This window comes from Petromyzon marinus, chromosome 43 (genome assembly GCF_048934315.1).
Source record: "Petromyzon marinus isolate PM22_M1 ecotype Great Lakes invasive population chromosome 43, UKy_Petmar_22M1.pri1.0, whole genome shotgun sequence".
Taxonomy (NCBI): Eukaryota; Metazoa; Chordata; class Hyperoartia; order Petromyzontiformes; family Petromyzontidae; genus Petromyzon; species Petromyzon marinus.
The window spans coordinates 1,803,721-1,945,186 of NC_133709.1; the positions used below are offsets into that span (position 1 = coordinate 1,803,721).

General features: G+C 53.6%; 6 protein-coding genes across 13 annotated transcripts; 3 read left to right on the top strand and 3 right to left on the bottom strand.

Moving 5' to 3' along the window:
- Positions 1–278: 278 nt before the first annotated feature.
- Positions 279–51,295, bottom strand: LOC116951404 (cytohesin-3-like). Of its 3 annotated transcripts, none has more exons than XM_032969955.2 (13): positions 50,994–51,295; positions 17,561–17,652; positions 17,145–17,209; positions 13,424–13,493; positions 8,829–8,947; positions 8,056–8,136; positions 7,464–7,576; positions 6,173–6,321; positions 5,073–5,184; positions 4,671–4,747; positions 4,461–4,532; positions 3,723–3,877; positions 279–3,391 (listed from the first exon to the last, which is right to left on the bottom strand). In XM_032969955.2, exons 1-13 carry the CDS (start codon positions 51,016–51,018, stop codon positions 3,307–3,309), a joined length of 1,215 nt encoding a protein of 404 aa, XP_032825846.1. In that variant the 5' UTR covers positions 51,019–51,295; the 3' UTR covers positions 279–3,306. The 3 variants fall into 3 exon arrangements, with proteins under 3 accessions (XP_032825846.1, XP_032825845.2, XP_075929758.1); XM_032969954.2 differs by lacking the exon at positions 50,994–51,295 and adding an exon at positions 28,050–28,568; XM_076073643.1 differs by lacking the exons at positions 279–3,391; positions 50,994–51,295 and adding an exon at positions 28,050–28,569 and having other exon boundaries at positions 3,719–3,877.
- A 3,064-nt stretch (positions 51,296–54,359) lies between these two features.
- PDAP1 (PDGFA associated protein 1) lies at positions 54,360–64,555 on the bottom strand. Of its 2 annotated transcripts, none has more exons than XM_032970512.2 (6): positions 64,401–64,555; positions 62,328–62,413; positions 60,127–60,222; positions 59,354–59,481; positions 58,427–58,578; positions 54,360–57,718 (listed from the first exon to the last, which is right to left on the bottom strand). In XM_032970512.2, exons 1-6 carry the CDS (start codon positions 64,408–64,410, stop codon positions 57,684–57,686), a joined length of 507 nt encoding a protein of 168 aa, XP_032826403.1. In that variant the 5' UTR covers positions 64,411–64,555; the 3' UTR covers positions 54,360–57,683. The 2 variants fall into 2 exon arrangements, with proteins under 2 accessions (XP_032826403.1, XP_032826401.1); XM_032970510.2 differs by lacking the exon at positions 64,401–64,555 and adding an exon at positions 63,632–63,713.
- Positions 64,556–64,647: 92 nt separating this feature from the next.
- BUD31 (BUD31 spliceosome associated protein) lies at positions 64,648–70,692 on the top strand. 3 transcript variants are annotated; one of them, XM_032970513.2, is made up of 5 exons: positions 64,648–64,756; positions 66,134–66,234; positions 66,971–67,093; positions 67,562–67,728; positions 68,383–70,692. In XM_032970513.2, exons 2-5 carry the CDS (start codon positions 66,141–66,143, stop codon positions 68,431–68,433), a joined length of 435 nt encoding a protein of 144 aa, XP_032826404.1. In that variant the 5' UTR covers positions 64,648–64,756; positions 66,134–66,140; the 3' UTR covers positions 68,434–70,692. The 3 variants fall into 3 exon arrangements, with proteins under 3 accessions (XP_032826404.1, XP_032826405.1, XP_032826406.1); XM_032970514.2 differs by having other exon boundaries at positions 64,651–64,773; XM_032970515.2 differs by lacking the exon at positions 64,648–64,756 and adding an exon at positions 64,812–64,886.
- Positions 70,693–72,111: 1,419 nt separating this feature from the next.
- SLC29A4 (solute carrier family 29 member 4) lies at positions 72,112–89,404 on the top strand. Of its 2 annotated transcripts, XM_032970418.2 has the most exons (10): positions 72,120–74,589; positions 75,961–76,098; positions 76,350–76,463; positions 77,916–78,044; positions 78,373–78,447; positions 79,649–79,938; positions 84,444–84,573; positions 85,464–85,642; positions 86,069–86,309; positions 87,010–89,404. In XM_032970418.2, the coding sequence occupies exons 1-10, from the start codon at positions 74,319–74,321 to the stop codon at positions 87,210–87,212; spliced, it is 1,770 nt and encodes a 589-aa protein (XP_032826309.2). In that variant the 5' UTR covers positions 72,120–74,318; the 3' UTR covers positions 87,213–89,404. The 2 variants fall into 2 exon arrangements, with proteins under 2 accessions (XP_075929756.1, XP_032826309.2); XM_076073641.1 differs by lacking the exon at positions 78,373–78,447 and having other exon boundaries at positions 72,112–74,589.
- Positions 89,405–91,929: 2,525 nt separating this feature from the next.
- On the bottom strand, positions 91,930–97,620 carry LOC116951639 (actin, cytoplasmic type 5). Its single transcript, XM_032970419.2, has 6 exons — positions 97,503–97,620; positions 95,841–95,992; positions 94,496–94,735; positions 93,534–93,972; positions 93,039–93,220; positions 91,930–92,801 (listed from the first exon to the last, which is right to left on the bottom strand). The coding sequence occupies exons 2-6, from the start codon at positions 95,964–95,966 to the stop codon at positions 92,658–92,660; spliced, it is 1,131 nt and encodes a 376-aa protein (XP_032826310.1). The 5' UTR covers positions 95,967–95,992; positions 97,503–97,620; the 3' UTR covers positions 91,930–92,657.
- Positions 97,621–121,397: 23,777 nt separating this feature from the next.
- FSCN1 (fascin actin-bundling protein 1) lies at positions 121,398–137,282 on the top strand. 2 transcript variants are annotated; one of them, XM_032969886.2, is made up of 9 exons: positions 121,398–121,755; positions 122,609–123,169; positions 124,271–124,469; positions 126,033–126,311; positions 128,963–129,119; positions 130,461–130,617; positions 133,023–133,144; positions 134,706–134,876; positions 137,027–137,282. In XM_032969886.2, exons 2-9 carry the CDS (start codon positions 122,868–122,870, stop codon positions 137,227–137,229), a joined length of 1,590 nt encoding a protein of 529 aa, XP_032825777.1. In that variant the 5' UTR covers positions 121,398–121,755; positions 122,609–122,867; the 3' UTR covers positions 137,230–137,282. The 2 variants fall into 2 exon arrangements, with proteins under 2 accessions (XP_032825777.1, XP_075929757.1); XM_076073642.1 differs by lacking the exon at positions 121,398–121,755 and having other exon boundaries at positions 122,557–123,169.
- Positions 137,283–141,466: the final 4,184 nt, after the last annotated feature.

The following is a 141,466-nucleotide window of genomic DNA, read 5'->3' on the forward strand; positions in this document are numbered from 1 at the left end:
TAAATGTGAAACCTACGCCACAGCGAAGGTCTTGGGACTCCTCCAGCCCCTTGGGAACCACGGTGGGGTGGGGCACGTGGGGTGGGTGGGGCACGTGGGGTGGGTGAGGGCAGGGGGGTGGGGTGGGTGAGGGCAGGGGGGTGGGGTGGGTGGGGGCAGGGGGGGTGGGGGTGAGGGGGGCAGGGGGGGTGGGGGCAGGGGGGGGGAATGGAGCGATCTTTTCGAGGAACAAAGTTTTCGAAACGTTGACGAAACAACATCGCCACTGAAAATAAAAATCGTTTGAAAATTGAAAGTCGTGTTGACGCTTAAACAAGAAAATAAACAACAACAAAAACATTCGCGGCGATCGAAACCGTACCGTCGGCAGCCCACTGCCGTGGTGGCCGCCTTTTGCAAAGTCGTTTTGTGTTTCGTTAGCTGCCGTACAATGAACTGATATGCTACACATCACGCATGCTTGGGAACATCCCCTCGAGTAATAGGTTCATCTGCTACAAACTCCCAACATCGTGGCAGGCACAGGCATACGATAATACTGAAGTCGCACTTGTGCTCCACTACGTGTGGTTCTTTTCGTGTTATTTTGCGTGTACCCGTGTGTGTGTGTGTACCCACGTGTGTGCGAGTGTACCCACGTGTGTGTGTGTGTGTACCCACGTGTGTGTGCGAGTGTACCCACGTGTGTGTGTGAGTGATAGCCCTTTGCGGATTTTGACGCGTTCCAAAAACGAGGTGACATCGGGGTTGGCCGTACGCGAGCGCAAGCCCCGCACCGCGCGCCCCTCGCGAGAGCCCCGAGGGGCACAGACGACGACGACTTTTTAATATTTGAACGCACTCCGAGCCTCGGCAGTAGCGCGGTGGGTGGGGAGCCGTGCAGGAGAGGCGACGCCGCGGGGGTTCCACGTCGCGTCCGGTGGAGCCCCCTGCGTGCGGGGAATGGGGGGGGCGCTGTAGCGAGGCGCACGGCGTAGCTGGCGAAACACGCCAGCTACGCGGGCTGGATTGTACGGCCACTTTGCCTGCATATTAGGAGTTTGCGTCTCTCACCATCATCGCGGTGGCGAGGAGATGTAAACTACCTCGCCTGGTGTACTGGAGGTCGTGGGTTCGAATCGGACCCTGACGCCTGCTGCTGTGTGTTTGGAGTTTGCGGTGTGTCTCTCCCTGTGGTCGTGTGGATTTCGTTTCTCTCCGGTGTTACCCTCCACATTGAGAATTAACGTCACGCGTTTAGAGCATTTGGCTGCTATAAATGTCCACGCGACGATGGCGACAAGCCACGTTCGTTGCGCTATCATTTGCGGCCAGGTCGCAGAGCTACATAGCTCAGTGGGCCTGGTGAATGTAAAATGGTTTTCGTAGCTTAGTTATAGTTTGTCCACCAACCTCTCTGTCCACATGGATTTATAGTGGGGAGGGGGGGGGGTAACTTCTATTGTGAGTCTGCAAAGCGGAGGAAAGGGAGGGGGCCATGTCCCCCACCCCCCGCCCCCCCAAACTCCCAAACCTGTGGTGCGCGCCTCGGCTCGGCTCGCCCGTCTCCGCTGCCGTAGGCGGAGGGCGAGAGCGTGGGTTATGAAATAAAATCATAAACATTTCTGCGTAGAAAATTAACGTCCACAAACCAGAGAGAGTGCAAGCTTGCCTCTAGCAGGGCAACGTGTTCGACGTGCAGGCGCGGCTCACGCCCTGCTAGCGGTGACCTTGCGGTTTCACCGCACAAGGCTCGTGTTTGAACGCCAAGCTGGTGTGTTTGTACGGATCGAGGAGGGGGTTAAGCCTCCCCCCCACCATCGTAGCCCTAGCCACCTGCCGCCCCGTACCCACAGCTGGAGCTGCCCGGCCACATTCCTGATTCAGCACTTGCACATCCGGGCGTGTCCGGGCAAGAGTCTTAGCAAGGCAAGGTCAAGACAAGGTCAAGGCTGGGTCAAGGCAGCGTCAAGGCAGGGTGTGGTGCTCCAGACAAGGATAAAATAAAACTATAGCCGGGGTTCGCTCCTCGGCGATCGGTCGTGCATCCGGATTAATTGAACGCGGACGTCTCTGCGGGGAGTCGCAGAGTGGAACCCGTCTCTCCCGCTCGCTCACGGCAGAGACGGGATTCCACTGTCAGGCGTCGGTCCGCTCTGCGGCTTGCCGTGGCGTATTTCGCCGTCGCGGGTTCAATCGTCGCGAGCGGATCTCCACCCACGACCGACTGCTCCAGTCCTAGAACGTGGCACGCCGTTCCAATTGCTTTGCCGGCGCAGCGAGCGAGCGAGCGGGTGGGCGGGCGGGGCAGGAGAGTCGCGCGAGGGGGGCCGAGATCGCGGGGTGGTCACCGGACCTCACCGCGATCAACGCCGCCGTGGCGACGGTGGCGGCGAGCGTCGCCACCGCGTGGGTGGCCGTTGCCGCCGAGCTCAACGCGGCCGTCCGGTTGCCACCGCTGAGCTGGAGCGCAATCCGTCGGCGAGGACAGCCGCTCCCCCGTCTGTCCGAATATCGACAACCTCCGCTATCACGGCCTGCCTCGAGCCGTGCAGATGAACACTGTCGGTAATTCTAAAGTCATTCAAGTGGCTCTTAAAATATAGCTTTGCTGCGGGATGAACGTGTGGGGCAGGCGACGGAGAAGCCGTGAACCCCCTCCGCCGCCACCGCCGGAGCCCCCCGCGCCCGCGATGAATGGCGCGTTCCGAGTTGAGTCGCGTGCGGGACAGAGGGGGTGGCGCGTACCATTCATGCTTGGTGGGGGGGGGGGTGATACAGGTCGTCTCTTCTCGTCAACGTCCATTCAACCGCCAATGGCTCCAGGAGTCTTTTCGGCGGACATTCGACGGGGGGGGGGGGGGGGGACGCGGGCGGGGGGGGGGGGGCCGCGTCCCGGCACGAGTCCCGCGTCCCGGCACGAGTCCCGCGTCCCGGCACGAGTCCCGCGTTTACACTGTGCCGTGGCTCTCGGTAGAAGTCCACATGCAGAGACGCCCACTGGAGACTTGCAGCGCAGGGGAGCCAGTGGTGGTGGTGGTGAGGAGGTGGAGGTGGGGGAGTAGGGGGGGGGGGTTAGGGCCCTTACCAGAAGGGGCCTCTCCCTGTCCCTCCCCCGCCCCCCCCCCCCGCTCGCTCGTATCAACAGAGAGGGTGGGCGGGAGGGAGTTGCGATGCTTCAACAAATTCGCCCGCGAAAACAAGGAGACAGTCCGAGTGTCCAAACGCCAGGTGCGCTGCCTTGGGGGGGCCATGCCCCCCTCCCCACCCCCTCCCCCACCCCCCAGCCGGCATCCAACGCCGCTGCCTCCACCCCCAGCACGCTCCTCAGGCGGGGGTCGACTTGGACTTCGAGATTTTCTTCTTCCGTATGGCGAGCATGTCGTAGAAGGGGTCCCTGCTGATGCTGGCCCTGCGGGGGTGCAGCAGGGTGGGGGGGGGGTGCAGCAGGGGGGGGGGGTGCAGCAGGGTGGGGGGTGGGAGACAGGAGGTGACACCATTGCTACACAATGACCAAGGAGCTGAATCTGCACCGTCTGTGTGCGTGTGTGTGTCTACGCTGATCCACCAACCCTAGCTGCTGCCTGCACATCGCTGGCTCGCAGCCAGCCGCGTGCAGCGGCGTAGCCACCGCCGCCACCCCCGCTAACCCCCTTACAGGGGGTGGATGGCGAGCGACGAGGTGGCGAGTGAGGAGGTGAGGAGCAGCGTGGTGGTGAGTGAGGAGGTGGCGCCGCGCTTACCGGATGCTCTTCATCCACTCCTCCTTCTCGTCGGGCGTGGGCGCCGAGATGCGGTACACCTCGTGGTTGCCCTCCACCACCTTGCCGTCCGCGTCCGTCTTGCACGCCTTGATCACGTGCCCCTTGGTGTTGGGCATGTACAGCTCGAAGCAGTTCTGGGCAGGGAGGGGGGCGGGGGAGGGAGGGGTGGTGTGGGTGGGGGGCACGGGTGGCGGTGTGGGTTCAAGTTCAAGTTTCAAGTGTCCGGATAAAGTAACATTAATCGCAGGTAAATAGCAGGAGAAAAAACCCAACAGCTTCATTTCAGTGGTGGTGGTTGGTGGTGGCGGCTGTGATGGTGGTTGTGGTGACGGCAGCGGCGGTGGTGATGGCAGTGATGGCGGTGGTGGCAGTGGTGGCGACGGCGGTGGCTGTATCGGTGGTGATGATGGCTGTAGCGGCGGTGGTTATGATGATGATGATGGTGATGATGGCAGCGTTGGTAATGATGGTGGTGATGGTTGCATGCGGTGGCGTTGGTGATGGTGGTCTTGGTGGTGATGATGTCAGTGGTGATGATGGCAAAGGTTGATGGAGGTAGTGATGGTGATGGCGGTGGTGATGGTGATGGCGGTGGTGATGGTGATGGCGGTGGTGATGGTGATGGCGGTGGTGATGGTGATGGCGGTGGTGATGGTGATGGTGATGGCGGTGGTGATGGTGATGGCGGTGGTGATGGTGAGTAGAATCGCCACTCACAGGCTTCTTGGGATCCACCACCTCCCTGATGCTCAGGTTCTCTAGGGGGATGATTCCCCGCGGCTCCTTGTCCTGGAGGGGGCACAGCGAGGGGCGCGTTTCATTGCGGGAGCGATCAGGCGGCACGGCTCGGATTGACCGCAGTGGAAAACCGAGGTGTCGAGCGCCCCCCCCCCCACCCCCCTGGCACCGCGAGTCCGAGCGTCTCACCGTGGTGTACTCGAAGTAGTAGAGGCAGTTGTCGGTGAGGATGAACCACCGCCTCCGCCACGTCTTGATGCGCCCGCCTATACCGCCACACGCAGCAGCGGCAACAGCAACGAGGACGACGACGTCAACAACAACAAGCGCAGTGAGGTCAGAGGTCGGAGCGCCCCAGGGCCCGCACCGCCGAGAGCCTGGATTCGAACCTGGGTTTTCAGCCGCTGCACGTGATTGAACCGGGCTCTCTCATGGCGAGCGAGCTGGTTTGTCCGCCGCCCGGTCACCGATAGCTCGCGTACGCTCACGGGGAGGGAGTTTAGCAACATCCGTGCGATCCGCCCCGGAGCGCCAGCCAGCGAGCCAGCCAGCCAGCAAAACTTTGCGTCAGTAATATAGAACGTCACGCACCCAGCTTGAGCAGCCAGCCCTCGCGGTCGGGGTTGAAGAAGGTGAGCGTCAGGTCGTTGCCGTCGTCCTCGGGGATTTTGAACGGCTCGTTCTTGATGCTGTCGTACAGATTCTGCACAAACAAGCACAGAGAGCACCGTTAGCCACCAGGGGGGCTGGGTCGTGGATGATCCGAGTTGTGGATAAAACGTGCTGGGAGTTGGTGAGGGGTACGGGGGAATGAATGTTGAATTTCCAACGCCCGGGTTGGGCTGTTAAATCGTCTGCTCCTTGCTCGTCGAGGGTCGGCGACTCGGGAGGTCGCGAGCGAGTCGGTCGCCTTGGGAGGGAATTCAACCGGACGGCGAGGTTCCCCGTTTTCATGCCCGTTCCACGTGGGCTGATAATTATTATAATAATTAATAATTATAATTATGATAATAATTTAACAAGTATAATTATAATAATAATTATTATAACAAATATAATTATAATAATTATGATAATTATAATAATTCATGAGTTTTTCAACCCAACTCGGATGTGCCTTGATTTATCCGGGGCACGTGTCCCTGCCGTTACCCTCAACAATGGAGAGTTCACTGGAACAGAGGTGGGCTCGCTAATAGTTTGAGTAATCGATGACTGCCCCGATCAGCGGTTCAAGAACTCAACCAATCAGATGACAACCAAGGCAGATGGATAATAAGTTTCACACACCTCTCAGCGCACACACTCCATCTCTCCACAGACACACACACCACAAACACTCCAAAGACAAAGACACCCCCCCCCCCCCCCATAGCCTTTAACAGACTTCTTGTGGCAAGTGCTGTTCACGAGTTGCACCTATAAAGGCTGGCACGGCACACGAGGGGGTGGGTGGCAATGCTTTTACACGCTGCATCAGGTACTCATTGTAGGTTGAGTAGACCTAGGACAGGCCCAGGACCGGTTCAAATAATCATCACTGGTGTCGGCTCGTAAAACTGGGAATCGAACTCTGGTCGCAGGGTTAGCAGCGCGGCGTGCTAACCGCTACGCCACCGCTCCCCACACGTGCACACGTGCACACGTGCACACGTGCACACGTGCACACGTGCACACGCGCACACGCGCACCCTGAGCAGCCCCTCGGGGAGGTCCCCGCCGGCGTTGATGCCGCGGTTCATGCTGATGAACGTCTCCACGCCAGGCTTCTCGCGCACGTTCGGGTTGTGCAGGCTCGTGTTCAGCATGATGATCGCCACCGACAGCACGTAGCACGTGTCTGCACGCACGCACGCACAAAGACAACGATTCCCCCATATAGCCTCGAGCTGTTTGCGAGCACCTAGGGGGTGGGCGGCCAGCGCCATGCCCGACCACGTACACACGCACACTCACACACACGCACACTCACGCACACTCACGCACACTCACACTCACACACCCGAGAATGATGATCGATGATGACCATGACAGTGATAATAATATTAAGATGATGGTAGCGACGACGACGGTGGTGATGGTGTAGATGGTGATGAGGGTGATGATGGTGATGATGGTGATGATGGTGATGATGGTGATGAGGGTGATGATGATGGTGATGAGGGTGATGAAGACGAAGACGGTGAGGGCGATTCCGCCCCCCGGTGGGTGCGCTCGCCCCAGGTCTGCCTGGCGAGGAGAGCCGCTGCCCCCCAGGTGGGGGCCCTCACCTGGCCGAGCTCAACGACCTTGACCCACGTCCTCGGGAGGAGGAGGAGGAGGAGGAGCTGGGCGTGGGAGCGGACGCAGTGCCAGCGCCGTGGCCACAAAGGCCCCTTTCTCATCGTCGCCCCCCCCCCCAACTCCGTGTTTTGTTTACCCCCCTGCCTGCCCCCTCCCCGTGTTTGTGCCCCCCCGAGGCCTCGCGTGAAAAGGCCGCTTTGGAAATGCTAAACGAGCGTCGCCACGGCAACCTCGCGCGTAGCGAGGAGCGAGCGCAGAGGCTGGGCAGAGAGTAAATGACTGCGGCGGGTGACGATGGTGGTGGTGATAGTGGCGATGGTAATGATGGTGGTAATGATGACGATGGTGGTGGCGGTGGTGGTAATAATGTTGGTTTTGGTGACGATGGATATGATGATGATGATTTTGGTCGTGATAATGATGGTGGTAGTGGTGATGATGATGGTGGCGAGAATGGCGATGGTAATGATAGTGATGGTGATTACAATGATGATTACTCAGCCACAAATCATCTGTGCATGTTAAATACAAATTAACACATCGTAATCCTTAGGGTTACTAATTATGAAGGCTGAGTTTGAGTTTATTTAATTTGTCACACAGATGTCGAAAGTCAACGGCGAACACGTTGAACTTGGATGCGTGCAAAGAAATCTGGGTGGGAACCTCCTCTAGGTCGACTCAGCCTGAAATGAGTACCTGGGGACTGGAAGACGCCGGCGTTGCACTGGCAGTAGCGGGCGGCAAACGACTCCATCATGCGGTCGATCTTCTGAGCCTCTCCAGGCAGGCGGAAACTCCACAGGAACTGCCTGCATCAACATCGCCGTCAACATCGCCGTCAACATCACCGTCAACATCAACAGCATCATCATCATCATAAAAATCATCGACACCATCATCAACACCATCATCATCATCAACACCATCATCAACACCATTATCAACACCATAACCATCATCATCAACATCGTCAACAACATCGACATCATCATCAACACCATCAAACACCATCACCAACAACAACACCACCATTATCAACATCACCATCAGGCGCTGGCTCATCCGCAGCAGAGCACCTGATGAGTCGCGCGAGCGCCCAGGTGCCTCGTGTCTGGCTCGCTCGTGGACTGAGACCACGTGATCAGCAGCAGTGGCGGCAGCAGCGGCCACACCGAGGGGCATGCCGGACGCGGCAGCGGCGGCAGCGGCGTGCCGGGCCGCGGAGATTTATCTCCTGGCTTCGCCGACGCGGCCAAACCCCCGGTCGCGATGTGAGGCCTGGTCTCACCTGAGAGCCTGCACGAGGTTGAGGCCAGCGAACTCGTGCAGCTCCACAAAGGCCTGCAGCACCTTGAGGTTAAACTCATCCCTGTGGGGGGATGGGAGGGGAGGGGGGCACGTGGGGGAGGTGGGGGGGAGATGAGAAGGAGATGAGAGGGGAGGAGATAAGAGGGGGGGGGAGAAGAGTGGGAGAGGCTGAGAGGGGAGGTGAGATGAGAGGCGGCTGCAATGGGAGGGTTGTTGGGAATCAGGTGGCATAGTGGTAGACAATGAAGGTTGTTGGGAACCAGGTGGCATAGTGGTAGACAATGAAGGTTGTTAGGGACCAGGTGACATAGTGGTAGACAATGAAGGTTGTTAGGAACCAGGTGACATAGTGTTAGACAATGAAGGTTGTTGGGAACCACGTGACATAGTGGTAGACAATGAAGGTTGTTATGAACCAGGTGACATAGTGGTAGACAATGAAGGTTGTTAGGAACCAGGTGACATAGTGGTAGACAATGAAGGTTGTTAGGAACCAGGTGGCATAGTGGTAGACAATGAAGGGTTCAGGTTAGGGGTAGGGTGAGAGTCAGGGCTCGGGACAGGGTGAGGGAGTAAGGTTCAGGATTGGGGTGAGGGAGTAAGGTTCAGGACAGGGTGAGGGAGTAAGGTTCAGGACAGGGTGAGGGAGTAAGGTTCAGGACAGGGTGAAGGAGTAAGGTTCAGGACAGGGTGAGGGAGTAAGGTTCAGGATTGGGGTGAGGGAGTAAGGTTCCGGATGGGGGGGCTCCCTACCGCTCCCCCAGGTAGTCCCCGATGGCCGTCTTGTTGAGGCCTTCACCCTTGCACAGGAACTGGGCAATGTCCTCGGGCGTACGCTGCAGAAGCTCGTTCGCGATCAGGAAGTCGATGCCCTGCGGAGCGTCATGCACGGAATGTCGCGCGCTCTCTTAACAGCACACGGGCGCAGGGTTGGCGCCGCCCGGCAGTTAGCACGTGGTAGGAGGCTTTCGCGACCAATATCATCCATCATAGAGGTTGTTGTTTTGCGGTTGGATCGCGTAAATATATAAATGTGTCGTTAAAACCCGCCACCGCCCGACACAGCCAACTAGTAAGGGTTGTCACGTAAACAATTCGTCACTAGTACAGCACTAGTGTATAGTGTAGTGTATAGTTTAGTGTATAGTGTAGTGTATAGTGTAGTGTATAGTGTAGTGTATAGTGTAGTGTATAGTGTAGTATACTAGTACAGCACACCGGTTGTGTGTTGGAGAGCCAAGCCACAACATTCACAATCCGACTGCTGTGACGTTTCGCCAGTAACTACAACTAGCTAAGGGGGAGGTGGGTGGAGGTGGGGGGGGGGGGGCACTTTGGCCGCTAAGACTTCACCAGCGCGAGGTCCGCCACACGTTTGAAACCAGTGGGGGGTTTGACAGCAGCACGACGATGATGATGATGGGGAGGGTGGTGTTTTCACTTTTGTGTTTCTCCGGGGTGGTGAGGGGAGCGTACGTCAGGAGCCGCACTGAAGGCCCACCAGGGGCCGCACTGAAGGCCCACCAGGGGCCGCACTCAAGGCCCACCAGGGGCCGCACTCAAGGCCCACCAGGGGCCACACTCAAGGCCCACCAGGGGCCGCCAGTGGTCCCTGATGGGCCTTGCAATGAAGACCACTGGACGAGAGAGTTGCTTCTAGAGCGTGCGTTGGCCATCAAAAGAGGTGTCAGGAGTGTATCCACGTTCCTATAGTGGGGGGAGGGGGGGCGAGTCTCTACCATTGGACAAACCACCGGTGACTTCGACACAAAGCGGTACTCACTTTAATCACACCCGCCCCCCTCTCTCCCGCAGGGGTGATGGGCCGAGTCAACACTCCCTCGCAACCCTTGCGATCGCGAGCCACCAGCTTATTATGTAAATCACCAGCGCTGTCGTCACAGTACTGGCCACGTGGCTACCCCAGCACCTCCCCCCAGCCCCTCCCCCCAACCCAACATAGCCATTAACCCCTCTTGTGGCCAGACGTTTAATTGCCACACTGGCGGCCGGGCTCCTGTTCCGACCACCCCCATCTAATCACATCGCTGCGCTTAATTACAGCTCGTGTCTTAGGGGTAATGACGGGGGGCGTGGGGGGGGCGGACTCCTGACACGCCCCCCCCCCCTTCACCCCCCACTGACTCCCTGGGTCTTGAACACAAAAGGATGGTCGGGGCAAGGGTGACAGCTGGGATAGGATCCAATTAACGCAGAGAGGGCTTCCCATTACAGCCAGAGCGGATGTGGAACACACACCCACACGTGTGTGTCTGTACATCCTACACGTGTGTGTGTGTGTCTGTACATCCTACACGTGTGTGTGTGTGTGTCTGTACATCCTACACGTGTGTGTGTGTGTCTGTACATCCTACACGTGTGTGTGTGTCTGTACATCCTACACGTGTGTGTGTGTGTGTCTGTACATCCTACACGTGTGTGTGTGTCTGTACATCCTACACGTGTGTGTGTGTGTGTCTGTACATCCTACACGTGTGTGTGTGTGTGTCTGTACATCCTACACGTGTGTGTGTGTCTGTACATCCTACACGTGTGTGTGTGTGTGTCTGTACATCCTACACGTGTGTGTGTGTGTGTCTGTACATCCTACACGTGTGTGTGTGTGTGTCTGTACATCCTACACGTGTGTGTGTGTCTGTACATCCTACACGTGTGTGTGTGTGTCTGTACATCCTACACGTGTGTGTGTGTCTGTACATCCTACACGTGTGTGTGTGTCTGTACATCCTACACGTGTGTGTGTCTGTACATCCTACACGTGTGTGTGTGTGTGTCTGTACATCCTATACGTGTGTGTGTGTGTCTACATCCTACACGTGTGTGTGTGTCTGTACATCCTACACGTGTGTGTGTGTGTGTGTCTGTACATCTTACACATGTGTGTGTGTGTGTGTCTGTACATCTTACACATGTGTGTGTGTGTGTGTCTGTACATCCTACACGTGTGTGTGTGTCTGTACATCCTACACGTGTGTGTGTGTGTCTGTACATCCTACACGTGTGTGTGTGTGTGTCTGTACATCCTACACGTGTGTGTGTGTGTGTCTGTACATCCTACACGTGTGTGTGTGTGTGTCTGTACATCCTACACGTGTGTGTGTGTGTGTCTGTACATCCTGCACGTGTGTGTGTGTCTGTACATCCTGCACGTGTGTGTGTGTCTGTACATCCTACACGTGTGTGTGTGTCTGTACATCCTACACGTGTGTGTGTGTGTGTGTCTGTACATCCTACACGTGTGTGTGTGTGTGTCTATACATCCTACACGTGTGTGTGTCTGTACATCCTACACGTGTGTGTGTGTCTGTACATCCTACACGTGTGTGTGTGTGTCTGTACATCCTACACGTGTGTGTGTGTGTGTCTGTACATCCTACACGTGTGTGTGTGTGTCTGTACATCCTACACGTGTGTGTGTGTGTCTGTACATCCTACACGTGTGTGTGTGTGTGTGTCTGTACATCCTACACGTGTGTGTGTGTGTGTGTCTGTACATCCTACACGTGTGTGTGTGTGTGTCTGTACATCCTACGTGGGGAGCGATAGTGTAGCGGTTAGCGCACTGCGCTATGAACCTGGCGACCCGGGTTCGATTCCCGCTCACGGCCAACACCAGTGACGATTATCTGAACCGGTCCCGGGCCTCCCCTAGGTCGACTCAGCCTCAAATGAGTACCTGGTACGGTGTGTAAACATCGTCACTAGGGAGACAAAGGCGGTCGGGCGTGGTGCTGGCCACCCACCCCCTCGTGTACCGTTTCGGCCTTCATAGGTGCTCGCTAACAGCACTTGCCCCTACAGTCTGTGAAGGCTATACGGGGGATCTTTGTCTTTGTCTTTGTACATCCTACACGTGTGTGTGTGTCTGTATATCCTACACGTGTGTGTGTGTCTGTACATCCTACACGTGTGTGTGTGTACATCCTACACGTGTGTGTGTGTCTGTACATCCTACACGTGTGTGTGTGTCTGTACATCCTACACGTGTGTGTGTGTGTGTCTGTACATCCTACACGTGTGTGTCTGTACATCCTACACGTGTGTGTCTGTACATCCTACACGTACGTGTGTGTCTGTACATCCTACACGTACGTGTGTGTCTGTACATCCTACACGTACGTGTGTGTCTGTACATCCTACACGTACGTGTGTGTCTGTACATCCTACACGTACGTGTGTGTCTGTACATCCTACACGTACGTGTGTGTCTGTACATCCTACACGTGTGTGTCTGTACATCCTACACGTGTGTGTCTGTACATCCTACACGTGTGTGTCTGTACATCCTACACGTACGTGTGTGTCTGTACATCCTACACGTGTGTGTCTGTACATCCTACACGTGTGTGTCTGTACATCCTACACGTGTGTGTCTGTACATCCTACACGTGTGTGTCTATACATCCTACACGTGTGTGTCTGTACATCCTACACGTGTGTGTCTGTACATCCTACACGTGTGTGTCTGTACATCCTACACGTGTGTGTGTGAGTTTCTGCACAAAAAATACAAAGATCCCCCGCATAGCCTTAACAGACTGTTGGAGCAAGTGCTGTTAGCAAGCACCGATAAAGGCCGGCAGAGCGCACGAGGGGGGGTGCGTGGCCAGCACCACGCCCGGCCGTCTTTGTCTCTCCACTGCCGATGTTAACACATAACACCGGGTACTCATTTGAGGCCTAGCTGACCGAGGGGAGGCCCCGGGACCGGTTCAGATAATCGTCACCGGTGTGGGCGGCCGTGAGCGGGAATCGAACTCGGGTAGGCCGGGCTCGTAGCGCAGCGTGGCGCTCACCGCGTAGTTGCGTGTGGAGTGCATTGTGGGTAGTCGCACGAACCGAAAGCGCGTAGAGCGAGGGCAAACCCCGTACTCGTCGTGTCTGCGCTGTATGTTGAACTTCTTTAGCGCCGTACGTGGCCAACCGTGATAATCGGAGATGCGTGGAGGGGGGTACACAGTGCCGGATTATTCCAGTAGCAAAAGTAGCTAGCTCCACGTGCTACGGGCTCCGCACTTTCAAGGGCCCCGCGCTAAAAATTCCGGTTCAGTGATTCTGCACTTGCTCTATTACTATAGTACTATACTCCCTTCAACTTTTATGAACGACTGGGTGTTTAAGGTTAGCGATTTGTCGTATTATCTGGCTGCATAGTAAATGAACAAATACAATTTATTTACTGTGCAAGTTAAAAATGTGTGTGTATTAATATTAAAGTGTTTTTTAATTATTTAGGGCCCCTTTATAACATTTGCTACAGGCCCCGCACTGGCTTCATCCGGCACTGGGTGGGGGGGGGGGGCGATAGCTGCGCACATCTCAGGCACCTTCTTGTGGTCCATGTTGAATTTCTTTCGACCGGTCGCCAGCTGCTTGTTCCTCTGTAGCGTCTTGGAGCTGAACGGACAAACAGACGACCAAGAAGCAAACATAAATAGCCGGGGGGGCGAGTTTGTTGTATAAAATATACGTAACCTTAAAGGGTGCCAGTCCAAAAAGAAACCTTCATGTTTGCTACTGCCAAGGTCACGCGCGCCTAATGAGCTTACGTATTTGTTCGCTGTTGGACCGAAGCGGGAATCCCACGATGTTCAGTGGGCGCTCAAAGGGGTTGAGAGATGCATCCCCCGGGCGATACACACAGAGCCATTGTACAAGGCAGTGGTTCTTAGCCTGGGGGTGCACGCACCCCCTGGGGGCGCGAGATGCCCTTTCTGGGGGGCGGGAGACATGCTCGAAGGTAAATAATCGAAAAGACAAATAAAGCACGGCCACGTAGGTGCCGCTACTTTGTGTCATCAAAGCCCATGTGTTTATTAGCGTTATAATAATGTACCATTGATAACCAAAGGGGTTGCAGGCTGCAGTAAAGGTGAAGAACCACTGGTATAGGGGCACAGAGAGGAGGAGCTGGTGCAGGATTCCTTACCAACCTCTCAACATGAACATACAATGGGGTCATTCATAATACAGGTTTTTTTGGGGTTAGATCGCGTAAATATATAAATGTGTCGTTAAACCCGCCACCACCCGACACAGCCAACTAGTAAGGGTCGTCACGTAAACAGAACGTGGCCAATTCGTCACTAGCACAGCACACCGGTGTGTTGGAGAGCAAAGCCACAACATTTACAATCTGAGTACGACGTTTCGCCAGTAATTACAACTAGCTTCATCAGGCGACAGCCAGATTTGTGGAGAAGTCCATATAGAGGCCTCTATATAAAGAAGGAAACAGGAGGACAGATTGTAAATGTTGTGGCTTGGCTCTCCAACACACCGGTGTGCTGTGCTAGTGACGAATTGGCCACGTTCTGTTTACGTGACGACCCTTACTAGTTGGCTGTGTCGGGTGGTGGCGGGTTTAACGACACACTGATATATGTACGCGATCTAACCTCAAAAAAAACCTGCGTTATGGATGATATTGGTCGCGATAGCCTCCTACGCGTTAAACCGGGGTCGTTCTCAGCTGTTCACTCTTGCAACCGAAGGGTAACGAGACATGGGGAGGTGGAGGGTGAGATCCACGCCACGTTTCCACATCGGTAGCGAGCGTGGCGGCGCCCCCCCCCGACCCCCCCCCCCCCCCCCCCCCACGTGTGCCGCGTGCGTGACGCTCTCCGGACGTCGAGAGGGTTCCGTGTCAAGAAGCAAGGCAGGCAGAGGAGCCAGAGGACCACGCAGAGCGAGAGGCTGTCACGTGAATCGTCATCCAGCAGCGGCTATACCACGAACGATGACGGCGACGGGTGATGACACGAGCGTGCAAACTTGCTCGGGATGAGACTCGGGCGACGAGGAAGGAGCGGATCAGGAAAACAAAGGCACGCGTGGCACCACGGAGTGACCGATTGTGATATAGAAACAACGCAGCACAACACCACGTGGACGTTCAACACTTGGCGATCTCAACCCCCCCCCCGCCGCCCCCCATGCCCCGCCCCTCATCTCCACCCCGCCCCCACCAACCCCGTGGGTGGAGGCGTTGAGTGATCAAGGTCTCGTGGGGAGGAGGCGAGGCTAGGGGGTGGATGGCAATGGGGAGGGGGGACGGGTGAAGGAAGGGTTGGGGGGGGGTTAAGGAGAATGGGGGGGAGGGGTGGGAGGAGGGGTGGGGGAAGGGGTGGGGGGAGGAGGGGTGGGGGGAAACAATCTCACAGATTTCCCCTAGGGGGTGAAATTGGCCTCGAAGCAGTTGCTCCAATTAGTGGAGGGGGGAGGGGCCGTGGGGGGGAGGGGCCGTGAGGGGAGGGGGCGGAGCCATGGGGGAAGAGTGCAATATAGCCCCCCCCCCCCCTCGCCCTTAAGATTCAGTGATTCTCAGATTGCCTGAACTCTCTAGTCTAGAGAGACTCTCTAGCCTAGAGGGACTCTCTAGCCTAGAGGGACTCTCTAGTCTAGATGACTCTCTAGTCTAGAGGGACTCTCTAGTCTAGAGAGACTCTCTAGCCTAGAGGGGCTCTCTAGTCTAGAGCGACTCTCTAGTCTAGAGGGACTCTCTAGCCTAGAGGGACTCTCTAGCCTAGAGGGACTCTCTAGCCTAGAGGGACTCTCTAGCCTAGAGGGACTCTCTAGACTAAAGGGACTCTCTAGTCTAGAGGGACTCTCTAGACTAGAGGGACTCTCTAGCCTAGAGGGACTCTCTAGCCTAGAGGGACTCTCTAGACTAAAGGGACTCTCTAGTCTAGAGGGACTCTCTAGACTAGAGGGACTCTCTAGTCTAGAGGGACTCTCTAGCCTAGAGGGACTCTCTAGTCTAGAGGGACTCTCTAGCCTAGAGGGACTCTCTAGCCTAGAGGGACTCTCTAGCCTAGAGGGACTCTCTAGCCTAGAGGGACTCTCTAGCCTAGAGGGACTCTCTAGACTAGAGGGACTCTCTAGACTAGAGGGACTCTCTAGCCTAGAGGGACTCTCTAGTCTAGAGGGACTCTCTAGTCTAGAGGGACTCTCTAGCCTAGAGGGACTCTCTAGCCTAGAGGGACTCTCTAGCCTAGAGGGACTCTCTAGCCTAGAGGGGCTCTCTAGTCTAGACGACTCTCTAGTCTAGACGACTCTCTAGCCTAGAGGGACTCTCTAGACTAGAGGGACTCTCTAGACTAGAGGGACTCTCTAGACTAGAGGGACTCTCTAGACTAGAGGGACTCTCTAGCCTAGAGGGACTCTCTAGACTAGAGGGACTCTCTAGACTAGAGGGACTCTCTAGACTAGAGGGACTCTCTAGCCTAGAGGGACTCTCTAGACTAGAGGGACTCTCTAGACTAGAGGGACTCTCTAGCCTAGAGGGACTCTCTAGTCTAGAGAGACTCTCTAGTCTAGAGGGACTCTCTAGACTAGAGGGACTCTCTAGTCTAGACGACTCTCTAGCCTAGAGGGACTCTCTAGACTAGAGGGACTCTCTAGCCTAGAGGGACTCTCTAGACTAGAGGGACTCTCTAGTCTAGACCGACTCTCTAGACTAGAGGGACTCTCTAGACTAGAGGGACTCTCTAGACTAGAGGGACTCTCTAGACTAGAGGGACTCTCTAGCCTAGAGGGACTCTCTAGCCTAGAGGGACTCTCTAGTCTAGACCGACTCTCTAGACTAGAGGGACTCTCTAGACTAGAGGGACTCTCTAGCCTAGAGGGACTCTCTAGTCTAGAGGGACTCTCTAGACTAGAGGGACTCTCTAGACTAGAGGGACTCTCTAGTCTAGAGGGACTCTCTAGTCTAGAGGGTCTCTCTAGCCTAGAGGGACTCTCTAGCCTAGAAGGACTCTCTAGCCTAGAGGGACTCTCTAGACTAGAGGGACTCTCTAGTCTAGAGGGACTCTCTAGTCTAGAGGGACTCTCTAGACTAGAGGGACTCTCTAGACTAGAGGGACTCTCTAGAGAGCACGTGGTCTCCCCTTGCACGCTTTCCACACGTGTTGGTCGAGGTGGCAGTGACATCACTTTAACAGCTCCACACGTGACCTGCACACCGTAGGGAGAGATGAGAGATGGGCAGAGGAGAGCGAGAGACGAGGCGAGAGACGAGAGACGAGGCGAGAGACCGGTGATGCTCACCTCTCCTCGCTGTAGGCGAGCGTCTCCATCTCGCTGATGACTCCGGCTATCTCATTCTGGAGTCGCTGGGGACACACGGACACAGCATACGGACAGCCGCTGTTAGCGAGCACCCATTAAGGCTGCCGGGAGCGACGGCGCAGTGGTTGGCGTTCTGTGCCATGGACCCGGCCACCCGAGTTCAATTCTGAGCCATGGTCAACATCGGTTGAGTGATTCTGAGAACCGATCCATAAACTGATTCTGGATCCTCTACACTGATGAATATTCACTCACACTTGTGTGTGAGCATGCTTACACCTGTGAGCGAGTATGCATACACCTGTGAGTTTAAATACACCTATCTGTGTGTGAGTATGCATAGACCTGTGTGTGTATGCACACACCTGTGTGTGAATGCGTACACCTGTACACACCTGGATGTCAGCCAGGAGGTCCTCTTTCCGCTGATGGACATCGTCGAGTTCCGCCAGTTCCTCTGGCTCGTCCGAGGTCAGGGCGCCCGCGGCTACGGGGGGTGGGAGAGTTCGGGGGGGGGGGGGGAGGGGGTGCAGGAGGAGGTCAGAGTTCGAGGTGGCAAGATGGGAGGAAGCGTGATAGGGCGTGAGGATGCCGGTGATGGAGGAGTGTGATGGTGTGCTTGTGGTGGCAGCGGTTCTGGTGGTGAGAGGGGAGTGTGATGTGATGGATCGTGATCACACGATTGTGACGAGAGAGCGATGGTGATGGGACACGGTCTGAATGGAGGGATGGAGGGAGGGATGGAGGGAGGGAGGGATGGAGGGATGGTGATGGAGGGAGGGATGGTGATGGAGGGAGGGAGGGATGGAGGGAGGGATGGAGGGATGGTGATGGAGGGAGGGAGGGATGGAGATGGAGGGAGGGATGGAGATGGAGGGATGGAGGGAGTGTATATTGCAAGAAGCACATTTGAGGATGTCATGTGAGGAGCCACCACCCCAAGTCCTCGTCTGTTCACCGTGACCAGGTGACCCTGTGTGTTCTATGTTTTTTTTTGGGGGGGGGGGGTTTGTGCAAATACACTGAGCACTTTTTCAGGGGGGGTAGGGAGGATGAGGTGTGACTGGGGGACGGTGGGGGAGGGGGTGAGGTGTGGGGGGGCAATCCATAAATATTCCTGTTTAGGGTCCCCCAATGAGCTATCAAGCGCTACCAGTGGCCCTCCCATCCCCGTCAACATCCACCAACCCCCAGGGAGAGAGACTGCTTGGGGGGGCGATCGTGTCCCCCTCTCGCGTCGTAACACGAGAAGCCAGAGGCCCCTGCCTGCTGCTAGCCCGAGTGGCCCTGACCCGGGTCACCTGACCCGGGAACCGCCAGTGACCCGGGTCACCTGACCCGTGTGTGTGTAAGGGCTGTGTGTGTAGGCTATACACACACAGCCTATACACACACCCTGTACACACACCCTATACACACACCCTATACACACATCCTGTACACACACCCTATACACACACCCTGTACACACACCCTATACACACACCCTATACACACACAGCCTATACACACGGGTCACCTGACCCATGTGTATAAGCTGTGTGTGTAGGCTATACACACACCCTGTACACACACCCTGTACACACACGTTGTACACACACCCTATACACACAGCCTATACACACAGCCTATACACACAGCCTATACACACAGCCTATACACACAGCCTATACACACAGCCTACACACACAGCCTACACACACAGCCTACACACACACCCTATACAGAGCCTATACACACAGCCTATACACACACCCTATACACAGCCTATACACACAGCCTATACACACATCCTATACAGAGCCTATACACACACAGCCTATACACACACCCTATACAGAGCCTATACACACCCTATGCACACACCCCATACACTACCTATACACACACAGCCTATACACACCCTATGCACACATCCTATACACACCCTATACACACAGCCTATACACACACAGCCTATACACACACCCCGTACACACAGTCTATACACACAGCCTATACATACACCCCATACACAGCCTATACATACACCCTATACACACAGCCTATACATACACCCCACACACAGCCTATACATACACCCCACACACAGCCTATACACCCCCATCAACCCCCCCCCGCACCGCGTGCACGCGGTGCGACTTTTTGCCCTCGAGTCACTGTGCGGCGAGCGTCCCCAGTCACTCGCTGCCAATTTCATCGTCGTCGTCGTCATCAGATGACTCCTCTTCTGCTTTTGACTTCTCCCTGCACCACCCACCCCCACGTCCTCCTCCTCCTGTCCGCCCCGGCCATCCCCCCGCCCCCACCATCCTCGAGCCATGGGTAACCACCGCTCCACTGAGCTCCACGTGTGGGCAGGCACGTGTGCGCTGCTAAAAGCCAGCGGCCAGAGTTCCATTCCCACTCACGGCTAACGTCAGTGACGATTATCTGAACCGGTCCCGGGCCTCCCCACCGGTCCACTCGGCCTCAAATGAGTACCTGGTGCGAACGTGTAAACATCGTGGAACAAATACATCGCCACCAGGGAGACAAAGGCGACGGGGCGTGGGTGCTGGCTATCCACCCCCTTTAGTGCGCCGTGCCGGCCTTCATAGCTGCTGCTCGCTAACAGCACTTGCCCCAACAGTGTGTTAAGGCTATACGGGGGATCCTTGTCTTTGTCACACCTGTATACCTGTGCACGCGAGGGTGTGATGGCAGGCTGCTGCTGCCGCTCGCTGAAGATGATATTTTCCGATAAGTTTGATTGCAAGAATCAAGGGCAAAAGTCGTAAACGAAGAAAAATTTCCTATCGGCTCAGATCCGCCGATGACGTAAGCCACCATAGCGTCCAGCGAGTGTGAACGACAGGAAATGATTGGAGAATTAAAACCAAAATTCCCCAAAACTTCGGGCTCGGGCTAACCACGAGCAAAACAGAAGTCGCGCTCTGACAAAGTTACCCTGAACGGCCGAGGAGGGGGGAGGGGGATGGTGTCCGAGAGACGACTCATTTCTTTAGGACCGCTTTTTGTGTTTCGTTTCTTGTTCTGCCGCCGCACGCCCGATTAGCACCGTTGGCTAGGTACGGCGCGTAAGAAGTTCAACATAACAAAATACATGATGCTGGTGATGGTGGTGGTGATGTCGATGGTTTGTCCATCTGGAACGCTCTTTCTTCTGGCATTAGGAAGCCATTGGACCTATGCACTTTTAGATCATCTCGATGGACAAACTAATTTCTTTGGAACAGCTTTTTGAGTTAAGTTTGTTGTCCTACCTCCGCACCTCCAATTAGCGCGGGTGGCTACGTACGGTGCGAAAGAAGTCCAACATAAATACAACGCTGGAAAACAGAGTGCAGCAAGCGTTCGTCTTTTTTCTTCCTGATGACGAACGCTTGTGTTGCGATCGAAACGTCGTAGTTTTTTCGTTATTTTTTGTTATTTTCTTTGAACCTATCTACATGACTTTACCGAAAGACCCAAGAATATGAATTCCTGCAGTCACGAAAGCTTTAAGTGAAGATTTAACACCACAACCGCGAGAGGATGGGGCCAGGCAAGTGGAGCTTGAGGTTCAGCCAAAATTGCCACCGTGGCCACCACCCAAGTCAGACGATCGCCCACGAACCGAACTCCTGGCCGCGAGAGATCCATTGCCGGTGGCATCGCGACCACTCGCAAACTCTGCCTCGTCGCCCGAAGCCGTTGAACGGATCGCTAACCTCGACGTCAAACTACAACCGCTTCCCAAGCCATACGGAGAAGAAGCTGAACCAACCCATTTTTTTCAACGAAACTATTTTTTATTTCACCAGGTAATGCCCACTGAGCTATTTAGTTATTTTTCAGAAGCGACCTGGCTATCACAAATGATAGCTCAACGAAGTGGCTCATCAAGTAGGGATTTATAGTAGCAGCCAAATACTCGAAACGCGTGATGTTGATTCTAAATGTGGAGGGAAAAACCGGAGGACTTGGAGAAAAATCCACACACCGGCCATGCACCACTGCCTCCACTCGCGACGTTTCTTACCCCATCCCGCTTATATTATCATTATTAGATTGATCATAATTCTTATTAGAATAATAAATCATTATTAGAATATTAATTATAAAAAAATTATTATAATTATAAAAAAATAATTATTATTATTAAAAAATATATAATCATTATTAGAAGCATATATTATTATTAGAATAATTGTTTTTATTATAATATAGTAATCATTATTAGAATAATAGCTCCTTTCGTACTGAAGTATCTCAAAAGCGCTGCACGGATAAATTAAACTGAACTCACAAGTACAGATACAATCTAAGCGAACTAGAAAGCTGACAACGACATCAATGACTACACTCGAAATTCCAATCAACTAAAGACCTATGATGAAAGCGAAAAACAATAATGATGATGACAGAGTAATCCAATCAGATGTCACCATCGGTTTTCAAATTTAAAATAAGTCATGGTGCTTAACCTGCACATGGCGTCTAATCCGCGTGGCCCTCTCTCTCTCTCTCTGTCCAAGCATGCACCACCACCGCTCCTCTTGCTGTGCCACTCTTTGAGCCACAGACGAGAGAGGGAACCAACCGAAGTCTGCACTCCTCCTTCAAAAGAGGAGGAGGAGGATGAACGGCGACACGACTCGATCTCTCTCTCTGCTGAAGCCCTCTCGTCGTGGCCAGCAGCAGCAAGCAGCAAGAAGCAGCAGCAGCAAGCAGCAAGAAGCAGCAAGCAGCAAGAAGCAGCAGCAGCAAGCAGCAAGAAGCAGCAAGAAGCAGCAGCAAGCAGCAAGAAGCAGCAGCAGCAAGCAGCAGCAGCAAGCAGCAGCAAGCAGCAGCAGCAAGAAGCAGCAGCAGCAGCAAGCAGCAGCAGCAAGAAGCAGCAGCAGCAAGCAGCAGCAGCAGCAGCAAGCAGCAGCAGCAGCAAGCAGCAGCAAGAAGCAGCAGCAGCAAGCAGCAGCAGCAGCAAGAAGCAGCAGCAGCAAGCAGCAGCAGCAAGAAGCAGCAGCAGCAAGAAGCAGCAGCAGCAAGCAGCAGCAGCAAGCAACAAGAAGCAGCAGCAAGCAGCAACAGCAGCAAGAAGCAGCAGCAGCAGCAAGCAGCAGCAGCAAGAAGCAGCAGCAGCAGCAGACCTACACTGATCTTTTGCTGCGACTATTCCACCTGAAGACGGAAGCTTGTGTTGCCTCCGAAACGTCGATTTAATTATTTTATTTTGTTTTATTTTATCTACGTGACTTGACCGAATAAAACCAAAGAGCATGAATCCTTGCAGTCACGAAAGCTTCAAATCTAGAATTAGTAACATATTTTATTTATTTAACCAGGTGAGGTCCACTGTGCTGTACTGTTATAGCTCTTTTGTTGTTGTTCAGAGGTGACCTGGCCACCAACGGTTAGCTGTCATCACGTGGGAATTTACAGCAGCCGTCAAGATACTCTGAACGCGTGTTGCAGGTGACAGGCACCGAGTCGGACGTCTCTCGCTCTCTCGCTCCTGTAGACGCGTCCGAGCCTCGTGGCTTCTCAGTGACGGCTTCAGACCTCCGAACGCCGCGTTCCGACCTCTCCGCTACCCTCCGCCTGTTTCTATCTCGCGCAGGGGTACAGTGCCATATATAGTTTTTTTTTTAAATACTGTCTATAGAAATATTCATTATGCAATCCAACCGCTACAAATTCATGCCATAGCGGAGTCGGGCGCATGGCGCGGGTGGGTAATCCCTTACACCCCCTCCCCCCCCCCGCTTTACACGTGCGAGAGAGTGTGTGTGAATGTGTGTGTGTACGTGTGTGTACGTGTGTGTACATGTGTGTACATGTGTGTACATGTGTGATTGTGCGTAGTGAGGAGCGGTGGTGTAGCGGTTTGCGCGCTGCGCTACTAATTATGGTGACCCGGGTTCGATTCCCGCTCACGGCCAACACCCAGTGACGGTTATCTGAACCGATCCCGGGCCTCCCCTAGGTCGACTCAGCCTCAAATGAGTACCTGGCGCGATGCGTAAACATCGCCACTAGGGAGACAAAGGCGGCCGGGCGTGGTGTTGGCCACCCACTCCCTCGTGTGCCTTCATAGGTGGCCACTAACAGCACTTGCCCCAGCAGTCTGTTAAGGCTATACTGGGCGGGGGATCCTTGTCTTTGGTCTTGTGCTGTAGCTTAAAACTAAGGCGAGATTTTGTTCCCCCCTGCCCACAGTGAGGCTATAGATCCCGGGCACACACAGCGCCACTCTCCGAGGCCTTCATAGACGCCCCTCTGTGAGGTCTCTTGCTGAAGGCGATACCCGCCGCGAGTGACGCCTCACATCGGCGCTTTACAACGCGACGCAGAGTGGCTGCGGAGACGCGAATTGAGTGCGCCGTGTCGCGCACGGCGCCCTGAGCACAACGGGGCTCTTTGTGGGCGCAGGTTTCAACACGCGGCGCTGATAGCCACCGACTCAGAGTCGCCCGCCCGCAGAGGCGGCCACGTTGTCTGTGACCACCCCTTGCCTCGAAAAAAAACCTGAGCCAAGCCCGAAGCCAAGAGCATGACCGAGATGAAACCCCAAACTAAATACCCTGAACCTCGAAATGTACTGCTACGGAACGATACTGCTGCTGCATCTGAGCTGCATCCCAAAGAGTGAGCAACGTGGAAGGGAGAAAAAAGGCAACGTTGTTGTTGGGAAAAATGCAAGGGACCGGAAAGAGAGAATGGATTGATGGCGACATCACGAGATATCAATCCCCGGAAGATGTGGCCACTACTTGAGCCATATTGGCACAAGACGGAAGAACGTGGTCGCAAATGGCACGTGATGATGATGAACCCAAGTTCATAATGCAAGACCCTGAATCTAAACCGAATGCAAAACCCTAACCCTAGCACAAGGCTCTAACTCAAGATCTTAACGCCAACTCAATGCCCTATCTCAAGACCATGACCCTAATGACCCATACAAAAGTTCTTAATCAAGGCCACGATGATCTCAGGAACATATTCCTATCTCCAGTTCATCGTCATCATTGCCATCTTCTTCATCATCATCATCATTGTCATCTTCTTCATCATCATCGTCACCGCTTCCACCAGATCCAAACTAGCAACCATAACCACGGGGCCACCACCACACAACTACGCGGCCACCACTCTCGGCAGTAACCGCCCAGCCACAACCACACAGCCACGACCAAAACCCTTCCACAACCACAAAACCATCACCACATAGTCACAACTATCCATCCACAACGGCATGGCTACAACCTCCGAGGTACAATCACATATCGGCCACAACCACCTGTGCACAACCATTTATCCACATTCATAACCACACCCCAGCCCAACCACAACCACACCCCACTGTAGCCCCAGTGCGTATTGACCGAAGTTGTCTCATGGAGAAAACAAAAATCAGTTATAAAACAGAGGGTGTCAGAATGGTCTTGAGCTTAGCCTGATATCCATAAGTCTCTATAGGAGATTATAGGTTTCAATAGGAGTTTATAGCTTTCTATATGAGTTCATAGGTGTCTGTGTGGGTGTTTGGAGTCTCTGTGCGAGTCTCTGTGCGAGTCTATGGGTCTCTGTGTGCGTCTATGGAAGAGAGGAGATGGGACAATCGGAATAGGGAAAACGGGAAGCTCAGGAATGGGTCTCTAGACGAGGTGATGGGTCTCTTACACGAGCTTAAGGCTTCTCTATGCGAGTCGGTGGGTCTCGATATGAATCTGTGGGAGGCAGAGAGAGGCGCAGTCGTGGGCAGAGTGAAGGAAACCACGGGCACGCACGAGTCCGGACTAGAAGGCAGGGAGCCGGCAGCACGGATTGCCGGGGCACGGGGAGTTGCAGACTCTCGGGGTAGCGGAGGAATATTCTGGCGAGCATTGAGCGAGCGTGGTGAGTGTGGTTAGAAATGTATCTCAGTTGCTACAAACATCGGCACTGGGGGAGACAAATGCGGCCGGGCGGGCGGCCGGGCGGGCGGCCGGGCGGGCGTGGTCCCGGCCACCAAATCCCGTCGGCCTTCACAGGTACCGCTGCTACTTGCCAACAGCACTTGCCCCAGCAGTCTGTTGAAGGCTATATGGGGGGGGGGGGGCTCTTTGTTGTGTGTGTATGCGCGCATGTTTATGGCGTCAGGGAATGCATCACGGGGGGGGGGGGACGCACGCGAGGGGGGGGGGGGGGCTGGAGCACGCGCGTAAAGCTCCCCCGTATAGCCGTCACATAAGGTTGAGGCAAGTGCTGCGAGCGATGAGCACCGATGGAGGCCGGCGCACCACACGAGGTTCGCAGGCACCACGCGGCCGCATTTGGCTCCCGAGTGGCGATGTTTACTACGCACCGCACCAGCAACACATTGTTTCAGGCTGAGTCGACCTAGGGGAGGCTTAGGACCGGTTTCAGATAATGGTCACAGGTCTTGGTGGCCGTGTGGAGGAATCGAACTCGGGTCCGCGGGTTCGTAGAGCAGCGCGCTAACAGCTGCACCACCGCTCCCCCCCCCCACACACACACAGCCGTTGTAGGGTGAACATTTCGGCTTGGAAACAAATTCTACTTCTGCGGTGAAGCTTGGGGCCGGGTGTTAAGTTAAAGTCAAACCTGACGAATGTGAAAGGTTAGTGGACCACAGCCGGGGGGGGTTACTCTCTGGGACAGGGCTAACAAGGAAGTTTACCGTGCAACACCACGGGAAGGGGGGGGGCACGTGCCCCCCAAATGATCCGATCAAAATCCCTAATTTCGATCGGATCATTGGGGTTTATTAGTAATAAATCGACATTTTGCGACCCCCACTGCCACTGTGCAGCATATTATTAAGTGCCAGGGACTCTATGAGATGATAGGACAATAGTCTGAGTCCATAATTGGCAATAAGTAACGGCAACGCGGTTATAAGTGACTCACAGAACTGTGCACAGTTGCCTATCCAGTACACGACTTCCCTGAAGGCATCAACACCTTCAGCGAGCGCGATGCCGATCACACAACGCGGTTCGAATTCGACCCTCGATCGATGGCTGCGTCATCGCCGCACACGCGTCGAATAACAAGCAAGGGACAAGTCCTTACTTACTAGCAACTCCTTACTTACTAACAACTCCTTACTTACTAACAACTCCTTACTTACTAACAACTCCTTACTAACTCCTTGCTTACTAACAACTCCTTACTTACTAACAACTCCTTACTTACTAACAACTCCGTACTTACTAACAACTCCTTACTAACTAACAACTCCTTACTTACTAACAACTCCTTACTTACTAACTACTCCTTACTTACTAACTCCTTGCTTACTAACAACTCCTTACTTACTAACAACTCCTTACTAACAACTCCTTACTTACTAACAACTCCTTACTTACTAACAAAACCTTACTAACAACTCCTTACTCACTAACAACTCCTTGCTCACTAACAACTCCTTACTTACTAACAACTCCTTACTAACAACTCCTTACTTACTAACAACTCCTTACTCACTAACAACTCCTTACCTACTAACAACTCCTTACCTACTAACAACTCCTTACTTACTAACAACTCCTTACTTACTAACAACTCCTTACTAACTCCTTACTTACTAACAACTCCTTACTCACTAACAACTCCTTACTTACTAACAACTCCTTACTTACTAACAACTCCTTACTTACTAACTCCTTACTTACTAACTCCTTACTTACTAACTCCTTACTTACTAACAACTCCTTACTTACTAACAACTCCTTACTTACTAACTCCTTACTTACTAACTCCTTACTTACTAACAACTCCTTACTCACTAACAACTCCTCTATCATTTTTGATTGCTGGAGGGGTTTTCTCCCCTTCGACCTGAAAATCCTCGCTCCGCCATTGGAAGGGGAGCAGAGTCAAAGATGTGGACTAGAAGTCGGGGATTAGAGGGTGGCGGTGGTGGTGATGATGATGGTGAGAGGGTGGCGGTGGTGGTGATGATGATGGTGAGAGGGTGGCGGTGGTGATGATGATGGTGAGGGGGTGGCGGTGGTGATGATGATGGTGAGAGGGTGGCGGTGGTGGTGATGATGATGGTGAGAGGGTGGCGGTGGTGATGATGATGGTGAGAGGGTGGCGGTGGTGATGATGATGGTGAGGGGGTGGCGGTGGTGATGATGATGATGGTGAAGGGGTGGCGGTGGTGGTGATGATGGTGAGAGGGTGGCGGTGGTGGTGATGATGATGGTGAAGGGGTGGCGGTGGTGATGATTATGACAGAGTGGCGGTGGTGATGATGATGAGAGGGTGGCGGTGGTGATGATGATGGTGGTGAGAGGGTGGCGGTGGTGATGATTATGACAGAGTGGCGGTGGTGATGATGATGAGAGGGTGGCGGTGGTGATGGCGAGAGGGGAGGGAAGAGGGGGGAAACGAGAGAAGGAGCGAGCAGATGTTATCTGCACGATGGAGCGGCGTCTGTTTTCACAGGGGGCGGGGAGAGGGGAGGGGGTTCCGAATGGGGGGGGGGGGGCTGCGGCCACATACAAGTCACGTGATTTACGGGAGGCTTTAGCTGATGGAGGTTTGGAGGTGATGACCTCAAGGCCAGGATTGGAACTATGGTTCAGATCAGTGCTTACTACCAGCCACGGCAGTCCGTGAACGCCGCATCCATCAAAGATCCCCGACCGTGCAGCCTGCACCAGACTGTTGAGGCAAGTTTTGTTAGCGAGCACCCATTGAGACGGCACCCATCCAGGTCCCACTCAAGACTCACGTGTCCAAGGTCCCACCCCGAACTCCCAGGTCCTACTCAAGACTCACGTGTCCAAGGTCCCACCCCGATCTCCCAGGTCCTACTCACCCAAAACCCCCCACTCTCAGATCCCCCCCCCCCCCCACACTCCAAGGTGCCCCCGGGACCCCACCGACCTGAGACCCCAGCTGCTGCAGACACCATCTCGGCTGGGACCTCCACGAGCTCCTCCTCCTCCTGCTGCTCCTGATGATGATGTTTGTGCTGCTGACGCTGCTGATGATGTTTGTGCTGCTGATGCTGCTGATGTTTGTGTAGCTGATGCAGCGGTTGACGTTGCTTCTGTCTGCTGCTCTAGTTGTTGCTGCTGCTGCTGCTGCCTCTGCTGATGCTGCTGCTGCTGCTGCCGCTGCTTAAACAACAGCGATTCGGAATGGCGAACAAGACACAAGGCGTGTCTCACCCCCCACTGCGCCTCTCCCCGTCTCCGCGTCTCTCTCTCTCTCTCTGCACCGTCTCTCTTTGTCCGTCTCCCTGTGTGTCTGTCTGTGTGTCTCTCTCCTCTGCCTCTCCGTGCGTCTCTCCCCGCGCCGCGTCTCCCGCTCCGTTCAGTCTCCCGCGCCTCCCTCCGTCTTAAGGACGCGGCGGCTCTGACCGATTCCCTCGACTTCCCCCACTTCGCAGAGCCGTGGGTCAGTGACATCATCGCTCGTGGTGGGGGGTAAGGAGGTGACGGGGGGGGGGGCGGGAGGAGCTGTGGGAGGGGCAGGGGGGGGGTAGACGGTGGAGGTGGGGGAGTAGGGGCGGGGGGAAGGAGGTGGGAGCAGCCGGGCGTCATCACGGAGACGGCGCTCTGGTGAGGAAGCGCAACCCGCCCCCACACTTCTGGAGGTGGAAAGGCGGGGGGTGAGAGGGGGGGGTGGGTCAATGCGCAGAGCTGCAGACGTGACCCGGGGGAGCGGCAAGTGGCGGACAGACTTTGGGGGGGTGGGGGGCAAGGGGCTGGGGGGTAAATTCCCGTTCATCATCGGCAGGATGATCATGTCACAGCCAGCAGCACTTATTATCACTCGAACACCGGTGAGTGAGCGAACGCGTAAATGAGTGAGTGAGTGAGCGAACGAGTAAACTGAATTGGGCGAATGAAGTTGTCAATGGGCGAATGAGTGCTTTAATCACCGAGCAACGGAATGACTAAGTAACCAAGCGAATTGACGAACGAGTGAACGAAAAAAGAATGACTGGGTGAATTGATGAGTGAACGAGTAACTGGCTGAATGAGTGACACGCACCGACAGCGTGAATACACGATTGCGTTAAACAACAAAACACAAGTGCGTAACCGAACGAGTGAAATCCACCCAGGGAATGTCTCAATGAGCGTGACGGTTGACGAACGACGGAGGGAGGGAGGAAGGAAGGAAGGGGAATGATCGAACCGAGCCACCGAACGAGGTTCGAGAGCGACTGTCAACTCTGCCCCCCTAGAGGAGGTGAACTCATCCCGCGAGCCCGCACCGCCGGCTTGGGGCGACTCTTGGCACCCACGCGCGCAGGCACTCACCTGTCCTCACCTGTCCTCACCTGTCCTCACCTGTCCTCACCTGGCTGACGTCACCACCCGCCGCCCGGATGAGGGATGGTGACGGGCGGGGGAGGGGTGCGGTCAGGGCGTTGAAGCGTGGGGGGTCCCGGGGGGGGGGGGTGGAGTGGGGGGTGGAGTGGGGGGTTCCGGGGGGGGGGGTGGAGTGGGGGGTCTCAGTAGACCGCAACGTGCCCCTGGGTGCAAAAACGCGACAACCGGCTACTGATACTGCTGCTGCTGCTGATGAGACTGCCGATACCGCTGCTGATGATACTGTTGATACTGCTGCTGATACTGCTGACACTACTGCTGATGATACTACTGATACTGCTGCTGCTGATACCGCTGCTGATGATACTGCTGCTGCTGCTGCTGATACTGCTGACACTACTGCTGATGATACTACTGATACTGCTGCTGATGATACTGCTGCTGATAATAATGCTGATACTGCTACTGATGACAGTGCTGCTGATGATATCCTTACTGCCAATAATACTACTGCTGATACTGCTGCTGATACTGATACTGCTGCTGATACTGCTGCTGTTGATGATGTTGCTGCTGATGTCACTGCCGATACTGCTGCTACCGATACTGCTGCTTGCTGCTGATACTCTGTCGCTGATGATACTGCTGATGATCATGATACTGCTGCTGTTGTTGCTGCTGCTGTTGTTGTTGTTGTTCCTGGAAGTGCTGCGAACCCAACGTGTGTGGATTTTATTTCCCAGATATCCACTGTCCCAGAACAGCAGCCGTGGGTAATGCACTCTGCCGACACGTGGACATGCGGTCCCGTTTACACCCCCCACCATCTACCCACCCACAGCGCTATATGAACATAGCCACTCACATAGCCAATCTACCCACCCACTCACATAGCTACCGAACCACTCACACAGCTATCCACCCACTCACATAGCTACCGACCCACTCATATAGCTAGCCACTCACTTCCATTGCTACCCACTCGCATAGCTACCGACCCACTCATATAGCTACCCACCCACTTCCATAGCTACCCACCCAGATAGCTACCCACCAACCCACCCATATACTCCCCCACATGCTCGCCTACCCACCAATCAACCTATCCGCTTATCTTCCACTTACCCACGTATCCGCTACCAATCCAAACACCTACCAATCCACCAATGTATGTTGAACTTCTTTCGAACCGTCCCATCCACATATCTACCTGCCCGCCCACCGACCTACCCTCTACCTAACCACCCAACTACCACCAACTACTCGCTGATCTTTCCACCCACCTATCGACTCACCCACCTAACCCTACTCGCCCTGAACCTATCGCCGGCCCTGAAACATCACTTTCTCGAGTTCTCGCCTTCACAAAACGTTCCCAGGGCGAGGCCAAGTAAGTCCAACGTTTACCATAAACCGCGCTTCTCTTTTCACGAGAATCAAATTCCTTCCGAAACTCGGTCAACACGGCGTGAAGTGACATATAAAACCAGACAAACATCCCCCATATAGCCTACACCAGACTATCGGGGCAAGTGCTGTGGAGCGAGTTGCACGTATCAAGGGGAGTACGGCGCACGAAGGGGTGGCGTGGACATCACCACGCCCGACCGCCTTTATCTCCCCAGTGTTAATGTTTTACACACCGCACCAGTTACTCATTTTAAGGTCAAGTCGACCTAGGGGAGGCCCAACACGTGTTCAGGAATTCGTCACTGATGCTGGCTACACACACATAGCGATACACACACAGGGATACGCTCACACACATACATACATACCTACACCTACAAAGACAAATGCACAAAGACACAGATGCCCTGTATAGTCTCTATCACATCACATCAGCCCCATCACCACCCCGTCACCAGCCCCTCCATCACCACTCTATCACCGGGCCGCATCATGAGTCCCATCACCATCCTCCATCTCATCACCAGCCCCCATCACCATCCTCCATCTCATCACCAGCCCCCATCAGCATGCCGTCGTCTCGTCACCAATCCCCGTCACTACTCCCTTATGACCAACCCCATCACCATCACAGCCCCCACCTCACGAACACCCCCCACCCCCACCATCACCATGCCCTGGTCTCATCACCAGCCCCATCACCAGCCCCATCACCAGCCCCATCCCCATCACCATCATCAGCCCCATCACCATCACCATGCCCTGGTCTCATCACCAGCCCCATCACCATCACCAGCCCGTAGGCTGGCACGGACGCATCGACGGCGATCGACTCGATCCCTCGCACCGCTCGCATGCGGGGAGCGGTGGTGCAGCGGTTAGCGCCGCGCTGCGCTACGAACCCGGCGACCCGAGTTCGATTTGCCCGCTAACGGCCAACACCGGCGACGATTATCTGAACCGGTCCCGGGCCTCCCCTAGGTCGACTCAGCCTCAGATGAGTACCCGGTGAGGTTGTTAAACATCGCCGCTGGGGAGACAAAGGCGTCCGGGCATGGTGCTGACCACCCACCCTCTCGTGTGCCGTGCCGGCCTTCGTAGGTGCTCGCTAACAGCACTTGCCCCAACAGTCTGTTACAGGCTACACGGGGGATCTTTGTCTTTGGTGCACAGCGCGCTCACGCTACGTTTAAACCTGTAGCCAACAAAAAAAGTAAATCGCGGAGCACACGCGACGAGGTGAAAACAACGAGAGACGTAAACACACAAACACACAAACAGCGATCACCGCGTGCACTCGAATCGGATCGCGAACCCGAATCCCGACAATTCATCGACTCACTGAGAGGCAAAGTGGTGGGGGGGAGAGAAGGTGGGGGGAGAGAAGGTGGGGGGAGAGGAGGTGGGGAGAGGAGGTGGGGGGGGGAGAGGAGGTGGGGGGGAGAGGAGGTGGGGGGGGGTCTATCCGCCCCTGCCTCATCACGTGATGGTTGGCCATTATGAGACCGGCTCAATTTCGCGTTTTCCTTGAAAAAATAATCCACAATGCTGCGAGAGACCTGCAGCCAAATCTGTGCACCCCCACCTCCCCGCCAACTCTCCGCGGACGCCCTCCACCCCCTCCTCCAAATAAACAAACCCCCCCCCCCCACACACCCCCCGCTTCTACCGAACAGCGGTGAGAGTCGTGTTCAGGGAACATTCCAACATAACCGCTTCCAGCGTCGGCTCCCTCTCCTCTTTCTCCCACTCTTTCCTCTTTCTCCCACTCTTTCCTCTTTCTCCCACTCTTTCCTCTTTCTCCCACTCTTTCCTCTCTCTCGCTATGTCTCTCTCTCTCCCCCTCTCTGCTTCTCTTAATTTCCTCCACTGTCTCCTCTTTGTCCCGTCTCCACTCTCTCGCTACTCTTACCCACTCTCTGCACATCGTTTCATCTTTGCCCCCCCCCCCCCCACTGCCTTTCCTCCCCTCTCCTCTCCCCTCTCTCCAACTCCCTCCCCTCTCCCACTCTCTGCCCATCTCTCCCTGTCTGATTCCGACTCTCTCTCTCTCTCTCTCACGAATCCCCGTTTCCTCTCTCTTCCTTTCACTCAACCTTCTCTCTCACGCCAGCTCTCTATTTATATCTCTCTCTGTGTCCCGTGATCAGTCCTCCTCCCACCGCCCTCTCTCTCACTCTCTCTACCCCACCTTATCGCCCATATGCTGGGGTCATTTATTTACCCAGCAGAGGCTCGCCGAGTCCCATGACTCTTCTGGTTACAACTTGATTCTATGTAAACAGGCACTGACAACTGAAGGGACCGACTGCACCTCCGATTAGCACGGGTCGGCTGCGTACGGCGCGAAAGACGTTCAACAAACGTACAGTCCAACACGCATACCGGAATAGGGGTCTATTTTGTAAGCGTGGCCATGGGATCACCAACGCGACAAACGCAGAAAACAAAGCACAACACAAAGAGCGAATAGTCATCAGGCCAGCAAAGAAACATTGAACGCTTCTCACGTACATAATTCAAAATAGCGCAACTAAGGCAAATCCACGTTAAACGTTCCATTCCCTCGCGGGGCAAATCCTTCTCTGGCAGGTGACCTCCGGACTGGTCGCAGCACGGACATAGGGTGACCATCATACCCCGCGTGTCGACGAGACAGTTTAGCGTCACGTTGTGATGTCGGTGGAAGGGAAACCGGCCCGTTGATTTCGGGAGAGGCCCCATTGGGCAAAGTGGCTGGAGAGCGTCCCGTGGGAAGAGAGGTGATGTACAGGGACAGCACGGCACGGCCCATTGCGACGGTGCAAATGTTGTGTAAATTATAACAATGGTAATGATGCTAAGCAACCAGAACTCTGTAGAGTGGAAATCCTGGAAGCAATCCGCGTCACGCCAGACACCAATAAGCGGAAGTCGCACGCGCCATTTAGAAAGTGGCATTTGGAAAGTGGCATTTGGAAAGTGGCATTTGGAAAGTGGCATTTGGAAAGTGGCATTTGGAAAGTGGCATTTGGAAAGTGGCATTTGGAAAGTGGCATTTAACACCGCAGCGAAATGCGTTTCCTACCTTGAATTACGATTCCTTTTCCCGAACGGGGATTTCAGTGATGGCACCACGAATGTCGTTTCCTTTTCAAGGTGACGGAGATTTGCGGACCATTATCCACGATGACCCTGCGACGCTTCGCAGGTTAGGACTGTTCCTTTTTTTATATAAACAATCAAATCATTCAGTGACGCTGCTGCTACGTTTGGACGTGGTGCACAAACACAGCTTAACTCATCACATTCGTCAATAGTAATTAGTATTTATAACGCGTGTCTATTTCGTGAATCGGGTGCAATGTTCGATCGAGAACTCGGAAAGAGCGGAGCCAGAGCTCAAAGATCCTCGCGCGCCAGGCTGCAACGGGTGAGAGCCTGAACCAGGTGAGAGCCTGAACCAGATGAGAGCCTGAACCAGGTGAGTGCCTGAACCAGGTGAGAGCCTGAACCAGGTGAGAGCCTGAACCAGGTGAGTGCCTCAACCAGGTGAGTGCCTCAACCAGGTGAGTGCCTCAACCAGGTGAGAGCCTGAACCAGGTGAGAGCCTGAACCAGGTGTGAGCCTCAACCAGGTGTGAGCCTCAACCAGGTGTGAGCCTCAACCAGGTGAGAGCCTGAACCAGGTGTGAGCCTGAACCAGGTGAGAGCCTGAACCAGGTGAGAGCCTGAACCAGGTGAGTGTCTGAACCAGGTGAGAGCCTGAACCAAGTGGTTGCCTGAACCAGGTGAGAGCCTGAACCAAGTGAGTGCCTGAACCAGGTGAGTGCCTGAACCAGGTGTGAGCCTCAACCAGGTGTGACCCTCAACCAGGTGTGAGCCTCCACCAGGTGAGAGCCTGAACCAGGTGAGAGCCTGAACCAGGTGAGAGCCTGAACCAGGTGAGTGCCTAAACCAGGTGAGTGTCTGAACCAGGTGTGAGCCTCAACCAGGTGAGAGCCTGAACCAGGTGTGAGCCTGAACCAGGTGAGTGTCTGAACCAGGTGAGAGCCTGAACCAGGTGAGAGCCTGAACCAGGTGAGTGCCTGAACCAGGTGAGAGCCTGAACCAAGTGAGTGCCTGAACCAGGTGAGTGCCTGAACCAGGTGTGAGCCTCAACCAGGTGTGAGCCTCAACCAGGTGTGACCCTCAACCAGGTGTGACCCTCAACCAGGTGTGAGCCTCAACCAGGTGAGAGCCTGAACCAGGTGAGCCTGAACCAGGTGAGAGCCTGAACCAGGTGAGTGCCTGAACCAGGTGTGAGCCTCAACCAGGTGTGAGCCTCAACCAGGTGTGAGCCTCAACCAGGTGAGAGCCTGAACCAGGTGTGAGCCTGAACCAGGTGTGAGCCTCAACCAGGTGTGAGCCTCAACCAGGTGAGAGCCTCAACCAGGTGAGAGCCTGAACCAGGTGTGAGCCTCAACCAGGTGTGAGCCTGAACCAGGTGAGAGCCTGAACCAGGTGTGAGCCTGAACCAGGTGAGAGCCTGAACTAGGTGAGAGCCTGAACCAGGTGAGTGTCTGAACCAGGTGAGAGCCTGAATCAAGTGAGTGCCTGAACCAGGTGAGAGCCTGAACCAAGTGAGTGCCTGAACCAGGTGAGTGCCTGAACCAGGTGTGAGCCTCAACCAGGTGTGAGCCTCAACCAGGTGTGACCCTCAACCAGGTGTGAGCCTCAACAAGGTGAGAGCCTGAACCAGGTGAGAACCTGAACCAGGTGAGAGCCTGAACCAGGTGAGTGCCTAAACCAGGTGAGTGTCTGAACCAGGTGTGAGCCTCAACCAGGTGTGAGCCTCAACCAGGTGAGAGCCTGAACCAGGTGTGAGCCTGAACCAGGTGAGTGTCTGAACCAGGTGAGAGCCTGAACCAGGTGAGAGCCTCAACCAGGTGAGTGCCTGAACCAGGTGAGTGCCTGAACCAGGTGAGAGCCTGAACCAAGTGAGTGCCTGAACCAGGTGAGTGCCTGAACCAGGTGTGAGCCTCAACCAGGTGTGAGCCTCAACCAGGTGTGAGCCTCAACCAGGTGTGAGCCTGAACCAGGTGAGAGCCTGAACCAGGTGAGAGCCTGAACCAGGTGAGTGCCTGAACCAGGTGAGTGTCTGAACCAGGTGAGAGCCTGAACCAGGTGAGAGCCTGAACCAGGTGAGAGCCTGAACCAGGTGTGAGCCTGAACGGGTGGCAGCCTGTGGTATAAATCTAAGAAACTGGTCCCATTCATTCGACTGGCGCACCGCGAGATGGAATCGAATCGCAAGCCTCGGGATTGCAAGTGCAGTCCGCTGGCCATGGCAGCAACTACTCTCAAAGCAAAGGATGCTCCTCCTCTTACTGCAGTGCTTAGACTACTGCCTCTTACTGCTGTGCTTAGACCACTGCCTCTTACTGCTGTGCTTAGACCACTGCCTCTTACTGCTGTGCTTAGACCACTGCCTCTTACTGCTGTGCTTAGACCACTGCCTCTTACTGCTGTGCTTAGACCACTGCCTCTTACTGCTGTGCTTAGACCACTACCTCTTACTGCTGTGCTTAGACCACTGCCTCTCACTGCAGTGCTTAGACCACTGCCTCTTACTGCTGTGCTTAGACCACTGCCTCTTACTGCAGTGCTTAGACCACTGCCTCTTACTGCTGTGCTTGGACCACTGCCTCTTACTGCTGTGCTTAGACCACTGCCTCTCACTGCAGTGCTTAGACCACTGCCTCTTACTGCTGTGCTTAGACCACTGCCTCTTACTGCAGTGCTTAGACCACTGCCTCTTACTGCAGTGCTTAGACCACTACATTTTACTGCTGTGCTTAGACCACTGCCTCTTACTGCTGTGCTTAGACCACTGCCCTTGACTGCCAGAGGAGCAACCTCTGAATCGTCAAGCGCGTTCTGTAGCAAACCCGATGCCATGACACGTGATGCACGCGCCATGTTAATTGGTGCTGTGGGAGAGGGGGGGTGAGGGAGGGGGCTGATTGTGGGGGCGTTTGTGGGGTAGGGGTCGTGGGAGGGGGCATGAGGAGGGGGGCGGAAGGGAGGGGGGATGGAGGAAGCGTGGGTGGGGGTGTTGGGGCCCAAGTGTGGGATCCTGGTTTTGATGATGGTGATGGTGGTGATGGTGGTGATGGTGGTGATACTCTTTGGTTCTATTCGGTAAAGTCACGTAGGTAAAAAATAAAACAACAAAAATCACGACGTTTCGGCCACAACACAAGCGGCCTTCACAACTTGTGTTGTGGCCGAAACGTCGTGATTTCTGTTGTTTTATTTTTTACCTACGTGACTTTACCGAATAGAACCAAAGAGTATGGATCCTTGCAGTCACGAAAGCTTCAAATCTAGAAGATGATGATGGTGGTGGTGATGATGATGATGGTTGTGATGGTGATGATGATGGTTGTGATGGTGGTGATGATGACGATGGTTGTGATGACGATGGTTGTGATGGTGGCATGCATGATGGTGACGACGATGGTGGTGTAGACGATGTTGATGATGGTGTTGACCATGGTGATGCTCGTCATGCTGGCAATGGTGACGAACGATGGTGATGATGACGGTGTTGGTATACATGAAGATGGTGGTATGGGTGAAGATGGTGGTATGGGTGAAGATGGTGGTGGTGTAAGGAGGCGTGTTGCGTCTCCCCTCCGCTGCTCTCCCCGCACTCTCCCCTCGCTCTCCCCGCCTCACAGGAAGCCCCACAGGAAACTCTCTCTCTCTCCCACGGAACAGAAGTGAAAGAACATTGTAGCGATTTCACTCAAAATTAAAAGATGTAAATACATATCCACCCACCCCCTGCGTGGACGGGAACCACCCGTGGGGGTGGGGGCTGGTGAGGGGGAGTGGGGGGTAGTTGGGGGGGGGAGTGGGGAGGGGATGGTGGGGGGGAGTGGGGGGGGATGGTGGGGGGTAGCCCAACACCCCCCCCCCTCTCTCCCGCTTTCTTCCTCTACTCCATTCTCTCCCTCGTGTTCCTGTTCTTCACGATACAAAAATGACATTGTTGTATCGTATCGATCTGCCAATCTCGCTCTAGTCTCTGTCGTGAGCTGCGTGGTGAGCTGAGTGACTAGTCTGTGTAGGGAGCGGTCTGATGAGCTGAGTGGCTAGTCTCTCTAATGAGCTGCGTGGTGAGCTGAGTGACTAGTCTGTGTAGGGAGCGGTCTGATGAGCTGAGTGGCTAGTCTCTCGAGTGAGCTGTGTGGTGAGCTGAGTGGCTCGTCTCTCGAGTGAGCTGCGTGGTGAGCTGAGTGGCTAGTCTCTCGAGTGAGCTGTGTGGTGAGCTGAGTGGCTAGTCTCTCGAGTGAGCTGTGTGGTGAGCTGAGTGGCAGTCTCTCGAGTGAGCTGCGTGGTGAGCTGAGTGGCTAGTCTCTCGAGTGAGCTGTGTGGTGAGCTGAGTGGCTAGTCTCTCGAGTGAGCTGCGTGGTGAGCTGAGTGGCTCGTCTCTCGAGTGAGCTGCGTGGTGAGCTGAGTGGCTAGTCTCTCGAGTGAGCTGTGTGGTGAGCTGAGTGGCTAGTCTCTCGAGTGAGCTGTGTGGTGAGCTGAGTAGCTCGTCTCTCTAGTGAGCTGTGTGGTGAGCTGAGTGGCTCGTCTCTCGAGTGAGCTGCGTGGTGAGCTGAGTGGCTAGTCTCTCGAGTGAGCTGTGTGGTGAGCTGAGTGGCAGTCTCTCGAGTGAGCTGAGTGGGAGTCTCTCTAGTGAGCTGTGTAGTGAGCTGAGTGGGAGTCTCTCGAGTGAGCTGAGTGGCTAGTCTCTCGAGTGAGCTGTGTGGTGAGCTGAGTGGCAGTCTCTCGAGTGAGCTGAGTGGGAGTCTCTCTAGTGAGCTGCGTGGTGAGCTGAGTGGCTAGTCTCTCGAGTGAGCTGAGTGGCAGTCTCTAGTGAGCTGAGTGGCTAGTCTCTCTAGTGAGCTGTGTGGTGAGCTGAGTGGCAGTCTCGAGTGAGCTGCGTGGTGAGCTGAATGGCTAGTCTGTGTAGGGAGCGGTCTGATGAGCTGAGTGGCTAGTCTCTCGAGTGAGCTGTGTGGTGAGCTGAGTGGCTAGTCTCTCGAGTGAGCTGCGTGGTGAGCTGAGTGGCTAGTCTGTGTAGGGAGCGGTCTGATGAGCTGAGTGGCTAGTCTCTCGAGTGAGCTGCGTGGTGAGCTGAGTGGCTAGTCTCTCGAGTGAGCTGCGTGGTGAGCTGAGTGGCAGTCTCTAGTGAGCTAAGTGGCAGTCTCTCGAGTGAGCTGAGTGGCAGTCTCTAGTGAGCTAAGTGGCAGTCTCTCGAGTGAGCTGAGTGGCAGTCTCTAGTGAGCTGAGTGGCTAGTCTCTCTAGTGAGCTGTGTGGTGAGCTGAGTGGCTAGTCTCTCGAGTGAGCTGTGTGGTGAGCTGAGTGGGTGTGGGGTGTGGGTACCCATCGCGCCCTTTCTCGCTGAATGATTGCCTCGCTAACCACAGCCCACGCCGGGAGAGGATTCCTATGAACCTCACGCCCCCCCCCCCCCCTAATTGATTGGTGGATTCAATTCGGTAGACTTAATTGAATCGGTGCTCAATCTCTGCTCTCTGCGGTGCAGAAGAGCCGACGATGAATCCCCCATTAACGAGCTTATTAAGGCGCCTGCCCAGAACCCCGAACACCCCCCCCCCACCGCGCCCCCCACTTGAAAATCCACACGTTCTACTGTTCGCTGATTCCATGGCCTACCACGGGGTCCAGCGGGCCCCCCCCCCCACCACTCCACGCCCGCCTTAACTCCGCAGGCAAAGAGCCATCGCTCGTCCCCCCCCCCCACTCCCGCCCCTCGCCCCCCAAACCACGTCCAGATGTGACCTCCCAGTGGGCGCGAGTCGGAGTTTCTGGTTCAGAAAGATCCAGGAAATGAACCCAGATCCCATGAAGTCTCTGCCGCCCGATAGCGTAGGCAGCCTGGAGCAATTAAATACGAGCTGCGTACGTGTGTGTCTGTGTGTGTGAGTACACTCGCATGCACGCCAGTCCTGGGCCTCCCCTAGGTCGACTCAGACTCAAATGAGTAGCTGGCGTGGTGTGTAAAATCATCGCCACTGGGGAGACAAAGGCGGCCGGGCGTGGTGCTGGCCACCCCCCCCCCTCGTGTGCCGTTGCTGGTCTTCATAGGTGCTGCTCGCTAAAAGCCCTTGCCCCAACAGTCTGTTCGCGCTATATGGGGCATCTTTGTCATACACACCACCCACTCGCATGCATTAGACACAGACTACACTGCGACCATAGACTCAAGATACACCACCCACTCTAACCACACTCACGCAGACTGTAGCAATTATGTACGTGTGTGTATATATTATATACTCTCATATACACACTACCCACTCACACTACCCACTCACACACACTAAAGACAAAGGTGCCCCATATAGCCTTCGCCACACTGTTGGGGCAAGTGCCTGCTTTCACGAGCAACTATGAAGGTACACGAGGTTGTTTGTGTGTGGTCAACACCACACCCGGCCGCCTTTGTTTCCCCAGCACTTATGTTTTATACGCAGGGTAATCTTTACGGTTGAGTCGACCTAGGGGAGGCCCAGCACCGGTTCCAATATTCGTGAGCTGGTAAATTGAACACGCGTCGCCAGATCGAGTAGCGCAGTGCGCTGACCACTACACTACCGCTCCCCACATACACAGTGACACACAAAGGTAAAGATCCCCCGTATAGCCTTAACAGACTGTAGGGACAAGTGCTGTTAGCGAGCAGCTATGAAGGCCGGAACGGTACACGAAGGGGTGGGTGGCCAGCACCACGCCCGACCGCCTTTGTCTCCCTAGTGGCAATGTGTAAACACCACACCAGGTACTCATTTGAGGCTGAGTCGACATAGAGGGTGGGGGGGGGGGGGGGCAGGACCGGTTCAAATATCGAACTCGGGTCGCCGGGTTCATAGCGCAGCGCGCTAACAACCACACTACCGCTCCCCATACACAACACGCGACCTCCTCACACGCACAACACGCACACACTCACGACACACACACTTACACGCACGACACACACTTACACGCACGACACACACACACTCACGACACACACACGACACACACTCACGACACACGCACGACACACACGCACGCCACACACACACTCACACGACACACTCACACTCACACATTCACACGCACGACACACACACACACACGCACCACACACACACTCACACATTCACACGCACGACACACACACACACACGCACCACACACACACTCACACGCACGACACACTCACACTCACGGCACGTACACACACGACACTCACACGCACCACACACACACTCACAGGCACGACACACTCACACTCACGACACGTACACACACACTCACACGCACCACACACACTCACACGCACCACACACACACTCACACGCACGACACACTCACGACACGTACACACACGACACTCACACATCACGCACGGGCGGCACACTCGCGTGGAGCTGTAACAATGTCACCACGCCGCGAGGCGTCTGCTTCACGAGAGGGGGGGGGGGGGGTGACGTTAAAGATCCCGAGAGGATGGGGCCTGTGTGTGTTGGCATCGCAAGTTCAAATTCGAAAATTACTCGAAAGTTACCCTGGGGGCTTGGGATTAACAGGGCGACCAGGGCGACCATCGCCCCCTCCCCCCGCCTCCTGGCGACAGAACGATCGCCTCGCAGCCCGCCCACCTCTTGCAAACGAAGACTCACATCCCCTTGGTCTCACCCGGTTAAAGAAACATACACTCGCCACTATACAGGCTGCTTCAACAACAACAACAACAAAACACGTGCACACTAACAAGAGTTTGTAACGACGCCACGAGCCATGTGCTGCTGACTCCGGGCTCTGTAGACCACCTGGTGAAGATTCCAGGCCACGTGTTGACAACGATGACGAACAAGTGGAGGACTCTTTCACTTTTTGAAACCATTAACATTACACTTGTTATCGTGACGCGGCGCATTATTAGTATTATTACCCTCGGTTCTCTTTCCCATTCAAAACGATCGTCCAACATGAGCGTTAACATCTTGTTTTGTTCAAGCACCCCGAAGTTGCAGGAACCGTGATGGTCACTAGAGACGCGAGGTTGAAGGTGAGGGCGTGAGTGGTGGTGCGGGGAGAGTGTGTGGGGAGAGAGTGTGTGGGGAGAGAGTGTGTGGGGAGAGAGTGTGTGGGGAGAGAGTGTGTGGGGAGAGAGTGTGTGGGGAGAGAGTGGTGTGGGAGAGAGTGTGGGGAGAGATTGTGGGGGGAGAGTGTGGGGAGAGAGTGTGGGGAGAGAGTGTGGGGAGAGTGTGTGGGGAGAGAGTGTGGGGAGAGAGGGTGGTGAGAGAGGGTGGGGAGAGAGGGTGGGGAGAGAGTGTGGGGAGAGAGTGTGGGGAGAGAGTGTGGGGAGAGAGTGTGGGGAGAGAGGGTGGGGAGAGAGGGTGGGGAGAGAGGGTGGGGAGAGAGGATGGGGAGAGAGTGTGGGCAGAGAGTGTTGGCAGAGAGTGGGGAGAGAGTGTGGGGAGAGAGTGCGGGGAGAGTTCGGGAGAGAGGTGGGGAAGAGAGTGTGGGGAGAGAGTGTGGGGAGAGTGTGGGGAGAGAGGGAGAGTGCGGGGAGAGTGCGGAGAGAGGGTGGAGAGAGAGGGTGGGGAGAGAGTGTGGGGAGAGAGTGTGGGGAGAGAGGGTGGGGAGAGAGGGTGGGGGAGAGAGTGTGGGGAGAGTGTGGGGAGAGAGAGTGTGGGGAGAGAGGGAGAGTGCGGGGAGAGAGTGGGGAGAGAGTCTGGGGAGAGAGTGTGGGGAGCGAGTGTGGGGAGCGAGTGTGGGGAGAGAGTGTGGGGAGAGGGAGAGTGTGGGGAGAGAGTGTGGGGAGAGAGTGTGGGGAGAGAGTGTGGGGAGAGAGTGTGGGGAGAGAGTGTGGGGGAGAAAGTGTGGGGAGCGAGTGTGGGGAGCGAGTGTGGGGAGAGTGTGGGGAGAGAGTGTGGGGAGAGAGTGTGGGTAGAGAGTGTGGGGAGAGAGTGTGGGGAGAGGGAGAGTGGTGGGGAGAGAGTGTGGGAGAGAGTGTGGGGAGAGAGGGTGGGGAGAGAGGGTGGGGAGAGAGGGTAGGGAGAGAGTGTGGGCAGAGAGTGTTGGCAGAGAGTGGGGAGAGAGTGTGGGGAGAGAGTGCGGGGAGAGTTCGGGAAGAGAGTGTGGGGGAGAGAGTGTGGGAGAGAGTGTGGGGAGAGTGTGGGGAGAGAGGGAGAGTGCGGGGAGAGTGCGGAGAGAGGGTGGGGAGAGAGAGGGTGGGGAGCGAGTGTGGGGAGAGAGTGTGGGGAGAGAGTGTGGGGAGAGGGAGAGTGTGGGAGAGAGTGGGGAGAGAGTGTGGGGAGAGAGTGTAGGGAGAGAGTGTGGGGAGAGAGTGTGGGGAGAGAGTGTGGGGAGAGAGTGTGGGGAGAGAGGTGGGGGAGAGAGTGGGGGAGAGAGTGTAGGGAGAGAGTGTGGGGAGAGAGTGTGGGGAGAGAGTGTGGGGAGAGAGTGTGGGGAGAGAGTGTGGGGAGCGAGTGTGGGGAGCGAGTGTGGGGAGAGTGTGGGGGAGAGAGTGTGGGGAGAGAGTGTGGGGAGAGAGGGTGGGGAGAGAGGGTGGGGAGAGAGGGTGGGGAGAGAGGGTGGGGAGAGAGTGTGGGCAGAGAGTGTTGGCAGAGAGTGGGGAGAGAGTGTGGGGAGAGAGTGCGGGGAGAGTTCGGGGAGAGAGTGTGGGGAGAGAGTGTGGGGAGAGAGTGTGGGGAGAGTGTGGGGGAGAGAGGGAGAGTGCGGGGAGAGTGCGGAGAGAGGGTGGGGGAGAGAGGGTGGGGAGAGAGTGTGGGGAGAGAGTGTGGGGAGAGAGTGTGGGGAGAGAGGGTGGGGAGAGAGGGTGGGGAGAGAGGGTGGGGAGAGAGTGTGGGGAGAGTGTGGGGAGAGAGTGTGGGGAGAGAGGGAGAGTGCGGGGAGAGAGTGGGGAGAGAGTGTGGGGAGCGAGTGTGGGGAGCGAGTGTGGGGAGCGAGTGTGGGGAGAGAGTGTGGGGAGAGAGTGTGGGGAGAGGGAGAGTGTGGGGAGAGAGTGTGGGGAGAGAGTGTAGGGAGAGAGTGTGGGGAGAGAGTGTGGGGAGAGAGTGTGGGGAGAGAGTGTGGGGAGAGAGTGGGGAGAGAGTGTGGGGAGAGAGTGTAGGGAGAGAGTGTGTGGGGAGAGAGTGTGGGGAGAGAGTGTGGGGAGAGAGTGTGGGGAGAGAGTGTGGGGAGCGAGTGTGGGGAGCGAGTGTGGGGAGAGTGTGGGGAGAGAGTGTGGGGAGAGAGTGTGGGTAGAGAGTGTGGGGAGAGAGTGTGGGGAGAGGGAAAGTGTGGGGAGAGAGTGTGGGGAGAGTGTGGGGAGAGTGTGGGGAGAGAGAGAGGGAGAGAGAGTGGGGAGAGTGTGGGGAGAAAAAGAGGGAGAGAGAGTGTGGGGAGAGTGTGGGGAGAGTGTGGGAGAGTGTGGGGAGAGTGTGGGGAGAGTGTGGGGAGTGAGGGAGAGTGTGGGGAGAGTGTGGGGAGAGTGTGGGGAGAGTGTGGGGAGAGTGTGGGGAGAGAGAGGGAGAGTGTGGGGGAGAGAGGGAGAGTGTGGGAGAGTGTGGGGAGAGTGTGGGGAGAGTGTGGGGAGAGTGTGGGGGAGAGTGTGGGGAGAGAGGGAGAGTGTGGGGAGAGAGAGGGGGAGAGAGGGAGAGACACGGGGAAAGTGAACGATGGGCGATGGAGTGCCGATGCGGAGACCGAGAGGGCGAACAGAGGAGGAGGAGGAAGAGAGACGTGAAGAGAGGGAGAGACGATGTTTTTTTAATGAAGGGAAAATGAGGAATCGGAGGGGGGGGGGGGGCACATAAAGCAAAGCATTGAAAAAACAAAAAAACCGAAATGATGAACGAAGCAAAGTGCCGACTACACCGAGCATCTTCTTGTTTCCTCTGATGGTAAAAAAAGATTAAAAAAGAGCGAAGTCTGTTTTAAGAGAGAGAGGGGGGGGGGGAGACGCCGGAGAGATGGGGGGGAATAGAGGGAGCTGGAGAGAGGAAGAGACGAAGGGAGCGATAGAGGGGGGGAGGAAGCACAGATGGACGGAGAGAGAGAGAAACGTGGGAGGGAAAGTAAGGAGAGATGGTGGGAGGTGGGGAGGGAAGCGGTGGGAGATGGAAGAGAGAGGAGGAGAGGGGGAGGAGGAGAGGGGGAGGAAGTACGAGGAGGGAGGGAGGGTAGCGGGAAGGAGGGAGCGGGAGGGATGGACTTATTTATTCAATGTTGCCCTCCTTCTCGGCGGAAGCGACAGCAATTGAAATCAGATTTTCTTTGGCTGCCTTTGATGGGCCCCACCGCCACCACCACGCGCGCGCCCCGCGGCTCCAAGATCCGATGCGGGACAAAGGAGTAGGGGGGTGGGGGGGGGCTGACAGCATCGAGACGCAAATATAGGTCACGCAGACATCATCCTCGTCGTGACGATGAACCATTATCAACAGGAGGCATCGCCGTCTTCGTTAAAACCGCCGGGACGATTCACTGCACGCGCCTTAACATCATCATCTCCGATGTTATCTCAGCCAACGTCATCCTACAGCACCACTTGATCCACCTCGTTGTCATAATCGTCACCCCCCCCCCCCCCAATCCTCCTCATCTGTTCCTTCTCTTCTCCCATCATCATCCAGATGGACTCCCTCTAAAAAATATTCTATCAAAACACAGAACCTTAGCACAGAACAACGGACACGCACCCTGCCGCCCATCAGCGAACATACAGAGAATAAACTCGGAACACACTCGGCTCGCCATCCCATGCGGCACATTCTCAGCGTGCGGTGTACTCGTGTCCCCCTGTGTATTCGTGTCCCCCGTGTCCACCCGTGTCCCCCGTGTATTCGTGTCCCTCGTGTGCCCGTGTCCCCCGTGCCCCCTGTGTCCACCCGTGTCCCCCGTGTACCCGTGTCCCCCGTGTCCCCCGTGTCCCCCGTGCCCCCCGTGTCCCCCGTGTCCCCGTGTCCCCCGTGTCCCCCGTGTCCCCCGTGTCCCCCCATGTCCCCGTGTCCCCCGTGTCCCCATGTCCCCCGTGTCCCCCGTGTCCCCATGTCCCCCGTGTCCCCCGTGTCCCCGTGTCCCCATGTCCCCCGTGTCCCCCCATGTCCCCGGTGCCCCATGTCCCCCGTGTCCCCCCATGTCCCCGGTGTCCCCATGTCCATCGTGTCCCCCCGTGTCCCTGTGTCCCCCTGTGTCCCCCTGTGTCCCCCTGTGTCCCCCGTGTCCCCCCGTGTCCCCCGTGTCCACATGTCCCCTGTGTCCCTCTGTGTCCCTCTGTGTCCCTCTGTGCCCCTCTGTGTCCCTCGTGTACCCGTGTCCCCCGTGTCCACATGTCCCCCTGTGTCCCCCATATACTCGTGTCCCCCCGTGCTCCCCCCGTGTACCCCGTGTACTCGCGTCCCCCCGTGCTCCCTCGTGCACTCGTGATTTCGTCTCAGACGCCAGATTGCGCTAGGAAATGCGTGGCATTCCAGAGAGAGCGCGTGCGGTCGAGAAGATGAGAGAGAGAGGCGAGAGAGGAGAGAGAATGGAAGGGAGGCGAGAGTGGAGATGAGCAGAGGGTGCAGGAGGAGTGGTAAACTTTCGCGACCAAAATCATTCATGATAACGGTTGTTTTGGGTTAGATGGCGGAAATAATAAACGTGTCGTTTACCCATCACCACCCGACAGAGCACAATCAGTAAGGGTTCGTCACGTAAACAAAACGCTGCAGTTAGCTACCACTTCAGCACACCGCCAGTGTGCTCTACACGTCGCGGATTTACTCTCCGATCCGTTCAACGGCGTCGGGGAAGACGAGGCAGAGTTTGCGAGCGGTCGCGATGCCACCGGGAATGAATCTCTCGGGGCCGGGAGTTCGGTTCGTGGGCCATCGTCTGACTTGGGTGGTGGCCACGGTGGCAATATGGGCTGAACCTCAAGCTCCACTTGCCTGGCCCCGTCCTCTCGCGGTTGTGGGGTTGTCCAAAATGTACTTCAATTACCGCGTTGTATTTATGTTGGACTTCTTTCGCGCCGTACGTAGCCACCCGCGCTAATTGGAGGTGCGGAGGTAGGACAACAAACTAAACTCAAAAAGCTGTTCCAAAGAAATGAGTTTGTCCATCGAGATGATCTAAAAGTGCATAGGTCCAATGGCTTCCTAATGCCAGAAGAAAGAGCGTTCCAGATGGCCTAACCATCGACATCACCACCACCATCACCTGCATCATGTATTTTGTTACGTTGAACTTCTTTCGCGCCGTACTTAGCCAACCGTGCTAAGCGGAGTCACGGACCTCGCACGCGTCCTTGTGTTTGGCGCTGCAGCGTGGAGGAGATACAAACAGGGGCACCGCAGTCTGGCACATAACTCCGGTGCAGCATAAACACAGTGCAAGTAAATAAACGTGCAAGAGAATAACAAGCTGACATCACGAACGTTCCGGGGGTTTAGGGGCAAAATAAAAACAACAAAACGGTGAAAACACATAGACGGGTTGAAAATTAAAAAAAAGACGTCGGTAATATTCGTTGTGCTTGGCCTCGTGTCTATGCTGCTGCTGCTGCTGCTGCAGGTGTCAAGTCGCGTGCAATGCCCTCTGTGTGTACCTGAGCCGTGTGTTCGATGAGTTTTGGAGAGAGGAAAAAAAAGACAACGGTCGGAAGCGAAGCGTCGTGCGATTGACGGGAAGAGGAAAGGGAGATCCAGGGGACGAAGAGAGGAGGAGGGGGGGAGAGTTGATGAGACGGGGGATAGAGGAGAGAGAATCTGAGGTGAGAGAACAGAGAGAGATTACAGGGAGGAGGGGAGAGAGTTGAGATAGAACGGGAGGGAGGGTGGTTGGTGAGAGGGGAGGAGAAGGGAGAGAGATGAGCGGGGAATCGAGGGGAGAGAGATGAGAGAGAACGAGCGGGGGAAATGGGTGGTGAGAGGAGAGTAAACACCCGAATATGCGCAAATAGCCCAATAAACTGATGGACGGATGGGGCAATGGATGATGGGGATCGTGATGATGATTTTATTTAGGACCACTGACAAGGACCTCCTAATGGGGGGAGGAGACAGGTCCACTGCTCCCCCACTTTGATCTATCTCTCTCCCGCCCCGCATGTTTCTCAGAATCTGTATTCATACTGGAGGAATCCGATTAGCTCTAAAGCTCTTTTTCACAGCTGACCAGGAGACTCAATCTCACGCTCGCCCTTCTGAGCCGCTCCCACAGCGTCGCACACTCATTCACGACAGTGACCGAACTCCTTCGTAGCAGCCCAATGTGGGTCGCCGTCATCATCAACAACATCCTCGCCACAATCTACCCACTGCTGGATGGAGGCCTCCCCAACCCAGGGTATTGTAGACGGTGATATCCCGTCTGCTCATGTGACATTCTTTATCGAACGAAACACAGGCTAAGCAAGCAGACATTACGCCTCCTACCCATACCGATCTCTTCATACACGAGCATGCAGCTCTGTTTTTGTTTACACATCCCATTAGCCACACTGCCTAACATTCGGTTAACGCAACAAACGCCTGAAGCGGTTTCGACATTCAGTATCGCATCAGCAGACTCAGCCGTGCTTTTAACTAATGGCGATAAACTGTCAGATGTTAATAGGTAAGGATTAGTTTCGACATGCAGTGTCTCATCAGCAGTCGGACTTGTTTTGATCCAATGCTGGTGAACTGCCAGATGTTAATAGGTAAGGACTGGTTTCGACATGTAGTGTCTCATCAGCGGTCAAGATTTGTTTTAAACCAATGCTGGTGAACTGCCAGATATTTATAGGTAAGGACCCCCCCCTCTTCTCTGTTGGATAATGTTGACTCGATCAGTTCAAACGGTCTCCGATTGCAGATCAAGGGAACCCCGCCGTGGATTATAATCTGTTGTTTTGTAGTCGGCTAAATATTTAATCAAAACCACGCTCGCACAGCATTTACAATTGTCAGGAGCCAGTGCATGATGTAGGCTAGGGTTTGAAGATGTTTGTACACGTGTCATTTACATGTTTGCATTGTATGTGAATGTTTAGGTGTGTGCGTGTAGTGCATGTGTGTACAGAGAAGCACGTGCAGCTGAGTGGACTTGCCGATGACTGGTACCAGCGGTGTCAAGATCGGCCTCTGTGGAGGAGGCTCGTGAAGGACGCTACTGGGCAGTTGGAGGCAGTCGCCCTCCATTCAACAACGGAGGGCGGAGGAGCGACGCTCACAACAACGAGCGGAGCGCAGGGAGGGTAAACACGCAGCGAGTTGGCACAGTGGGGAGCACAGGCGGTGCATCTGCCAGTCGTATCAGTCAGGCAACACACGGCACCTGCTGGGTCTGTCGCGTGACCTCCTGCCAGCGAGCCTTCGACACTCCACGTGGTGTCAAGGTGGTACACCTAGCCTGGCACAAGCGCCGTGTTGACTTTATCGCCACCTAGTGGTGAACGGCGGTTGTTGTTGTTGTGTGTATGTGTGTGTGTCGATCGGACACCCTGAACACCCTTGCACACGCGAGGCTCCATCTCAAGGGAAATTGCAGGTGAATAATTTAACTATAATTAATAAAGAACCCACATTTTGGAGCCCAGATCCAAGGGATTTCGAGTCGAGTGAATAAAGACCCAATTCATGTATTTTATGATGGTGGGGGAGCAGGGTTGGTGATGATGACGACAAGAGCGTGGATGAGAGGGGGATGATGATGATGATGATGACGATTGTTATTATTGACGATAGAGAGGCCTCCACGAGTCTAGCGACCAAGGAGATGTAGGATGAGAGGGGGGTGATGTTGATGATGATACACCTGAGATGCATGATGAGGATATGTAATGATAATGAAGATGGAAATGACAAGAATAATGATGATGGGATGGAGGCAGGAGAGGGGGAATGATGGGCACACGAGATGCATGATGATGCTAAGGAGGGTCCTGATAGGGAGGTTGGGATGATTATGATTATGATGTGTGGAGAACGGCGACGATGATGATGATGATGTGAATGTGGAGGAGTAGACGGAGCTGTTGTTTTTGTGGCGCGCAATCGCGCTACGAAACCACACGGCGTGTTGACGAGCCCGCGTGTGCGCGTACTCGTGTGCACGTGTGTGTGTGTGCACGTTTGTGTGTGTGTGTGCACGTGTGTGTGTGTGCACGTGTGTGTGTGCACGTTTGTGTGTGCACGTGTGTGTGTGCACGTTTGTGTGTGTGTGCACGTTTGTGTGTGTGTGGGTGCACGTTTGTGTGTGTGTGGGTGCACGTGTGTGTGTGGGTGCACGTGTGTGTGGGTGCACGTGTGTGTGTGTGGGTGCGTGCATGTGTGTGGGTGCGTGTATGTGTGTGGGTGCACGTGTGTGTGTGGGTGCGTGTATGTGTGTGCACGTGTGTGTGTGTGCACGTGTGTGTGTGTGCACGTGTGTGTGTGTGTGCACGTGTGTGTGTGTGAACGTGTGTGTGTGTGAACGTGTGTGTGTGTGAACGTGTGTGTGTGTGAACGCATGTGCGTATATCGGTTAGCGCGCTGCGCTATGAACCCGGCGACCCCAAGTTCGATTCCTGCTCACGGCCAACACCGGAGACGATTATCTGAACCGGTCCTGGGCCTCCCCTCGGTCGACTCAGTCTCCAATGAGTACCTGGTTCGGTGTGTAGCAAACATCGCCGCTGGGGAGACAAAGGCGGCCGAGCGTGGTGCTGGCCACCCACCCCCTCGTGTGCCCTATCGGCCTATGGGGGGGGGGGGGAGTGTGGATCTTTGTCTGTGTATATCTGTGTCTCTATATGTCTTTGTATATGTGTATATGTATATCTATGTGTGTGTATATCTATGTGTGTGTATATCTATATGTGTGTGTATATGTATGTGAGTGTATAGCGATGTGCTGTATACGAAATCAGCTCGTCTGCAGGTGCTAGCGGATGGATCGGTGCAGCATCGCCGCCAGATCGCAAGAGTTGACCGCGGTGGCGTCGTGGGGGGGGGGGGGGCAGGGGGAGGCAGGGGGGAGGGGGGGCGGCAGGAGGGAGGGGGGGCAGGGGGGGCTTCATCCAGCAGTGGATTGAGCACGGCTGGCGCTGACGGTGGTGACGGTGGTGGTGCGCGTGCGTGAGTCTCACCGCTGAGCGCCTCCTCCCTCTGCATGTCGCGCCCTTCGCTACATCCGAGCACCGCAGCGTCGCGCGCTCACCCTGCCCCCCCTCTCCCCCAAGGCCCCCCACGGCGGGTGATGAAGACGGCAGCGACGAGGATGGCTGACGACGTCGTTGATGCTGCTGTCAATTTCCCCGTTCCGTAGCCTCGACCAGCGCAAGGACTTTGCTTCCCCCGTCTCTCTCCCCTCTCTCCCCTCTCTCTTCCTTTCCTCTCTCTCCCTTCTCTCCCTTTCCTCTCCCCTCCCCTCTTTTCCCTCCTCCTCCGTGTCCTCTCGGCGGCGATGCGCAGCCTTGAGCGAAGGGGAGGAGGCGGGGAGATGGAGGTTGGTGGGGGGGGGGGATGGAGGTTGGTGGGGGGGGGGAGATGGAGGTTGGTGGGGGGGGGATGGAGGTTGGTGGGGGGGGGATGGAGGTTGGTGGAGGGGGGAGATGGAGGTTGGTGGGGGGGGATGGAGGTTGGTGGAGATGGAGGTTGGTGGGGGGGGATGGAGGTTGGTGGAGGGGGGAGATGGAGGTTGGTGGGTGGGGGATGGAGGTTGGTGGAGGGGGGAGATGGAGGTTGGTGGGTGGGGGGCAGCAGGAGAGCGGGGAGATGAAACGTACACAAACCCCGTTTTTGTTAATCCACTGCTGGATGAGAATCTTCCCAACGCCGTGCGGCGGTCGTGGTGGCGCGTGGGGGTGCGGTAGAATCTTGACCATACTTCACCACGCCGGTTAGCACGTGTTTGGCGAGTGCTGGGTTTCCAGCAGACGCGGTGTAAGGGATGCACCTATTGATCGATTCACCGATCGCAATCGATCAGCACCGTGGCTATGCTATAGGAATAATTCACGAGCGATGGAGATTGCGAAACAAACCCCAAAATAATCTTCTCATTAACCCCCCCTCCCCGCCGCCCCGGGGCCACCCGTGCGGTCAGTGTCATCGACAATCCGCACGCGGCAAGAATCGAATTTCCTTGTGCGGGCGGTAAATCGATTCGACGTGAAGCGGTGCAGAGGGGGTTGGATGAGAGGAGGTGGGGGGGGGATGAATTGGGGGAGGGAGGAGAGATGGAGCCGTGCACGTGCACGCGATCCCTAATTGGTGCGCGTGCACGTGCTGGCCAATGGGGCGGCGAGGCTGTGGGTACGGGGGGTGGGGGGAAGGTTCGCGTGGTGGGAAGGGGGTGGGGGTAGAGGGGCTGGGGGGGGGGGGCGGGGCTAGGGGGGGAGCCTTCATCATTGATGCTAATTGATGTTAATGGTTGCTGAGTCGGCTGTCCAAAGGCGATGCGATTCACTGCGATTCGGGCTGGGATTGATCCGGAATCGCTTCATAGGGCTGTTGCCCGACACGTTGTTCAGAAGGGGGGGGCAGTGGTGTCGACGATTTCGAATTTTTTCTCTTAAATAATTATTAATTATTGGTGATTACGCACCACCGCCAACGCAGTTTTAGACGCGGAGCAAGGAATGGTTCGGGTCATCAGAGTTGGGATGAGTTGCAAGCGTGTGATGGTCAAGGTGAGGTGAGAGGTGAGATTTGGTGCAGGTTGGTCCAGATGTCTTGTGAGCCCCATTTAATTATCTAAAACTTTTTTTGTTACATATATAGGTATAAGGTTAATTTAAAACAGAAATTAATATGCAAAGAGGGGGAAACATTTTGGGGTCATTTATTTGGTGGGGGGGGGGGGGGGGGGGTGCGGCGGGGGGGTGGTCACAAGATATCTGGACCACCACCCACCCCTGTCCCCCGCGACAGGTGCTCAATCTCAATGGGAGGTCACCGGCGAGGAGAAAACTCCACAGTGGCTGCTGCTGCTGTCCGATTGTCATGTTGTGAAGGGCCATTGCCCGGAACGTCGCCGCAGAATTATTATTTTTGTTTAATCCGTCTCAAACCGTGTCGATACGCGTCAGTCGGTGTCGCCAACAGCCACGATGTATCCGCTGCCAGATGGAATCCCCGATTCCCTGCCAGTTTCGGGATGAAACTGCGTCGAGCGCCACGTTTTGAGTTGCTTCGCGTGACAAGACAAGAGCTTCGTGACAAGAGCTTCATAGCTCATCGGATTCCTCCACGATATTCGTATTCTGACCACCGCTCTCCGAACACGTACTGTATTCAAACAACCGACATTCGCCACTAAGTGGCGGTGACGTCACCACGACGCTTGTACCAGGACATGTGCACCTTGAGGTCATGTGAAGTGTCGAACGCCCGCTGGCAGGTCACGGGGCAGGTCACGGGGCAGACCCAGGTGCCACAGATCGACTGAGACGACTGGCTGGTGCACCACCTGTGCCCCCTTCTGTGCTTTAGCACATTGTTGTGAGCGTCGCTCCTCCGCCCTCCGTTGTTGTTAAAGGGCGACTGCCTCCAACTGCCCAGTAGCGTCCTTCACGAGCCTCCTCCACAGAGGCCGATCTTGATACCGCTGGTACCAGTCATTGGCAAGTCCACTCAGCTCCACGTCCTCCGGTACCACATCACTCCATCTCTTCTTTAGCCCGTGCCGCGCCCGTTTAGCCCCCTCGATCCGGCCGAACAGAAGCTGCTTGGGCATGCGGTGGCTGGGCATGCGGGCTACATGACCCAGCCTGCCAGAGGAGTTCACTGATAGGAGTAAAGCGACGTGGCCAGTTGGAGGCTGCTGCTGAGCCTGGAGCGTGCCACTCAAAGAGATGGGGCCTTACCATCAGCCTCACCAACACTAAGCACCTGCCTGGGTATTTCGTGCCACCAAACGCTCCACCCCATCAGGTCCCCGTTGGTGATGCAGCAGTTGTGGTGAGTTTCCCATTCCTTGGCAGTGTACTTACGACCAGCTCCAGCAGAGGTCTCACTCCGAATCAGTCGGGCGGCATTATATTTTCATCAGCTGCGTAACGCTGTGTGGAAGCTACCTGGTCTGTCTCCGCACGAATCTTTGGGTCTTCTCGGCCACGGTCATGCCCTCCCTTCTCTACGCTTGTGAAACATGGACCCCTCTAATAGAGTGAACACTGCCCTACACACAAAGACAAATATCCCCCGGATAGCCTTAACAGACTGTAGGGGCAAGTGCTGTTAGCGAGCACCTATAAAGGCCGGAACGGTACGAGCACCACGCCCGACCGCCTTTGTCTCCCCAGTGGCGATGTTTACACACCGCACCAGGTACTCATTTGAGGCTGAGTCGACCTAGGGGAGTCCCAGGACCGATTCAGATAATCGTCACTGGGTGTTGGCCGTGAACGGGAATCGAACTTGGGTCGTCGAGTTCGTAGCGCAGCGCGCTAACCGCTACACCACCGCTCCCCACACACACACACACGTACACACACACCCCTACACGCAGCTGCAAGCAAGTTATTTTATTCGTCCCGTTTCTCTGCCTGCAGTGCGCGAGTGGCGCGGCCTCCACTCTCTGAGAGGGGTGGGGGGGTTGGTGCATACGTAATTCACCGTCCCAACCTCACCACTCCAACCTCACCACTCCCTGACCCCTGACCTCGTCAAACCCGAACGCAGCACCACCCCGCTGGCCACCAACCAGGGTCAACTGTGTTCATACTCGACCGCCAGTCCACGTTTTCCAGTATTCCACTGCTTGATTTTCGTTGCTGCTTCCCCGCACCCCCATCCGCCGCCGCACCCGACAAAGACAGTAGATTGGTAAGCGTGGAAAAGAGCGGGTGTCGCCAGCTGGCCGTGAACAGCGCGGAGTTTTAAAGAGGCCACGAGTCCAGTTGCAAAAAATAAGAAAACCACCCGTGGCGAAATTATTCTCCGCGCCCCAACTGTAAACATCGGCGTGCGGGAGACACCGGGCGTGCACTCGCCACGGTCGGTAAACGGTGGCCCGCCGACACGGAACACCTCACGGGGGGGACCGCCGCAGCCCTTGGTCACGCGGTGGGCAGCAAAACGCGGGGCAGAGGGAAAGTGCGGCAAAAGCCACCGCTGCTCTGTAATTCCATGCTCCCACCCCGCCGTCTTCACCAACCCGCGCTCGACTCCGCTGTGGCGGAGCGTGACCCAATAACCCCTACGTCTCGCACGACGCAGCCCCAATCCCAGCAGTGCATGAACAAGGCAAGCCGCGACAACCGCTTTGACCACTTGACCAAGGGAACGTCCAAACTCGGGAGAGAATGATCGCGTGCGATCATTCTCTCGGCTGTTGGGACAGTTTTACGCTTTGCTTTAGACGCCACTGGAACGCACAATTAAGTCGGGGTACGGCGGCGGGGGAGGTGGTGTCGGGGTGTTGTGCTAACTGGAAATCGAGCTCGGGCACGAGCTTTGTGCGGCTCACCATCGCCACCGCCGACACCGGAGGAGGTGGTGGCTATGTTGACCGCGCGTCCCACAGAGCCTGCCGACGGAGACGTCGTCGCTTACAACGCTGGACGGCGCGCGACGTGGCGGTGGTTGCCCCCTGGGAATGGGTGGGAGGGGAGGCCGGCAACCTGGGGGGGGGGGGGGGCTGCAGGGGGGTCCACGTAGCTACCGGGTTCACGAATCGCTCGGCTCGTCGGCCGCCACCGCTCGCGCTGCCACGCCGAACCGCTGGCGCCGGGGCCGTTTCGCGTGTTTCCAATCGAGGCGTTCTTTCCGGTTTGCGTGGGCACGCCACCCGGGGGGGGGGAGGGGGGGGGTCTCACTCCCTGGCAGGAGCACGCGGGGGAAGGGGGGGCCACGGCGCTGGCGGAGGAGGAGGGCGCAGCCACCGCTGTTGTTGCCAGGGACGCGCGTTGTTATAAAAAAAAAAACATAAAAAGGCGACAGCTGTTTTGAGTTTGATAAATTTACAGGACTGTCGATGCACACCCAACCCCGGTGCCGGGCCCAGGATCGCACCGAATCAGCCGTGCGTACACGACATGTTACATACGTGGCACGCCCGGGGGAGGGGGGGGGTGGGGGCATCGCGGAGGAACGTGACAACCGCTCGCAACCAAAACCATCGCCAACACCGTCAGCGGCGACCCTCCTGCATTCCACTTGATCCTAACGCGCCCTTTACGTCGCTTCACAATTCCCAAGCCGGCCTTTCGTGCTCTCCTTTTATTTATATTTTTTGTTAACTTAAAACAAATGCTTTGGGCAAAAAAAAAAAAATCTCGCAAGCAGTGCGGCAGGTGCCGAGGAGAGCGGGGGGGGGGGGAGTGAGTGGCGGCACCGGTCACATGACTGCCCCCGAGATGGCGACTTGACCCTGCGGCGCCACGGTGGCCAGGGGCCAGCCCGCTTCGGGGTTTCGCCATTCTCTCACGCGCTCAAAAAAAATCATTCAATTCAACCCGCGTCGTCTCTCCGGACCTCGCGACCCCCTCGCGCCGAATCCGAAACGCGTGCCGATGCGTGCCCGTCTGATCACACTCCCTCGCTCGCGCTCGCTCAGACACGCACGCTCGCTGGTACACGCACGCTCGCTCAGACACGCACGCTCGCTCGTACACGCACGCTCGCCATGCGCACACGCTCGCTCACGCAGACTTACACACGAGCGCGTGTTCTTTTTTGTACATTAGCATGCACAATCGCCTGCACACCCACTTGTTCACAGAGACTTGCTCAACAACACCCCCACGCTCTGCACTTGCTCGCGCGCAATCACTCGCTCACACTTGCATAAGCGTCCTCTCACATGTTCACAGGCACTATGCTCACTCGCACGCACACACACAGCGGCAGGCACACACAAAGATAAAGATCCCCCATATAGCTTTAAGACTGTAGGGGCAAGTGCTGTTAGCGAGCACCTATGAAGGCCGGAACGGTACACGAGGGGGTGGGTGGCCAGCACCACGCCCGACCGCCTTTGTCTCCCTAGTGGCAATGTTTACACACCGCACCAGGTACTCATTTGAGGCTGAGTCGACCTAGGGGAGGCCCGCGTCCGGTTCAGATAATCGTCACTGGTGTTGGCCGTGAGCGGGAATCGAACCCGGGTCGCCAGGTTCATAGCGCAGCGCGCTAACCGCTACACTACCGTTCCCCACACACACTGGCACACACACACACACTGGCACGCACACACACACAGTGGCACACACAGTGACACACACACACACTGACACACGCACGCACAGTGGCACGCACACACACACACAGTGGCACACACACACTGGCACACACACACAGTGGCACACACACACACACACACTGGTACACGCACACACACAGTGGCACACACACACACACTGGCACACACACACACACTGGCACACACACACTGGCACACACACACACACTGGCACACACACACAGTGACACACACACACACACTGGCACACACACACTGGCACACACACACACACTGGCACACACACACACACTGGCACACACACACTGGCACTCACACACACACTGGTACACGCACACACACAGTGGCACACACACAGTAGCACACACACACAGTAGCACACACACACACAGTAGCACACACACACAGTGACACACACAGTGACACACACACTGGCACACACACACTGGCACACACACACACTGGCACACACACACACGCCGCCTCGCTCGTTCGCTAGCTCGCATGCTCCATCTCCGTCGCTCCGCTTGGTGTGGAGGCCCCCCCCTCTGCCGTCATCGTTCCCTCCGCTCCCCCTCACCCCCCCCGCCCCCCGGTTCCCCCAACCCCTTCCCAGACGAAGTCTTCACTGCTAGGCCTTCCCTCCCTTCGTAGGCGCATCCTTGACTGCGGGCGGGGGGGGGGGGAAGTGAAAACAGCGCAAACGAAATGGTGTGAGCAGCGGTTTACAATCGCATCTAACGGTCAGGATGCATGCCGCGTACGAATCGGCTGTTCACGCTTTTCTTACGCAAACGATGCAACGTAAAAACGTGGAAGATGTCGGGTGCGATCTTGTAGTTAATTCAAGATTAGATTTGGGACGAGTGGGGAGATTGCGGAGTGCTGGGGTGACGCCATCTCGTTGCCAGTTGAGGGTCAGGGGCCTGGCAGCGGGAGTTTGGACCTGGTGAGAGTTTGGGGGATTTTGGGAATAGATGGCAGCGGAGTGGAGGAGGTGGTGGAGGGAGATAGAGAAGAAGAGGTGGGGATTGACGAGAAGGGAGGAGATGGGGGGTGGGGATGGGAGAAATATTCGGGGAGAAGGTGGGGGTAGGTGGGGGAAACGGTAGTACGTGGGGGAGCAGGAGGGGAGGAGGTGGGAGCAGGAGGGGAGGAGGTGGGGGGAGAGGTGGGAGGGTACGTGGGAGAGTACGTGGGAGGGTACGTGGGAGAGTACGTGGGGGAGCAGGAGGGGAGGAAGTGGGGGGAGAGGTGGGAGGGTACGTGGGGGTCAGGAGGGGAGGAGGTGGGAGAGTACATGGGGGTCAGGAGGGGAGGAAGTGGGGGAGCAGGAGGGGAGGAGGTGGGAGCAGCCACAGGAGGTGGCCGGACCTTTCTTGTCCTCGTCGCGTTTCCGTGCCGCGTCCTCGCGCTGCTTGCGGATGATCGCCAACCGGGCGAGGTCGGCGCGGGCCTGGTCCGTCTTCCCCGCCAGGTGCAACTTCATGTAGCGCTCCTTCGCCTGCTGCTTCTCCAGTTCCTCCCTACGCGCACGCAGACAAAGATTACCCCCTCCCCCCCGTGCAGCCTAAACAGACTGTTGGGGAAAGTGCTGTCGGCGAGCGCCTGTGAAGGGCCGGCACGGCACACGAGGTGGTGGTGGTGGTGGTGTTTACACTGGTAACACTAGATTTCGGCATTAAAACTCCCCCCCCAAAGGAATGTATTGCCGTAGAACCTCATCTGGTGTCGCACTCGTTCATGAGGACAACCCACATATCCAAGTTTAAATGAATACAACAGATTAGCTCTCACATGACACCCTATTTTCAAAGAACCCTATACTAATTATTACCATTATTCAACTAGATCATCCAAACAAAGCCCACGTCTCAAGGCCTTGAGAGGAGGGTACCCACTGAGATGTGGGAGTAGGAGGCAACCGAAAACAAGTCATTTGCGGTGTAATTTTTTTAAATTCGTAAACCTGGACCTTAACGTCAGCACAGAATGGCCTGCAGGCTTTGTCAAGTGACCTCGCAGGACCCCCGACGTCCCCTGCCATTGACGCGGACTTGGCCGAGCATTTTAAAGGTCAATTCATTCACTCCGCGGAATTAACCAAGAGGCAACCTGCCAAAACATGGAGCCGCTAATTAGCCTGCCGGAACCGCGAAACCTCCACGTCGGGCGCCCAGAGCACGCCGACGCTCGGCCGTGTCGCCACGGTAACCCTCGCCTGTCCACAGGGACCCTCGCCTGTCCACAGGGACCCTCACCTCTCTACAGGGACCCTCACCTGTCCACAGGGACCCTCACCTCTCACGGCGCGACAGCTCCCGTGGCGCCGCCTCGTCCACCGTCATGTCCGTCACCTTCTTGTTGCGCTGCGCCACGCGGTTGGGGTTCTCTATGTCGATGAGCCCCTCCACGCCCTTACGCTTTTGCTGTTGGCGAACGTGAATGGACAACACGCGCGTGAAGATGAAGATCCCCCACCCCGCGCGGACTTTGACAGACTGTTAGCGGGCACTTATGAAGGGCGGCAAAGCGTACGGGGAGGGGGGGCGAGGGCAGGTGGCCAGTGCCACGCTCGGCCGCCTACATCTCCGCGGTGCTCATGTTTACCCACTGCATCAGGTACTCATTTCAAGGTTGAGTCGACCTAGGAGAGGCCCAGGACCGGCTCCAAGTACCGCCACTGTTACTGGTCACGAGGGGGAATTGAACTCGGGTCGCCGGGTTTGTAGCGCAGTGCACTAACCACCACACAACACCAGATGCCACTGGCAGTGACATTACCACGGCGTTTGTGTCAGGCCAGGGATGACATAGATGGCTGGCAGATGTACCACCTGTGCCTCCTACTGTGTCAGCTTGCTGCATTTTAGCCGCCCTGCTTATTGTTGTGAACAAGCGCGCGCACGCACACGCGCGCACATACACACGCACGCACATACACACGTGCCCACGGACATAAGTACGTACGCGGGTACGCACATACACATGTGCACTTGAAAATCTGAAATTGTAAATATGAAGAGGGTCAGTGGGGGGGGTGAGCGGGGACGGTGAGTGAGGGGTTTGCTGACCAGCGAGTCGTCGTCGCTGCTTTCAGATTCCGAGTCGGATCCTTGCGTTGCTGACGCTGCCGCTCCCCCACCGTCCTCTCCGTCCACACTGGGAGGCTGTGAGGGGTACGCACACACACGCATTCACACACACACACACGCAGACACGCGTTCACACATACGCAGACACGCGTCCACACACACGCAGAAACGCGTTCACACACACGCACAGATACACGCGTTCACACATACGGATACACAAGTTCATACACACAAACACGCGAATACACGAATTAACACGAGTTAACACAAGTGCGGATACACGCGTTCACACACACGCAGATATACTCGTTCACACATATACGGATACACGCGTTAACACATACGGATGCATGAGTTTATACATACAAACACGCAGACATACGCGTTCGCACACACATATGCAATTACACGTGTTAACACAAGCGCAGATACACACATTCACACACACGTGGATACATGTGTTCACACACGCATATACACGCGTTCACACACACACACGCGGATACACGCGTTCACACACATATACGCGGATACACGCATTCAGACACACATATAAACGCGTTCACATGGACACGTTCACATCGACACTTGACACCACATGGCCATGCGCGTTCACATGCACACACACGGAAACACGTGTGTTCATAGGCACATGGGGACATGCTCGAGTTGCCACCTCTGAGATAGAACAATTTAGAACATATCAAGAAGAGGGCTATCTCAGAGTACGACAGGAGGGAGAACTAGGTGCAAATGCATTGTCTCGACTGGTGTGTTATTATTAGGCAACTGAACAAAAGACAGATTTCCCAGCACAGCTACCTCAGAAGGAGGATCAAGAGTGGAAAGGTGGCAACTCTAGGACACGCACGTGTTTGCACGCACACAATCATCAGCCTTGAATCAATCATCAGCTTTGGATAATTCACTTCTGGATGAAGGTCGCCTCCAAGCCACTGCCATCTCCCTCGATCCAAAAATGCAACGCTGTACCTAGCACCTGCACGCGATCTGATGAGCCCATCTCATTGTACCATCTACTCGGTAGACATCATGTCAGAGTTGACATTTCTTAAAGTTTTAATTGCCCCATTACGCAGCTGGGTACAGGGAATGGCTTGCGGCTCTTGTCTGCAGCACTACGTACCCAAAGAGTCCTGCGTATCCAAGCAGCCCTTCGTATCCAAGCAGCCCTTCGTATCCAAGCAGCCCTTCGTATCCCAGCAGCCCTAAATATCCAAGCAGCCCTTCGTATCCAAGCAGCCCTTCGTATCCCAGCAGCCCTAAATATCCAAGCAGCCCTAAATATCCAAGCAGCCCTACGTATCCAAGCAGCCCTGTGTATCCAAGCAGCTCTACGTATCCAAGCAGCCCTGCGTATCCAAGCAGCCCTTCGTATCCAAGCAGCCCTACGTATCCAAGCAGCCCTGCGTATCCAAGCAGCCCTGCGTATGCAAGCAGCCCTGCGTATCCAAGCAGCTCTACGTATCCAAGCAGCCCTGCGTATCCAAGCAGCCCTTCGTATCCAAGCAGCTCTATGTATCCAAGCAGCCCTACGTATCCAAGCAGCCCTTCGTATCCAAGCAGCCCTACGTATCCAAGCAGCCCTTCGTATCCAAGCAGCCCTTCGTATCCAAGCAGCCCTTCATATCCAAGCAGCCCTGTGTATCCAAGCAGCCCTACGTATCCAAGCAGCCCTGTGTATCCAAGCAGCCCTGTGTATCCAAGCAGCTCTACGTATCCAAGCAGCTCTACGTATCCAAGCAGCCCTGCGTATCCAAGCAGCCCTTCGTATCCAAGCAGCTCTACGTATCCAAACAGCCCTTCGTATCCAAGCAGCCCTTCGTATCCAAACAGCCCTGCGTATCCAAGCAGCCCTGCGTATCCAAACAGCCCTACGTATCCAAACAGCCCTGCGTATCCAAGCAGCTCTACGTATCCAAGCAGCCCTAAATATTCAAGCAGCCCTTCGTATCCAAGCAGCCCTTCGTATCCAAGCAGCCCTACGTATCCAAGCAGCCCTGCGTATCCAAGCAGCCCTATGTATCCAAGCAGCTCTATGTATCCAAGCAGCCCTACGTATCCAAGCTGTGGTGTTCGAAACCGCAGTGGCAATGCCGACGCTTGGGACACGAGTTTAGTTTCACAGCTGAGCGCGCAACTGCTGCCACAATGCTTACATTGAGCTTATCTGCTTCCATCTGTCTCTTGAGCTCCTCGGGGTCGGTGAATTGCTTGGCCCGGCCTTTATGGCCACCTTTCCTTCCTGCTCACACAGAACAAACACACGGACATGAGCGCGGCCCCATGGATCGGGTTTGGTTCTCCCTCTCACCCTTCCATCAATGTCTGTTTTACACTTGAGCAGCTCCACGATGTTTCCCACGGACATTTCAGCCACCTTAAAGATGTGGGAAATTATTCGTAAAATAATTAATTGGATTTCTACTTGAGGCATGGTATGTCAACCAAACAGGATTGTAATTCAACTCTTCTTGTTGAGGGAGAAATGCTCCTTAAATGTTCTTTAAACACAAAGTTGGCAAACGTGCTCATTTCAGACAAAATGATTTTTTGTATCCGCACTCGGACAGCGAACATGCATTTAGATTTGTGTACGTGTCAAACCAATGGCCGACTGACTCCATGAATAGGCCACATCGTCTGGAACCATAATTACCAGCGAAATTACACCAAATGTTGCAAAAAATCAGCTCGTCTTTAAACGTTAACCGAGGTTGCATAATTTGCGTAACTGCTCATTGTGCATCGGTTAAGCCGTGACTTCAACCCGTTAACACTCAGCAAGAATGCAGCAGCACCCCCCTCTCCACCCCCCAGGGTGGACGAGTGGGCTCCTGTGACGCCCGAATTAAGTGCGACGTGAGACCGTAAGTTATCACCCAGGATCTATTGATTCTTCCCGAAAAGCCACTTGGGACTCGGGAGAGAAGATGGCCGACTGCATTCAGACTGTCCAGTGCATTATAGGCGGTTAAATTCACTTGGTTTAAGGGTTTGTGTAGGAAATCGAGTAAGATTTTGAGTCAACATTATTGTTGGGGTGAGTATAATGGGTTTATATTATGATTATGGTTAGGGTTGGCCGGCAGAGATGGGCAATATTTAAACATGTAATTCAATATATTTTCATGATATTCGTCTCGCAGAACGCATATCTAAATTACACACCTCAAATGAGTAATTTGACTATACATGACTTTACTTCAGTAATTTCTCAGTTGAATGTATTTTATTCATGGTGCAGTGGGGTTTGCTAAATTGCCTAATGTTACGGTGGGAAATAGGGTTAAGAATAGGTTATGGTTAGGGTTTATTAATAGCAGCAGGTAAGGAGACTGGGTGGCTATGGGGTTTAGGTTTAATACTCGGGATATGGGCTTGGAATTAGGGTTGGGAATGGAATTGGGGTTATGGATTAGAAATAGAACGAGGGGTATGTCCCCTGCTGGGTTACAAATACCATGACCCACGGCCACCATCTGGGACCATCCCACAGTCGACTGCAATGCTTGATCAGTCACTCATGAGCGTACTCGGCCACTCTAAATACAAAAACCCATATCCCGTCACCACAAAGCCACCACTCCATCATCAACACCACCACACCATATCACCATCAACACATCCACCTCATAACCTCACCATAACCATCATACCACCCCAATGACGTAACACCACCATATCACCATCACCCCATCCACCTCACCATAACCATCATACCACCACCATACCAACATCACCACACCAACACCACCTCCAACTACTGGAACACACCACCTGCAAGCACAATCATCACCGCAAGCACAATTTTGGTATTTGAAGCATCTAAATGCAGTTACAAATGCATCTCAAGAGATCTCAACAACACAAAACTACAGCACCACCACCATCATCATCATCACCAACACCACATAACGACAATTACAATTAAAATATATCTCAAATTATCCCAACAACAAAAAATATCACGACAATTGCTGACACCGCCCGGGCCACGACACATGAGGGCGGTGGGGGGGGGGGAGACTAAACCCCGGGGAGAATCCAGGCGAGACCGAGGCTGCACAACGCGGTACGGAGCGCTAGGCCGCAAGGTGCGGGGGTGCAGAAGCCCCGCGGGGAGGAGGTGGAGATTGTGGATGAGGAGGTGAGAGGCGAGGCGGGGAGAGACGACGAGGTGGAGGAGGATGAGCGAGAAGGCGAGGCGGACGTGGAGAAGCTGGCATCACCTCGCGGCATCTTGAACCGCGCGTCTTGCCGCTTGCCGCCGGAGCCAAGCTCTTCCGGGTCGCACCCCGAGGTCTCCGCGAGGTTTTTATTTTTTTAACTATAATACTTCATACCGTAGCGATGCGATTAAGTGTACAACACCACCATCCGTGATATCGTTCAGCGGCCGGGTTTAACATATTATCTCTTATTACTTGTAAAAAAATAAAAATTTAATAAATAATCATCTCTCGGTGACCCCGGAAGGAACCCAGCAGGGGCGGACACGAGGCGGAGCGACTTCCCGAGGGGTCGAACTGCGCGCGCTGTTTCGCCTCTCCGGTTGATCCGTCCCTGGTACCCCCACAGATCGCAGGTACCCCCAGATCGCAGGTACCCCCACAGATCGCAGGTACCCCCACAGATCGCAGGTACCCCCACAGATCGCAGGTACCCCACAGATCGCAGGTACCCCCACAGATCGCAGGTACCCCCACAGATCGCAGGTTCCCCCGGATCGCAGGCACCCCCGGATCGCAGGCACCCCCGGGTACCCGACCCTTCCCGGCTACTTAAGTTCCCGTGGGCTTAGAGGCCAGCCGCTACGTCGTCGGCTCCTGGCGTTGGCTGCCCAAAGGTTTCGGGTCCACGGTTTCTCGGGGCACCGGGGGAGCCCTCGGCTCTGTGGCGACACAGAACCTCGCGTCTCGGATCACAGGCCTCAGACTGCCTCCACCCCAGGTTCCTAGGCGCCAGGGTCCCAGAGCTCTGTTCGCCACTCTCCCCGGGACCCCCTTTCATAGCACCCCGGATTCATATAAGCGAAGATTAGTAGGATCGGTGTCCCAGATTGCTCGGACCTCCGATACCTAGGAAACTAGATTATTCAGGCTGCAGAACTCAGGTATTTTATTCCAAGGACCTAAGATTCATAGGACCCGCCAGATTCATATCCTAGCAGATTCTAAGTGCCCCAGATTGCGATGACCCCGGGTCACAGATTCCTAGGAAACCAACTTCACAGTACCCCAGATTTCCAGGATACAAGGTTCCTAGATTTCTATGAGCCCATGTCCCAGACTCCCAGGATACCAGATTTCCAATACCCCAAATTGCTAGGACACCAGGTCCCAGATTCCTAGGATACCAGTTTCCAGGTATCCCAGATTGCTAGGACTCCAGGTTTCCAGAATACCAGGTTCCCAGATTCCTAGATTGCTCGGACACCATGTCCCAGATTCCTAAGATACCAGTTTCCGGGTATCCCAGATTGCTAGGACTCCAGGTTGCCAGGATACCAGGTTCCCAGTATCCCAAATTGCTAGGACACCAGGTCCCAGATTGCTAAGATACTAGCGTCCACGTACCACAGATTGCTAGGACTCCATGTTTCCAGGATACCAGGTTCCCAGATCCCCAGATTGCTAGGACACCAGGTCCCAGATTATAAGATACCAGCTCCCAAGTACCTCGCATTGTTAGGACACCAGGTCCCATGGCTGCCAGGTTTCCAGGATACCAGGTTCCCAATACCCCAAATTGCTAGGACATCATATTCAAGATTCCTAAGATACCAGCTTCCAAGTACCCCAGATTGCTAGGACTCCAGGTTTCTAGGATACCAGGTTCCCAGTACTGCAAATTTCTAGGACACCTTGTCCCAGATTCCTAAAACACCAGCTTCTCAGTACCCCCAGGTCGCTGGGAGCCCAGATTCCAGCCCCATGTGTTTGCTCTTCTCCTTCCCCGTCAGAGTCGCGATGCCCAAGGTGAAGAGGAGCCGGAAGCCGCCGCCCGATGGCTGGGAGCTCATCGAGCCCACGCTGGACGAGCTGGACCAGAAGATGAGGGAAGGTACGTGCCGCCTCCATGGTTCATTGTTTAACTAACTTCTCCACGTCCCCGACACGGCTGCTGCCTGGCCTCACCTGGTTGCTGTTAACGAGGGACGAGAGACCGTGTCAGGGTTAGGGGCACAGGGCTAAAATGAGGTCGAGGTTGTGATCAGAGGTCAGGGTTAGGGCTTGAGACAGGGTCAGAGTTAGGTCGGGGGTCTTAGGTCGGGGGTCTTGGTTAGGTCAGGGCCATGGAGTTAGGCTTGGGTTAGCGTTGCGAGCTCAAATCCTTGCCACGTTTATAATTAGTACATTTGGCATCTGCGTCATTCTTACAGGACAAGGCTGTCAAGAAATCGCTATTTCACAGGCGAATATAGCAGCCCAGTAGGGGGCGATGTTAGCAGGTTTTTTTTTACCAAATTATATAAGAGATTGTGCTCGTTTAGTATTTTTTTGACAATTGGACCGTGACGCCGGCACGCTTGGCCTATACTTTCTCAAATCGCGTGACGGGATCTTTAACGTCCATGTACTCTATGTATGTTGGACGTCTTTCGCACCGTACGTAGCCAACCGTGCTAATCGGAGGTCCTTCACTGTGAAGCGGAGCAGTGGCTACGGTCAACGCACCCCGAGCCACGAACCTCCGGACTCACGTCGCCGGTGTCGTTAACGTCGTCGCCTCGTTAACGTCGTCGCCTCGTTAAGCCCGTCCTGCCCCCCCCCCCCCCCCACCGCGTGTCCGCCCTCAGCTGAGACGGAGCCACACGAAGGGAAGCGGAAGGTGGAGGCGCTGTGGCCGATCTTCCGGATCCACCACCAGAAGTCCCGCTACATCTTCGACCTCTTCTACAAGAGGCACGCCATCAGCAGAGGTGCGTAGCAGGAAGGAGAGAAATGCACGCGCCCCTTGTGTCAGCCCACGTGTCTTCATTGAGTGTCTCCCCACAGCCCTGCCCCCCCCACAGCCTATGCGTATTAACAAGGGATCGTTGTCTCTGTGCACGTGCGCACGTGTGTGTGGTATGGCCACGTGTGTCTTTATCTTTTGAGTGTGTCTTTATCTTTTGAGTGTGTGTGTGTGTGTGCATGTGTGTACGAGCGGTAGTTAGGCTGGCCTGCCTACGATCCATCCTGGGTTTAACCAGGCTGGATTGTGTGAAGAGCTCACAATTCCTTGAAAGATCTGGGCAAAGTCCCATCGGTGAGCTCCTCCGGCAGGCAAGGCTGCGTTGGCTGGGGTCAAGTGCTCGCTAAGCACTTATGAAGGTCGTCTGTTAATGCTATACGGGGGGGGGGGGGTGGGGGACGGTTTGTCTTTGTGCGTGTGTGTCCACGCGTAGAGCTGTACGATTACTGCGTGAAGGAGGGCTACGCCGACGCCAGTCTCATCGCCAAGTGGAAGAAGCCGGGCTACGAGAACCTCTGCTGCCTGCGCTGCATTCAAACGCGCGACACAAACTTCGGCACCAACTGTATCTGCCGCGTCCCCAAGGCCAAGCTGGAGGAGGTGCCCCCCCCGACCCCCCCCCCCCCCCGACCCCCCCCCCGCGCCCCACCCCTCCCAAGAGGGGCCCTGCACCCCAGGGCCCAAATACACAGGGGACACTCGCAAACACCCTGGGACAAAGATCCTCGTCGCAGCCTTCACAGACTCGAGCATCCATGAAGGCCGGCACAGCACACGAGGGGGTGGCCGGCGCCAGACCCGACCGCCTTTGTCTCCCCAGTGGCGATGTTTACACGTCGCACAAGGTGCTCGGAGGGGTCCACTCCCCTATGGGGTCACGCTGGTCAGGGCCCACTCAGTTATGGGGTCACACAGGTCAGAGCCTACAAACAACGCAGTCTACACGTGCACCTTGGAAAGGACCCTTCACACAAAATGAGGTTGCACGCTTTAGGACCCACGCGCACCAGGGCCCATGTGCTAATGAACACCTCTCCAGGAGGCCACGTGAGAAGGCCTAGGAAGCAGTTTGTGACCTAGGAAGCAGTTTCTCTGAAGTCACCTTCCAGAGTTCCGAATGGCGATTCCGTCATCTCACGATTGTGTGATGCCGAGAAACACAAATAGAATGTAAATGTGAAAAGGGGCAAATAGAGTAACAATGCTAATGGCTCTTCTCCTCTCCCCTCCTCCCCCGGTGCCCGTGTGGTGCAGGGCAAGATCGTCGAGTGCGTTCACTGTGGGTGTCGGGGCTGCTCCGGATGAGATCTCGGGCACCGTTATCCCTCCCTCCCTCACTGCCCACACTCCTTCTGGCCTCCGTGCACCCCACACACCGTTATGTTTTTTGTTATTTACTGACGATGTAGAAACTTCCTTTTGCATTGTTTTCCTTTCTACTTGGCACTCACCTGCTATTTACATGCGAAAGCCCAGTTTGCCTGGGTCCAGTGAAGCGGGAGCTGCAAATTTTAAGTTGGGGGGGGGGGGGGGGTGGGCAGTGTCCTTGGGGGAAGAAAAAAACTCAATGATCCACAAATGCTCATTGTACAGAGAGGGGCTGGTTGGGTTGAGCGGGAGGAGAAAAGTGGGCCAACCGTGTGAATCATCAAATGCTTTCAGAATTGAGCGCGTACATTTTTTTAATAATAAAACGTGGTTCGTCGATTGTTTCAATGAAGCCAGCATGAGTTATGTTTTCAAAAAAGTAAATCTTTGTCACATTTTTCCAAGATACTCTACTTAATGAATAAATAATTTGCTGCCCTTTGTCAATCAGCTGACCGATGAAAGGGCCGCTTCCCTATGATGTATCGGTCACGGGGACTTGAACCATACTTCACCAATACTGGTCGCTGTGGGATTTGGTTTATTGGGTAGGTGGATGAATGGCCCAGGACTGGCTCAGGTCTAACTTCACTTATATGCGTCACGGTCGCCGGAGATCAAACTCGGGTCGCAAGGTTCATAGCGTACTGCGCTAACCGCAGCACCGCCGCTCCCATAGCGTGGTGTTTCATAAATATAACTGACGTAGAGTCGTTATCGCCTCTGGTGAACTTTAGCAGTTGTTAGTCGTGTAGGGACAGATATCATTTGTTGACTTGCATCTGTATTGTACAGTTAGCATTGCAATAATTCATAACCAATTCTGAATGGCATAGCTGACATGGGGACCCAACGCTACAAGGGACGGTGGACATTGGCTGGGGCTAGCGACGGAGTGGCAACCCAAGGAGCGAACCGCGCTCCCGAGGACGGCTACCACGGAGATGGAGCGGATGAGTTGAGCTCGTGTGCACCGATGGGATTGCTGTATTGCGAGACCGAGAGAAGGTGACGACTTAAAGGGGTGGTGGGGGCGATCTTTATCCAGCAGTAGATGGATCATGGCCGGCTATGATATCTCTGTTGTGGGTAATTGTTCCACGTTGTGGATCTTGGTAGAGCGTGGATGTTCACGGTGCGTCTCTGTGCCAGGCGTGGAACGATGCATCCGCATTGGTTAGGGATGTCTTTCAGATTATTTTTTTGTATTGATTTCAAGTACCAGTATTGGATATAAAAATCGTGGCCTCGACGTACAAAATTTATGCAAAAAAAAACTTGAATTGATCCGAAAACATGACCGTTACAGGAAGTGGCGTCACTTCCACGTTACAAGTTGAATTTCTTTTGCGAAATCGAGATGTGACGTAGAATCGGAATCTGTCACCGTCACTTTTGCGTGCGTGAAGACAGGAAAAATTGGTGCGGAACGCGAATAATCCAATTGGCCATGAAAAATCCAAAACAGTGTAAACGGGGGAAACGGTCCTTTATCGCTCTGTTAGCTCACGGTAACGTACGTCTGTCCGAACGGCGTGCTTCAGATTCGACGTTTGAACCCACGTGTTGAAACCCGCGATCAACAAACTAAACAACTTTTTTATTTTACCAGGTAAGGCCTACTGAGCTGTACAGCTCTTGAGAAGCGACCTGGTCACAACTGATAGCTCAAAGAAAGTGGCTTTTCACGTGAAAATGTTTTGCAGCCAAATACTCAACGCACGTTGATTCTAAACGTGGAGGGGAAAGTCGGAGGACCCGGAGAAAACTCCACGTGATCACGGGTAGAGAGAGAGACACGCAGGCTCCAAATATACAGCAGCAGGCGTCAGGGTTGGGATCGAACCCACGAACCTCACGCGAACTAGGCGAGGGAGTTAACATCTCTTAGCCACCGTGGCGTCACCACTACTACCCCGCATCTCGCCCCGCACCGGGAGATATTTGCATAATCGTGACGCGAGCTTCCCCCCCCCAACCCCTCTCTGCAGGGCTTGATGCAAACACAGACCACCATCAATCCCCCTGTGATGCTTATTGCCTCATCATTCAATTATAGAGTCCGGCCCAGGGGCGCGCCTGTGTTTGTTGTGTGTGCGCGCGCGCGGTTTTTGTAATCGTTATTTTTAAATGAACGATGCGTTCCCGTGTCATGGTTAAGGCTGGACAAAATAAAAGATCAATTGCCCATCCCAATGGTTTTTTTGTATCTTGTCCGCAATTATCCATCAGTGTCGGCCCGCAACATCGCTAATGTTTGGCCATGATAGCGATGTCAATTGTTGCTTGAAAATAATATTTATTGTTGGGTAGTAATCACTCCTGCAAAGTATTCCCAACAGGGTACTTGCACTGTGGTCGGTATAGCAGCGGTGGTGTCATTTATTGAGCCGGGGCCGAGGGAACACGGGACCATTGAGGCACGTGACAACAATGCCTCTAAATTACACGGGTAGCCTGGCTTACATACCACGTGCTGTGGAATACAACGGAGATCGAATGACAAATTCGAATTTAGCACGTTACGGAGGATTCTGCCTAAATGTACAATAAACACACTGTACGTTACTGGAAATGAAAGCTTAGCCGAGTATTGTTAAGAGGCGATGGCCCAGCAGTCTGTGAAGGCTACACGGGGGATCTTTGTGGCTGCGTGCGTGCGACTGTCTTTGTGACGTAGGCGCGTCGTCGAGAGAGGAGAGGGGGGGGGCAGCAGCTTAGGCCCTCGTACAGAGCCAGAGAGAAGCAGGCAGCCCTCTCTGCACCCTCGCCCCCTCTCCACCAGGATGAAGTAAGCGAGCAGCAATCGGAGCTAGACATCTGTGAAACGGAGCTCTAGCTCCTCGGATCCCTCCAGTATAGATACAGATTCTGAGTATGAAGCCGTGGGCTGGGTTGGCGGGGGTGGGGTGCTGGTGGGAAGGGGGCTAAGAGCAGCAGGGAGGGAATTTAGTTGCAGCTGAGAGGCCGAGTGGTTCCGTGTTGGCGGGGCGACCGCTAAGAACGATGCCCAAAGGCCTGCTGGCGAAGTCATTGTTGTTCGCTCTGGGCACGGACGCACGGGGGTGAAATGGGTGGCTCCGTCCCCTCGCTTGCGAGCGATTTGGAGCTGGTTGCGGGCAACGCAGCGGCTGTGGCGGGTGCCTTGCACTCGCATGGGAGACGAGGCTTGTCGCCGCGGGTTTCCTTCCTGTCTGAGCGAGGCCGAAGACCGGACTCGGAATGGAGAGAGGTTCGTCGTGTCGGCGGGTTGAGCGACTGACAGCACGGGTTAAACGTGGAGCGAACAAAAGCATAGATGTTTTTTTTTTAATGAGGATTTAAATGCCAGTGGGGTTGAGGGTCAGGTGCAGAGTCAGGGTTTGGGTTGGCCACGTTGCGCTAAATATGGACACGTCAAACATCGTACGTCCGTGTGTGAATGCGTTTGCTTGTTTCTGTCACTAAATTTGACGAATTATTCAATTCCGAAATGGTTTGGTACATCGCCCTCTATAAATCTGGGTCTGTTTTCCCCACCACCACCCACCCCCACCACCCACCACTACCACCAACCCCCCACCACCCACCAAAGACATCGAGTCTAATTGAATTGCTCCGTGGTGCAGTGTGGGTAACGACCACCCCGGAGGAACTGCGCTCCCCCCCCCCCAAAGGCTGAACGACGTGGAGTGTGCGAGACATATCAGAATGTTTATTTATACTGGAGGAGGAATCCGATGAGCTATAAAGCTCTTTGTCACAGATATCCAGTAAGGGTTGGTCAGGACGTTACAACAACAAACAACACAACAAACACGATAGGAGTGCAAAGTATAGAAAAGGTAAATCAACTAAAAAATATGCACAAATAAAACCACAACATTTTTATTTATGCTTACCAGCTAAAGCACAATAAACTATTAACTTTTTTTTCAGAAGCGACCTGGCCACAAATGATAGTTCAACAGGGGGGTGGAGGTGGGGGGAGACGTGACTCAAGGTGGGTGTTGTTCAATGACCATCGGTGAAATCGCAAATTTGCTTTCAGACTCGACTCTCGCTTCCAAAGTGACGGAATCACGAACTGACTCCGGGGTCATTTGAGCGGTAAACGCAGGGCAATTTGCTCGCGCGAACTTTCGAGCTCATGCGTCACCACGTGGCACTTTGTATCGCGAGACATTGCCAGTAGCAGCCGCATCACCACCATCATCATCATTATCGCCCACCGCGAGCCATGATCAATTCCTCTGCCGCTTGAAGGCTTGCCCTGCGAGTTCAACAAAACCGTCCAGCAGGGCGCACGAGAGTTGAACTCATTACGGCGCCTCGGTGGCCCTCGAACTCTCGAAACGATCCACGGTGCTCAACAAGCTGGCCGCGGCTGATGACGCCGGCAGTCCATTCTCAAGCCACTGCTGGATGAGGGTTGTTTGACCATACCTCACCGCCATGGTCACCGCGAGGTTTTGGGTGAAAAGGGGCACCACATCCCCAGGACCGGTCCCGATGTCACCCGGCAGCTGATGTTAGCCGTGGCCGGGAATGGAACCCAAAGTGTGGTGAGATGTTAATTGCCTCGCCTGGTATACAGAAAGTTGTGGAGTCGATCCCGATCCTGACGCCTGCTGTATATATTTGGATTTTGCGTGTCTCCCTCTCTCTCTCTCTCTCTCTCCGTGGTCGGGTGGATTTTTCTCCGGTTCGTCCGCATTTAGAATAAACATCACGCGTTTAGAGTATTTCGCTGCTCCTATAAATCCTCACGTGATGAGCCCACTTCGTTGAGCTATCATTTGTGATAGCCAGGTCGCTTCTAAAAAAGAACGACAGAGCTCAGTGGGCCTTATCTGGTAAAATAAAATACAGCAATAATGTAGTAACGTCGCTGGGTTAATGGTGCAGTGCATCAACCACTACGCCACCGCTCCACCAATTACAATTGATAAACAGCCGTCGGGAGCGAATGTCTTGGAGAGGGTGGCGGGTCGGATTTATGGACTTTGATTTGAGGCCGTGTGTGATGGAGGGTTATCTGGCATTCATGCAACCGTAATTAATCTGGAGGCACAAAGTGCGGCTTGGGAGTGGTGGCGGTGGTGATATGTGGGGAGCCGTAGTAGTAGTGTCGCCAAAGATCCCCCCCGTAGAGCCTTAACAGACTGTTGGGGCAAGTGCTGTTAGCGAGCAGAACCAATGAAGGCCGGCACGGCACACGAGTGGGTGGGTGGCCAGCACCACGTCCGGCCGCCTTTGTCTCCCTGGTGGCGATGTTTATGCATCGTAGCTGGTACAGTACTTATTTTAGGCTAAATCGACCTACGGGAGGCCCAGGACCGGTTCAGATATTTGCCACTCATGTTGGCCGTGAGCGGGAATCGAACTCCGGTCATCAGGTTCGTAGCGCGGTGCGCTAACCGCTACACCCCCCCCCCCCACACGCACCCACACAGACAAAGATCTCCCGAATAGCCTCAAAAGACTGTTGAGGCAAGTGCTGTTAGCCAGCACCTATGAAGGCCGGCACGGCGCGAGGGGGTGGGTGGCCAACATCGCGCACCACTACATCCACTCACACATTAACACACACATGTTGACACACACACACCCCCACTCACACACACACGTACACACACACACATACACACACACGTTGACACACACAGACCCCCACTCACACACGTAAACACACATACGTTGACACACACCCACTCACACACACGTTGATACACACACACGTACACACACGTTGACACACGTACACACACACAAACGTTGACACACACACGCGCGCACGCCGCTCCTGCGCGGAGCGCCTCGGTGTCTCTCTCCCGAGCCGAATGGAGGAGCAAGAGGAGGCTGCTGCTGTTGTTGATGTCGCGACTCTCACTCTCGCCATGACGCCCGGCCGAGACGCGGAGCAGCAGCAGCAGCAGGAGGAGGAGGACGTGGAGGAGGAGGGGGACGCGACGTGCAGAGAGCGCGCTCAGCAGGAGATGGAGCGCAGCTCCGCGGGAGGAGCAGCGGGAGCCGTGAATCACGGATTCGACGAGAGTCCGGACAGCAGCTTCCCCTCCAGCCCCGAGCGCAACAACGACCAACAGGCGCTACGTGCGTGAGACGGGGCGGCGTGTGTGTGACTGGGGTGTGTGTGACTGGGGTGTATGCGTGAGACGGGGCAACGTGTGTGTCACTGGGGTGTGTGCGTGAGACGGGGCGGCGTGTGTGTGACTGGGGTGTGTGTGACTGGAGTGTGTGCGTGAGACGGGGCAACGTGTGTGTCACTGGGGTGTGTGCGTGAGACGGGGCGACGTGTGTGTCACTGGGGTGTGTGTGACTGGGGTGTGTGCGTGAGACGGGGCGACGTGTGTGTCACTGGGGTGTGTGTGACTGGGGTGTGTGCGTGAGACGGGGCGACGTGTGTGTCACTGGGGTGTGTGTGACTGGGGTGTGTGCGTGAGACGGGGCGGTGTGTGTGTCACTGGAGTGTGTGCGTGAGACGGGGCAACGTGTGTGTCACTGGAGTGTGTACGTGAGACGGAGCGGTGTGTGTGTCACTGGGGTGTGTGCGTGAGACGGGGCGGCGTGTGTGTGACTGGGTGTGTGTGACTGGGTGTGTGTGACTGGGTGTGTGTGACTGGGTGTGTGCGTGAGACGGGAGGTGTAACAGGCTGAGTGGGGAGCGGTGGTGTAGCGGTCAGCGCGCCGCGCTACGAACTCGATTCCCGCTCACGGCCAACACCGGTGACGATTATCTGAACCCGTCCTGGGCTTCCCCTAGGTCGACTCAGCCTCAAATGAGTACCTAGTGCGGTATGTAAACATCGCCGCTGGGGAGACAAAGGCGGCCGTGCGTGGTGGTGCTGGCCACCCACCCCCCTCGTGTACCGTGCCGGCCTTCATCGGTGCTGCTCGCTAACAGCACTTGCCTCAGCAGTCTGTTAAGGCTATACGGGGATCTTTGTTGTTGTCTGTGTAACAGGCTGTGTGCGGCAGAGTGTGCGTGGAATGAGGGATTAGTCGACCACGGAATTCGGCCTTCGCGAGCCGCCTCGTCCGCAGAGGAGGAGGAGGCTCGTGGGCAATTTTGAGGGCGGAGGGAGCGACGCTCACAACAACGAGCGGAGCGCCAGGCGGATAAAACGCAGCGAATTGGCACAGTAGGGGCGGCACACACACACACAGGCGGTGCATCAGCCGGTCGTCTCAGCCGGTCAACCCGTGGCACCTGGGTCCGTCCCTTCACCTCCTTGGCAGCGAGTCTTCTGCACTTCGCATGACTTCAAAGTGTACCTAACCTGGCACAAGCGTCGTGCGTGGTGACGTGACCGCTGCTTAGTGGCGAACGAGGGTCGTCGTCATCGTTGTTGTTGTTATTGTTGTTGTTATTATTGTTGTTGTTGACCACGTGGGCGCCACGGGGTGACTGGGTCCGGTCGCACCTCCCTCGCTCCCCCACACCCTCCGCCCCCTCCCCCCCAGGGCCCGCGGACCCCCACAAGGAGCCACGTGACCCGTGCAACTTCATTTACCTGTCTATGGTGCTGGCGGGCACGGGATTCCTGCTGCCCTACAACTGCTTCACAGTCGACGTGGACTACCTCCACAGCGCATACCCAGGTGAGGCTACCCATAACCCCCTACTTGCACAGGGCATACCCAGGTGAGGCTTCGTATTACCCCCTATCTGCAAAGGGCATACCCAGCTGAGGCTGCCCATAGCCTCCTACCTGCACAGCGCTTACCCAGGTGAGGCTACCCATAACCCCCTAACTGCACAGCGCATACCCAGGTGTATTCACGATGATGTATTGAGATAATGTATCGATGACGTGTTGACGATACATTGATGACGATGTGTCTTGCCGCAGACTCGACCATCGTGTTCGACATCAACACCACCTACCTCGTCACGTCGCTCTGCACCGTTCTGCTTGTGAGCCTCCTGGTGGAACGGGTGGACATGCACACGCGCATCACTGCCGGTGCGTGGATGCGTGTGCGTGTGTGTGTGCGAGTTCGATTCCCGCTCACGGCCACCAAGACCAGTGACGAATATCTCAACCGGTCCTGGGCCCTCCCCTATCAAATGGGTTCCTGGTACGGTGTGTAAACATCGCCACTTAGGGAGACAAAGGCGGGCGGGCGTGGTGCTGGCAATCCAGTCCACCGTGCACCATGCCTGCCGTTGTAGGTGCTGCTCCTCGCTAACAGCACTTACGGTCACAGCCTGCTAAAAGGCTATTGGGTAAACCCCGTGATCACAAATCGCTCTCTAATTCAATGCAAGGCGCTTGAAGAGCAGCATCTATTTACCGTCCTTAAGGGAGGAAGAGTGGCGACACTACCTCTAAACCCCCCTCCCCCCCTGAAGATTTCTGAGGCCTTGGGCACGTGACAGGGCAGCCGCCCCCCCGTCCCTGAAACTATTTGACATCGTTTTCAAAGCATGTCGTTCAGGAATATTTCCATGGCTGTACCACAGGACTTACTATTTGGTGACCAATACATTCCCCCCGTGCCCCGTGACCCCGTGTTCCCATACTTCCGTGAGCCGTGACCTCGTGACTCTGTGTCTATGTTACTCCATGTCCCCGTGCCTCCGTGTATTTTTTTAAAAAGTGATTTGTTTACCTTTCCTATACTTTGCACTCCTATCGTGTTGTGTACTAATTGTTCTTGTAACGTTCTGACCCGCCCCAACTGGACATCTGTGAAAAAGCGCTTTATAGGATCATAGGTTTTTCCTGTTTTTTCTGGCAACAAAGCAGCCGTGTTAAGATGTTAAGACACCAAACTGAAACCTTTTACAAGGAATCATGTGTGCATTAACCACAATGCTTGTGGTCAGAATGCAAACCAAAAACATACTCTCATAATATATGCATTGTCCTTGAAACTGATTGGTCCACAGCTTTCTTTTAAAGCCTCGTCTCAAACGGTGTTAGACCAGAGGACGCCAAAAGGCCCAAATCAGTTTCAAGGACAATGCATATATTATCAGAGTATATTCTTGGTTCCTTCGGTAAAGTCACATAAAAGGGAAATAATAAAGAACCAAGAATATTAATCCCTATAGTCACGAAAGCTTGAAATCGAAATTTATCAGAGTATGTTTTTTGTTTGCATTCTGACCACAAGCATTGTGGTTAATGCAAACATGATTCCTTGTACAAAGGTTTCAGTTTGGTGTTTTAACATCTTAACACCTGTTTTGTTGCCAGAAAAAAGGGGAAAAACCTATTATCATATTTTGGTACTGGCAAAGGAGGTCCCATGATGTAGCGCTTTATAGCTCATCTGATTCTTCCAGTATAAATACATATTCTGATTCTGATGATTTTGACCCCAAGATTCCACGTGCCCGTGACCTGGTATCTCCGTGTTCCCAAGATTCTGTGACCCCTTGCCCCCGTGACCCCGTGACCCCGTGCCAGGCTACGTGCTGGCCTTGTTGCCGCTGCTCTTTGTGGGGCTCTGCGAGGTGTGGTTTGGGCTCATCCCGCACCACGCCTCCTACCAACTGCACCTGCTCTCCGTCGCCGTCGTGGCCTTCGCGAGCACAGGTGTGGGCAACACGTGATCCGGGGGAGGAAAGGAGGGGCACAGGTGACACGTGGTGGGCGGGGGGGGGGTAAAGAGGGGATAGGATGGGGAGGAAGACAATGAGGATGGAGGGAAGGGTGACCAAGGAAGGTGATGGTAAGGAAGGGAAAGCGATGGAGGTGGGGATGGGACGGGAGGTAGGGGATGGGAGATGTCAGGTAGTGGAGGGAGGATGGGAAGAGGGGTTGGAGGGAGGGGTGGGGATGGGAAGAGGGGTTGGAGGGAGGGGTGGGGATGGGAGGGAGGGAGGATCGGCTGACCCCTCCACCACTCCTGTTTTGTGTGAAGTGCAGCAAGCCAGCTACTATGGCTTCTCGGGGATGCTGCCGCCTCGGCACACACAGGCCGTGATGACGGGCGAGAGTGAGTACAAGTGTAATGACGACTCGGCACACTTGTCTTGTGGTGGTTTCTTTATTGAAGAGACACGTTCACTTGGAACAGGTGGAGACCCCCACTGCAACAGCCCCGAGTCTCCCGCGTATCTCCCTTCATAACGGACTGAGGCGACGCCCCCATTCCCGAAGCTTCTCGCTGACTCTCGTCGGTCGCTCCACCAGCAGACTCTACTGTCCTCTTCCGGCACCTGGCCACGCTCCTATTCTAGATCATTCCCGTAGCCACCAGTCCCTTCGTACTTACAGCAGACACTCCTGTCATTACCTCCCGTGGCCACTAGTCCATTCGTACTGCACGCTGACTCCCCTGTCATTACCTCCCGTGGCCACTAGTCCATTCGTACTGCACGCTGACTCCCCTGTCATTACCTCCCATGACCACTAGTCCATTCGTACTGCACGCTGACTCCCCTGTCATTACCTCCCGTGGCCACTAGTCCATTTGTACTGCAGGTTGACTCCCCTGTCATTACCTCCCGTGGCCACTAGTCCATTCGTACTGCAGGCTGACTCCCCTGTCATTACCTCCCGTGGCCACTAGTCCATTCGTACTGCAGGTTGACTCCCCTGTCATTACCTCCCGTGGCCACTAGTCCATTCGTACTGCAGGCTGACTCCCCTGTAATTACCTCCCGTGGCCACTAGTCCATTCGTACTGCAGGCTGACTGCCCTGTCATTACCTCCCATGACCACTAGTCCATTCGTACTGCAGGCTGACTCCCCTGTAATTACCTCCCGTGGCCACTAGTCCATTCGTACTGCACGCTGACTTCCCTGTCATTACCTCCCATGGCCACTAGTCCATTCGCACTGCAGGCTGACTCCCCTGTCATTACACATGAACGCACACATGAACACACACAGTTCCGCTGTGTAGCTCGCGCAGCCTGTTGGGGCGTTGGGACTGTTGGGGAGCACCTATTAAGGCTGTCATGGCGTACGAGGGGGTTGGTGTGGTTGACTACACGCCGGGCCGCCTTTGTCTCCCCCGTGCTGATATTTACACACCGCAATCAGGTTTTCATTTTAGGCTGTTTCGACCTACGGGAGCCCCAGAACCGCTTCAAATATTCATCACCAAGCAAGCGGATTTTTCGACCATACCTGTGTGCAATATCCCCGCGGTGCCACCTCAACCCCCCGCTCCCCTCTCCACCCACCCAAGGCCTGGCGGGGGTGGTGGCCTCCACGACCCGCGTGGTGACCCGCGCCTCCGTGGGCGACGTGAGGACGAACACGGGCATCTTCTTCGCGGCGGTGGCGGCGATGGAGGTGGTGTGCCTCCTGTGCCACCAGCTGGTGCGCCGCTCTCGCTTCGTGCACCACCACACGGGGGCGGCGCGGGGTGGAGGACGCCGCCCCGCGCCCCCCTCCAAGCCCGAGTCCTTCCCCGAGCGGGGCACGGCCGCGCCCTACGTGGCCCGGCACAGCGTGGCAGGCGAGGAAGTGACATTTGTGAGTCGTCTGTGTGTTTTTCTATTTGTTGTGGGGTCCCCCCCCCCCGCTACCCCCCCCCACCTCCCCCCCCACCTCCATGATAACCTCAACTTCCATGGTTAACTGGACTTCCATGGTAAACTGGACTTTTATGATAAACTGGACTTCTATGGTTAACTGGACTCCCATAGTAAGGGTTCGGAAAAAAAATAACAATTTGGTAAAAAAAAAAAGGTCAATATTTTAAGAGCCGCAATGCATGTGGTAAATACGAGACAGTGGTCCTTAATAAATAACGTCACGATGCAGTCCTTAAAGAGCCGCATGCGACTCTGGAGGCGCAGGTTTCTGACCCCTGGCCTAGGACTATGGACACTGTGCAGTACTGTACACCACAGTACTATAATACAGTTCAAAACCACACCTGTAGCAATCAATTCCCATACCACGAAAAAAATGGCAATTCCTGTACTCTCCGTGTCAGAGACAGGAGGCTCCATGTTTTCAGTTTTTCAGTTTATTTATTTGGTATGGCCCTGTGAACCATTCGGCTCTTGAATCGGGTGCAACCACAACAAAAAAAAACACGAACAAGAAAACATCTTAAAGTGACTATGTGTGACTGTGCAAACAGAAAATCTATGAAAAAAAATAGTAAAATATTTCTGAAAAAGCACCGTACACCAATGCTGTGTGCAAAAATCCCAGTGGGATGCAAGTCAAACAACAACAACAACCACAAGAAAACTTAGATTAAGGCCATCAGTCTAACTCCGTACTACAACAAAACAAACATGTCCAAACCAAAAAAACATCTTCGAAATCACCAAAAAATAAAGCCAGAATTACAATGTAACAGTGATTATAGGGACTGTGACCGAATTTTTTTACAATAAACTACATAAATAACATGTAACACCAAACCCTAGAGCCATAGCTGGCTGCATGAGTTACTCCACAACAACATAAGCATCAGTCAGAGTATCAAATGTTTCAATGCACCTTTAAGATGAGCACGCTAAATCAAAATACAGATAATACTTTGCAGCGTCATCCGGTGCGAAACATTTTATTTTATTTTACGCCAATGAATAGCAGTGGCAGCTAGGGGTGTACAACTCCTCTAGAGCAGTTTTGAGAGAGGATCTCATTGGTAGCGATTCAAGTTGCAGTTTATTGGCAGTGGCATTCCAGATCCTGGGGGCATCAATAGCAAAGGCCCTTCCTCCAGTTTTTGTACGGCAATAGGGAATGTGAAGCTGGTAAATGAGTGAAGACCTGAGGTCAAATTTGTTCTTTGAAACAGAGAGGAGATCCAGCAGGTAGTCTGTGGATTTTTTTGTAAGTACATCATGAATAAATAAAATCTGGTGCACAAGCCGTCGAACATTAAGAGATGTTAAGTTTGACCCAATGTAGAGATCACAGTGGTGAGTCCTATGTGGGCAGTTCAATGTAAATCTTAAGGCCGAGTGATAGATGGAATCAAGCTCCTTCAGTACAGTACTTGGGGCTGATTTATACACGATGTCACAGTAGTCAAGTAGAGGCAGTATGGTAGCTTTTATCAATTCCAAACGGAACATAGGGGGGAAGCAGTGCTTGTGTCGATACAGAAAAGTAATTTTTATTTTTGTCTTTTTACCAATATAATCAATGTGATCTTCAAAATTCAGTTTTGAATCCAGGATGACCCCAAGATACGTATAGATCTTGACTTGCTCTATTTGATAATTATTGGTTTTGGAGGTATTCAGGACTAGTTTAAGAGCAACTAGCTGATGTTGTAGTTTGTTGAAATCACCCTGTAGCTTAGCAATCACGTCATCCGGAGAGCATCCAGTAGTAATCAGTATCGTGTCATCTGCAAAAAGATTTACCCTGGAATGATCCAGGTCAGTGCCCAAGTCATTGACATAAAGAGAGAACAAAAGGGGGCCGAGGATGGAACCCTGTGGAACCCCTTTTGTTATCTTAACACTGTTTGACCTCCAACCATCTGTGAATACAGTTTGGGTGCGAGAAAAGAGGTAATTTTGTAACCATTTTACTGCGTTTTCGGAAAAACCGAGGCAACTTAGTTTACTAATCAGGGTGTTCTGGTCTACTGTATCAAAAGCTTTGGACATGTCTAGAAAAAGAGAGGCACAGTACTGCTTATTATCAAGGCTACTGTAAATGTGATTCAGAGAGTCTAATGCAGCAGATGTGGTGCTGTATTTTTTTCGGAACCCAGATTGTTTTAGATGTAGTAGATTGCTGGTGGACAGTAAACTGCTAATTTGGTAGTTCAATAATTTTTAAAAAAATTTCATCAACGGGGACCAAATTGATCATCTTTAGGGCCCCCTTTGTGAAGTGGACGGACATAGGAATGTTTCCATTCTAGAGGAACTGATGCTTCTTTGATGGACAGGTTGAAAATATGGGCTATAGGTTTGTATATTAGGTGACCAACAGTTAGTAAAGCAAAGACGGGAATACTATCTTTGAGATAGGACAGTTGTTTCAGAACATTACTTTCGTGGATTGGCTGGAAGCTAAATTCGTTTAATGTTTGGACAGGGGTGTAGGAATTTGCATGAGCAGGGGTGACTCCCAATACATTATCAAAAAGATTACCAGCTTCAGAAAAATGAAGGTTAAAATTGTCAACTATTTTTTTGGGATCTTAAAAATATTCCCCATTTCAGTTAAGCTCAACGGGCAGATTGTCTGTTTTTGATGCCTTTTCGATACATTTGATTGTTTTCCAGAAATTTCTGGCATTTCCACGTGATTCCAGGAGAGTGGAGGAAAAGTAGGCATTTTTTGCATGCCGTATTTTTTTGACGCATCTATTCCTTAAAATGCTATATTCTAGCCAGTCATTGACCAAATTACTTTTCTGAGCACGTGCCCAAGCCTTGTCCCTAGTTTTCATGAGCTTTGTAATCAATGGATCAAACCATGGTGGGCGGTTGCCTTTAGTTTTAAATCTAACTAACGGAGCATGTTTGTTAAGAATTTGGAGAAACGTGTACCTGAAGGTCTCCCAAGCCGTAGTCAGGTTAGGGATATCACAGACCTTGTCAATATCCGAGTGAAGCACATCATTAGTAAATGCCTGAGTGCTGATGTGTCTCATAGAGTGCTTCTCAACCAATTTAGGGGGGGCTTTGGGTCTGGCTGATGATCTTACCCCAAAAATGAAGGAGTGATCACTAAGGTTATTACCCAGAACACCAGTCAGTGTGAAATTTTGAGGGGCATTTGTCAATAGGACGTCATGCAGAGATGACTGTCCCGGATTTTTTAGGTTGGGTCTTGTGGGGACATTTATTAATTTAAACAGGTTAAATTAATCTGCTAAATTTGTGGCCACGGCCGGCGGGTTTAGCCAATTCCAATTTAGATCACCCACTAAAACTATTTCACCTTTAGGGAGGCCCCCAAAAAGTTATCTCAGTGCAGATGCAGCTTCAACATCCTTCCCACAAGACGGTCTATAGCAGCACACTACCAATATCTGTTGGTTATTTGGGAGAGTTATTCTGAGAGCCAGACCTTCAAAGCAACATTTTTTAAACAAGGAGTGAGCTAGTGAACATGCAATAGTATTACGAACATAGATGGCAATTCCACCTCCTTTAGATCCTCGATCAAGCCGAAAAAGGTTGTAGTTGTCAATCGTAATCTGCAAGTCATTGACGGCAGGAGTGAGAACTGTTTCTGTTAGGCAAAAAATGATCCGGGTCAAGATTTGCCACTTCTAGTTTTAGTTGACTTAATTTAATCACAAGCCCGCTGATGTTGACATGTAGAACACCAACACCTTTCCTGCTAGAAAAATCTACAGAATTATACGAGTTCTTTACATATGGGCCAGGATGAAGCTCAATACCACCCAGAAATAGGAAAAGTAGAATTAATAGTTTGCAAAAGTATTTTCTGTGAAAGGATGAAGAGCAGCGAACCTTGGACGAATAGCAGTAGCTCGCAGATGGTGTTATTTTTAAGAGCAGAATAAAGGTTGGAAGGAGTGCTGGTGAAGTAATGGGACAAAGATAGGGTTTAAAAGGATACAATGATGGAGTGTAGAAGTGTCTATGAGCTGTTTCATTAGCAGGTGTAGTGGCAAATCGAGCAACAAGTATGGATGCAAAGTAACGAGGGTAGCCCTCTAATTCTGCCTTCAACTGAGGGCTCAGATAGACCCTCCTTCTCAGGGTCAGACCAAGGCAGGAGGCCACCCTGATGTGGCCACGTTCCAAAAACTCACGGCGAAACCTCTCGGAGGCAGATTGGGTGGAAGCCATAATTCGTTACAGGGCAATAAGTTTATAGCCGAAATAAATAATTAAACATCCCGAGATAGAAAACCTATCCGTTGTATAGAATTCAGATTAACGTACATACAAGCACACACACATTTCAAAAATTACATTGTAAGCATTTTACTGTTATTGTCTTAGTCAAAACGGGACAAGATGCTATGATGTATCTCACCCACCCCCCTCCTCCGTTACAATCTCCCGCACCAGGAGAATGAGGTCACCCAGAAGGATGACTCACCCGTGTGGGATGGACTGAACCATGTGGGCGAGGAGGGGGGTGTCTACGTCCGCATGGACCCTCCCATGCAGAGCGATGGCGCTTTGAAGAAAATGTTTGGTAATACTCACCGCGCTGCCCTAACATCTAGTGCAGACGCACAGCGATCAGCTCACTCACTCGCTCGCGCAGACAGGGCGCCGCTACTTAGAGGGGGTGCCCTCGCCAGTAAGGGCAGCAGGGATTCGCAGTGGTGATTACAGCACAGGACCTGGGTTAGACTCCCTACTCGGGCGCCTGTCGGTGTAAAAGTCTGCATCTTCTCACCCTGTTCTGTGTGGGTTTCCTCCGGGTGTTCTAGGGAGTCCTGCACTGGGATATTTGACCAACCACAGACATTGCGTGTGTGTGTGTATTGGTAGCCATGGGAGTAAACCGGAGAAACCGGAGGATAACCCATGATGAACTTCTTTCGCACCGTACGTAGCCAACCGTGATAATTGGAGGCGCGGAAGGAAGGAGTCGGTAGTGCGGGGGGAAGGAGGGCCTTAAAGTGGGGAAAACAACCTGCACGCAGAAAGGTCGCCACTCTGCTGCCCACAGTGCCTGTCCCGGTCTTTACTAAACTAAAAACGTCTTCTTTTATTTTACCAGGTAAGGGCCACTGAGCTGTATTGCTCTTTTTCAGAAGCAACCTGGCCATCACAATTGATAGCCCAACGAAGTGGCTTATCATCATGTGGACATGTCTAGCAGCCAAATACTCTAAACGCATGATGTTGATTCTGAATGCGGAAGGAAAAACCGTGAGGACCCGGCGAAAAAATCCACACGAACACGGGGATCGCACCAAACGACCTCCTTTATATCAGGCGAGGTAGTTAACATCTCCTAGCCACCGTGGCGCCAGGGGCAGAAACTGCAATGATGTTGGGATCTGAGCCTGCCCGATCTGATCCGTAGCCCTCCCCCCCCCCACACTCCCTCCTCCCCACCCCCTCCTCCGTCAGGGTCTCGCCTGGCCGTAAGCCGCCTGCTGTGGCCGTACATGTCGGCGATCGCCATCACGTACCTCATCTCCCTGACCGTCTACCCGGGGCTGCTGTCCGAGGTGCGCAGCTGCGAGCTGGGCGAGTGGATGCCCATCATGCTCATGGCGCTCTTCAACTACGCCGACCTCCTCGGCAAGGTGCGGGTGGGGTGGGCGGGGGGGGGGGGGGGGTGAGGAGTAGCGGGGCAGGGAGGGCGGGGGCACGGGGGTCAGAGGGGCACGAGGGTAGGGAGCAAGGGGGCAGGGGGGCAGGGGGGGGGGGCATGGGGCAGAAGCTGCTTGAGTGTCCAGCAGCGCACGTCCTGAGGTTGGCCAACGGCGGTGCGGCCTGCCCATCACAAATGAGAGCTCGACGAAGTGGCTTCTCACGTGGGGATGATGTATTGCAGCCAAATGCTCTGAACGCGTGTTTATAAATGTGGAGGGATGATAGATCATATATATATAAAAAATAAAGTTGCCATAGATATTTAGAATTAATAAATTTCCTCCCCCCCCCACCCCCTCCGCCCCACACACCCCAAATCCCCCGCGACTCTTCCGACCCCCGCCCGCTCGACTCAGATTCTGGCCGCTGCCCCCGTGCCCTGGAAGCCGCTGTGGTTGGTGCTGGGCTCCCTGTCGCGCCTGCCTCTCATCCCCCTGCTGGTGCTGTGCACCGCACCGCTGGGGGCCCCCGTGCTGCCCCCACCGGCCTGGCCCTGCGCCCTCTCCATCCTGCTGGGCATCACCAATGGCTACATGTGCAGCGTGCCCATGATCCGCGCGCCCGGCGCTGTGCCACCGGAACGCAGGGAGCTGGCCGGTGAGCCGGGGCAGCGTGCTGGGCGGGGAGGGGGGTAGTTGTGATGGGCAGGGTGCTGAGAGATGCGCGGTGGTTTAATGATGGGGGGTGCTGAATGGGGTGCTGAGAGGGGTACTGGGCAGAGTGCTGAGAGGGGTGGTGTGATGAGCGGGGTGCTGATGGGGTGCTGGGCAGAGTGCTGAGAGGGGTGGTGTGATGAGCGGGGTGCTGAATGGGGTGTTGAGCAGGGTGCTGAGAGGGGTGGTGTGATGAGTGGGGTGCTGAGCGGCATGCTGACTGGGCAGGTGAGTGGTGGTGTGGTGAGAGGGTTTGTGAGCGGTGGTGTGGTGAGAGGGTTGGTGAGCGGTGGTGTGGTGAGAGGGTTGGTGAGCGGTGGTGTGGTGAGAGGGTTAGTGAGCGGTGGGGTGGTTGAGAGGGTTGGTGACCGGTGGTGTGGTGAGAGGGTTGGTGACCGGTGGTGTGGTGAGAGGGTTGGCGAGCGGTGGTGTGGTGAGAGGGTTGGCGAGCGGTGGTGTGGTGAGAGGGTTGGCGAGCGGCGCCGTGGTGAAGAAGCGGTCAGCGGCGGTGCGGTGAGGCGGGTGGCGACTCGTGTTGCGGCGAGCGTCTCTGGGTGAGGGCAGGCGAGTGTCACGTGAGTGCGGCACGTCACCTCGCCCGTGCGCTCCTCGTCCATCGCAACACTGTGACCCCCTCCGCGCAGGCAACATCATGACGGTGTCGCTGATGATGGGTCTCACGGCGGGCTCGCTCATCGCCTACTCCTTCTCGGGCCAGGTGCGCGCCCCCGACGTGCCCTGCGGGGCCCTCAACTCCACCCTCGTCAGCTCCACCCTCGGCGGCTCCAGCCGGGGCATCGCCACGAGCACGGCGCCCTCGGTCTTAGTGGAGCGCACGCTCCTGTGATGACGACGACGACGACGTCACAAAGAGTTCCTCACACCGCGTGGACCCGGCCCGCGCGCGCGTTTCCCCACTCGGCACGCGAGAGGGCCGTTTTCGGAGCTGCGCGGTCCGCTGCAGTGGTGGCGGTAGTACAGCTCGACAACTGCGGCATCGCCAGAACTCGGTGCCAATAAAATTCCTGTCGCCAACCGCGTGTGGACGTACAAATTCTGTCCGACTGTCCGTCTCAAACCGGGTGTCAAGTCCGGGTCAATCCGAGGTCACGCCGGGGTCAGGTGGCGACCCCAGGGCGGCACCCCCGCTTCTCAGAGCCGCTTTGAGCGGGAAATGTCTCGGCAAAGCGATGATCCTTAAACGGCTGCTGACGGGACGTGCCGCGTGGGGTGACTCCTGGAATCGATTTTGCGCGCACGATTCGCACGCAAAACGCGATTCGCAGAACGAGACAAGTGGAATCGGTTCTTGCGAATTGAACCGTGGCGCGAATCGTGGCTCTTCCGTGGAATCACTCTGCCTGTCAAAACAAAGCCCCAGGAGTGCGGGCCCTGAGGACGTCGTTGAGCCAATCAGAATAGTTTTAGCGTGGTCATTGGCGTTGCCCAGCCTTATATTGGAGAGACAGGGGGCAGCGTGGGTTCGGTAGAGGGGATAGGCTTATGGATAGTTAGGTTTGGGGTCGGAGATAAGGTTCGGTTTGGTGTGGGATATTGTCGGCGTTACGGTCTGGATGAGGCTTAGGGTTGGGGTTTGGATCAGGGATAAGATTGGGATTAAGGATCGGGTTAGGAGTAATCGTGTTCGGGTTGGGGTTAGGATTCTATGTAGTGATCGGAATAGGATTCGGTATAGTGTTAGGATTGCGGTTAGAGATAGCATTAGGACTGATCGTGTAAGGGATAGTGTTGGGTTCTGATTCAGTACTGTGTAGTATTGGGGTTAGCTATATGATTTAGGATAGTGTTAAGATTGGGTTAGGGATAGTGTTCGGGTTAGAGATAGAGCTATGATTGTCTGCAGAACTATGTTTTCAGTCGCATTATTTCAGACTGTTTGCGCCTTCGGCTGATGGCTATGTGCTCCATGATGCCTTCCGTGTGCAGGTGCGCGCGCATGTGCTTGTGTGTGGACATGTGTGCACGTGGACACGTGTGTACTAGCGACGATTATCAGAACCGGTTCCTCGGCCTCCCCTAAGTCAACTCAGCCTCAAATGAGCACCTGGTGCGGATTAAGGTGTATAAACATCGCCACTCGGGAGACAAAGGTGACCGGGCGTTGTGCTGGCCACCGACCCCCTCGTGTGCCGTGCCGGACTTCAGAGGTGCTTGCCCTAACAGTCTGTTAAAGGCTATACGGGAGGGTTCTTTGTGTTTGTGGATGTGTGTAGGTGCATCCGTGTATTTGCGTGCGTTTGTCGCCTTAAATAAATGGCCAGTTCTCACGCCCCACCCCCCATCACCGCTCCACAGTCGTAAAGGCTACGCGGGGAGGTCTAGAGCGTGCGCGTGTTTGCGTGTGTGGCCGTGTGTAATTGTTAATGCCTCCCAAAGGAGATGTTTTTTTTTTGTGGCCGTGCAGGGTCAATTAAATGAAATGGCAGTAAGTCCTCGTTCGACGCGGTCGTAGATGCGTTCGTGAAAAGTGCCTCGTGAGAGAAGCGAAAAACGCGTTAAGCGAAAACTATTTCCCCAATAGTGTAATGATAAAAGTTTGGCGAGATATGACGAACGCAGACACAGTGAGATGGCGGGACAAACAACCGAGTTGCTCTATCGTTCCGCGCATTGTATCACACCGCACAGCCGCGCAGCTCAAGAAAGTAGTTTGTCGTCGACCGCTCAGAAAGCGCGCTATAGCGGTGCGCTTATTTACAGCGTTATAACACCACACGTTAAGCGAGGACTCGGCGTGCTTGTTTCTATTTGCTCCGCTGAAGGAGAGAAACGAGTTGGCGTTGCTCTTGTCTACGTTGTCGATCGCCGTAATCTTCCGCCTGCTGTCAACGTGGCTTCAAATGTGGCGCGCGGGATATCTCCACGTGGGGCGATGGGCGAGAGAAACCGCCTGCTGCCACTGCTGCTGCTGGAATTGAACCCAGGGTCTCTGTTTCTCTTCGCCCGAAGTGCATGACTGTCGTGCCAATGGGCGACTCCCGTCTCTTGGGAAATAAAGACGGCCGGCGATGATGATGATGATGGTGTTGTGAGCCGGTAACTTCCCACTGATGGGCAACAGCCTCCCACATTTCCTTCCGTTTTCTCCTTTTATGCATCTGTAGGGTCTCCTATGTGAGTCCATGTATGGGTATCTGTGAGTTTATTGGTCTATGCGAGTCTATGTGAGTCTATGGGTCTCTGTATGAGTTTATGGGTGTCTATGTGAGTCTATGGGTTTCCATGTGGGTTTCTGTGACTCTATGTGAGTCTACGTGTCTCTGTGTGAGTCTATGTGTCACTATGTGAGTTATGGGTCTCTATGCAAGTCCATGGGTCTCTAAGTGAGCCGGTAATTAGTGTTATTTTTGTTGTGAGCCTGTAACCTCCCGTTCTCTTCCTCTTTTTAACTGCGCCTGTCCAGGAGTGCCCTCCGCACTCTGTGATCAGAATACTTTTTTTATCCTGGAGGAATCCGATGAGCTGTGAAGCTCTATGATGTCACCTCGGTCATAGCGTGTCCACCGTCTCTCATCAGCCACTCTCATTACGCGCCCTCTCCCATTTCCGCTCGAATCTATTGGCTTTAACAAACAGCATTAGTGTTGACTCCTCTTCCTTATATAGATGGGTTTTTTTTCAGAAGGCAATGCGTCCGATGGAATGCGTAAATATTTGTTTTTAATGTGGAGACAAATACGGGAGGGAGCCCTATTGTGATGATTAATTTTGCAAGTCGAGTTAAAATGGGATGTTCACCTCCGATTAGCACGATTGGCTGCGTACGGTGCGAAAAAAGTTCAACATATTGTACATACTCGTATGCCTCACAAGCAAGCCCTCACAGATCTCCCGTTTGGTGGCGGGTGGCGCCCTCTAGCGGTGGCACGGCACCATCGCAACTTCCAAATTCAACCGGAGGCAGATGAGTTACCGCATTGCATTCCCAAAGGAGGCCCTGACATACCTTCATCATCGTCGTTGACAATCCACTGCCGGCCTCTCCACTGCTGGATGAAGGCCAAGGTGACGTCGCCGCCACCTTTCTCGCGGCTGGGTCGCCACGGTGGTGAGATGTTAACTACCTCGCGTGGTATACAGGAGGCTGTGGGTTCAATCTCGACCACGCCTGCTATATTTGCGTCTGCATCTCTCCCCGTAGTCGCGTGGATTTGTTTTCCCGGGTCCTCTGGGTTTCCCCTCCACATTTAGAATCAACATCACGCGTTTAGAGCATTGGTCTACTATACATTTCTACATGACGATAAGCCACTTTGTTGAGCTTTCATTTGTCGCCAGGACGCTTCTGAATAGGAGCGAAATAGCTAAGTGGGCCTCACCCGGTGAAATACAAAAATAGTTTAGTCGACTTGACCGTGTACCCATTTATACTGCTGGGTGAACAGAGGCGGTGTGTTGGATAATTGAATATTTCCCCATTGTTTGAACGGACACGCTGGGAGCTTGAATCGGAACGGGCGACCTCTGGATTCCAAGTTTAGCCGTTGTTGGCTAATCGTCTCGTGGTAGGTCTGCTTATTCGTTCAAATTAGTGAGATTTTAGAAAAGGAAAAAACCCAGTTTTGGAAAAGTTACAGCAATTGACATATAGCCCGTGTGTTCCCTACAAGTTAACGCTTTCCAGAGGACATTAACACGTTTCAACTTAAACGCATTAAAATAAAACGTGAAGCCGTGGCAGCGTGTCAAGAACTCGGCAATCAATTCCCAGGCACGGTTCGAGTCGGAGCAAAAGTCCAGTAACTCAATCACCCAGCCCGCACAGACGTGAAGTTTGATGGTCAAACAAGCCCCACAACCGCCATAGCAGACGCCTTCATCCACTAGTTGACTGACAAAAGGACTGTAAACAAATATAAATTATCCTAACTTCACATCCTTTCTGGAGTCGCTCTGGCCAGCTGAGATTCATTCGGCAGTCCCTTGATGGCAGGCACAAGACAATATTAAGCATTACCTCGAAAAGTTTGGATTTCTCTATTCGGGCAGTGTTAAATGGGGGAGATGTCGTGGATTTATTTAGCTCAATTCTAATCATGCCATGGTGAATTTGGCGGCCTCATTCCAGGTGACGGACCCTGGGGGACATTGCTGCAATACAGGTGTCGGTGGTTTATGAATCCATTGGGTAGAACTCAGGATTCCCAACCACCGCATCATTAACAAATGCCATGGCTTTGCCGTTTTTGGTCCAACGCCTTCAAAGCCCGCCAACAGACCACAATGCATGGTCAAAAACCCCCAATAGTCCAACATACGGTGGGACCGAACTTGATAATCCCAGGGTGGATTGGAGAGTTGTAAATTGTTTACCATTGCCAATGAACTCTGCTGTACCATTTAAAATCAATGCAGGTGTTGCAGATGGCTTGCATTTAAACCCTGGTAATTCGACAGAGCTGGCTTGGGGAGATTTTTGGACAAATGATCAGCCACCAGCCAGTGGGCCCCAAAACCCTTACCCTCCACAAAATAGAATCCCGCCACCAACATCACGCGTTTTTTGTTGTGATTAGACAGACGGCAAAGGAATGACAGAGCAATGTAGACATGGTCCTTTATTAATTGGTACAACCAACAAAGTCAACATGTGAAATGTGCTGCTCACAACAGGCGATACGATTTTAAACGTCACTGTTCACCTTCAACTTCACCAGAAATGGGAGTTAAGTAGTTTTAAGGCAAGTAAAAAAAATAACGACAAATTCTGGTCTGCGTACAAAAACAAGCAGAGAAATTAAATGTACAGGAAATTTGAACCAGTTTTCGGACTGTTGCAACTCACGCAGCAAGTTGTATCTCAGGACAAGACTCGAGGTCTACGTGGAATGATCTAGGAATGCACAAAGCTCACCTATTAAGGGCAATAATCAAGTGCATCAGTGCGTTTTGTATCAATTCAATTAAAACTTGACCTTGCATGTTTAGTAGTACTATGGAGCGGTTAGCCTTAGAAAAACAATGGGGAGGGCAGGCATTGACACGGCCACACGGGGGCCACCACAATGCATGGTTAAACGATGGAACGAATTTTGTTTAATCAATTACAGGCCCAAGAACAGAAACAAGTGCCTTCCTGCAACTCTGCCCCTAAGTCGCCTAACTCCTATCCACCCTCCCCCCACCAACAGTGTGAAGTAGGGGTGGAGTTGATTAAACAGAGGTGGATCCCCTTTGTTAAGACATCGCGACTCTTAAGAGTGGAGACAGAGGGGGGGGATGAGACACAGGAGGGTTTTGGTGGCGTTTTGTTGCCGTTTCTGCGGTTGCTTTAGAAGCACTTGCGGTGCACGATGGAGGGCCCAGACTCGTCATACTCCTGCTTGCTGATCCACATCTGCTGGAAGGTGGACAGTGACGCCAGGATGGAGCCTCCGATCCAGACGGAGTACTTGCGCTCTGGTGGGGCGATGATCTGAGGGGGGTATAAGGAAGGAGAAAAAAACCAGGTCAGTAAAGCCATGCAGCAACGACAGATCACTAATACTTTACCAGTCAACCACTGTTTGGGGTGATAACATTGACTGAAAGCTACATTTCAAAAGCTTATATTTGGTAATAGGAGGGCAAAACGCTTGATACAAGCAACAAGCAGCACCTTCAAACGTTTAAATCTGTACAGATAATTTTGAATGTTGGTGGTGGCAAGCACCTTGATCTTCATGGTGCTGGGCGCCAGGGCTGTGATCTCCTTCTGCATGCGGTCGGCGATGCCGGGGTACATGGTGGTGCCACCAGACAGCACGGTGTTGGCGTACAGGTCCTTGCGGATGTCGACGTCGCACTTCATGATCGAGTTGAAGGTGGTCTCGTGAATGCCACACGACTCCATTCCTGTTGGCACACGTGGCGTAAAAAGAGGGGCACAGTTAGTATATCGTCACCTGGTAGGGAGGGAGGGATTTACTGTGAAAAGCGCAGTGCAACGTGGCGTTAAAATAACATCTGTGGGCGTTCATTAAAGACCACCAAGTCACAACTCGGGGTCTTCGTGCAACTCAACGATTTCTTATTTCACTGTCGTTGACAGTTGTCAGATGCATCCTATCAACCAAACTGAAAAAAAACGCGCGCACAAATGGCCAATTGGTTTGGACGCACAATCCCGACGCATTCTTCAAATCGCTACAGGCAGCATCCCCCTCACCGAGGAAGGACGGCTGGAAGAGGGCCTCAGGGCAGCGGAAGCGCTCGTTGCCAATGGTGATGACCTGGCCGTCGGGCAGCTCGTAGCTCTTCTCGAGCGACGAGGATGATGCGGCAGTGGCCATCTCCTGCTCGAAGTCGAGCGCCACGTAGCAGAGCTTCTCCTTGATGTCACGCACGATCTCACGCTCGGCCGTCGTGGTGAATGAGTAGCCACGCTCCGTCAGGATCTTCATCAGGTAGTCGGTGAGGTCGCGGCCAGCCAGGTCGAGACGCAGGATGGCGTGGGGCAGCGCGTAGCCCTCGTAGATGGGCACGGTGTGCGACACGCCGTCGCCAGAGTCCATCACGATGCCGGTGGTGCGGCCGGACGCATACAGCGACAGCACGGCCTGGATGGCGACGTACATTGCCGGCGTGTTGAAGGTCTCGAACATGATCTGTGGATGGCACGGAAAGGAAGAGTTAAGCATCGAATAAAACAAGGTCACGTCGGTTGTCTCAATACAAACCATGCAGTTGTCACTCACTCGAAACACAAATCGTAAAATAAGATGCGAAAAGTTCAGCCAAAAAGATGCAAAAGGAGCATGCGGTTATAGGGATGCAATCAGAAATTTTTAAAACATTATTTCAAGACAGTAAAACATAAACCTGATAGAAGGAAAAGAGCCATCAGCCATGATCTGCAAAGGTCTGACAACAGAAGAAATAAGGAAAGGCACTTTTTCACTTCACGTTCCCCCTTCAATAGAAATGTCAGAAATTCACAAAACTGAAATGCCAGTGGTGAAAACAAGCGACTCTCAAAAACCCCAGCGATTCACCTCATCCACTCGCGCAAGGACGACATTCCAAATCACCCCCCCACCACCAACCACCACATTTTATTTGCACACCAGCGTGCGCACAGCAACTTTATCCCCCACCATCACCACCACTCCACACTGCCTCCTCCCTCACCTGTGTCATCTTTTCACGGTTGGCCTTGGGGTTGAGGGGAGCCTCTGTGAGCAGGACTGGGTGCTCCTCGGGCGCCACGCGCAGCTCGTTGTAGAAGGTGTGGTGCCAGATCTTCTCCATGTCGTCCCAGTTGGTGACGATGCCGTGCTCGATGGGGTACTTAAGGGTGAGGATACCACGCTTGCTCTGCGCCTCGTCTCCCACGTAGGAGTCCTTCTGACCCATGCCAACCATCACACCCTACGCGGCAAAAAAAACACCAGCCACACACGTTAGAGCAGAGCACGGATGCACATCCACACTCCGTGCCTGAGAAGCGGCACGCAGAATTTCAGTGGTTCGAGGTATGCAAGACCTGTGGAATTTTGTTTTTAACAAGTCACCACCACTTGCACAGCCCCACTTGCAAAAGTCAGCAGGTCACAAGTGTTGGGAGGCATGTGTGGCTGCCGAAGGCGCTGTGGACTCATGCCACCTACAAATTGACATTGTAGATGAAAAGTGCATTAAATACTTCTTTAAAATTTGGCCACTGTACTTCCAATGAAAACTATTTTCTGCAGGGGATTTCAATGCACCCATTTGAACAGCCAATCGAAAATCAACAGTTTCCAGTGCAATGCATGCATCGCAACTCGAGCAAAACACCAAATGAAAACCTGCACATTGTGCCGCAGTGTAAATTAGTCTTCCACTGCCTTACAGCTGTATTATGCACCCAATTAGTTGTTTTGTTTGTATTGTTGTAACTTGCTGACCCGCCCCCTACTGGATCTGTGATTAAAGAGCTTTATAGCTCATTTGATTCCTCCAATCCACATCAAGATTCCAATTCCGTGTCCATCACGTTTCCTCAAGGTGATCATAACAACATGTAGCTGTTGTGTGGACTGTGGACGGATGGGAGTTGCATGGGACTTGGCGGGCCTGGGAGGGGGTTGCCCAGGTGAGGGGGGGTGCCCAGGTATGTGGGGGGGTGCCCAGGTATGTGGGGGGTTGCCCAGGTGAGGGGGGGTGCCCAGGTGAGGGGGGGGTGCCCAGGTGAGGGGGGGTGCCCAGGTATGTGGGGGTGCCCCAAGGTGTGTGGGGGGGTGCCCAGGTATGTGGGGGGGGTGCCCAGGTATGTGGGGGGGTACCCCAAGGTGTGTGTGGGGGGGTGCCCAGGTATGTGTGTGGGGGTGTGCCCCAAGGTGTGTGTAGGGGGGTGCCCAGGTATGTGGGGAGGTGCCCAGGTATGTGGGGAGGTGCCCAGGTGTGTGTGGGGGGGGTGCCCAAGGTGTGTGTGTGGGGGTGCCCTGGTGAAGGGGATTCCCGGTTCCCAGAGGGGGGACCCGGGTGGGGTTACCTGGTGGCGGGGCCGCCCCACGATGGAGGGGAAGACGGCGCGGGGCGCGTCGTCCCCGGCGAACCCGGCCTTGCACATGCCAGAGCCGTTGTCCACCACGAGCGCTGCAATTTCATCTTCTGCCATTTTTACTTTGTTGGGTTTTTTTGTTTCTGCAAAGATGGGGGGGTAGGTAGGGAAAGACAAAGTTTAGTCGGAGTCGTTACCATAAAGACACTAAACTCGTGTCGTGATCCCGAATGCATTTTCAACAATAATCATCAAGTATTGGCATTTTAAAAAGTCTGTCTGGATGAGCCGAATAACCATACATCACCCTGGTGATGTAATATCTGCCGAATAACCATACATTTGTATCGCGCTATACTTAGACAACGGTAGTTGTTGTATCCATGTTCACTTTAAAGAGGGAATTAATATTAAATCAGGTGCTCGGGACTCCTTATGGCAATTCGCCAAAACACTCACGATGCAGTCGATTGAGAACAGAAAGCGATACGAGTCACGAGGAAAAACCCCAATTTTCTAATGTAATCCGCCGGCTAAACTATATTAAACACTTCAAACCATTTATTAACACCGTTCGATCTTTTTGTTCTCAAACTATTTTTTGTTTGTTTATCAAGTAACATTAAAACGCAAAGGAAATCAGTCGGGGCTAAATTTTTCATCACCGACAGCGAACGAGTTCCCACCCCCCCCCAGAAATACTTACAAAAAAAGTCTTAGTTAAATTAAACCCATATGGTTTAATTAACGCATTAAGAAAAAGTTAAGTTACGCGCAAAACCAAAGTGGCGGCATTCTCCCGCCAATGGGAGGCGGCCACCGCCCTTACCCCTCCCCCCTTCACGAGGGGCGGAAACGTCGACGGCTCACGGGGGCGGTCAAAGGGCGCGCCCAACGGTCGCCAATGCCCGTAGATGGTCACACGGCGGCGAGCGCCGAGCCCGCGCCACTGCCATATATGGGCATGCTCGGCGACGCGCGCATCTCATTGGTCACCGGCCAGGGGCGCGAGCCCCCCCCCCTTACACCAACTATAGCCACGCCCACAACCCCGCGCCCCCACCCCTGACCGCGCCCACTTCTCAAATCCGCTTAGTTGGTGAATTAAGTGACGCTGGGAACGGCGCAGTGTTGGCAACTATGAAAATTAAAATTGCCCCAAGGCTTACACGAATTGGTCCCCCCCCCCGCTCCCACTACTACCTATTTTCTCTCAGGAACAACAACACAAATTACAGGCATTGCCGATATGCATTAATAATGCGAGTTTTAAGTGGAGGCAGCAGCAGCAGTTTGGGCAGATGGGGTGTTGGCCGCTGTCAAGGGAACAAAAGACCGGCCGGCTTTCAAAAAAAACTCGGCGGGCGACCCCTCCACCACACGACCAGCAGCCCAAACGACACCACGGAAAGCAGCGAGTTAAACATCCGGACACTCCGAAAAGCTTCCAACTCCACAGCTACAATTTATTTCAACGCTAGCAACGAAAAAAAACCCCGATCTACACACACACACAAAAATCAAGCTTTCACAACATCAAGAGCTGCCTCTTGTTACACAAAATGATAACTAATCAGTTTGCGTTTAAGCGCTAGTTATTCGTTACGAACTCAGCTGGCGTGCATTTCGATAGAGGCCGGGCGTGGCCCTTACCTTTTTAAGAGGCAGAAGTGAGCGTGGGAGACGAGGCTGAGGGTAGAGCAGCAGCGCACAGACGGGGCCGCCCGCCCGTCCCACCCCGCTTATATAGCCCCGACCGACTCAAGCGCCATTCCCTTATATGGGCATATTTGGCGAGGCTCGCTCCCCATTGGCTCACGACGCCACGCGCGAGCCCCGAGACGGCTGGGTTGAGAGGGGGGCGGGGTGGTGCGGGGGGGGGGTGATTGAGGGGAGGGGGGAGTTGGAGGCTTCCGTTTTCCCCGCTACGGTTGCAAGAAATGCATGGGGGTAGAGTTGGGGGGGTGGTGGTGGTGGTGTGGAGTTCTTAGTTCCTTTATCGCTGTGTGCCCCCTTCTTTATCGCGACACGCAAGGCTCTATTGTCCTTAAATGGTAAATTCATTCATCTCTCGGCTGCCTAGCATGAGACTCAAGTTTCAGTGGTACTGAAGTCAATTAAAAGATTACATAAAGGCAAACACTCTGCACTGTAAACTACCATCCCCAAACGCGTCCGCGAGCACGCCCTAACTCCACATCATCAACAATCAGCACCATGATTCACAAACTCAACACCGTCAACACCCCATCGCCTCTTCAACGCCAGGATATTCGTTCCCCTGCAACGCCATCATCATCACATCATCCCCATCACATCATCAACACCCATCATTGCCATCATCACGCCATCAACACCCATCACCACTGTTGGGAGTCCGCAACTTGGTGAAATGAAGTTCATTAAATGAACCAACAGTGTTGGAGCAGGCACACGGCACTTGGGACATGCAGGGAGCCCAGAGTGGTTGGCGTTCCCCTAACTTCTCAACAGTCGGGGTGAGGTGCTGGTGCTAGGGGGGGGGCAATGGGCCATATGCCGTGCCCCCCCCCTCATTATGCGTCCTTTATTTAAATACCCCCCCCCTCCTTAGCGACTTCACCCCAACCCCTGCCACCCCCTTCAACTTAAAACATTCTTACCCCAACCCCCAGCAAATGGCTGCGGATCACTAAAAGGGCATTGTCTATAGAAGCAGAACCTCCGTTATGTCTCTCTCCACGCAGGCACACGCACGCACACACGTGCAGATAAACACATTCTCTTTAGTTCTCATCAATCTACTCGTGGCTTCCCACGCCAATGTTGTCGAGAGGAGAGCTTGCAATGCGTTGCAGCAAAGCCACCCCTGGACCGTTTTCGATCAACTTCTGGGTGTCATCGGCGGAGTCGGACTTGCCGTGAAGAGTTCCGCAGTGATCACCGGATTGTTATTGGCACTTCGTACAAACTATGGGGTTTGCCGTCGAAACACTTAAAACAACAACAAAAATATAGCGTGCATTATAACATGCAACGACTGTTGCTCTCATCGGTTGCTTTTGGTGTTGAGTTTGCTGTTGAATGCAATTGGTTGAACACGAAACGGGGATAACGAGCTCGGCGCCCCGGTTAACTGGGCGATTAAAAGGGTAACTGTGTCAAGTTTGACAAGAATCACTCATGAATGCAGTCCTGACCCAATTATTGATACAGTGAATTATAAAAAGGGGTGTGGGGGGGGAGGGTAAAGGCGCAGCCCTGCAGCTGCTGAAACCACTGCTGGTGGAGGTGACCCCCACTAGAGGGAGCTCTTGGCGGGGTGGGGATTTTGTTGTTGGGGCCAACTCTTCAACACCGGCCACAAGACTTCAAACCTCACCACCACACGCAGCCAGCTGGTCGACTGCGAATGAACGACTCAACAACGTTTGAAGAGGTGAACAGCCTCTCGGAACGAGAGGGATTGTGCATCGAGGGGAGATGGAGCGGTTAATTCAGCTCTGATGGGTGGATCACTGCATGATGATGGACCATTAACAGCTGTGGCGGTACCGTTTGTGTCTGAAGCAAAACAAAAAAAGACACCGCCCTCATCATCATCATCTCTTGTGTGTGTAGGCTCTGTCAGACGAGGTTGTGTGTGTGCGACAGTGTGGAGCAGAGGTAGTGCATCTGTCAACCATCTCAGTCAGTAAACCCATAACGCCTGGGGCTCTGTCCCGTCACCTCCTTGCCAGCAGCTGCGAGCCTTCCACGCTGCACCTGCTTTCAGAGTGCACCTAGCCTGGCACAAGCCGCCGTCGTGACGTCCCCGCCACTGAGTTGCGAATGTCGGTTGTTGCTGTTGCTGCTGCAGAATGAACGTAATTAAATTCCGTTCGCACGCTCTTGCACATACCAGCACCTAAGCACCATCACCGGTAATAGTTATCATCACGGATCGTCGTGCTCTATCCACTGCCGGATGACAACTTCCCCACGCCGATCCGATTCTCTCACAATGCCTCGGAGTTTTGTATCGATTCTAAGGGCGTGTAACGATGTCCCGCGCCCGCCCGCCCGCCCGCGAATCCGCTTGTCTCGATTCTTAGTCCGCGATTCGATTCACTTTCTGCCCCGTTGTGGCTGCAGGGGGTTTCCGATCGATTCGCCTTCTAACGATTCGATTAATGTCTCGGCTTGATTCAAGTTTCGTTTATTTCATTAATGAGGTATAGCCCTGTGAGCCATGCGGCTCTTGAGTCGGCTGCGACCGCAACAAACAAAATACGAACAGAGAAACATCTTAAAGCGACGACGCGTACCAGAAACATCCTGGATAAACCAGCAAATCGTCCAGAAGAAAATAAAACCCCCACCGTATTACAGCGCTGTGTGCAAAAATCCCAGTGTGATGCAAGTCAAACAATAACAACCGTAAGACAATTTAGACTAAAGTTATCAGGCCAACACTGAGAAAGTCAGAGGGGTTTATTTGGCCGTGCTTTCTGACACGAGTGAGTGCAGGTTAGTAAATGGGAGTTTAAAAAAATAAAATAGAACCAAAGAGTATGGGTCCTTGCAGTCACCAAAAGCTTTAAATCTAGATTAAATAGGGAGTTGCCCAGGATCGGTTCATATATCACTTACCACCAGTGCTAGCTCTGGTTGGGCATCGAACTCAACTTTTCCGGGTTCATATGGGTGGTGTAACCACCACCATTCCTCCCTCCAAGGCTTAAAATAGCCACATTCGAATATTTTCAGCGCTTGTAGTCCAGACTCATGGTCTAGTTTTGACAGAGGAGCCCAGGTTTGTCGAGTTTGTCCCAATTTGTTTTGCCTATTTCCCCCAACTATATCCTGATTTCGATTGAAAGCTTTCGTGACTGCAGGGATTCATATTCTTGGTTCTTTCGGTAAAGTCACGCAGAAGGGAAACAATAAAACAACAAAAATAAAACTTAATGAAATGATTGACAAGTCGCGATTCTATTTAAATAGTAATCGACTTTCTCATCTTGATGTTTTACCGTCAAATGTTTTGTTAATATTATTTCTCAATATTGCTCGGTTGTTTTCCGCCTCGTTTGTAAAGTCGTGTCAGCTCCAAAAGTCAATATGTAAGCGTTTTTTGTTCATTCTCAAACCGTGCTTTGGCATTAAAATTCGTCGTAAATACCTGTGTTAGAGTTCGCGTTACAATGTAACTTAATTAATCGATAAGCGCAGTCTCCATCCCGTAATGGAGCGGTTGGTTAGCGTGTTGCGATGTGAACACATTAATCCCGAGTTCGATTCCCGGCCACGGCTTACATCAGTGGCTTCACGAGTGATACCTCGAACTGGTCCTGTGCCCCTCATTCCCCTATAAAGCAACCCGCAACTGACCAGTGTGGTGAAGTATGGTCAAAACAGCACGCATGACCGACACGGCGTTGTTGGTAGGCGTTCATCGAGCAGCGGATTGACGTAAATGTGTCCAGAGATTTGTTGTGCGAGTCCGCTGCTGGTCAACGGCCTGCTCCCCACGCCGTAGACATCAGTTATAAAGAGCTTCATAGCTCATCGGATTCCTCCAGGATTAAATATTCAGATTCTGTACGGGTCGTGGGTGTTACATTACCACGCTTCACGCTGGTTAATATGGGTTGGTGAAGGCGGGGTGGTGGTGGTGGTGGTTGTAAAGTACCGTACCAACTGGTGGCCACAAAGTGGAATGATTGTTAAGTTCCACCAAATTAACCCGAGACATCCTTGCGTGGCTGAGCCAATTCTTTTTTTTTCCCCAATTCATTCTCAGCCGTGATGGTCGTTTTGAGATTACAGAGCGCGCCAGCCAGCTGCCCATGTTGGGAGCCAATTCCACGGTCATGATGATGGCGGGGCGAGGTTGGTTGTGTTGATGGTGGTGGTTTTGCGAACACTGTAGTAATGTTGGCATTGTGATGGTTGACGGTGGTAGTAGTTGTGGGCTTTGGGTGTAGTGATTACGGTGGTTGTGGTGGTGTTGGGTGGGGATTGTTGGCGTTAAGGGGCTCGGTTTTCAGTTAAATTTATTTGGTATAGCCCTGTGAGTCATTCGGCTCTTGGATCGGGTGTAACCGCAACAAACAAAAACACGAACAATAAAACATCTTAAAGGTGGCGATGGCATTGAGGGTACGATGGTAGTGTATTGAGGGAGCTATGGGCGTGCGAGTTGGTGTTTGTTGGTGGGTGATTGTGTGTGTGGCGTTATGCAATGTGCGCTCACGTCGGGTCTGACAGGGAGAGTGGGTGGGAGAGTTGGGGCAGGCATGAGGAAGTTGCGACGCATTGGCACGCAGCTGATAAGGCTTTGCGTAAAGAATTTCCCAGAAATAAAGGCGAACACACGGGTGTGATTTTTTATTCGCGTTTGACAAACTCGCTTGCGTACGACGTACAACTCTGTGTGTGTGTGCGCGGACAGTCAAACGCAGAGGCCAGTGCTGAAACATCCATTGTTGCTGTTATTGTGGCATCACGCCTAATGTTGCACACAGATAAGTACACACGTGAATGAGTTGTGCACAGGTGAATGCGTATAGGTGAATAAGTACACAGGTGAATGAGTATCAAAGTGAATGAGAACACAGATGAATGTTGTAACAGGCGAATTGTATTTGTTAATAGGTACACGTGAATATATACGCGGCTAGCTGGTACACGTATGAGTTATACACACACTTATGCATGAATGCACACAGGAATGTTCTCCACACTTGAATGAACACACAGGTGAAAACACGCGTGACTGAGTACACAGGTGTGGGTGGAACCCGGTACAAACCCAAGCCGCCCTTTGGCCAGGTGAGAGTCCATGGGGAGTGAACTACCTCTTTTAGGCAAACTATTCGGCGAAACTACGTTAACAAGAGGTGCACGCACAACAAAGTAACAGATCGCTTCAATAACACTGCGGCCTTACAAAGGTAGCATTTAATAGGCGACGTTTCGGGTAGTGGGCCCTTCATAGCACAAGGGCCATTTGCCCGAAACGTCGCCTCTCCTGCGTTATTGACAAAACGCCTTTAGCACTGTTAGGCGTGGGTCCATGGTTTTACTGCACGGGGATGATGATGGTGGTGATGGTGGTGATGATGATGGTGGTGTAAAATCTGGTCAAAGATAACGCGGGTGACGTGCCCATGCAAATGAGTCTCGGACATCGCTTGGCTTGGGCGGCGTGATGGCACCAATATGTTCGTGTCTCACGCAGCAATAGGGCCGCTCGGTTCACAACCCGATGTTGTCCGCTTTCATCCCCCCGACAGTGTAAGTGTTACTTGGTCAAACGTTCCGATGCCCGAACATTTTACCCGCGTAAATTATTAAGTTGGGATGACACAGCAACAACAACAGCAGCAGCATCGCCCCCCTGCTACGAAACATTTGGGAGAACCCTCTTGAAGAGCAGCAGGAGAGATTCCGTGAGGATTCCCTGGGTAACGATAATACGTGCATTTTACAACTTTGATGATGAAGTTATGACTGCCAATACTGATGCTGTTGATGATTACGAGAATGATAATAAACCTGCTGTCGGTACCGCTGCTGATGAAAAGTTTGAATTGATGATCCGTCAAGTAGCTTAGCGGTGGATGGACCAGGAACCAACTTTGTGTGGAAGTCAACAGTGGTTGTATTATGATCATACTCGTCCTTTGCCATAGTAATGGGGAATTTACACCTCTGGATGAGGGATGTAAATGCTCATTTGAGCAGATCGCTCTGCTTCTGTAGGTGATGATGAAGCCGCTCGTGGTAATCGATGCGCCAATCGATTAACTGCGCACTTGATAGCGCCCTGCTAAAAACAACCAGGGGTGCTGGGTGTGGCAACTTCACTTGGCAATCGAAGTTCGAACCCGGGTCCATTCAGCTCAACGATGCCGACACTGACTGGGAGTCGAACTTGGGGGGTTGACGACTCGCGGCCACTCCCTGCCTACGCCCCGCACTGTACCCATCAATCACCACCACCACACAACACTGTACCCACCCACCACGCACTGTACCCATCAATCACCACCACCACACAACACTGTACCCACCCACCACGCACTGTACCCATCAATCATCACCACCACACAACACTGTACCCACCCACCACACACTATACCCACCCACCACACAACACTGTACCCACCAACCACGCACTGTACCCACCCACCACACGCACTGTGCGCACTGTACCCATCGACCACACAACGCACTGTACCCACCAAGCACACTGTATCCACAACACACTGTGCGCACTGTACGCACATACCACACAACGCACTGTACCCACCAATCACAGAAACACACTGTATCCACAACACACTGCACGCACTGTACCCGGCCCGCCACAGCGCACTGTACCTGTCAAGTACACAACGCAGTCCCCATCAATCACACAACACACTGTACCCATCACAACGCACTGTACCCATCACAACGCACTGCACCCATCAATCACACCACACTGTACCCATCAATCACACAACGCACTGTACCGATCACAACGCACTGCCCCCATCAATCACACACCACACTGTACTCATCAATCACACACCACACTGTACCCATCAATCACACAACGCACTGTACCCACCAATCACACCCACACTGTACCCATCAATCACACAACGCACTGTACCCATCACAACGCACTGCACCCATCAATCACACCACACTGTACCGATCAATCACACAACGCACTGTACCCATCACAACGCACTGTACCCATTACAACGCACTGCACCCATCAGTCACACACCACACTGTACCCATCAATCACACAATGCACTGTACCCATCACAACGCACTGCCCCCATCAATCACACACCACACTGTACTCATCAATCACACACCACACTGTACCCATCAATCACACAACGCACGGTACCCACCAATCACACACCACACTGTACCCATCAATTACACACCGCACTGTACCCATCAATCACACACCACACTGTACCCATCAATCACACACCACACTGTACCCACCAATCACACACCACACTGTACCCATCAATCACACATCACACTGTACCCATCAATCACACACCACACTGTACCCACCAATCACACACCACACTGTACCCATCAATCACACACCACACTGTACCCATCAATCACACAACGCACTGTACCCATCAATCACACAACGCACTGTACCCACCAATCACACACCACACTGTACCCATCAATCACACATCACACTGTACCCATCAATCACACACCACACTGTACCCATCAATCACACACCACACTGTACCCTGGCGCGCCACTCCACGTGACGGCCGTGACTTGGAAGTGGAGCGAGAACGCCGCCTGCTCTGAGTCGGCTTTTAATTTGTGGGGGTTTGTGGGGGGCGCGCGAGCTGGGGGGGGGGAGACGTCAAAAAAAGACAAAGATCCCCCGTATAGCCTTAGCAGACTGTAGGGGCAAGTGCTGTTAGCGAGCACCTATGAAGGCCGGCACGGCACACGAGGGGGTGGGTGGCCAACACCACACCAGACCGCCTTTGTCTCCCCAGTGGCAATGCCCGACACAAGACACTCCAATCGTCACATCACCACCACAGCTGCTGTCGTCTGGCTTTAGACTTGTCCCCCCTCGGTTGCCGAGGTCTGGGTTCAACTCCCACGCCCGGCTGTGTCAACCTGGCCCTCCTCCACCCTGCACACCACCTCCTCTTCACGATTACAGCTTACAGGGTGGTCCAGGTGTCTTTTGACCCCCAATTTAATTCTCTAAAACGTAGCTGTGTTTTTAAGTAAGGTTTATTTAATACAGAAATGAATATGCAAGAAGGGGGGGGGGGAGGAATGTAAGGGGTCAATTAATTGGGGGGTCACAAGACATTTAGACCAACGTACAACGCTCCATTCTCAACCTTCAAGTTACTTAATCCGATCCTCCTGTACCCTGACACGTGTCCCACCCGTACACAACCTTCCTCTTTCCCATCGCATCGACACCGCTGTATTGCCGCCTGTTCTCTTTCCGATCCTGCCAAGTTGCTTCTACCACAATCTATAAAGGCCGAACGTCGACATCATTGCACCAAGCACAATACATGCATACACGGTGGCTTTGCTACACGTATAAAGGAAAGGACTGTGCTTATCACCACCGTCATCATCGTTATCGTGGGCTCGAAGCGAAGTTATCTTGTGAACATAAATAACGAAGTCGCGTATCCTGCAGAAAGCGGGACAGCCGGAAACCCGCAGCTAGATTTCATCAGCAGCAGATATTTTAAATAAGTAATACAATCGGGCGGTTCTTTAGTTATATAGTTCATTCCGCTTGTTGTTACCAAAGGGAACCTCAAAAAGATATACACTGTGTGTTCCAAATAAGTGTTAACACGTCTGGGAATTTACAACAATACCACAAGCGTGAACACGTCTGAGAATTTACAATACCACAAATAAATGTTAACACGTCTGAGAATTTACAACAATACCACAAATAAATGTTAACACGTCTGAGAATTGACAACAATACCACAAATACATGTTAACACGTCTGAGAATTGACAACAATACCACAAATACATGTTAACATGTCTGAGAATTGACAACAATACCACAAATAAATGTGAACACGTCTGAGAATTGACAACAATACCACAAATACATGTTAACACGTCTGAGAATTTACAACAATACCACAAATACATGTTAACACGTCTGAGAATTGACAACAATACCACAAATAAATGTGAACACGTCTGAGAATTGACAACAATACCACAAACAAATGTGAACACGTCTGAGAATTGACAACAATACCACAAACAAATGTTAACACGTCTGAGAATTGACAACAATACCACAAACAAATGTTAACACGTCTGAGAATTGGCAATAATACCACAAGAAATGTACTGCTGCCTCCGGGCTCTGGAGACCACCTGGAGAAGATTCCAGGCCACGTGTTGACAATGATGGCGAACAAGTGGAGACTCTTTGAAGCTGTCAACATACATTTGTTATGCTGGTAGGAAACGTAGTGGACTGGAAGCCCAACCGGGATGAATTCACAGGAAGGGCTGGTCACCCCGTGGTGCCCTTATAAAACTCAACGTTTAACCTACTCACGCCGGCTTGTGCCCGCCCTCACAGTCGGGCATATTGTGCGGAATACACCACGTGGTGCCGCCGTTGACCCTGGCCATTGACCGAGCAACCCAACGTTCCTACCAACTCCCTCCGCAGGAATGTGTTCATCTTACAGTGTATTATCCGTTCTATTTCCATGAAAAACTATCACATTTTTTTAAAGCACCCTGTATATATATTTTTTTTATATAAAGAAGAGTTCCTGACAATTGTTTGCGGTAGGGGGCGGTGTAGCTGCTGGGTGTGACCCCAGGTGAGTCCAGCGGCACAGGTAACAAATACTAACTTCGTCGTTGGGATGTTTGGCCAGGAACGGTTCCTTGTACATTGGGTTGTTGTTATAGTCTTGGTTCTTTCGGTAAATATATAAAAAAATTCCCTTCTCCGTGACTTTACTGAAAGAACCAAGAATATGAATCCCTGCAGTCACGCAAGCTTTAAATCAAAAATTGTTTTTTTTTCTTGTAGCTATGGGAAGAGATCTGGTGAACCCGGAGGAAAGCCATGCAGATGAGAGGGGAGTGAGCTAAACACGCAGTGAGGCCCCACGAGTTGGGAGTCGAACCAAGCTCCTTGTTAGCTGTGAGGCAACAAGGGTTCAACAACTGCCCTGGCACAATGCTGGTTCTGTTAATTTATTAATCGCACCGCGATTTCGAACGCAGCGAGAACATTGATTTAAAAAAACACACACTAAATATCATCGTCGTCGTCATCATGGTCTGCCATGATCAATCCACAGCTGGATGAAGGCATCACCAAAGCTACGGCCCCATGCTACAGGCGATACTCATTCTATCTGCGCTTAGCTGCCACTCTCCGTGGTTAAAGTTACCGACCAGCGATTAGCACGGTTGGCTGCGTGCGGTGCGAAAGAAGTCCATCATCCTCCATCCCTTCTCGCCACGACGTCTCCCCTGCTCAAGCGCCACTTTTATTCACAGCTCCGACGACGCCGCTTGATGACACCTCTGCGTTTTGTGTTGTTCTCTCATCGATCGTCATGACACACACCTATCACCATTCGCCATCATTCACCCAGCGAATCCGACAATTGATTTTGTTTTTTTTTAGTTTGTTGTATCTCCCGTCTGTATCGTCTCGTTCGTATTGTGTGCTTGGAATTCGGTGACCCGAGTTCGATTCTCGCTCACGGCCACCACTGAACCGGTCCTGGGCTTCCCCTAGGTCGACTCAGTCTCAAATGAGTACGTGGTCTGTTGTATAAACATCGCCACTGGGGAGGCAAAGGCGTGCGTGGTGCTGGCCACTCACCCCCTCGTGTGCCGTGCCGGCCTTCGTAGGTGCTGCTCGCTAACAGCACTTGCCCCCCTACAGTCTGTTACAGGCTACACGGGGGATCTTTGTCTTAGTATTACTCCGCCCCCCCACACCCTTCATCCCCCCAGGTCTCTCCTGGACTCACGATCCAGGGCGAGAGGGGGCGCTCACAGTTCGAGTGACGTGAATCTGACATTTACTCATCATCACATGGACATCATTAGCGAAAGCATCGCCACCACCAGCAGCTTCATTATCATCACCTTATTCATCATGATCTTCATCATCATGATCTTGATCATCATCACAGGAAGCAGTAGCTTCATTATCATCACCTTATTCATTATGATCTTGATCATCATGATCTTGATCATCATCACAGGAAGCGGCAGCTTCATTATCATCACCTTATTCATCATGATCTTGATCATCATGATCTTGATCATCATCACAGGAAGCGGTAGCTTCATTATCATCACCTTGATCATCATGATCTTGATCATCACAGGAAGCGGCAGCTTCATTATCATCACCTTGATCATCATGATCTTGATCATCATGATCTTGATCATCATCACAGGAAGCGGCAGCTTCATTATCATCACCTTATTCATCATGATCTTGATCATCATGATCTTGATCATCACAGGAAGCGGCAGCTTCATTATCACCATCAATATAGCCTTCAACATTAGCAGGTTTTTCATCACTTCCATAATTATTATTACCATCGCCTTATCCATTATAGCCACCATCGTAGACTGGCATTGTTAGAGACGTTTTCATAATCATTATCATCACCATTATCAGTACCATGATCGTGAACTTCAAAGTGTTTGTGTACGTGTAATTACGTTATTTTGCTGTGCATGTGCCAAATCATCAATTTATACGATGGACACCGTTGCAAATGAGGCCGTCGCATCTCAAGTGATTTTTCGAGGTGAAATATTTTAATATACATCATGATATTAAACTTTATCGTCATGGGTATAGCTTTGCTGACCCGCCCCTACTGGACATCTGTAACAAAGAGCTTCATTGCTCATCGGATTACTCCTGCAGTGTAAATAAATATTTTTTTATTCTAAAATAAAGATTCCGATTCTTTATAATCACTGCCATTATCATCAGCTGGGTCGCTATGCACGTGGTCTGTAATCTTGGGCTGAACGATTTGGGGAAAATATCTAATTGCGATTTTTCTGACAGATATTGTCATTTGATTGGCGATTAATTTTTTAAAGTCAAGCTTCAGTTCAATATTGACTGTGTAATAGATGTCAAACATGTGATGGAGCATTACCACGTGATACCATCAAAATATTAACTACTCTATACATTCTAACGCAAGGATGATAACTTAAAAGATATGAATTGCTTCCAACTTGAATTAAAATACTCTTTGGTTCTATTGGGTAAAGTCACGTAGGTGAAAATAAAATAACAAAAAATCACGACGTTTCGGCCACAACACAAGCGGCCTTCATCAGGTGAAGGGACGAGACTGTCTGGAGGACAGCGCTGGAGTGGAAGAAGCCACGCTTAGATCACGACCTTTAAGCTGTGTGAGAAGAAAAAGACCACGTGCCTTGACAAAGGAATTAGCATATAATTTAGCATTGAAATGGCTCATTGAAATAGCTAAGTGAAAGTATACACATCCGCAGAGGTACCCCTTGACAAAGGAATTAGCATCGACTTTAGCATTGAAATAGCTGAGTGATTAGCTTGTAACTGGTCATAGAAATAGGTATTTTTTTATTTAAAGCTTTCGTGACTGCAGTAATTCATATTCTTAGTTTTTTCGGTAAAGTCACGTTGAAGAGAAACAACAAAATAACAAAATATATATAAAACAATAAAAAAAAAATTCTCACAACGTTTCGACCATAACTCAAACGGTCATCATCAGGTGCAAACCGACACACCTGATGATGACCGTTTGAGTTATGGTCGAAACGTCGTGAGAATTTTTTTTTATTGTTTTATATATATTTTGTTATTTTGTTGTTTCTCTTCAACGTGACTTTACCGAAAAAACTAAGAATAGAAATAGGTATGTTAAAGTTAGAGCATATACATTCACCGAGGCACCTAGTACTCATCAAACAGGAGAATTTAGCGAAACACAACCACGCTCAGACATCGGACCTGTGTGCGAGCAAACAAGGTGTTCTGACAAAGAAATTAGCATAAAAATTAGCATTTGATTGGCGGATTTTAGGAAAGAGGTGGTGTACGTGCCGGTGGACTTGCCATTTGGCGCGTGGGGGGGGGGGGGGTAGTTTACCTATTGATGGTGTGAAAAGGGGGAATTTATAAGAGCTGTGAAAGTTTGGGGTACCACTACTTGAAAAATATACTGTACCATTGAAATTAGTTTAATGTTTAGTTCGATTTAGAACATCTTTCCAATGGTTGCTTAATTTGAAACCATCCTCACGGTTGAAATTGTGTCTGTGTTAATAGATCTGAATTGCTTCATGAACAAATCTCTGATAAAAGCCCGTGGGTTTGCAAAGAACCTTGGTATCGGAGAAAATTATATCGTGATCACCCACAGCGTTGTAACAGTGATCAGCCACGGCAGAAGAATTCGTTTTGCCGTGTTTCAAATCTGATTTGTGCTCGCGAATTCGGTCAGAGACATGTCGCTTTGTCTCACCGATGTAGCAATCACTGCAGGTACAACTCAATTTGTAAACCCCGGGGTACTGTAAATCAGGAATGACATCCTTCACGGATGGGATCAGATCACGAATTTTGTGTACTGTATTGAACCGGACCTGGATCTTGTGTTTGTTTAGAATTTTGGAAATCTTTTTAGTAACGCCTGCTATATATGGAAGTGTGAATTGAATTAAAATGTTTTAATTGAAATATAACAATCAAACATAGAACAATTGTTAAGTTAAATAAAGAAAGTTGTAATAATAATAAAAACAATTCCAATAAGAAAGTAATAGGACTTTTCAAATCGCAAAAAAGCACAGCCTTTGCGATTTGCTAATCGCGTAGTTTTTAAATTGCGATTTCGATTTGAAATCGATTAATCGTTCAGCCCTACTGAAATCCTCCAGCACTGTAGAGGCAGCCAGTGTTGGTGGATCAGTCAGTTGTCGCGAAACTCCCTTCGCGTGGGCATCGAGGGGGTGCCATACCCTGGCTTGCCAGGAGAAAGCAGTACAGCAAGTGTGGACTAATCTCCATCTGTTCCATCTGCACGGGATGAGAGTGTTTCCCCTTCGCACGCGTGTTTTCACTCCCGAAATGCTCCGGTTACCTGCTCCCCACGTGACTAAGGGGAATAATAATAAACACAAATCATTAATTGGGGCTGAAAACATCTTACGAACAAAATCCAAATGTAGCAGCAGCAGCAGCAGGTGACAGAGTGGGAGCCAAAGGAGGTGAACCCCCGTGGGAGGCAACTGCCGCCCGGGAGATGGAGCGATGAGCTCAACCCACGGTCCAGGAAGGAGATAGACTTTGGAATCACAGGCACGCTGGTGTAGGGAGCTCTTCGTCGAGCAGTAGGTAGACCATGGCTGATTATGATAATGATCGATTTGTGAAGCTAATCATCTTGTAGCAAGATAACTGATAATGACCTATTTATAACACTAATAATCTTGCAGTAAGATAACTGATAATGACCGATTTTTAAAGCTAATAATCTTGCAGCAAGACAACTGAAAGAGCACTTAACTGTCACAGCGAAACAAAATAACAATATCACAGCAATGCAAACCATTCCGAATGCTGTTCACAAAAACAAATGAAACAACAGTTGATATAACTAATTTAATACCATATACAATAAATACTGAGTAAACATCACGAGAACGTGCTATTACTGATATCATTGTAATGCAATACCATTCCATTCAGTAATACTGTACTGAACCAATGCTGATGAAGTGCCAGATGCCTATCGACAATGATCCTGTCTCTGTAAGATTCTGAAAGCAACGGTTACACAATTAAGTTAGTGTTGGGTAATGCTGCGTTTCGCCTTTTCCGATTGGACGGGGCGGCGCCAGGCTATGTCATCGTTATAGCTCGTGGACAAGGGCCCAGGCTATGCCATCGTTAGAGCTCGTGGACAAGGGCCCAGGCTATGCCATCGTTAGAGCTCGTGGACAAGGGCCCAGGCTATGCCATCGTTAGAGCTCGTGGACAAGGGCCCAGGCTATGCTATCGTTAGAGCTCGTGGACAAGGGCCCAGGCTATGCCATCGTTATAGCTGCAGGGATTTCGCATTGGAGTTGTGCACCAGCAGATCGCGGATGCTTCGTGCTTCAATGTCACAACAATCTGTGTCGGTTATTGCTTCCTAACGAGTTGTATTGCTTCACGACCGTTTAAAAAAATGTATTTCCAATCTACGCGAGTACCAATAATTGACGATGTAGATGAGAGTAGCGTGGTGAACGCATTGCGTTATGAACCCAGACATTCCCCCAACACGCCGCCTCTGCCCACCAAGCGGTATAACCGGCTACAACGACAGTTAGTAGAGTGGCAGGTCGCGTGCGGTGGGGTCAAGTGTGGGTAATCCGACACATTCCAAGACATCTGACCGGTGTGGAAGAGTTGATCATTATGCAGCCTCTATAGCGGTTCTCTAGAGCTCCCTCTATTGGAGACCTTTCCGCCAGCGGCGGAGTGAGCAAGACATTGCAGGGCTGCGCCTTTGCCGAGAGGAGGTCGGGTCTTGACCTATTGACCCGGCCCAATTTTTCTGCACGATCTCGCAAAATGTGTTTTTTTTGTCAATGAAAAAGTATTACGTGTGTCTCACCCCACTCACCCACCCACCCACCCCTCTCTTCCCCCTACCGAACTGTATAAATCCCCGCACTCGGCTCGTATAGGATTACTCTCATTAAAGCCTATTAATTAATTAACGACCGGTCGCCCGATGGGCTGGGTCTGCGACTGGCCCTGACCCAAATCAGCCCCCAACCCCCTCCGCCGCCGCCCCTACAGTATCGCAACGTTCCAATGAACGACCCCCCCCCCCCCCCACCGTCCCCCCCCATACGTTGATAGTAACTGGAGAGCGGGAGGCTATCGACCCCTAGAACCCTCCGCCCATCTTTCCGTGTTCAGCAATCTCACACTCGCCACGCCACGCGGTGCCACCGTGGATTGTGACGTCGGGGCAGTTGAGACCTGGCCACCGTAGATCAACGTGCGCAGGGTGGGTGACTGGCGGTCTTTATGACACCTCGCGAGGACCCATTGAGATTCGTAGTCTCTTAGCCAGGTAAGAGCCCCATTGAGATTCGTTATATTTTGTGAATGGTGTCCCGTAATTTAGCCAGGTGAGAGCCCCATTGAGATTCGTTATATGTTGTGAATGACGTCCTCTAATTTAGCCAGGTAGAGCCACATTGAGATTCGTTATATGTTGTGAATGACGTCCTGTAATCTAGCCAGGTGAGAGCCCCATTTGAGATTCGTTATATGTTGTGAATGACGTCCTATAATTTAGCCAGGTGAGAGCCCCATTGAGATTCGTTATATGTTGTGAATGACGTCCTGTAATCTAGCCAGGTGAGAGCCCCATTGAGATTCGTTATATGTTGTGAATGACGTCCTCTAATTTAGCCAGGTGAGAGCCCCATTGAGATTCGTTATATGTTGTGAATGACGTCCTGTAATCTAGCCAGGTGAGAGCCCCATTGAGATTCGTTATATGTTGTGAATGACGTCCTGTAATCTAGCCAGGTGAGAGCCCCATTGAGATTCGTTATATGTTGTGAATGACGTCGTCTAATTTAGCCAGGTGAGAGCCCCATTGAGATTCGTTATATGTTGTGAATGACGTCTTGTAATCTAGCCAGGTGAGAGCCCCATTGAGATTCGTTATATGTTGTGAATGACGTCGTCTAATTTAGCCAGGTGAGAGCCCCATTGAGATTCGTTATATGTTGTGAATGACGTCCTGTAATCTAGCCAGGTGAGAGCCCCATTGAGATTCGTTATATGTTGTGAATGACGTCCTCTAATTTAGCCAGGTGAGATCCCCATTGAGATTTGTTATATGTTGTGAATGACGTCTTGTAATCTAGCCAGGTGAGATCCCCATTGAGATTCGTTATATGTTGTGAATGACGTCGTCTAATTTAGCCAGGAGAGAGCCCCATTGAGATTCGTTATATGTTGTGAATGACGTGATTTAGCCAGGAGAGAGCCCCATTGAGGTTCAATGATGAACTCGTTAAAGGTGACGTTGACTTTTGTTTTATTGATCTCTCACCTGCTCAGACAGTTCCTCCACTCATCACAAACACCTCCGAGTCAACATTTCAAAATCACCCCAAATCAAGTAAAACTAATTATTCGGCGATGCTGCTGCTGCGTTGGCAGTGGTGCAACATCCGCGGGTTGGTGAGCGATGGTGTTAGGCTTGTGGGAGGTCTTCATCCAGCAGTGGATGGACCATTGCTGACGATCATAATGGTTCATTGACTACGCCCAAGTAAAACAAACAAAAAACGAAAATAGCCACAGCACGATTATGTCAATGATGAAGCCACCATGAGTTTAACAACTTGGCTCGTACAGTTTCCACTCCGCAGGTTTAATAATTTACCATCTTCTGTTGTAAAACATTTTTTTATTTTATTTTACCAGGTAAGGCTCACCTTCGAGCTATATATCTCTTTTTTAGAAACGACCTGGTTATCACAAATAATAGGTCAAATAAGTGTCTTAACATTACGTGGGTATTTATAGCAGCCAATTTCTCTAAACGCGTGATGTTGATTCTAGATGTGGATAGAAAAACTAGCGGACCCGGAGAAAAATCCACGCTACCACAGAGAGAGAGACACGCAAACTACAAATACACAGCAAGCGTTAGGGTTGGGATCGAACCCACGACCTCCTGCATACCAGGCGAGGGAGATAACATCCCCTAGCTACCGGGGTTTGAGCCTAAGCGCAGTTGCTGCGACAAAAATTGTCGCCCCTTGCAGTGCACAGCAGCATCGAGGTAAGATTACAGGAGAAAACCCAAGACCGGCACAGCCTTTCGTAGACCTGTCATCGGCCCAACGACACGGTCTCTATGAGAGTCCTGATGATGAACCTCGCAAGGACCATCGCCTATAGCAGTGTACACTACACCCGCTGTGGACAATGCTAAGCAATAGGCGGGTGAGGGATGGGGATGGGGGGTGTGCTCCGTGTACATTTGGGTGACAAAGTCAGCCGGCATCGGTTCCGCCGTGGAGGGAGTAGGGGGGCGGGGGATGCTTGGTGATGATACTGGGGGGGGGGGGGGTACACGACGACAGTGAATTCGTTCCCCACTGCCCGCTCCCGCATGAAACTCACGCTGCCCTTCAATGTTTGATGACGATGTTCGTGTTACGAGCTCGAGCAAATCAGGGGCTGCCATCCATCCACCTTCTCCCCTCAACCCCTCCCCCCTCTCCCACCTCGGGGTGGGAGTGGGGGGGGGGGCGCGCGCGCGCGTGCACAACTCCCCCCTCTGCCCCCCCCCCCCACCCTCCGCTCGCCACCGGAGCCCCCCGCGTGCACGCGCCTCGCAAACAGCCGCTTGAGGCGAGCGCACGACACGCGGACAAGGCGACAATTGTCTTGGGTGGACAATTGTCGCCTTGTCACCTTTAGGGAGATACATTTGTTAGGACGTGACGCACCTGGGGAGGGGTGTGGGGGGGATCGCGTTACGACCACGACTCCCCCCCCCCCCACCACCACCGTGCCTCCAGCTCAGCGGCCCCATCACCGATATCCATCTAGGAACTTTTTAGTTTGTCACTGCACGAAGGGTCGAGCTGTTGTTGTGCGACGAGATCTGCGCTCTACTTTTGAGACGGTTGGCGACCTGGCAGTGGTGATACACCGGTAGGGTTATTTTTTTAAATCCCGGATTCAAATTCCGCATTCCTATGGCAAGGGGCGAGTTTCTCCGTGGGGCAGCCCCTGTTGACGTCCCTACAGCGCCGTTGACGTCCCCAGAAGTGGCCAATCCTCGTCGCGTTGCGTCTGCGCTTCGGGACAGATTCAGTCCGCCGCATCGCTTCCAGAGACAGAGATCCCCCCCCCCCCGTAGACTGTTGGTGCAAGTGCGAGCACCTCTTGAAGCCGGTCACGGGATGCACGAGGTCTGGATTAAAGGTGACCAGTGTCACGCACGCTCGCATTCGTCTGCCCAGGATAGGATACTGATGTTTGCACACACACACACACACCAAAAAACAACGCGAGGCAGTTGTTTAAGGCTGAGCCGATCTAGGAGAGACCCTGGACAAGCTCTGGCATCACGCGCCACTCGAAGGTTAAGCCCCTGGCCTTGGAATCGAACGCAGGCGGCCCGGGCTTCGTGACGCAAGTGCGCTAAGCGACGCGCCAATGCTCTCGTCTGTATTGTTTGTGTGTACAAGAATGAGATAATGAGATGACGCGATGGCGAGATGATGGACAAACATCGATTATCTCTCCGGGCGATTGTTCGCTCGCAATTAAGCGACATCAAACACGAGCGTCTATTTGTCCTCGGGGCGAGAGCGCCGCGCGTCGCGCGCGTTGTTTCGTTGTTTCATGTCAAAACAGAAATCACTCTCGCGTACACACAAACACTCAAATGACTCGCTCGCGACAAGACGTGCGAGTCGACGTTTGCACAAAACACCGGGGGCTCGTTTAAGTGCGTACTCGTTTCGGGCTGAGTTGACCTAGGGGAGGTGCTGTCCAAGCTATACGATAGCACTCGCCACTGACGCTCGCCCCGGTCAGGTTAAAGTCGGCTCATGGCGGTGGAGAGACCGACAGCTCGAATTCGACATTGAAGGCTGCGCGCTTGCGTTGGCAGTGCGAAAGTTCGCCTCCGTCTGCAAATGTGCGCGACTTGGTTGGCTCAAAGTGCACCTAGCGTGGCACAAGCGCCGCGGTGACGTCACCGCCACGCGATCGTTACGTTCGGGACGTCGTTGGCTCGTGCGGGCGGTGGCGAGTCCACCACGCGAGACGCGGGGGAGTCCACCACGCGAGACGCGGGGGAGTCCACCACGCGAGACACGGGGAGTCCACCACGCGAGTCGTGGCGAGTCCACCACGCGAGTCGCGGGGAGTCCACCACGCGAGACGCGGGGAGTCCACCACGCGAGTCGCGGGGACTCCCCATGCGAGTCGTGGGGAGTCCACCACGCGAGTCGCGGGGAGTCCACCACGCGAGACACAGGGAGTCCACCACGCGAGACACAGGGAGTCCACCACGCGAGTCGCGGGGAGTCCACCACGCGAGACGCGGGGAGTCCACCACGCGAGTCGTGGCGAGTCCACCACGCGAGTCGCGGGGAGTCCACCACGCGAGACGCGGGGAGTCCACCACGCGAGTCGCGGGGACTCCCCATGCGAGTCGTGGGGAGTCCACCACGCGAGTCGCGGGGAGTCCACCACGCGAGACACAGGGAGTCCACCACGCGAGACACAGGGAGTCCACCACGCGAGTCGCGGGGAGTCCACCACGCGAGACGCGGGGAGTCCACCACGCGAGTCGTCCTGCCAAGGGACCTCTCTCTAGTTCCGATCAACACCAACATCAACACCATCCACAACACCAACATCAACACCAACATCAACACTAACATCAACACCATCCACAACACCAACATCAACACCATCAACAACACCAACATCAACACTAACATCAACACCATCCACAACACCAATATCAACACCATCAACAACACCAACATCAACACTAACATCAACACCAACATCAACACCATCCACAACACTAACATCAACACCATCCACAACACCAACATCAACACCATCCACAACACCAACATCAACACCATCCACAACACCAACATCAACACCATCCACAACACCAACATCAACACCAACATCAACACCATCCACAACACCAACATCAACACCATCCACAACACCAAAATCAACACCATCCACAACACCAACATCAACACCAACATCAACACCAACACTAACATCAACATCAACACCAACATCAACATCAACACCATCAACAACACCAACATCAACACCAACATCAACACCATCCACACCACCAATATCAACACCATCCACAACACCAACATCAACATCAACACCAACATCAACACTAACAACACCATCAACACCATCCACAACACCAACATCAACACCAACATCAACACCAACATCAACACTAACATCAACACCATCCACAACACCAACATCAACACCATCCACAACACCAAAATCAACACCAACATCAACACCAACATCAACACTAACATCAACACCATCCACAACACCAACATTAACACCATCAACAACACCAACATCAACACCATCCACAACACCAACATCAACACCATCAACAACACCAACATCAACATCAACACCATCCACAACATCAACATCAACACCAACATCAACACCATCCAACACACCAACATCAACACCAACATCAACACCAACATCAACACCATCCACAACACCAACAACAACACCAACATCAACACTAACATCAACATCAACACCAACATCAACACCATCCACAACACCAACATCAACACCAACATCAACACCAACATCAACACCATCCACAACACCAACATCAACACCATCAACAACACCAACATCAACACCATCCACAACACCAACATCAACACCATCAACAACACCAACATCAACACCATCAACAACACCAACATCAACACTAACATCAACACCATCAACAACACCAACATCAACACTAACAACACCAACATCATCACCATCAACAACACCAACATCAACACCATCAACAACACCGAACGCCTGTAGAGCACGAACACGTCTGGATTAAAGGTGGCCAGTGCCACGCACGCTCGCATTTGTCTGCCCAGGATAGGATACTGATGTTTGCACACACACACACACCAAAAAACAACGCGAGGCAGTCGTTTAAGGCTGAGCCGATCTAGGAGAGACCCTGGACAAGCTCTGGTATCACGCGCCACGCGAAGGTTAAGCCCCTGGACTTGGAATCGAATGCAGGCCGCCCTTCTTCGTGACGCAAGTGCGCTCAGCGACGCGCCACCGCTCGCTAGTTCGATTCCTGCCAACACCCAGTGACAATTATCTGAACCGGTCCTGGGCCTCCCCTAGGTCGACTCAGCCTCAGATAAGTACCTGTTTTTGGTGTGTAAACATTGCCACTGGGGAGACAAAGGCGGCCGGGCGTGGTGTTTGCCCCCCCCCCATCCCCTCGTGTGCCGTGCCGGCCTTAAGGCTTTACAGTACTGGGGGATCTTTGTCTTTGTTGTTGTTGGTGTTGTTGTTGACGTCCAGCGGTTTCTTCCACGGAGCCACGAGTCGTTGTCTTACGACTTTTTCGACGCCATCTCCCCTTCCTATCCACTCTATAATCTCCTGCCGCGACTCCAACTCCTTTTAAAACCTCTCTCCTCCTCTCCTCTTTCTCGGGAAATTTGTATAACCCTTGGGGTGTCCCACCCAATCCACTGTCCCCCATTCTCCGCGCCTTCCCTGCCAGCGGCCCTTCTCGAAATATTTCTTCTCTGGGCACGGTCCCTTTGACCTTTTTGCGTGACCCCCTCCACCGCCCACCGCCCAACTCAGTGGTGACCGCGTCCCCACGTGACCTCCACACGTGCTTTTTGAGCGCTGCGCTGTTGAGGAACCCTGGCGGGCTGACTTTGACACCCAAATGGACACGTGCTCACACATGTGTCAATTGTCCACAGCGGGCGTAGTTAGTCACCCTTTGAGGGACGCGATGATCATTCGCCAGATACATCACCAGGCCTCGAATCCAGACAGTGCCGTGAGGCCCACAACAGGTCTACAAAAAGGTCGTGCCGGTTTTGGGATCCCTTCTGGAACCTGGCCTCGATGCCGCGAGTTACAAGGGGCGAAAACGCGGTCGCTGCAATTGCGTTTAGGCCGGAACCCCGCCGTGGATTACGATTGGACGAGACGGCTGATTGTCCGGAGGATGATAAGTTCCCAGAAGTATGTCCGTGCTTTGTAGGTCAAGTTGAGTGAGCGAGCGGTCGTGTTAGCGGTTAGCGCGCTGCACTACGAACCCAACGGCCCGAGTTCGATTCCCGCTCACGGCCAGTAACGCCAGTGGCGATTATCTGAACCGGTCCTGGGCCTCCCCTAGGTCGAATGAGTACCTGGTGCGGCAGACAAAAGCGGTCTGGCATGGTGCTGGCCAGCCACCCCGTTGTGTGCCGTTGTGGCCTTCATAGGTGCGCTCTCTAACAGCACTTGCCCCAACAGTCTATTCAGGCTATACAGGGAAGCCTTTGCCTTTGTATGCGAGTGAGTGTGTGTTGTGTTGGTGGTGCAGTGTGATTAGCGACCCGAGCTCGATTTGCGCCCACGGCCAATAACGGTGACGAATATTTGATCCGGTTCTGGGCCTCTGAGCACCTGGTGCATTAAACGTCAGAACCGGGGAGAGAAAGGCGGCCGGACGTGGTGCTGGCCACCCACCCACCCCTCCCGTCTGTCGCGTCGGTCATCGGGAGTGCTACTCGCTATAAAGAGACCGTGTCCTGAAAGTCTGTTAAGGCTATCCGGGGATGATCTTTGTCCTCTCGTCTTTATGGACGTGCGTGCATGCAGACCCGCACCGTATCCTATGTGTACCTGTGTGCGCGTGTGTCGTGCCGGTTGTAATATTTTCCATCGAGCAGCACTTGCCCCCGATAGTTTATGCAGGCTACACGGGGGTTGTTTATCTTTGGACGTGTGTACCCAGGATATATGCGGATACACGTGGACAGCCGGGTGGATAATCGGAGACGCACCCGCGCCTGAGCGCGCCCTCCGCACACCTGCCCCCCACCCCCTCCAGATCTCACCCCCCCCCCCGAACATCCCCCCCCCCCCACCGACTGTCACCCGCCCTGTCTCTCTCCCTGCTCCATCCTCCTCCAGGTCCTCCGCCCCACCCCTCCCACCTCCATCATCCACGACCACTGCTCAACGGTGGTGGGGAGGAGGAGGGGGGGGGAGCTCTACCAGATAGAGTTGGGGGGGGCGGAGGGGGGGACGCAGGTGAAAGGGAGCTGATGTTGAGGTGCGCGGTTGACAGGGGGGGGGGGGTTGGGGGGGGGAGGTGGGGGGGCAAGGGGGGGATAAAGTCTCTCGTCGCAGCTCTCCGTGGTTGAGGGCTGAAAGTGTCGCACCCGTTTCTTTATAGCCGGACCCGTGCGGGTTCTCCGATATAAATATCTGGGCGCCGCTAATAAGTAACAGGCAGCGGCGGCATCAGGAGATCGCCGGGTAGGTGTGTGGTGGTGGTTGGTTGGTGGTGCTGGTTGAAGGCGACGGGGATCATTTGATGATTGAATAGAGCTGGCGTCGAACGCGCGCTCGGCTCGCGGAACGGTGGTCACCGAGTGACCTCGATTTGTAATCTCGAGCGAATTCGCGGCTCCGTTCGCGTCGCGCGCAGGGTGACAGCGGCGAGGAGCCCATCCGTGAGGCTTCGAGAGCAGAAGATACGGTACGTGCGCAGTACACACGCACGCACGCACGCGTACGCACGCACGCGTACGCAACACAAAGACAAAGAGTCCTCCGTATAGCCTTCACCCGACTGTTGGGGCAAGTGCTGTGAGCGAGAAGAAACCTATTGAGACCGGGCGTGGGTGGCCGGCACCACGCCCGGCCGCCTTTGTCACCCCGGTGGCGATGTTTTTACACACCGCGCCAGGTACTCATTTGAGGCCGAGTCGACCTAGGCGAGTCTCAGGACCGGTTCAGATACATCGCCACTGGTGTTGGTCGTGAGCGGGAATTGAACTTGGGTCGCCGGGTTTGTAGCGCAGCGCTCTAACCGCTGTACTGCACGCACACACACGCTATTCACACACACACACGCTGTACACACACACACACGCTGTACACACACACCTACACGCTGTTCATACACACACACGCTGTACACACACACACGCGCGCGCAGTACAGAGATAACGATTCCCAGTATAGCCTTTAACAGATTTCTGGGAAAAGTGCTGTTAGCGAGCACCTACGAAGGACGGCACGGCTTCGTGCTCAATACACTCCTCAGCAGGTTCTCGTTTAAGGCTGAGTCGACCTAGGAGAGGCCATTTGAGGTATCGAAGGGTCGTTTATAGGTCACCTGACAGATCCATGTGCCTTGGGTTTACTGACTAAGATGACTGGCAGATGCACCAGATGTGCTCCCCACTGTGCCACCTCGCTGCGCTTTATGCGCCCTGCGATCCGCTCGTTGTTGTGAGCGTCGCTCCTCTGCCCTCCGTTGTTGTCAGAAGGGCGACTGCCTCCAACTGCCCAGCAGCGTCCATCACGAGCCTCCTCCTCCTCCACAGGGGCCGATCTTGACACCGCCGGTACCGGTCATCGCCAAGTCCGATCAGCTCCACATCCTCCAATACCGCATCAGCGCCATCCCTTCCCTAGTCCGTGCCGCGCCCGTTTAACCCCACTGGCCAAACAGAAGTCGCTCATCTACTCACCTACATCCTCCCCCACCACCACCATCACCCACATCCTCCCCCACCATCACCCACATCCTCCCCCACCACCATCACCACCACCATCATCACCACCCCTCCACAGTCGGGCACCATGGCCGCCCCGGAGCTACTCAATGTCCACTTCGGCCTCGTCACGGAGTCGGGCCGCTATCTGACGGCGGAGCCGTTCGGCTTCACGGTGAACGTGGCGGGCCAGAGCCTCAAGCGCAAGCAGGTGTGGGCCCTCCAGGAGGAGGCGGCGGCGACCTGCCCGGAGGCCGCGGCCGGCGGGCAGGCCGGAGCAGACGCGGCCACCACCCCTGTGCTGCTGAGGAGTCACCTGGGGCGGTTCCTGAGCGCCGACAAAAACGGGAGGGTATCGGCCGACTGCGACAAACCTGGGCCCGAGTGCAGGTGCGGGGACGCTCGTGCGCGTGATGTGGGAAGGTGTGGGGGGGGGGGGGGTGGCAGCGATGGGTGCAGGTGATGGGGGATGGGCACAGGTGATGGGGTGGGTGATGGGTGATTGGCACAGGTGATGGGGGTAGGTGATCGGTGATGGGCAGAGGTCATGCGGGATGAGTGATGGGCACAGGTGATGGAGTGAGTGATGGGGATAGCTGATGGGCGTGTGTGATGGAGATAGGTAATGGGGGTGGGCGATGATGGATGGGCACAGGTGATGGGGATGGGTTATGGGCACATCTGATGGAGTGGGTGTAGGGAATAGGTGATGGAGTGTGTGATGGGGATAGGTAATGGGGGTGGGTGATGGGTGATGGGCACAGGTGATGGGTTATGGGGATAGGTGATGGGGGTGGGTGATGGAGACAGGTGATGGGGGTGAGTGTGGGCGGTGTGGGTATGGTTCGTGGCTTCGGGCAGGGAGATGAGCCCAGGGCGATTGCGGCTGAGCTGTCACGGCATGTGACCGTCGTGATGATGGTGATGATGGTGGCGGTGGCGCTGTAGCTGATGACAATGGCTCACGATGACCCTCCGTGGTGTCCGTAACTCACGCGAGCCCTCGCCAGGACCCCCCTTGTGACACACTAAGATAGTACGCTCCGCCATACGATAACACAACCACGATAATCGTATGGCTCGTATCCCCTGCAAGCCAGAGCGCCGCGGTGACGAGATGTTAACTACCTCGCCTGGTATGCAGGAGGTCGTGGATTCGATTCCGACCTTGACGCCTGCTGCTGTATATTTGGAGTTTGGGTGTCCCTCTCTCCGTGGTCGCGTGGCATTTTTTCCCGGCTCTCCGGGGCTTTCCCTCCACATTTAAAATCAACAGCAACGCGCCTTTAGAGTGATGATGATCAGCCGCTTCTCGTGGAGCGAACATTTGCGATAGACAGGTCGCTTCTGAAAAAGAGCTGTACAGCTTAGTGGGGCCTTACCTGGTAATTTTTTTTATAGTGAACGCTCCCCCCCCAACTGCCTTATCTCTCTACCTTGCTCCCCACAATGTGTGCCGCCTCCCACACCCCGCCCCCCCCCCACCCCAAGGTTCTTCGTGTTCCCCCAAGCCGACGGTCGATGGGCTCTGCAGTCGGAGCGCTACGGCCGCTACCTGGGACTCGGGTGCGCCTCGGTGGCGGGGGGCCTGGCCCCCCAGACCCCCAGCGACTCGGAGCCGCTGGAGTGCTGGGCTCAGACTCTGAGCTCCAACGAGCTGTGGGCTGTGCACCTGGCCATGCACCCACAGGTGAGCGGATGATGGCGTTCGTGGGGGGTTCAATTGTCGGAAATAAATTCCAGCGCTGGTGGCGGGCGGGCGGGTGGCTCGAATAGCATCGTTGGTGGTGATGGTGGTTGAAGGAGGAGGGGCAGGGGGAGGAGGTCATCATCATCATCATCAGCAGCAGCAGAAGATTCGTCAGGAAGCAACAGCAGCAGCAGCAACAGCAGCAGCAGCATAATTTTAATCAGTTATCGTCATTTGTCTACCAAGTATCAGTAGCCACATCATAATGATACTAATCACCACAATGATGATGATGATGATGATCATCATTATCAGTAGCAGCAGTATTGTGATCATCATCATCAGTAGCAGCATTATTGTGATCATCATCATCATCATCAGTCGCAGCATTATTGTGATCATCATCATCAGTAGCATCATTATTGTGATCATCATTATCAGTAGCAGCATTATTGTGATCATCATCATCAGTAGCAGCATTATTGTGATCATCATCATCATCAGTAGCAGCATTATTGTGATCATCATCATCATCAGACGATTCATCATTCGGACGGGTGGCTCAAGCGGAAGAGGGAGTGGCTCGCGATCCGAAGGTTACGAGTTCACATCCCGGTTTACACAGCCCATCTTCCCTCTGGGGTGGATACAACAAGTAACCCACCTTGGTGTTGGGGGTTGTGGGTGGGGAGGGTGAAAGTCAACAGTTGGTGTATGTGGATGCACCTGACCCCCGCCGTACGAATGTGGAATATCCACAAGTGGCTCAGGGCTGTTAAATATTAAGTGAGCATCGATGCCTTACAATGCTCATCTCATCATCGAGGGGGCATCCTCGCAAACAAGTAAACGTCGCTCTTCGTCTATCTAGCCATCGGATAAGAACGATCACCGCATCGCACGCTTTCAGATGCGCTTCTGCGACCGTCTGATATGAGGGAGGCCATGGAACCGTGCACTTTGAGATCATCGAGATTGACAAACGCATCTCATTGGAACTGCTTTTTATGTGTTTAGTTTGTCGTCCTTCACCCGCACCTCCGATTAGCACGGTCGGCTACGTACGGTGCGTAAGAAGTTCGACGTAACAAACACATGATGCTGGTGATGGTGGTGATGTTGATGATGCGGCCGTCTGGAACGCTCTTCCTTCTGATATTAGGAAGCCACCGGAGCTATGCACTTTTAGATAATCTAGATTGACAAACTAATTTATTTAGAGCAGCTTCTTGTGTTTAGTTTGTTGTCCTTCCCCGCGCCTCCAATTAGCACGGTCGGCTACGCACGGCGCAAAAGAAGTTCAAAATACCGACATAAATCGAAAAACGAATTTCTTTAGAACATATTCTTAGCAAATCGTTATTCTTCCCCCGCAGCCTCCAATCAGCACGGGTGGCTACGCACGGCGCGAAAAAAAAAGTTAAAAAAGAAATAGCTACAAAAATCGAAAAACTACATTTCTTCAGAACGGCTTCTTTTGTGTCCAAATCGTGATCGTGTCCCCCGCGCCTCCGATGCGCGAGCACGGCGCCAAAGTAAAGTGTCACCCTCCACCCCCCGCAGGTGAGCATGTACTGCGTGGGCAGGAAGCGCTACGTGCGTCTCTCCACGCCGACCCCCGCGACCCCCGCGGCTCGCGACGAGCTGCTGGCGGACAGCGCGATCCCCTGGGGCGTGGACTCCCTCGTGGTGCTCGAGTTCAACCCGGGAGGCGCCTACAGCCTCAAGGCGTGCGACGCGCGCCTCCTGCGCAGCGACGGAGTCCTCGTGAACGAGGCCGAGCCGGGCACCGCGTACGTCATCGAGTTCAAGGGGGGCAGGCTAGCCTTCCGTGATCATCAGGTGTGTGTGGTGTGTGTGGCGTGTGTGTGGTGTGTGTGTGCGTGTGATGTGTACCATCAGGCGTGTGTGTGTTGTGTGTGGTGTGTGTGTGGTGTGTGTGTTGTGTGTGTGTGGTGTGTGTGGTGTGTGTGGTGTGTGTGTGTGGTGTGGTGTGTGGTGTGTGCGTGGTGTGTGGTGTGTGTGTGGTGTGTGTGTGGTGTGTGTGTGTGGTGTGTGTGTGGTGTGTACCATCAGGGGTGCAGAGTGTGCACGTGTGTATGTGGTGTGTCCCATCGGTTGTGCAGTGTGTGGTGTTTGTTGTGTGTGTGGTGTGTACACACACACGCACACACAGTGCAGCACACCGCTCTCACAACCAACACCAGTGACGATTATCTGAACCGCCCAGAGTTCGCCACGAGGGAGACAAAGGCGGCCGTGTACCGCGCCGGCCTTCATAGGTGCCGCTCGCTTACAGCACTTGCCCTAATAGTCTTTCAGGCTATGCGGGGGATCTTTGTCTTTGAGTCGTCCAGGACTGGACAAGTTCCCATCAGTGAGCCCCCCCCGGCAGGTAAGGCTGCGTTGGCTGGGTCATGTAGCAGCCCACATGCTTACCCACCGCATGTCCAAACAGTTTCTGTTTGGCCAGATAGAGGGGGCTGAACGGGCACTAAACAGGCTGGAGAGGAGATGGAGCTGATGCGGTACGGGAAGGTGTGGAGCTGAGTGGACTTTCCAAAGACCGGTACCAGCGGTGTCAAGGTCGGCGTCTGTGGAGGAGGTTCGTGAAGGACGCTGCTGGGCAGTTGGAGGCAGTCGCCCTCCAGCAACAACGGAGGGCGGAGGAGCGACGCGCAGAATGCCCAGCGGTTAATATGCAGCGAGGTGGCACAGATGTTGCATCTGCCCGTCATCTTAGTCAGTCAACCAATGGCACCTGGGTCTCTCCCGAGACCTGTCGTTGAGTCTTCGACACTTCACGTGGCCTCACAGTGCACCTAGCCTGGCACAGGCGCCGTGGTTGACGTCACCGTCACTTCGTGGCGAATGGCGGGGGTGTTAGTATTGGTGTGCGTGGTGCTGGCCACCCACCCCCTCGTGTGCCGTGCCGACATTTATAGGTGCTACTCGCTAACAACACTTGCTCCTACAATATGTGAAAGTTATACGGGGGACCTTTGCCTTCGTGGGTAAATGCGTAAACCGTTGTAGAAGTTGAGAGTGTGCTTATTCATGCGTGTCACGGCAGCACAACTGCTCTTGAGTTAGGTGCCAATGTCTTCATCGTCTGCTGCTGCTGCTGCTGGCCACGACGAGAGGGCTTCAGCAGAGAGAGAGTTCGTGTCGTGTCGCTCTTCCTCCTCCTCCTCCTCCTCCGTTGAAGGAGCGCAGACCGCAGTGGGTTCATTGTGGGGTCCGTCGTGTTGGGTCGCATGACTGTGGCTCGTCTTCAGTGTATCTCTATGGGTCTCTATGTATCTCTATGGGTCTGTTTGTCTATTAAGGCTATACGAGGGATCTTTGTCTCTGTAGTTTGTGCACAACCCTTGGGGAGGGGGGGGGGGGGGCGTCTTCCATCCCACGATCCCCTCCCTCCCCCAATCTTCCCCCATCCATTTTGATGTTCTGCCGATTCCCTTCCACCACTACCCTCCTCCAGCCCGTCCTCCCTCTGCGTCTTTCACTTCCTCCAGGGGCCTCATCGCCCTTCCACTCCTCCCACACCGCCCCCTGCCCCCGGGCCTCCTTCCTCGGCTCGCTATGCCAGGGTTCAAACTCCGTTCCTGGGAGTCTCCGCGTCAGCAGCAGCGGGCGAGCGAGCGAGGTTGTCTCAAGCATCTTCCTGACTTTCCAAACATTTAATTACATTTAATTGCTTATTTTACCATGTCCTTTCATGACGTCTATTGAAATGATAAATCTGGCGTGAGGGCGGTGGGGCGATGGGGGCAGACGCCGGGTTATGCAGAGGAGTGAATTGGATAGCGCAGGGAAGGAGGGAGGGGGGAAGGATGGGGGAGGGGGCCGCTGGGGTAGGATTCCAATAATAATAAAGCATTATTATGAATAAATGTACCTCGTACATAGGTCGTAGTGGTAGTGCCTTACGCCGATAATCCACACTGAGGGCCGGCCTAGATATGAAATAACCGCATAACCACGGTGGCCTGGCTTTCTTTGCAACGCGGCTGTTTTTGCTTGGCTCCGAATTCTCTTCGACTTCGTTGTTGCCCACCCAAAAGACAAAGATCCTCCGTATAGCCTTCAACAGACTGCTGGGGCAAGTGCTGCTAGCGAGCACCTATGAAGGCCGGCACGGCACACGAGGTGGTGGGTGGCCAACACCACGCCCGGCCGCCTTTTTCTCCCTAGTGGAGATGTTTACACATCGCACCAGGTACTCATTTAAGGCTGAGTCGACCTAGGGTAAGCCCAGGATCGGTTCAGATAATCGTCACTGGGTGTTGGCCTTAGAGCGGGAAACGAACCCGGGTTGCCGGGTTCATAGCGCAGTGCACTAACTGCTACACTACCGCACACATACTTACACACACACAGACACACACACACAGACACACACTGACACACACATACTGACACACACACTGACACACACACAGAGACACACACAGACACACACGCTAACCGTGACCTTGTGACCGGGTCAGGGCCACTACCTGGGGGCGATGGGCCCCGCGGGGGTGCTGCGAGCGGGGAGGAAGCCGAGCACGCGGCCCGGCAAGGACGACCTCTTCATGCTCGAGGACAGCCAGCCCCAGTTCGTGCTGCTCGCATGCAACGGGCGCATGCTCAGCGTGCGGCAGAGTGCGTGAGCCGCGAGTGTCGTCACAGTGGCAACGGCAGCGTCATCGGTGTCGTCGTCAGTGTCGTCATCAGCAGCAGGAGCTTTAACAGCGATAGCATTAGCAGCAGCAGCGGCGGCAGCGGCGGCGGCGGCGTCATTATCATCAGTAGCAGTATTAGCAGCATCAGCAGTTGTATTAGCAGCATTAGCATGAGTGGCATCAGCAGTAGCATTTGTAGCATTAGCAGCATATAAGCAGCATTCAAAGCATTAGAAGCATTAGCAGCAAGAGCAGCAGCAGTGGCGTCACCATGAGCAGCAGTAGCATTAGCAACAGCATTTGCAGCAGTAGCAGCAGCATTAGGCGCATTATCACCATAATCAGCAGCATCATCATCACCACCATCATCAGCATCATCGCCACCACCAATATACTCAACCCCACCATTATATACATGCAGAATGGTGGAACGTGAAAGATTTAAAATGTGTGTACACGTGCAACCACGTGTTCGCTATGTATGCCAATCGACACGAGACGTTACATTTCAAAGCAGTTTGCAGATTAAATATTTTATTACCAAATAAGAAAACAAACAAATCTCCAATAGCATCATCACCATCATCATACCAATATGAGCAGCGGTGGTGTAGTGATTAATGGATTGTGCTATGAACCCAGCGACCTGAGTTCGATTCCCGGCTATCACCCGAGACGAATACTTGAACCGGTCATGGGCCGTCCCTTAAATGAGTTCCCAGTGCGGTGTGTAAACATCGCCGCTGGGAGAGACAAAGGGGGCCATGCGTGGTGCTGCCGTGCGGGCTCTTCATAAGTGCTACTCACGAACAGCACTTGTCCCGACAGCTTGTCATTTGTCTTTGTGTGCGTTCCCGTGTGTGCCCGTGTGCGCGTGTTCCTGTGCTTGTGTGTTCCCGCGCGTCTTCTCGTGCGTCTTCTCGTGCGTGCGTGTGCCCGTGTGCGCGTGTTCCTGTGCTTGTGTGTTCCCGCGCGTCTTCTCGTGCGTCTTCTCGTGCGTGCGTGTTCCCGTGTGCGCGTGTTCCTGTGCTTGTGTGTTCCCGCGCGTCTTCTCGTGCGTCTTCTCGTGCGTGCGTGTTCCCGTGTGCGCGTGGTCCTGTGCTTGTGTGTTCCCGTGCGTCTTCTCGTGCATCTTTTCGTGCGTGCGTGTTCCCCGTGTGCACGTGTTCCTGTGCTTGTGTGTTCCCGTGCGTCTTCTCGTGCGTCTTCTCGTGCGTGCGTGTTCCCGTGTGCGCGTGTTCCTGTGCTTGTGTGTCCCCGCGCGTGCGCGTGTTCTCGTGCGCGTATGCCCGTGCGTGCGCGCGCGTTGTCGTGCGCGCAGCGATGGACGTGTCCGCGAACCAAGACGAAGAGACGGACACGGAGACGTTCCAGATGGAGATCGACCGCGGGAGCTCACGAGTCGCGTTCCGCACGTGCGGCAGCCACTACTGGGCCCTGGTCAACAACGGCAGCATCCAGGCCTCCACCTCCGACAAGTGGGTGCCGGCCCCACCGGGCAAAGCGGGAGGAGTGGGGCAGGGAAAGGTCACTGGGTCACTAGGCCATTGGGTCACGTCTATTATTATGATGACTATTATTATGATGACCACACGCTGAAAAGCTTCGCTGATTCCATCAAGACTTTTACAAGAGGGTCACGCATTTGGGAATTTTTTTGGGGCCAATTATTCCGTCCACTTCTCTCCTCCCCGTCCTTGGTTCGTCACCTTTGATACACCTCCTCAAAGGCACTTTCCTCCTCCTCTTCCTCCTGCTCTCCCCATCGCCTCTCTCCCCCACCTCCACCAACGATCAGAGTTCAAACTCCGTCGGCGATCCTCTCTGAGTCGCGGGGATCTTTACGACTTTTAGGAACTTTGTTCGATTGCGTTGTCTCTGAGCGGTGTGTGTCGATGTCACCACATTTCCCGCCTTGAGTGGTAGGCGCTCTACATGAATAAAACATTTGATTAGTGATCGGCAAAAAAATGTAAATCATTGCCATATTTCACCACGTTGGTCAGTGCGATTTATCGGTGAAAGTGGTGGGGCGAGGGGGGGGGCTGGCGGGGGACATAGCCAGGAATCGGTTCGGATCTCAGTCGCCACGAAAGTTCGCCTTGGCCGGGAATGCAACTCAGGTGGCCGAGCTAATTAATATAATCGCAGTGCTCTGGATTGTCAGCAAAGGACAAACGTTCCGCCAGAAGTGATCAATGATCACGGCCACTCATCTTCCTCGATGCATGCCACGGCGCGCGAAGAGAATCGCGTTTCATCGATTACTCTCTGCGGCGTCCGGTTTTGGGATGTTGGTGGGGGGAGTGGTAAGGCTTTCATCCAGCAGTGGACTGACCATGGTTGACGACGACGACGATGACGATCGCAACGCAGGTGATGATCACGAGTCGAGACGTCTTCCCGAATGTCCCGAACGTGGCAAGTTTAAGGGGTTCACTCGAGGCCGGTCGCAGGCGATTGTAAATCGGCGCGCGTGAATCAGGCGGAGTTCGGACTCTCAGATTAGATATGCACAGATTAAGGGGGCAAGGCCATCTGCCTGGGTGGTGGAGGAGGAGGGGGGGATGGAGGCGCTCACGCGAAACAGGGATACTGGGAAGATAAAAGCGGCTGGGCTTTGTTGCTGGCTAACACTTGCCCCAACAGTTTTTCTGGCTATTCGGTGCGGTGTGTGTGTGGCGTGTGTATGTGTGTGTGGCGTATGTGGTGTATGTGTGATGTGTGTATGTGTGTGGTGTGTGTATGTATGTGTGTGGCGTGTATGGTGTGTGTGGTGTCTGTCTGGTGTGTGTCTGTGTGGTGTGTGGCTTCTGTGTGTGTCCGTGCGCGTGTGGTGTTTGTGTGGTGTGTGTGGTGTGTATGTGTGTGTGTGGTGTGTGTATGTGTGGTGTTTGAGTGGTGCGTGTGGTCCGTGTGTGGTGTGTGTGTGTGGTGTGTGTGGTTTGTGTGGTGTGAATGTGGTGTGTGTGTCTGTCTTTGCGTGCAAAGCGCAGCGAGTTATCACAGGTAGGGCATCTGTCAATCATCTCAGGCAGTGAACCCTTGACACGTGCCGCGGTTCCGTGAGCCTTCCTGACAGCAGCAGCAAGTCTCTAAAACTTGACGATCTCAAAGTGCACCTATCCTGGCATTGCGGTGATGCCAACGCCACTTAGTGATGAATGGCGGCGGTTGTTGTGTGTGTGTGTTCGTGAACACTGTGTGTGTGTACTGTGTGTCTCTGTGTCATGTGTGTGCTGTTTATACGGACTGTGTGTATGTGAGTATTGTGTGTCATGTGTAGCGGTTAGCGCGCTGCGCTATGAACTTGGCGACCCGGGTTCGATTCCCGCTCACGGCCAACACCAGTGACGATTATCTGAACCGGTCCCGGGCCTCCCCTAGGTCGACTCAGCCTCAGATGAGTACCTGGTGCGGTGTGTAAACATTGCCACTAGGGAGACAAAGGCGGTCGGGCGTGGTGCTGGTCACCCACCCCCTCGTGTACCGTTCCGGCCTTCATAGGTGCTCGCTAACAGCACTTGCCCCTACAGTCTGTTAAGGCTATATGGGGGATCTTTATCTTTATTTTATGTTTATACGGACTGTCTGTGTGTGAGTACTGTGTACTGTTTATACGGAGTGTGTGTGTGTAAGGTCGGTGGCATAGGCCAGTGGAAACGCGTTCACCACGTGTTGCAGAGGATCGCGGTTCGAATCCGGCAGACCGCCCTGTTTACTACTGCGGTGGTGCATGAACGTCGACTTCTTCATACATGTGTACTGTGTGTACTGTGTGTACGAACGGTGTGTGTACTGTGCGTGTGTGGTGTGTGTGTACTGTGTGTGTGCCGCATGTATGTACTGTGCGTGTGCACTCCGTGTGCGTGTCACGTGGCAGAGGGGACAGCTGTTTCTTCGACATTGAGTGGCGCGGGAAGCAGATCGCGGTCAAAGCTCAGAACGGGAAGTACGTGACGACCAAGAAGAACGGTCGCCTCTCCGCCTCTAGCGACACCGTGGGTGCGTGCGTGTCAGTGTGCGTGTGTGAGTGTGTCAGTGTGAGTGTGCATGCGTGTGTGAGTGTGCGTGTGTGTGTGTCAGTGTGCGTGTGTGTGTGAGTGTGTGTGTCAGTGTGCGTGTGTGAGTGTGTCAGTGTGAGTGTGCATGCGTGTGTGAGTGTGCGTGTGTGTGTGTGTCAGTGTGCATGCGTGTGTGAGTGTGCGTGTGTGTGTGTCAGTGTGAGTGTGCGTGCGTGTGTGTGTGTCAGTGTGCGTGCGTGTGTCAGTGGGCGTGTGTGTGTCAGTGTGAGTGCGAGTGTGTGTGTGTCAGTGTGCGTGTGTGTGTGAGTGTGCGTGTGTGTGTGTGAGTGTGCGTGTGTGTGTGTGTCAGTGTGCGTGTGTGTGTCAGTGTGCATGTGTGTGTGAGTGTGCGTGTGTGTGTGTCAGTGTGAGTGTGTGTGTGTCAGTGTGCGTGTATGTGTGAGTGTGCGTGTGTGTGTGTCAGTGTGCGTGTGTGTGTGAGTGTGTGGGGGTGATGGCGTAGCGGTTAGCGCCTATGCTGCGCTAGGAGTCCGGCGACCCGGATTCGATTCCCGATCACAGCCACCAACACTACGGTGAAGATTATCTGAACCGGGTCCTGGGCCTCCCCTAGGTCGACTCAGCCTCAAATGAGTACCTGGTGCGATGTGCAAACATCGTCACTAGGGAGACAAAGGCGGCCGGGCGCGGTGTTGACCACCCACCCCCTCGAGTGCTGTGCCAGCCTTTATTGGTGCTCGCTAACAGCACTTGCCCCTACAGTCTGTTAAGCCTATACGGGGGATCTTTGTCTTTTTACTTTGGGGGCGCAGCTGGGTGTGCATCTTGCCGGTCGTCTCCATCAGCCAACCCACGACAGCTGGCGGGGGGAGGGGGGGTCTGTCCCGTGACCTTCTGCGATCGACGCTTCTCAAAGTGCACGTGGGCTGGCACGAGCACCACGTCACCGCTGCTCCGTGGCGAGCGGCGGTTGTTGTTGTGGGAGACAAAGGCGGCCGGGCGTGGTGCTGGCCAACCATCCCCGTAGCGTACCTTTTTTTCGGGCCCAACAATCTGTAAAGGCTGTAGGGGAGATATTTGTCTTTGTGTGCGTCGTTTATTCGGGAGCGACGCAGCGGGCCAAATGTCCCAGGCGTGGACTCACTGAGAGAGGCAGTGGGCCAAATGAGCCAGGCGTGGACTCACTCTGAGCGAGGCAGTGGGCCGAATGAGCCAGACCTGGGCTCACTCTGAGCGAGGCAGTGGGCCGAATGAGCCAGGCGTGGGCTCACTGAGCGAGGCAGTGGGCCGTATGAGCCAGACGTGGGCTCACTCTGAGCGAGGCAGTGGGCCGAATGAGCCAGGCGTGGGCTCACTCTGAGCGAGGCAGTGGGCCGAATGAGCCAGACGTGGGCTCACTGAGCGAGGCAGTGGGCCGTATGAGCCAGACGTGGGCTCACTGAGCGAGGCAGTGGGCCGTATGAGCCAGACGTGGGCTCACTCTGAGCGACGCGGCTCGGGTCGACCTCCTGCCCCCCCTCCCCCCCGGTGTGGCCGTGCAGGCGAGGCCGAGCTGTTCATGCTGCGCCTGGTGAACCGCCCCATCCTCGTGCTGCGCGGCGAGCACGGCTTCATGAACGCGCACCGCGGCGACGCGCCCACTCTGCACGCCAACCGCTCCTCCTACCAGACCTTCCGCCTGCACTACCGCAACGGCGCCTACGCAATCCAGGGTGGGAGCAGCAGCAGCGGCGGCAGCAGCAGCAGCTATCACCACTGTCATCATCATCAGCAGCACCACTATCATCATCACCGCTATCATCACCACTATCATCACCACCACCCCCACCACCACCACCAATATCATCACCACCACTATCATCATCACCACCACCACCACCACTATCATCATCACCACCACCAATATCATCATCAGCAGCGCTAACATCGCCACCAACACCAATGTCATCATCGCCACTATTATCATCAGCATCATCATCGTTGCCACTAGTATGATCTTCGTCGCTATCATCATCATCATCACTACCACTATCATCATCACCACCACTATCATTACCACTATCATAATCATCACCACTATCATCATCATTATCACAACCACTATCATTATCACAACCACTATCATCATCACCACCACTATCATCATTATCACAACCACTATCATTATCACAACCACTATCATCATCGCCACCACTTTCATTACCACTATCATAATCATCACCACCACCACCGCTGTCATAACCATACCAACTACCACCATCGCCACGACCAGCGTGATCTTTAGGATTAATGTGCTATTGAGAAGGGCCATTGCTCGAAAGATAAAACAAAATAGGAATAGGTTTTGCCCTTTTAACTGGCACAAAAACTGACACCTTTATTCAAGGCATCATGTTGCAATAACCACAACACAAACAGTCAAATTGCAAACAAAAAAGACAACTCAGATAATAATATGCACTGTCCTTGAATTTGATTGGTCCACACCCGAGACGGCTTTACTTAGAGCCTAGTCTCCATTGGTATTGGACCAGAAGACGCCAAAAGGCGTACACCTCAAAAACAGCGCACTATCAGAGTATTGAGGGCTCGGGTTGAGCATTTACATTATGAGACCTCCTTTGCCAGTAGCAAGATATAGGAATAAGTTTTACCCTTTTAACTGGCACAAAAACTGACACCTTTATTCAAGGCATCATGTTTGCAATAACCACAACACAAACAGTCAAAATGCAAACAAAAAGGACAACTCTGATAATATGCACTGTCCTTGAATTTGATTGGTCCACACCCGAGACGGCTTTTACTTAGAGCCTAGTCTCCATTGGTATTGGACCAGAAGACGCCAAAAGGCGTACACCTAAAAAACAGCGCACTATCAGAGTATTGAGGGCTCGGGTTGAGCATTTACATTATGAGACCTCCTTTGCCAGTAGCAAGATATAGGAATAGGTTTTACCCTTTTAACTGGCACAAAAACTGACACCTTTATTCAAGGCATCATGTTTGCAATAACCACAACACAAGCAGTCAAAATGCAAACAAAAAGGACAACTCTGTACGCCTTTTGGCGTCTTCTGGTCCAACACCAATGGAGACTAGGCTCTAAGAAAAGCCGTCTTGGGTGTGGACCAATCAAATTCAAGGACAGTGCATATTATTATCAGAGTTGTCTTTTTTGTTTGCATTTTGACTGCTTGTGTTGTGGTTATTGCAACATGATGCCTTGAATAAAGGTGTCAGTTGTTGTGCCAGTTAAAAGGGTAAAACCTCTTCCTATATCTTGTTACTGGCAAAGGAGGTCTCATAATAAAACAAAATGTGAACACTTCGGAGAATTTGCAACGATGCCACAAGCAATATGCTGCTGCCACCGGGCTCTGGAGACCACCTGGTGAAGATTCCAGGTCACGTGTTGACAACGATGGCGAACAAGTGGAGACTCTTTGACTTTCTCAAAGCTATTAACGTTCATTCGTTATCATTTTGACCTCAAACTTTCGTGATTGCAGGAAATTAATATTCGTTGGTTCTTTCGGTAAAGTCACGTAGATAGAAAAAAATAAAATATAAAAAAGACTACGACGTTTAGATCACAACACCTGCGATCGTCATCAGGAGGAAGAAAAAAAAGACGTCGTAGTTTTAATTTTGTAGTTTCATTTTTTTTCTATCTACGTGGCTTTACCGTACGAACCGAAGAATACGAAATCGTTATCATGTCACAGTGTATTATCCCTTCCTTGTTGCCATTAAAAACGACAGTCCCATTTCAGCGTTCACCATTTGTTCAAAGCCCCCTGCAGCTAAACCCACCACCTCATCCCCCTGCCCCCTCCCCCTTCCCTTGTCACCCCCCCAGGTCAGAACCAGCGCTACTGGGCGCTGAGCGGGCTGGACGTGGCGCTGTGCGGGGATGAGCCCACGGACTTCTATTTGGAGTTCGTCGGCTACAGCCGCGTGGCGCTCAGAGCCCCCAACGGACGCCTCGTGCGAGGCGACCAGGCCGGAGGGGTGCGGGCTGACGCCGACTCTGTGGATTCCGAATCTCTGTGGGAGTATTGACCCCTCCCCCCCTCGCCTCCCCACCCCCACGTGCCCCCCCACCCCCACCTGCCCCCCCACCCCCACCTGCCCCCCACTCCCACATGCCCCCCGATCCCACCCCTACCCCCATCCCCCCTGCTCCCCTCCCCCCCCCTGCCCCCCCCTACCCCACCCCTACGCCCACCCCCACCTCTTGCATCACGGATCCCAAACTAGTTCGTGCCCGGTAAAACGTGCAACGTTCGGGCGACGCTTCCCCAACGTCGCCCCAACGTTGGCCCAACGTTGGGGCGACGTTGGCATGCGGCTGAATCCGTTGAGGCAACGTTGGCCTCACGTTACATGTTACATGTTTAGCTGGGCGGGCGTTTTCGGTCTCGAACCGTTGCAGGGGATCACTGCTCCCGTCCGGTTCGCGTGAGCATTGTCCCGTGTAGCCTGTAACAGGTTGTTGGGGCAAGTGCTGTCAGCGAGCACACACAGACAAAGATCCCCCGTGTAGCCTGTAACATACTGTGGGGGCAAGTGCTGTTAGCGATCATACACAGACAAAGATCACCCGTGTAGCCTGTAACAGGCTGTGGGGGCAAGTGCTGTCAGCAAGCACACACAGACAAAGATGCCCCGTGTAGCCTGTAACATACTGTGGGGGCAAGTGCTGTTAGCGATCATACACAGACAAAGATCCCCCGTGTATCCTTTAACAGGCTGTTGGGGCAAGTGCTGTCAGCGAGCACACACAGACAAAGATCGCCCGTGTAGCCTGTAACAGACTGTGGAGGCAAGTGCTGTTAGCGAGCACACACAGACAAAGATCCCCCGTGTAGCCTTTAACAGGCTGTTGGGGCAAGTGCTGTCAGCGAGCACACACAGACAAAGATCCCCCCGTGTAGCCTGTAACATACTGTGGGGGCAAGTGCTGTTAGCGATCATACACAGACAAAGATCCCCCGTGTATCCTTTAACAGGCTGTTGGGGCAAGTGCTGTCAGCGAGCACACACAGACAAAGATCGCCCGTGTAGCCTGTAACAGACTGTGGAGGCAAGTGCTGTTAGCGAGCACACACAGACAAAGATCCCCCGTGTAGCCTTTAACAGGCTGTTGGGGCAAGTGCTGTCAGCGAGCACACACAGACAAAGATCCCCCCGTGTAGCCTTTAACAGGCTGTTGGGGCAAGTGCTGTCAGCGAGCACACACAGACAAAGATCGCCCGTGTAGCCTGTAACAGACTGTGGGGGCAAGTGCTGTTAGCGAGCACACACAGACAAAGATCCCCCGTGTAGCTTGTAACAGGCTGTGGGGGAAAGTGCTGTTAGCGAGCACACACAGACAAAGATCGCCCGTGTAGCCTGTAACAGACTGTGGGGGCAAGTGCTGTTAGCGAGCACCTATAAAGGCCGGCACGGCACACGAGGGGGTGGGTGGCCAACTCCACGCCCGGCCGTCTTTGTCTCTCGAGTGGCGATGTTTACACACCGCACCAGGTACTCATTTGAGCCTGAGTCGACCTAGGGGAGGCCCAGGACCCGGTTGAGATAATCGTCACTGGGTGTTGGTCGTGAGCGGGAATCAACTCGGGCCACCAGGTTCTTTGCGCAGCGCGCTGACCGCTACACCACCGCTCCCCATTGTCCCACACACATGCACACACACGCACACACACATACACACACGCACACACACGCACACGCACGCACACACACGCACGCACACACACGCACACACATACACACACACACGCACACACACACACGCACACACACGCACGCACGCACACACACGCACACACACGCACGGCCCTTTGGCCAATTCACTGCTGGATGAGGGCCTCCGCACGCCTTGCGGACCGTGATGGTCATTTGGCCATACTTCACCACTCCGGTCAGTGCGAGGTTGGTTCAGGTGGGAGGAATGCGGCACAGCAATGGATTTTGTTGCACTGCCCTCTACTGCCCACGACTCCCCCCTGCACGTGGCCAATGTTCGCACGGGCGTGGTCAGCCCCTCCAAGCGCTATCCAGGGTCAACTCCGCTTAGCTTACGAGGTCGGACGAGATCGGGCGACACACACGCAGCGTGCAGACAAAGATCCCCCGTGTAGCCTTTAACAGGCTGTTGGGGCAAGTGCTGTCAGCGAGCACACACACAGACAAAGATCCCCCGTGTAGCCTTTAACAGGATGTTGGGGCAAGTGCTGTCAGCGAGCACACACACAGACAAAGATCCCCCGTGTAGCCTTTAACAGGCTGTTGGGGCAAGTGCTGTCAGCGAGTACACACAGACAAAGATCCCCCCGTGTAGCCTTTAACAGGCTGTTGGGGCAAGTGTTGTCAGCGAGCACACACACACAGACAAAGATCCCCCGTGTAGCCTTTAACAGGCTGTTGGGGCAAGTGCTGTCAGCGAGCACACACAGACAAAGATCCCCTGTGTAGCCTTTAACAGGCTGTTGGGGCAAGTGCTGTCAGCGAGCACACACAGACAAAGATCCCCCGTGTAGCCTTTAACAGGCTGTTGGGGCAAGTGCTGTCAGCGAGCACACACAGACAAAGATCCCCCGTGTAGCCTTTAACAGGCTGTTGGGGCAAGTGCTGTCAGCTGGCACCGCACGAGAGGTTGATGCTGTCAGACTCGCACCCCGGTGGCGACATTCACGCATCGCACAATTTGAGGCTGAGTCGACCTAGGTGTGGGGGGGGGGGGGCGAGATGGAAGTTGGGCGGCCTGGCTCGCAGTGGCCGGCGCAGTGCCACGCTGCGCCAACCGCTGCGCCACCGCTCCCTACCCCCCCCCCCCCCCCCACGTCCGAGCAGTCACTCGGCACGGCACGGGAACTGCCGAGTCAGCGAATTCAGTTCCACGAGGGGACATTGATGCGGGGGGGGGGGGGGGGGCGGTGTCCATCGACATCGTTGGAAGTTCCGGAGTTCCTCGAAAGGCAAAGGTCGCGGTCCGTGGACGACTCTCGTGGGGGTGGGGGCCTCTAGACCTGCCTGCGAATGTTTACTTGTAGCGTTCGCGAAACGCCATTCGGGCATCTCTCGTCAAACTGCTCAAGGGGTTCGACGGCGAAACGTCTTCCCGAGGTCCACCGACGGCTGACGGTACGGCGTTCCAAAGCTTATTCAAGAAGCGCAGTCGCAATGGAACGTGCGTGCCAGCGCCGGAGTGATGAAATATATATATACAGTGTACTACATGTGAACGATGTTGATGAGATACATTCAAATTAGAATCATGCTCAGCCAATTGTGCGTGAATGCAACCGCTCGATGTGAGCTACCCCCCGCGTCTTGTCGAATCGCGCGATTCGTTTTTGCCATACTTCACCGCGCCGGGTTCAGTGCGTGCGACTCGTCTTGGATCGAGCTCAGGGTTCATCATCGGGGACGACCGCGTCACCTGCGACGTCGACTTTAAATGGAGTTATTGTCGTAAATGATGTCTCGTCAGCAAAACAAAAGTCCGATTATCTTCCGAGCTCGGAATGATGCTAAGCGGGATTTAAGCCTGGGGAAGCTCGATGGATGGGTGACCCCCACGCACACGAGGTGCTAGAGGCTGCACGTTGTGGGCAATTCGGAATTATGTATTGTTGTACTGTACTATTCACCAACGGCTATGCTCCCGCACTGACGAGCGTTCGCGAATCCGCATTGACCAGAGGGGGGAAGTATGGTTAATAATTCACCCCACCCTAATCCAGCCCCCCTCATCCAGCAGTAGATTGACCAAAGCGCTACACATGTGTGTACATGGTTCCAGCTTCCGCGGATTTCTTTTGACCCCGACTACGCAGGATGATGTTTGATAATAATCGATGATTTGGAATGATCGAATAGCGAATCGAATCGTGTGTTGTAAGAACCAAGTTTTTGTTTTCGATTCGTCATGCGTTGCATGTCACGTGTGTACACGTTACCCCCAGCGACCGCTAGAGGTCGCCACATTCCACGCAGTGTCACAATAATCGATTAATCAACTCGCAAAAAATGATCGAATCGTCGAGGAGACTGCTGAAACGTGACACCACTCACGATTTTGTCACGCACGGAGGTCAAAGATGTCACGGAATGTGTTAATGAAGGTGAAGAGGAGAATGTGGCAATTATTTTTATTAAGAACGCGACAGATTAGTCAATAACATCGTGGCCTTAATAGGGAAAAATACATATAATAGGCGACGTTTCGGGAAATGGTCCTTTTACATATCATATAGATGATTTTATTATTACGTTTGTATAATCAATAAAG

Excerpts from the sequence above, each read along its gene's own strand:
- SLC29A4 (XM_032970418.2), top strand. The coding sequence starts at position 74,319 with ATGGAGGAGCAAGAGGAGGCTGCTGCTGTTGTTGATGTCGCGACTCTC. Across the intron at positions 74,590-75,960 it reads CAACGACCAACAGGCGCTAC|GGCCCGCGGACCCCCACAAG; the intron begins GTGCGTGAGACG and ends CCTCCCCCCCAG. Across the intron at positions 78,045-78,372 it reads CGTGGCCTTCGCGAGCACAG|TGCAGCAAGCCAGCTACTAT; the intron begins GTGTGGGCAACA and ends TTTTGTGTGAAG.
- BUD31 (XM_032970513.2), top strand. The coding sequence starts at position 66,141 with ATGCCCAAGGTGAAGAGGAGCCGGAAGCCGCCGCCCGATGGCTGGGAG. Across the intron at positions 66,235-66,970 it reads GGACCAGAAGATGAGGGAAG|CTGAGACGGAGCCACACGAA; the intron begins GTACGTGCCGCC and ends GTCCGCCCTCAG. Across the intron at positions 67,094-67,561 it reads GAGGCACGCCATCAGCAGAG|AGCTGTACGATTACTGCGTG; the intron begins GTGCGTAGCAGG and ends GTCCACGCGTAG.
- LOC116951639 (XM_032970419.2), bottom strand. The coding sequence starts at position 95,966 with ATGGCAGAAGATGAAATTGCAGCGCTCGTGGTGGACAACGGCTCTGGC. Across the intron at positions 93,973-94,495 it reads ACCGTGAAAAGATGACACAG|ATCATGTTCGAGACCTTCAA; the intron begins GTGAGGGAGGAG and ends TGCCATCCACAG. Across the intron at positions 92,802-93,038 it reads CCAGCACCATGAAGATCAAG|ATCATCGCCCCACCAGAGCG; the intron begins GTGCTTGCCACC and ends TACCCCCCTCAG.
- FSCN1 (XM_032969886.2), top strand. The coding sequence starts at position 122,868 with ATGGCCGCCCCGGAGCTACTCAATGTCCACTTCGGCCTCGTCACGGAG. Across the intron at positions 123,170-124,270 it reads AAACCTGGGCCCGAGTGCAG|GTTCTTCGTGTTCCCCCAAG; the intron begins GTGCGGGGACGC and ends CCCCACCCCAAG. Across the intron at positions 133,145-134,705 it reads CGCCTCTAGCGACACCGTGG|GCGAGGCCGAGCTGTTCATG; the intron begins GTGCGTGCGTGT and ends GTGGCCGTGCAG.
- LOC116951404 (XM_032969954.2), bottom strand. The coding sequence starts at position 28,077 with ATGGTGTCTGCAGCAGCTGGGGTCTCAG. Across the intron at positions 8,948-13,423 it reads TCAACATGGACCACAAGAAG|GGCATCGACTTCCTGATCGC; the intron begins GTGCCTGAGATG and ends GACGCTCCGCAG. Across the intron at positions 6,322-7,463 it reads CGGCGTCTTCCAGTCCCCAG|ACACGTGCTACGTGCTGTCG; the intron begins GTACTCATTTCA and ends GCGTGCGTGCAG.
- PDAP1 (XM_032970510.2), bottom strand. Across the intron at positions 58,579-59,353 it reads GAGCTGTCGCGCCGTGAGAG|GGAGGAACTGGAGAAGCAGC; the intron begins GTGAGGGTCCCT and ends GCGTGCGCGTAG. Across the intron at positions 57,719-58,426 it reads ACGCGACGAGGACAAGAAAG|TCAAGGATGCGCCTACGAAG; the intron begins GTCCGGCCACCT and ends CCCCGCCCGCAG.